The sequence below is a fragment of the Pectinophora gossypiella genome, chromosome 14 (genome assembly GCF_024362695.1).
Source record: "Pectinophora gossypiella chromosome 14, ilPecGoss1.1, whole genome shotgun sequence".
NCBI classification, from domain to species: Eukaryota; Metazoa; Arthropoda; class Insecta; order Lepidoptera; family Gelechiidae; genus Pectinophora; species Pectinophora gossypiella.
This window is the reverse complement of record NC_065417.1, coordinates 2552469-2696647: the sequence shown is the minus strand read 5'-3', so window position 1 is coordinate 2696647 and position 144179 is coordinate 2552469. Positions and strand designations below refer to the sequence as shown.

At 39.0% G+C, this 144179-nt stretch overlaps 5 protein-coding genes and 2 long non-coding RNA genes across 9 annotated transcripts; 4 read left to right on the top strand and 3 right to left on the bottom strand.

Moving 5' to 3' along the window:
• Window positions 1-30916: 30916 nt before the first annotated feature.
• On the top strand, window positions 30917-36057 carry LOC126372551 (NADH dehydrogenase [ubiquinone] flavoprotein 2, mitochondrial). Its single transcript, XM_050018372.1, has 7 exons — window positions 30917-31067; window positions 31200-31325; window positions 31842-32032; window positions 32999-33146; window positions 33778-33837; window positions 34399-34475; window positions 35891-36057. The coding sequence occupies exons 1-7, from the start codon at window positions 31032-31034 to the stop codon at window positions 35985-35987; spliced, it is 735 nt and encodes a 244-aa protein (XP_049874329.1). The 5' UTR covers window positions 30917-31031; the 3' UTR covers window positions 35988-36057.
• A 1217-nt stretch (window positions 36058-37274) lies between these two features.
• LOC126372444 (calcium-transporting ATPase type 2C member 1) lies at window positions 37275-100395 on the top strand. Of its 3 annotated transcripts, none has more exons than XM_050018208.1 (18): window positions 37275-37376; window positions 44255-44362; window positions 57574-57739; window positions 70252-70408; window positions 70725-70983; window positions 71310-71547; window positions 72386-72517; window positions 73178-73344; window positions 74026-74171; window positions 74727-74923; window positions 75788-75967; window positions 76524-76621; window positions 81747-81964; window positions 82647-82816; window positions 83689-83852; window positions 84746-84879; window positions 89295-89398; window positions 90665-100395. In XM_050018208.1, exons 1-18 carry the CDS (start codon window positions 37290-37292, stop codon window positions 90799-90801), a joined length of 2862 nt encoding a protein of 953 aa, XP_049874165.1. In that variant the 5' UTR covers window positions 37275-37289; the 3' UTR covers window positions 90802-100395. The 3 variants fall into 3 exon arrangements, with proteins under 3 accessions (XP_049874165.1, XP_049874163.1, XP_049874166.1); XM_050018206.1 differs by lacking the exon at window positions 37275-37376 and adding an exon at window positions 37932-38170; XM_050018209.1 differs by lacking the exon at window positions 37275-37376 and adding an exon at window positions 38006-38252.
• LOC126372591 (uncharacterized) lies at window positions 76667-79649 on the top strand. The gene is made up of 2 exons (XR_007567181.1): window positions 76667-77725; window positions 78672-79649. It is a non-coding gene; the product is annotated as an uncharacterized LOC126372591 (long non-coding RNA).
• On the bottom strand, window positions 79708-81013 carry LOC126372590 (uncharacterized). The gene is made up of 4 exons (XR_007567180.1): window positions 80522-81013; window positions 80287-80401; window positions 79969-80189; window positions 79708-79891 (listed from the first exon to the last, which is right to left on the bottom strand). It is a non-coding gene; the product is annotated as an uncharacterized LOC126372590 (long non-coding RNA).
• A 2274-nt stretch (window positions 100396-102669) lies between the features above and the next one.
• LOC126372494 (beta-1,3-glucan-binding protein-like) lies at window positions 102670-112342 on the top strand. The gene is made up of 9 exons (XM_050018291.1): window positions 102670-102830; window positions 104416-104643; window positions 106066-106238; window positions 106402-106541; window positions 106909-107066; window positions 107719-107840; window positions 109588-109711; window positions 110548-110696; window positions 112114-112342. Exons 1-9 carry the CDS (start codon window positions 102698-102700, stop codon window positions 112312-112314), a joined length of 1428 nt encoding a protein of 475 aa, XP_049874248.1. The 5' UTR covers window positions 102670-102697; the 3' UTR covers window positions 112315-112342.
• Window positions 112343-113890: 1548 nt separating this feature from the next.
• LOC126372487 (beta-1,3-glucan-binding protein 1-like) lies at window positions 113891-127987 on the bottom strand. Its single transcript, XM_050018284.1, has 10 exons — window positions 127704-127987; window positions 125912-126136; window positions 122236-122399; window positions 120267-120380; window positions 117897-118030; window positions 117448-117614; window positions 116845-116989; window positions 115613-115692; window positions 114656-114798; window positions 113891-114081 (listed from the first exon to the last, which is right to left on the bottom strand). The coding sequence occupies exons 1-10, from the start codon at window positions 127825-127827 to the stop codon at window positions 113893-113895; spliced, it is 1485 nt and encodes a 494-aa protein (XP_049874241.1). The 5' UTR covers window positions 127828-127987; the 3' UTR covers window positions 113891-113892.
• Window positions 127988-130010: 2023 nt separating this feature from the next.
• Window positions 130011-143841, bottom strand: LOC126372529 (beta-1,3-glucan-binding protein-like). The gene is made up of 9 exons (XM_050018338.1): window positions 143613-143841; window positions 137262-137353; window positions 136612-136744; window positions 136076-136335; window positions 135588-135721; window positions 134880-135043; window positions 132688-132912; window positions 132255-132397; window positions 130011-131263 (listed from the first exon to the last, which is right to left on the bottom strand). The coding sequence occupies exons 1-9, from the start codon at window positions 143740-143742 to the stop codon at window positions 131081-131083; spliced, it is 1464 nt and encodes a 487-aa protein (XP_049874295.1). The 5' UTR covers window positions 143743-143841; the 3' UTR covers window positions 130011-131080.
• Between the last annotated feature and the right edge of the window lie 338 nt (window positions 143842-144179).

Genomic DNA, 144179 nt, shown 5'->3' with positions numbered 1-144179 from the left:
TTGAAAAAATGACATGTCAATGACAATGGCAAAAATAATTGCAATATATTTTTTTTAGGTAAATTTTAGGCTGATGGATGCATCATCATTAAAAACATAAGCAACAATAGGGTGAACTGTTTCAAAGATAAGGTCAAAGATAAATTATAACATTAAAAACTATGTATACTTATTATTAAGTAAATAATTTTATAATTTATCTTTGACCTATAAGTACTAAGTACTTACTCAAATCTGTGGAATCAGTTGGCTACTATTCAGACCTCCATCAACTCGCAGTGGAGTAGCGTGGTGGATTATACAGTGATATTGTATACGTCTTTAATCCTATTATTGCTTACTACAAATTAAAACAGATTAAAAAAAAAATGTCTTCTATTTTTTATGATTTTTTATCAAGATTTAATTAATAAGTCCGACATTTTATCACGTTTTTCTATGACGTCACAGTGTGCGTTTGCAATCAAATTCCATGGTAATTTCGTGTTTTGACGTTTAGTTAAAAGTATCTGATTTTACTACTTGGAAACCAGTTTATTAACATACATGAAACTGATAAACAAACACATCGATCTTCACATACAAACTTCGAAATCCGAGATTTAGAATCGAATTTGGAATGACCCACCTGTACACCGCCGGCCAATTAAACTGTTGCGTTCTATTCTCCTGTCGCGGGAGCGGAATAAATCCGCGGCCAAAATAAATATACACTGAGACAAAGAATTTCTGACCTCTCTAACATTCACACTGGAAATATGTCAACGGGCATATACAGCGTGTTCCGTCTTTGTTATTGCGTGAAGTGTGTTTTTACATACATACATAAACTCACGCTTATTTCCCACCGGGTTAAACAGAGACTATATAATGCCATTTGCTTCGATCCTGACACACTTCTCTTGCTTCCTCCATATTCATCAATCGCTTCATACACGCACGCCGGTTATACAGTAGTACGTACTAAACCTTTTCCAGTGACATCTAAAAAAAAGTGTTCTTAAAACACATAATAACGGGTTCTTACCGCGTTTAAAATGGCGATATGAGACTCCCGATATTTTATTATGGTGTTTTAATTATGATAATAACCGCGTAAACTTAAAACAATGTAAAAAGTGTTCTTTTTGTTTTTGGAAAATTTTGGTGGAAATAATATTTACAAGTGTTACTGTACAAGACAGGGACATAGAAAATTACTACTCTAGACGTCCGTCCTACGCGAATAACTATGCTATAACGCAAAAGGAATATTGTTTTTTTTAGCCGTCAAACGAATGTACCGTGTGCGAAACTTTACACTGCGCTCCAAAACAGGTATCACTGATGTAGGGAAAAAGTCCGCCAAACTGAAATGGGACTGGGCCGGACATGTTTGTGGGATGCATCCGGAGCGATGAGCACGAGTCGTAACTCACTGGATACCTCAGGGCGGGTATAGACGTCGAGGAAGACCGCGTAAATGGTGTAACGACCTCAATGCTTATCGGAGGGATTGGCCGCAGGTCGAGAGGAGTGGAAAAATCAAGGGTAAGCCTTTACTCAGCAGTGGGATCGAATACGCTGTATAAGATAAGATTTTTTTTACTTTCCCTATTCAGCGCTCCCCATTTGTCCGGCCATGTAGGTAATTAATGCCAATGGAAAAAAGTATTGATCGGATCAAGATAGTTTACTGCCTATATATAATCGAGAATCTTTAAAAGTGACTAATATCTTTGACAAAACATTTTCCAACGAAAGTGAATCGCAAGTGAACTTTGTAAGCTTACATCACACACAAAGAAATGAATGCATTCACACACAATAAATGCATTCACACTCACACACACACACACACACACACACACAATACCCACACTCACAATTACGCTGTCTATATTAAGCTCTACATCATAATCTCTTCGCGACAAAGACCTATCGCAGACGTTTAGTATGTTAATGCCTATCCGGGTAGACAGAGAAACATAAGCTCACGACTATATCCCAATTGGGGTAGTCAGAGGTACATCCATCGCAAGATGAACTAAGTACCCACGCCTCACCGAGCTTTCTATTAGACCAACGTTATAGATGGTGAGCCGTATCGCCGTCTATAATGGTGAGCCAACTGTAAATTAATAACTCATTGGCGCAAGTCTTTTTACAAACCCGAAAGGAAAACCAGCCTAAATACAGGTTAGGTCACATACCTTTCATTTCTTCTTCTATGTATATGTTTTATGTGGGTTTGCTCACGATGTTTCCCTCCATTTAAGATCCAAACATGAGCTCGAAAATCATTGGTTTCGTCGGTGCTGGATTGAACCTGCGACCCCACAATGAGAGCTAAGCGTTCTTCCAACTTGGCAACCACAACTCTTGTAATTATAGTAACAAATCATGTAAATATTATATTAAAATTTAGTATTAGTTATTAAAAGTCCATGATAACCCTGTTCGCAGAATATGTAGGTACGGTCACGAGCATTAATATGTATACACTTTGGTACCATGTCATATTAACTTTTTTGACAAATTGAACTGTAAGTCTCACTAAATGTCAAATATGTTAGTGCGACAGAGTCCTAAAGTGGGTACATTATTATTGCTCATGACTGTATTTACTTTACGTGGTTCACGAGTTTGAATCCTGGCATGGGCTCTAAACCACTGAATCCGACTTTATGAGTTTGAATTCACGTTTGGATCATAGATAATTGATATCACGTGATTTCAAGGATTTGTGCCCGGTTAATGGCAATGGGCTCTCCCCCTATTACATGGTACTTAAACATAGCTGGCGAGGAGTACCTCAAACCTCTGCCTACCCCTTCTGGGATACTGGCGTGGTAATACGTTATGTTATTAAGAAACAACAACCTGTATCTTACAAGTAAACCCTTTCTTTGGAACTTGCTTTTTTTTCCTTTTTCGAATCAATCCTTTTTGTTTTTTTTTCTGGCCATTAGGTTTTTTTACTCGTTCGGCTATCTTCGTTTTTTGTGGGGATCCCAAATTAATATTGTGTTTTTTTCTTTGGTGGGATGATGGTATCGGAACCAGTTTGGGTTTGGTGGTGGGAAAGGTTTAATGAAAGTGTTTTTCGATTCCGATAGTTTGTTGATACTTTCGATTTCGATTTGGTTATCTATAAATACCTATGTACTTTGCACGATGTAAGTAAGTAGGTTACATAATTGTTTTGCTATTTGATATTTATTTATTAAATTGTTATAATATTTGTTTGATTATTATGTTATTATATAGATAGAAGACCATAGGAGATATTTATGACCAATTATTGACCAAGTCAACCATAAATATTTTAGATATAGTAATACTAAGAATAAAGAAAAGGTTAACGTCGTGTCTTCTAGGGAAATCAAGGAATTGGCCTTTTTATAGTCTGGAATGGAAAATGCTACACCGACAAGAGCGTGGCTCTTAAATTGAATACTAAGAATAAATTTTGATAGTCTATGGCTAGTTAGTTAAGAAAACTCATCATAAAAAATAGTGTAATTTGTTGTGCCATGAAATAAATATCGTGATTATCGTTATTATTCTATAAATCCGCCTTTCTTCTATGTTGCTTTTATCGAGCTACTCGAAGGGCTTAAAATTATATAGTAAGGCACAGGAGTATCATAGAAGGAAAGAGAGGACGGAGAAAACAAGAACTTACATGTAACAAATGAAAGAGAAGGTAAACGTCGTGTCTTATAAGGAAGTCAAAAAATTGGCCTTTGATAGACAAGAACGGAGAATGTTGCACCGACAAGAGCGTGGCTCTTAAATTGATGACGATGATGTAGATATGTATGATAGAGTACTGCTTATTATTTTTCGTAAAATAGCTCTTTCTTATTCCACTATCACATGTAATGACATTATCGTATTAGGTACTGATTTTTTTTTAATCTCACCATGGAGTTCTTGCATACAGAAATTAAGGAACTCAAATGAGTAGTAAGTATTTCTATCAGTACATTATCTTTTTTAATCTCACCATGGAGTTTTTGCGTCCAGAAATTAAGGAACGAAAATAGTATTTTTTCTGTGAATAAATTAAATGTTATATACTTAATTAAAATATGATAAATAAACAATTCATTTCTTGAAATTATTTATTTTTGTTAATAAATTAACATTATTTTATATTAAAAAATATATAATAATAGTATTCAGTTTCGTATATTATTGAACACTAGGCTGTTTGGCCCTTCGGCGCCATTGCTTCTCTCACTATCTGCGCGCGCACTGCTAAATCAGCCATTGATTCCTGTTAGAAAAATAAATTAGCCCGCCATTTTAAAAATTGTAATTGCCGCTTGTTTGCAGAAATATGTCAAATGTTTACAGTTGTGTTTTGGAAATTGTATTGAGATCTTCCTCACAAGTGTGTTCTTCTTCTTCTATCGTGTGGGTTATGAGGTGGATTACCAAGCCCATCAACCCTGGTGTCAGAGTTACTATTGAACCGCCAAAGGCTCCTCCCCTGACATGGCTCATGTTACGACTACTAACTTGCATCAGTAAGTAGTAACCGGGACCAACGTCTTAACGTGCCTTCTGAAGCACGGATCATCTTACTTTCGGACAATCAGGTGATCAGCCTGTAATGTCCTAACGAAACGGGATCACAAAGTGATTTTCGTGATAAGTCCCCACCGGGATTTGAACCCGGGACCTCCTGATCGTGAGCTGAACGTTTAAACCACTGGACCACGGAGGCTGTTGTGTTTAGAAATGTCGTATGACATTACACTCGACTCCATCACGCCCTTATCAACCACTCAGGATGAAATCCACCCTCGACTGTAATGACCACGGAATAGAAGAAAGAGGTTGGAAGGGTCAAGTGAGCGCGAAACGCGCGCCATACAAGTACATAACATAAATAGCCTATATACGTCCCACTGCTGGGCACAGGCCTCCCCTTAATCAACCGGAGAGGGTATGGAGCATACTCCACCACGCTGCTCCACTGCGGGTTGGTGGAGGTGTTTTAACGGCTAATCGCCGGAACCACCGGCTTAACGTGCCCTCCGAAGCACGGAACCAACTTATTTTTTCAGACAATCAGGTGATTCAAGCCTGCAAAGTCCATAAGTGCGTTGATGGCGCCGTACAAAAATGAGCAAATAATTCATACTTCAACTTTGCACTCCACTCGTCCGCAAACTTTAATGCACACTGAGCTCCGCGATCAAAAGGTCGCCATTATCTAACATGCAGGGCAAAAAATCAAATATCGATTATCATATCAGGAAAGCTAAAAACTTAGCGTGCTCGGCTATTTATCAAAAAATACTTTTATATGCAGTACCTTACGAAAAGTAATGATAAAGCCTTGCCGGTAAAGTGGCTATGGAATTTGACAAGTAAGTACTATTTATTATTTATTTATTTTCTTATGAAAACAATGTTACAAACATTGGAATACAGACATCGGTAAACCTGCAAAAGTATGTCTCGATGCCTGCTCCTCGCACTACGTCACAATGGTTGTCTTATATTTAATAGAAATTACAAGCTATACCTATAGTTGGGTACTCTGTCTAACACAATAACCAACACTAAAAACACTAGTATGTAGTATTATAATGTAATCTAACAGGTAGGTAATTCTGCTATCGTAGAATTATCTGTTTGCAGGAGTAAAAGAGAGTGGGGTTGAACTAGCGACAGCGGTTCTCATACAAAATGCGCGTTAGGGCCTTTCCAACCTCCTCCCTGGTAAGGCCAACAAAGGTAATGGCCAACATAGGTCACTTATGTCATAATGTACTAAAACGTAAACTCTAAAACTGCCGTCCAACTAATTCAAACTCTAAACAACCATAAATTAGAAACAGTTTTAATCACATACCAACGTTTAATCCCCACTTACTATTCAATAAGAAAAAAAACCCTGGACATCTGTCTAAAGATCCTGATTGTCCTTAATTAACAGGATGTAAGGACAGACAGACAGGTCGTGGTATGCAAGTAGGCTAGACAAGTTTTTTACATATATAGATCTGTGGTAATATAGGTGATAGACGCACGTACCACTGAGATCGATGGTGTGCGTGGGCGCATAGTCCGTAGTTGATGGACTTATGAATTCTGAACGTCTGGAACCTAATTTAAACCATAAAAAAATATATTTTTAAAGGTTTGAAACCATACACCCCCTGGTTAAAAAGGCCCTAAAAAGCAATAACTATAGGGTAGTTTCCAACTAGTCAAATCAGTTAGGTACTTTTTACTAAATGTCAAAAAGCAACCTGGGACGTCATAGAAAAAGTGACAAAATGTCGCACTTATTATTACTTTTTCTTTATTAAACTTCATAAATTAGTTAAATAGAAAAAAAAGAACACGTTTTTGGATGAATATCAAAATGTGCCAAGTTTGGTGGCGAACTTTCATATTAATTTTGTTCCTCGTAGCTAGAACCCTTTAGAAATCCTTTTTCATGTTGGAACCCAATTTTTCACGAAAAAATAATATGAAAGTTCGCCACCAAACTTGAAATTTTGATATTCACCCTTTTGTTACCTTTATATCTGTCTTTATTGAGTAATCAGAACTTCATAATTTATCTTTGACCTAGGGAACCCAATTGCATTTTGATGTTTGCCACATACCTAAATATAAGTCCGCAAAGTCAATAAAATGTCAAATAGCAATGTTGTTTTTTTTTTTTAAATAAATTGCTTCGCAGTGGCCTTTCCAACCCCATTGTATGGTATGTTTAACACTTCTTTAACTGATTAAAACTTTTTTCTTTTTTTTCTGACTTAATTTAATAATCCTCCAGGCGTCCATTTAAAAATGCAAAGGAAGATATATAATATAGTGTGGTAATCCTAACAGGATAGTCGTTGAGACGTGCAATATTCTGGTTCTAGGTAATTAGCAACGAGTGAAGGACAGAAGGCAAGTACCAGTCTGTCCACTCCAGTTTTTGTCCAAGACCTAGGTCTTGATATTTATAGAGAACAGTTATAAGTAAATGTATTAGTCGTACTAGTGCTGACGAGGAAAAAAATAAGTTCTTTTTTGAGATTGTGAACATGAGGTCTCGATGTTACCTACTTAATGTTTTATTTATAGATAGGTACAGCATGAATTATAATGATACATAAACATATTTACACATGGTAGTTTTTGCATTTTTACAGAACTCTTCAATAGTATGGCAAACTTTTTCATATTTCACATCGTATTTCCGAAAACAAACAAATGCTAATTTCCGTGTTCATCAATTATTAGATCTATCGTGTATCACAATTTGAATTAAGAACTATCATTTTGACTATCGCGTGAACGACATCAATAAAGTAGTATGTACTGAAGTTCTGAATTCAAATTCTGATACACGATAAATCTTATAATTGATGAACATAGAATATTTGCATTTTTTTACTATAGATTAGAAGACGTGAATGTACCCCACTTACTAAGCTACGCTCTATTACTACTTATTAAGCTGGTCTATTGCGGGTGAACTTTCAAACTTCAGATCCCAATAGTCAATTTAGGTAAAGTCCGCTTCCTAAATTAACCCGATTGGGACTCCAATCCGAGACCACAGGTTCGGCGGTGAAGACCGCATCAAAAAAAAAAGAAAACACCGTCTCTGTCACTAAACCATTCTGACCCTTCTCACTTCGATTCCTTGAAACCCAGACTCGTCTGCCGTAACTAAGGGCATCTTCAGACATCTCCCATTGTGGGCCAAAATCCAAAACCGCGCGTTTTTGAACCGCTTATCCGACTATCTCGCCAAAACTACAGTCCAGACAGAACACATAAATCCTTATTTAAATATACCTTTAAACCGAAATAATCCTTTGGTCTTAAAATAATCAACTGTCTCAACTAAAAACCGACGTAAACTCAACCCTGTCAAGACTGAAAATCCACTCACAGCTGTTCCTGCATCACACATAGAATAAGGTCGTAAGATTTCGATTAAGAAACTCAAAACTGACCTGTAAATGTACCTAAAACTGAGTTGAGTTTAGTTCGATGAAGCTGTGAAGGGTTTTTATAGCAATAAATAAAGGAATATCGAAGTTGGCTGTGTCAACAACGCGTTGCATTCTTGTGCAGCGCGAGCGCACACACAAGGGTTATGTGTGTGCGTGAACACAAATACTTATTGGTAAATGTTGACTCGCGACAGAAGTGGCGTGGAGTGGAGTTGTAATCCAAAAATACTTATTGTCCGAGGCCTTTAGCAGCTTAAGATATCTAATTACAGATTCTATCTGGTTGGTCTCTAATCTTGCAATTCACTATGATATAATTATAACAAAATATAGCACGCTCTTGTAAGTTTCCATTCTTGTATATCAAAGGCGAATTCTTTGACATTTTTTATAAGACATGGCGTTCGCCTTCTCTATAATTTGTTCAATGTAAGATCTTTCTGGTCTTCCCTTTCCTCTTTTTCCTTCTATCTTCTCTTTTTCGTTTTTAATTAAATTGTCCTTACATCCTGTTGTTGCAACAAAAAGATAAATCAGAATACTTTCAGCTGCTTAGCACTCAAGGGACTGAATTGTTATATTTTATATGAAGGACTACATTAAAATGGGTTGTAAGGTCAATGACCGGCATTATCAACACTGCCGGGTTATTATTGAGACAGCCATGTCAGGTGCCTCATACAATGACCTAGGTAAATACTTACTTAAGTAAATATTAGCAGGGACGGACTGCTTAACATGCTCTCCGAAGCTTGGAATCATCCTAATTCTTTCGAGCAATATCATACCTCAAATTTTTAAAGTGTAGGTATCTTCCGATTGACCAGTCAAGTAGTGAACATCATCCGAGTACACATATACATAAATTCACGCCTGTAATCTCTAAAAGGGTGGGCAGAGCCAAAAGTAATCAAAAATAACTTGCAGCCACTGTTGATTCGAATTCTTAAGATGTATATATTATGATGAACTTTATGGGGACAAAGGATTTACCTAACATTCGAGTCAAATCTAGAGGTATAAAAAAATATGGAACAAATCGTCTCCACACATCCCCTGTGCCCCTCGCAGTGACCTTGAGCCGAGTTGACCTGATCCTGCGAATCAGCCGCCGCCGGGGATGAAGCAAACTTCACAAGTTTGTAACTCCCATCGCAACGGAACAAGTTCGAGTCTTGGGATAGGAAACTTTGAAAAGGTGTGGGAAATGTACCTATGATGTTTGTGAGATATTTGAAGAAATTAGATTAGAGATAGCGTTTTAATACATTTTGAATTTTGATAAGGTCTATTTTCAGCAGTGGGACGTATAGTCTGTATATTTTATGTATGATGTGGAACTATAGATTTTATACCACGAATTATCTCGACATCATCGTAAAAGTTTATCATAGGTAAAGTAATAAGGTAGGTAAGGTACAGTAGAATTTTTCAACGATAAGTTTTAATACGATCTTTCTTCTTAACCCTTCAACGGTGCTATGTCCGGTCACGAGTAGTAATATGTATACACATTGAAACCATGTCACATTAACTTTTTTGACAAATTAAACTGTAAATCTCATTAAATGACAAACATGATAGTGAGACAGGGTTCTAAAGTGGGTACATGATTTTGCTCATGACTGTCCACCAGGGTCCATATTTTAGTTCTTATGCCTAAGTAACATCCCATTGTACTACATGGAATGCAATAAATAATTGAGTATTACTTACTTACCTACCAAGTATAGTATCTACGTAGTATGCTTATGTTCGGGTAACTTGTAACGGCCTCCGTGGTCCAGTGGTTGAGCGTTAGGCTCACGATCCGGAGGTCCCGAGTTCGAATCCCGAAAATTACTTTGTGATCCCTAGTTTGGTTAGGACATTACAGGCTGATCACCTGATTGTCCGAAAGTATTACGATCCGTGCTTCGTAAGGCACGTTAAGCCGGTTGGTCCCGGTTACTACTTACTGATGTAAGTAAGTAGTGGTTACATGAGTCATGTCAGGGGCCTTTGGCGGTTCAATAGAAACCCTGACACCAGGGTTGATGAGTTTTGTAATCCACCTCATAACCCAAACGAGAGAAGAAGGTAATATGTAGCTCACCTACCCCTATAGGGAATGCAGGCATAAGCTATATCTACCGTCTGCTTTTCTATCCATACCACTAATATTTTATATGGGAAAGTGTACAGTCATGAGCAATATAATGTACCCACTTTAGAACTCTGTCGCACTAACATATTTGACATTTAGTGAGACTTACAGTTTAGTTTGTCAAAAAAGTTAATGTGACATGGTACCAAAGTGTATACATATGTATTAATGCTCGTGATCGTACGTGTGTCTGTATTTGTCCGTCTTTACGGCAATGGGGGGTGGAAGTTTGTATGGGCATTCCGCAATTTTCAAGATAGAAAGCTAAAAATTGGTACGTGGACTATTTGTGAGTAAAAAAAAAAATCGTGCATCATTGTTTTTTTGGAAATCTGTCCCCAACCCCTTCAAAAAGGGGGTGAAATTTTATGACTTTTCACAGTCTTCAAGGTAGGTAGCTAAAAATTGGTACATTAGGAAAGTTTAGGAGAACCGTGCTACCCCGAATTTAACGCGAGCGAAGCCGCGGGCAGAAGCTGGTACCTATATTTAAAAAATTTGTTTCTAAGCAACCTATATTACCGTACTGATTAGTACAAGTGAAAAATTATTTTTTATGTAACTTATTGGCTCATAGCAGCAACTACTTGGCCAGACAATAAGAGAGGCAGAAAGTTTATGACAACAGGCCTGAAGGTGCCCAATTGGGCGCCAATTAATACCCTCTTCCTCCTTAGTCCTTTTTTTTCAATGAGTATTTGGACCAGCAAAACCAAAGTGAACATTCTACGCTACCGTACCTCGCAAAAACGGCGTCTCATAGCCACGTTTTACTTTCTTTACGCCATCATAAACTTAAAACAAAACTCATATTAATACGCAACCATAAATAAACTTTACACAGCATCGTGGACCGAGCCAGCCCTTCAAAATTAACCGGTTCCCACTCTCTATCCCTTTCGCACAAATACACATCCAATATCGCCTTCTCGCTCCACCCTTTGGACATTTTTTTATCTCACTCTCACCAGTGCTTTAACTACCACTTTCCCTTTTTAAAGGACGAAGACACCAAGATTTTCCGTCCTTATCATCCAAAGTGGGAGGTTGTATGTGCGTCTCTATCGTCAGGAGTAAGGATTTGGCCTTGAAACTAAGATGCAGAGTCTGGTCAGAGTTATTTTTACTTTTTACTTGGAAGCTGGCTGGAGTGGAGGAAGAATCTGGTGGTTACAGGACCTCGTATCGTTGGGCTGTGGTTGGTTTCTGGCATTTTGTTCTTGATGTATTTTTTTTGTTCTAAACTAACGCATTGTAAGTAAATAAGTAATAAGCGGTAGTGATGTATGAATTTGAATTTGGAACAAGGAACATTTTGAACATTTGGTACCTTTTGTGATCTGGGATCAAATTAAAAAGGAGAAAATATTATCTAAAAAACAAAAGACATCTTTTGACAGTTGTTACGAAGGGGAAAACTTTTCAGTCCTTCTTTTTTCCACACATTAAAGGTCATTTTTAAAACAAAATCACTTGAATATTTTTTTTTTTATTTACTTAGGGGCTTTTAACAAAGTTTGTTGTATCAGCCCCATAGACGAAGACTCTTTTAGATAGATCCAGATATTTAGTTCATGACCCCACCCACAAAAGCCCAAGATGTTAAACTGTGAATGAAAGCATAAATCAAATATGATTCTCTGCTCGTAGGCTCTGATAAAAAGGACATTATTTGTTATTTTACTCTGAGTAATCTCGAAAAACGACATGTCACTTAGGTACCTATGTCACTCCAAAACCGCACCAAATAGGTCCTTACTATTATCCTTCAATGCGCGCTCCTTCCAATAATTTTCCAGTCCCATCAGACGATGACTAAATGCTTTAAAAAGCCAGTGGCGAGTATTCAGCCCGGTTGTAGCGTATAGCGCGTAGGTGTAGTTATTCATACACATCTACATTCACATACATACATAAACTCGCGACCGTAATCCCTAATAGGGTGGACAGAGTTGTAAGAAGAAAATCTGCGGCCATTTTCGATGCACACTATACACTTCTGCCTACCCCTTGATGCTATGTTATCGTGTTATATAGTAAGAATAAGAATAAAATTAATAAAGTTTTTTTGACGTGACTTATTGTAGATTTGCCGCAGATGGCATTAACTACTTAGTAATATATTATTTTAAAAAATGGGGTTAAAATGGGTTCTCTATTTTTACGCATAAATTTTAATGTAATAATTTACCATGGCATAATGTTACTTGTCCTATTATTAGTTACGCATAGTATTAATTTGTCATAACTTTTTAAGCATAATTTTGAAATTCATAACTACTTTAAGCATAATAATTAATGACAATAATGATATATAAGCATAATTATTATAAGCATAAAAACTATACTCCGAAAAAGAAAAATTTTGGCATAACTTTGAACATTTCCGAAACTTACTTTTTCCTTGGCTGCATTTGGTTCATGATTGTGACTTTTTATATTTTTTGACTCTACTTCATGCTGTTGGTCATCATTCAGCATACTTTTCGTGTGTAAGATAAATATGCAGGCGGCGTAGGAGTGGCCCGAGGGCCACCCCGCCGCACCCTAACCTACTGTTATGCCTTGAAAAAATTATGACAAAACACTATTATTCTAAAAAAGAATTATGGATACCTATTTATATGCGAATCAAATTTATACCAACAAATATTAGTCCAAAAATAAGTTATACCTAACAAACCAGTATTCTTAGATGTTATTATGGGAAAGTACTATTATACTTAAAAACGTTATGCGAAAAGGATTATGATAATTAAAATTATGACAAAACCATTTATGCATTTTAAGAGAATCCCGTTAAAATGGCCACATCGAAACAATTACCTAAGAAAGCAATATTGCTATTTGACATTTGTTTGCATTGCGCACTTACTTTTACGTGCGCAAATGTCAAATTGCAATATTCTTAGAGAAATTGCTCCAATGTGGCCATTTTAACCCCCCAGGTATCCGTTAGAGGTCAAGACTCAAGTGCATTCGATCGCTGTTGCTAAGTGTTTTAATTTTTTGCACATATTATTATGTTAAAGCTCGATGTTTGGTTCGGGTTTGTTTTTTGTTGTATAGACTTGTAGGAGGATGAAAATAATGACCTGGTAAGTTGCAAACGGTTTCGACTATAAAAATCTACAGTGACAGTGCTAAAAAATATCCGTGTGTGGTGTTCCGTGCTTCGGAACGCACGCCGTTGATCCTGGTAACTACATAATTATAACATAACAAATAATTTATTGCACAAACAGGGAAAAAACAAAACAAAAGAGAAATAGAATGAGTACAATAGGCGGCGTTGTTGCTAAGTAGCAATCTCTTCCAGACAACCTTTAAGTATAGGAGATTATTTAATATTATGTGATATAGCGAGATAGTGCAGCTTAGGAATACTACTATACTTACTGATGTAACTAATTAGTCGTTAACTTGGCAAACACCCCCTCCCCCAATCACTTTTTTTTTGACGTGACTTATTGTAGATTTGCCGCAGATGGCATTAACTACTTGGCCGGACAAATGGGGAGCGCTGAAGGCTCTCACCCGGTACAACGTTTAAGACAACAGGCCTGAGGGTGCCCAGTTGGGCGCGAACCTCGGCTCAGGGCGTCGTCTGAGAGGAAAAATATTTGAAAGAATTAATCGACCCTAGTGGGTCGATAGCGATAAGCGCTGAATGTGGGAAATCGTCGACCACGCCGCCGGGGTCGGTATCGGGGCCCTGAAGTGTTTGGTGTCGCGAGCTGATTGGCTGCGTCTATGGCTAGATCTCCCAACCCCACCCACCCTTTGATGTAATTTCAAAATTACAACTTTAAAAAAGTACTATGACAAAGGACAAGTGATATTTAAAAACAATTACAAGTTTGGAAAATATATCGCTGTGGTTGTAATAATTAATCGTAATTAGTGCTTACGACGCCGACCGAACTGGTTTCACAATTCTCCATCTTTCATATCCTGTATTCATACATACATACATGCATAAACTCACGCCCATATTCCTTAACAGGGTGGACAGCGTCACAACGTACGAGTTTATGAATATTGTCAGCGAAAGATTGGAACCTCTTTTTTACATATCAAACCTTTTTAATATTTTTTTTTGTAAGTGTCTGTAGGTTAATTTCCTGATGACTTATCTCTGACTACCCTAGTCGGCAATACAGGCGGCGGATTTCCGTATGTATTTATAAATAAACGCCATATCCCAATAATACACTATGGTGGCGCCACCACAACAAAATTAAAGTTTTTTTTTTACGTGACTTATTGTAGATTTGCCGCAGATGGCATTAACTATTTGGCCGGAATCAATTAAAGTAGCATTTATGCAACTATATGCTTGCGCCACCATGGTGTCATCCGGCCAAGCAGTTAATACCATTTGCGGCAAATGGTCATCATCTTCCTAGCATGATCCCGTTTTTCACAAGGTCCGCTTACCTAACCTGAAGATTTGACAGGTCCGGTTTTTTACAGAAGCGACTGCCTGTCTGACCTTCCAACCCGCGAAGGGAAAACCAGCCCAATACAGGTTAGGTCACATACCTCCAAAAATTAATTTCTCGGGAATGTGGGTTTCCTCACGATGTTTTCCGTCACCGCAGAGCACGTGATAATCATTTATGATCCAAACATGAATTCGAAAACAAATTCGATAACCAGTAGTTTAGGCCTGTGCTGGATCCAAACCTGTGACCTCAAAGTGAGAGGCAAGCGTTCTACCAACTGGGCTACCACAGCTCACTCATAGCAAGCGCCTATAGAATTAATTTTCTTACTTACAACCTGTTAATCACAAATCTATAATAGATGTTAATTCTCTACTTAAATTAAAATAAAAAAAAAAGGTTTAAAGATACGGGCTCACCTCCAAAGTGCAGGTACGGTCACGAGCATTAATATGTATACACTTCGGTACCATGTCACATGAACTTTTTTGACAAATTGAACTGTAAGTCTCACTAAATATCAAATATGTTAGTGCGACAGAGTCCTAGTGGGTAAATTATATTGCTCATGACTGTACAAACCAAAACCAGTACGACAAACTGGATCACAGAAGGCACATTCTGTCGCAAAATCGCAAGTTTATTATTAAAAATACATACATAAATAACCTTACGACTATTTCTCGAGCTTATTCTCTGCTTACAGACTATGAAATTCCATTTGCTTCGATCCTGACACATTTATCTTGTTTCCACATTCATCAATCGTTTCAAACACGCACGCCAGTTCAGAGCAGACCGCATTAAACCTTTTCTAAGCACATCTCCAATTTGGTCATTGTACGAGAAGCTGCAAAAGTCCAATCATTTCTTGCAAAGAAATAAATCAACTGGTTGCACTTAAGACCTCCAGGTTACGTGTCGTTTCATAAATTTTCAAACATAAATTTTATAATTATGACAAATAATGTCTGTTTACAAATAATTCGCTCGGATCAGTGACTGAACTTTTGCTTTTTGATTGTACGTCCTTCTAGATCTTCATTTGCCTACCCTACCACAAACCTTCGCTTTATATACCGCTTTCGTAATCCTATTATCCTTCATCCGTTCTACGTGTCCAAACCAACTTAACATTCCCTTCTCAATCTTAGTTCCTACATCGAATTTTACACCACATCTCTCTCTTATCACACAGTTTCTCACTCTATCTCTCAACTCAACAACGCATATGCTACGCAATCACCTCATTTAATTTTCTTCTGCCATACCCAATATTCACTACCGTACTTCAGCGTACGATAAGTACTGCATTATGAACAGCCATCCTCGCATCTTGCGAGATACATTGGCTACTAACAACTGCATGCATTGCCACATTCACCGAAGTACCCAATTTTACTCTCCTTTCTATACTTACCTAAAAATATATATGTTATATATATAAGCAGGAATATTAAACATTTCAAAAATAACCGTACTTTGAGATTGAGAAAGGGACGCTTAGATAGTTCGGTCATGCTCTAGAGAACTAATGAAAGTAGACTTACAAAAAAGATTTATGATGCGGGCGTAAGAGGTAGAGTTTGAAGAGGAAGGTAATATCTACTTGGCCGGACAAATGAGGAGCGCTGAGGGCTGTCATCTAAAATAAACTAAGTGCAGTATATAAAGTATTAATAAAAAGGAATACTTGTTGCAAAACCACGTCCATAATTCGTGGCGGACTTTGCAAACTGACGTATCTGTAATTTTTTGCTAAAATAATTTGTGTCTTATTGAAAGTAGCAAAAGATGCAAATCAGATTCGACTAAAATTTCAGATACTTACGTCAGTTAGCGTTGTCGAATTTTGACAGGTGAAATAGACCTTGTCACTTTAGACATTACATTTCTTGTTCTCTTAAAATCTTGTTTGCTTAAAAAGTAAAAAGAAATAGCTCTAATTCGTATGCTAATTTTTGAATACCTATCTTCGGGCAATTATTCGCCTGTCAACTGTCATTCGGAACATGTGAACAGAGTGACAAGTTTGGAAACGGTGTGTCACGTTTTTTAATCTGTAACTATTCAAAATAAGTCGAGTGTGGGAAAAAACTCGATTTTACTTATATAACATACATAATTATATTATATAGCCTTATGTCCCACTGCTGGGCACAGCCCTCTCCTCAATCAACCGAAGGGGGTATGGAGCATACTCCACCACGCTACTTACTTTTTACTAGTACTACTTACTTATTTACTTTTAATTAAAACATATTATACCGGGTTCTTACCGCGTTAATCGGGGATATGAGACTCCCTATATTGACGCGATAAAAACCCGGTAACAATGTATTTATTTTTATAAGTAAAATCATACTTATTTTTAAATAAATTATTGATCGCGTTGAAAATCTTGATATCTTGCACCTTGTAGAGCCGTCTGTTATTTCTCGTTTATGTCACAATACAAAAAAGTACCTAAGGACATATAATTTTTAGCCCTGAGTTCTTTAATATTCATTTTCATAAAATACATTCACAGAGTTTAAGTGCTTAGGAAATATCTAATGGAAAATATCTTATAGGTACTGGATTCCAATGTAAGTACTGTTTTCAAAAAGCCTGTATTATCTTTCGATACCTAATTATCAAACACAAAAAACAAGAAGGTATCTAGAAGAGTATTTAACAAACTCTTTGAAAGAAAGAACAAATTAATAAATCTTCGTACCTATATAACGATTCAAAACACCTTTGAAACAAGTTACATTCGTTTGTAAAACGTAACACGATTAGAATGACAGCAGGACAGAGATACAGTAATTCGCCTAGTGCGAAATAGACAAGGGATATATCACTCTAATTAAGTTCCTAGTAGCTAGTAGGTACGCTATGTCACAGACACTCAGATAAATAAATAACACACAGTCATACTAAATACATACTAACAGTGGCGTCTTTTTTTTCCACCACCGTGATGTGACGTGACGTGTCACTGTTTGTAGTTCACAGAAATTCGTTAAACTCAAGGCATAGTTCAACGCACTGTAATTGCGAACCGGCTCGAGGCGACCTTGTGAAAAACCAAAAAAATCCTCGCTCCTGACCCACATACACGTACGAAACAAAAATAATAAGACTAAATAATAACAAAAAGACGCGGACAGTCAAAAATAAAAATAATAATCATGAGATTACGGTTACGCTTGTAGCGTTTTTCATTCACGCTTCGGTAGAATAGTTTTCTTTTTAAACTCGCGGTGCGGTGCGCCTTCTTTAAGTATTCCTTTTCTTTTATTTCCCGTCTTTCTTTTTTAATCATTTCTCGAATATGGGGCGTCGTTTTTATCGTTTTCCCGCTTGTTTCGCTCGTCCCATTCATGTGTGGGTTAGGGTTGGATTCTTAAAGAATTGTCCTGTGAATACTTATTGAATTTGCAACATAATTTAAAGGTTTGAAAATTGCGCTTATTTGTTAAACGACAGTATCTACCTACTTTTTAGTGATCAATTTTACAGTCAAATAATTTAAAAATGGTTTTACACAACTATTTAAGAGTTCACCAAGAAGTTTTTCAAATTATAAATGTCTAAAGTGCGACGATGGAAAACATTGTTAAAGGAAGCTTATAGAACGAAAAACCATCTAATATTTGACTTACAGGCCCAAGTAGGTAACCCTGTGGCAGTCTCAAGTTTTTGTTGTTTTAAACAATTACGTTGGCCCGCGATTTGCTCGTGGTCTCCGGTATGGTATGCTGTTTATGTTTTTTGCGTTGCGCAATGCTACCCCGTCTGGATACAGTGATCTGATTACTTCATTTAACAGTGTGCTCTGATTGAGGGTCTCGAATGCCTTCGTTAAATCTTTTTTCGTTTTTTGGTTGATGTTGTTAGCGATGAAACGGGTTCTCTTCTCGGCGATGCTTTCAGTAGCTGGTATAATTGACAATGGAAGTAATAATGTGACTTGCAATAAGTTCATTATTAACCGGTAATGGAGTTTTTATTGAAATATTTGCGCTTATTTAATACTGAGTTTGTTATCGTCGATGTAATTAGAATGGGCGATTCTAGTCTGATAAACAAAATTGAATCTGCTTCTACAGTCTACTCTATTTATTTGGCTCAGTAGCTACAGCGGGCAAGTAGCATACTTCAACTTAAAAAAAAAAAACTTCACCGGTAGCATACATCTGTATTGTGCGGAATCCAATTTGGCACTTGTCATTCGGCACTTTCTTAATTTGTAAGTAGGTATTAAAACAATGTTCGTCATCACCTTTATTATACACATTCATAATAGACTGATGATGCCTATTACCTGTTGCGGTAGGCAGAGGCAGAATTCAACTTATTACGATCCTGACACACTTCTTATACCAATATACAACAATAGTGATACGTACTCACATTTTCTTTTCATTTTGTTTGTTTTTGACGTGACTTATTGTAGATTTGCCGCAAACTACTTGGCCGGAGGTATACTTACACCAATACACCTTACTTTTATAGGTACCAATTACACACATAAATTCATAAATTCGCGCCTCTAATCCCTAATGAGGTGGGCACAGCCATAAGTAATTAGGAGACTACTTTTAATATAAAATCTTAAGTAGTACGATTCGATGATGGTCATTGACATTGAATACTGATAGCCAAAAGCCGTTCTGTGATAAAAAAAAAAACGCTGGACCTTAGGCAAAAGAAGTAGCGTAACTTATTAAATTTTCTTATAGCAAAACCTCATTTTACTATTGGCCGTTGACCGTAGAACCTACCTCTACAATATCGTTGTTGCACTAGAAAGTGTCAAGTTGGCAGGCTCCAATAGCAGCAATCTTTTTTATCTTTTTACCTTTTTTTTATCTTTCGTTCGTTTTTCTTTCTTTTGCGGCCAGCACCAATTTAACACTTGTCGAGCGCGCGTGGCCGCTTCCCTGTTTCTTCTTTGTTTTTTTTTTTTCCGTTGCTTCTAGTTGCGTTATTTCAGTTTATTATTGTGATTGGAATGAAAGCTGAGATAAGGGTGCTTGGATATGGTAATCACTTCTGTACTGGGCTGAGTTGAAAATTAAAAAAAAAATAAGGAAAGCGTTCAGCTGCAAATCGGGATATTATCCTGAGCATGTTTGAGTTGGCTAAGGGCCATAGGACACTTGAAATTGTCTGCAACTGTAAACGCTACCTCAAATGGGGATACCTACCAATCCCGTCGGCGTGATCGACGTTTTTCTTCATTCAGCGCTTTTCGCTATCGGTTTCTTTCAAATGTTAGCCTTTCAGACGACGCTCTGAGCCGAGGTTCGCACCCTCAGGCCTGTAGCTGTCTTATTTTTTTTTTACTAAGTAGGTGAGAGTTTTCCTCATTTATCCAGCCAAATTGTGAATGCCATGCTCACCTGCGACCTGAACCACAGTAAAAATGTATGGGTTTGACATAATGTGACCTGTCAATCCCATACATTTTTATCACTGTCACTGTCAATTTGGACCTATGTGGTTCAGTGGTTGAGCGTTGGGCTTACGATCCGGAGGTCCTGGGTTCAATTCCCGGTGGGGACATATCACAAAACATACTTTATCACCAGGGTTGGTGATGTCGGTCATCGACCTCGCCTACGCGGGAGTATACCAGCCAACTAGAAATCAATATGTCACGAGCCCGGGGCCGAGTGTTGAACCTGAACACCCGTTAGTTAACAATTTGTGACCAAATTAACCGCGAAATTGATTAAAAATGAACGCTTCAGATTCGATGTCTCGTTATTTTCGGTAATACGCACCGTTGAACGCCAGAAACACCAATTATCAGAAATGTTTTATTCGCTTAGGACAGGTAGTGTTAGATAGAAAAGAATCGATCGACCAAATCTCGACTGCTACATCACTATGCTAAACGTCACAACACTAGCTTACGTATTTTGACAGATCTAACACTTACAGCGCATTGGTGCTATTGTAAAACGTTATCTTTATTGGAATATAATCACTTCTTCTATCGTGTGGGTTGTGAGGTGGAGTACCAACCTCATCAACCCTGGTGTCAGGGTTACTATTGAGCCGCCAAAGGCCCCTGACGTGGCTCATGTAACGACTACTTACATCAGTAAGTAGTAACCGGGACCACTTAACGTGCATTCCGAAGCACGGCATATAATCACTGATTGTACTGAACTTATCGTTCTGTTTAATAATAAAGAATAATACGACGTATAGAACCGCAACTCTCCGCTCCCCACCAGCAGCTGAGTAAGGTTTACCTCATCCCCCTCAGTCTTACTTTAGTCTTCAATAACACGAGGTAAAACTAGGTTTTTTGTATGAAGTGTCCAGGGTGTGACAGAAGCACAACATGATACAAGTCAGTGTTGTAGATTCTCTACCCTGCTATTTATTACACTTGCATGCTTAAGTCGACCGGGTGAGAGCCTTCAGCGCTCCACATTTGTCCGGCCAAGTAGTTAATGCCATCTGCGGCAAATCTACAATAAGTCAGGTTAAAAAACAGCTTAAGTGTAAAAAAAAAAATATTCAAGGATAGTCACTGTGACCCTGTGGTACACCGGCTTGCTTCTCTATTAGGGAGCGCCGGTTCTAACCCCGGTACCAGACTGCACCAATGAGTTATTAATTTATCTTAAGTGCAGTTTTCACTAACACAGTTGGCTCGACCATTATAGGTGGCGCTACGGTTCTTTTTTAATATTATTTTGACGTGATTTATTGTAGATATGCCGCAGATGGCATTAACTACTTGCCCGGACAAATGGGGAGCGCTGAAGGCTCTCACCCGGTACAACGTTTAAGACAACAGCCTGAGGGTGCCCAGTTGGGCGCGAACCTCGGCTCAGGGCGTCGTCTGAGAGGAAAAATATTTGAAAGAATTAATCGACCCTAGTGGGTCGATATAGCAATAAGCGCTGAATGAGGGAAATCGTCGACCACGCCGGCGGGGTCGGTATCGGGGTCCTGAAGTGTTTGGTGTCGCGAGCTGATTGGCTGCCTCTATGGCTAGAGTAATCGGGTCGTCGGGATCGTATATTACGTCTTTCGGACGCCGATACTTTTCAGTACCGTCCCTAAGCGGAATGTACTCGGAAGCCGCAACTACCAGGGGATTTGGGTGCTACGGCTCACCACCTATCACGTTGGTATAACAGAAATCTTGGTGACGTGTGGGTAATGACTTTATCTTGCGATGGACGTACGGTCACGAGCATTAATATGTATACACTTTGGTACCATGTCACATTAATTTTTTTGACCTATTGAACTGTAAGTCTTACTAAATGTTTAATATATTAGTGCGACAGAGTCCTAAAGTGGGTACATTATATTGCTCATGACTGTACCTCCGACTATCCCAATAGGCTCGTTTCCAAATAATCTAATCAGTTACTTTTTAGTTTTTACTAAACGTCAAAACACGAAATTACTATGGAATATGTATGAAAAAGCACACTGTGACGTCATAAACGTGCTAAAATGTCGGACTTATTATTACGTGTTTCCTTATTAAAATTCATAAATAAGTTAAATAGAAAAAAGAAAATGTTTTAAATTCTTTATGATCTGTCTTTATTTAGTAATCAGAATTTTATAATTTATCTTAAACCTTGTACACGACCCAATTGGGATTATAATCTTCTTCTATCGTGTGGATTGTGAGGTGAATTACCAACCTCATCAACCCTGGTGTCAGGGTTATTACTGAGCCGCCATAGGCCCCTGACATGACTCATGTAACGACTACGTACTTACATCAGTAAGTAATAACCGGGACCAACGGCTTAACGTGCCTTCCGAAGCACGGATCCTTTTACTTTTAGGATAATCAGGTGATCAGCCTGTAATGTCCTAACCAAACTAGGGATCACAAAGTGATTTTTGTGATTTGTCAACACCGGGATTCGAACCCGGGACCTCCGGATCGTGAGCACAACGTTCAACCACTGGACCACGGAGGCCGTTATACCGATTATAATCATGAACTTATGTTTATTTATTTTGTTTATTTATTTTTATTTCAAAATTAAAAATGGGTCGAGGTCCTTATTTAATTCTGAATAATAATAATTATAAGTAGGTATCTACTTTACTCGAAAACCCAATACAAGCCAATACACTTTTCATCACAAATTAGACAACTTTTTACGAAGACTCCATGTTTGCAAAAAAAATGAGCGTGTAATGTCCAAATTCGTGGGACTGTAGTACGGCTATTGTTCGCGGTTCGATTCCCGCCTGTAAAAAGATTAGGTACTTGTTTTTAAATACGTGAGTTAGTAGAAGTAGGTTTAAGGAAAAGTTGAGTAGTATCTTCGATTCAAATCAAAACAAATATACTTTATTGCACACAAACAAAATATACTTACAAACATTTATAAAACACTAGATTTTGCCGGCGGCTTCGCTCGTGTTAAATTCGGGGTAATGCGGTTCCCCTTTCCTAATGAACCAAAATTTAGCTTCCTACCTACAAAACTGAGCCCACTGAGTTTCTCTCAGGCTGTCCAAGGTTAGCTGCAAGAAATCCCAATTAGGGATAAGCTCGCCTATGCTTTATCTAACGATAAATTATATATAAATTTCCTTTGTATTTTAAAGCAATAAAGAGTATACAAACAAACAAACTGAGAAAGGGGGTTGGGGACAGATTTTGCCAAGAAAACTATGCACGATTTTTTAGTTGGTCACAAATAGCCCGCATATCTATCAATTTTTAGCTTTCCACCTTGAAAATTGTGGAACGCTCTATACAAACTTCCACCTCTCATTTTAGGGGAGTAGGACGTTAGAAAGAGACAAAATATGTAGCCTATCATTCTCCATCTCTTCAACTATTTCCACTTAAAAATCACGTCGGCTAGTCACTTCGTTTTGCCGTGAAAGATGGACACAAACAGACACACACACTTTCCCATTTATAATATTAGTATAGATTTAGCAACAGTACAAATCGGCTGCCTTATTGCCGATCGATACCCGGTGGGGTTGCGCCTCACAAAAAAAAAACACTCTATGAGACTGTCTCCAGTTTGGCCAGGACTTTAAAAGCTGCAGTTGCTTGATTGTCTGAATAATACTTAAGATACCTAATTCCGTGCTATGGAAGGCACGTTAAGCTGTTGATCCTGGGTATTACTTACTGATACAAGTACGAAGTCTTTACATGAGTCATGGTAGACTTTGGCGGCTCAATAATAATGATGAATGATGATGCTAGAATTGATGAGGTTGGTCATCCACCTCACAACTTGATAGAATAAGAAGAATAGGTATTTAAATTTTAATGTATGATTCGTACCAAAAGTGGCTGCAAGCTCTCCTCTGATTACTAATTGTGGCTCAGCCTACCCAATTAGGGGTAATAGGCGTGAGTTTTTAAACATAATTGTTGAATTAAATTTTACAAAAGGCTACGAACTGTACAACTAGCGCCATCTATGTGAGCGCAGTGACAACCACTAACATTCTGTTCATACAGTTTTGATTCTTTGCGGCTCTGTCCACCCCCTTAGGGATTATAAGCGTGAGTTTAGGTACATATTATATTTGGGTATATATCCCGAAAATTTGCGATCTTGAATCGGGTTTGCATTCCCTAGTCCCATATATTGGGGCGCGACCGAACATATATGTATATACAAATAAGTTACAAGTACAAAAGGCGTACTTATTAAATCGAAAAATTACTAATTTCTTTCATGTAACCTTTAGGTATAGTTCATAGTTTTAGTAATAACATATCGGCACTGACATTTTATTACCAATATTTTTTTTTTTTTTTTGACGTGACTTATTGTAGATTTGCCGCAGATGGCATTAACTACTTGGCCGGACAAATGGGGAGCGCTGAAGGCTCTCACCCGGTACAACGTTTAAGACAACAGGCCTGAGGGTGCCCAGTTGGGCGCGAACCTCGGCTCAGGGCGTCGTCTGAGAGGAAAAATATTTGAAAGAATTTTATTACCAATAGAAGTTACTGTTCGTGTATATCATACTCTCAATCACTCGAGAGAGTTATAAAAATCAATTACTTGCCAAAGGCTGTAATTTGAGGCTACTTATAGTAACTACATATCTCCTCTGTCCATCTGTTCAGCTTATAAATGCGTCTATCGCGTGTGAAACGTATTAAGTGCCTATAAGTACTTACATTATTATTACATTCACTACACAATGTACATACGTAAGCTGACGCCAGTAACTCAGAGACTCAAGTCAGACGACAACCTACAACCTTTTTTCATACGAAACTGAAAAACAACTGAAAATTAGTTATCAACCCTTTATGTGCAATGTTATTTTTTCGATAAACACATTGGAATTTATTTACAAAGACACACTATGGCAAGAAAAAAACAATCTGAAAAGCCTCCTGTCGGATTATACCATTTTGCCTCATCATTGGCCTTATACGTCCGTTTTAGACGTTTTATGACGTCATTGCCTCGTAGAAATGTACTTATTTTCTTTTTTACTTTCATCCTAGAGCGGCAAACTCTACCACATACACTGCAGAAGAAGTCTCCGACTAGATTTTCCCTAGTGCCCCATATGGGTCATGCACGTATAAGTTTCAAATGCCTCATATGTGGTTCATACACAGTGAACGTGTTAAGATGTACTATGTGTTTTCTTTGTATGTTCCTTGTCTGTTTTATTATGTACAAGTAAATAAATGTACTGGGGTGAAAAGCGAATGGTCCATTAATGGTCTATGTACTCGTATAAACACATAATTTTATTTATATTCTATCAAAGTTTATTATTTGATAACTAAACAGTTATTCTATACTCTGTTTTTGGGGTTCTCTGGGTTCTCTGTCTGGGGTTCTTTTTAGGACGTAGATGCTCACTAGGACGGGATTTTACGAAATTCAACTTCCAAGGGGGTAAAAAGGGGTGGCAAAGTTTGTATGAAACTTCTATATTCTTTTATTAGTAGAGTTTCACGTGATCGAAGTCGTAGGTAACAGCTAGTATTCGCATATACAGGGTGTTAGTGACATCGGACTAGAGTGAGCTGAATCATCCCTCTCAGTATTAGTTGCGATGTCACTTACACCCTACGGGGTGCCAGCCGGGGTACGGGGAGGGCCAGTATGTACAGGTAGCCATACAAGTACGTAAGTATGGGTGTTAGTGATACCGTCAGGAATACTAAGGGGGGTGATTCAGACCATGATTTTGAGTTGATATTAAGTGGACTTTCCTGTCGGAAATTTCATATCTTTTTTGTTTTTTTAAATTATTTTCCGTTCCATATTTTTGCGACGGAAAATTTCACTTGATATCAGCTCAGAATCATGGTCTGAATTATCTCTCAAAGTTTTCGTTCCGATGTCACTAACACCCTGTATACCTATGTAGTTAGTTATACACAGCTCTACACTTGATTCTCAGAACGTCTGTAGGTCGAATGCTTAACATAATTCGGAGATCGTAAAAAGCAAAGGTCATAGTGACCCTAAATTTTAATGTATTTTAGGATTTAGAATGACGCAATGCCTATGCTGTCGATGATATTTTACACACATACATAAACTAATTAAATAATAACATTCTTCATCACTTGTGTAGGTTGTAAGGTGGATTACCAACCAAAAGTGTCAGGGTACTATTAAGCTGCCAACGGCTCCTGACATGACTCATGTAACGACTACTTACTTACATCAGTAAGTAGGTAGTAACCGGGACCAACGGCTTAACGTGCCTTCCGAAGCACGGATCAACTTACTTTTGGACAATCAGGTGATCAGCCTGTAATGTCCTAACCAAACTAGGGAACACAAAGAAATTTTTGTGATATTTCCCCACCGGGATTCGAACCCGGGACCTCCGGATCGTGAGCCCAACGCTCAACCAGTGGACCACGGAGACCGTTGCCTCTTGATGGTATGAAAGATGCCCTAATACTTTGTTTCTTCGTGCTAGTAGACCAATATAATGAAAGTAAGATCCATTTTGATATGTAATTACAACATATAACACATTCTAATTTCATTTGTGTACCATGGAATCGTTATCGAGCTAGTGCTACTGTGCTTTCTAAAAACTCAATTTGGTTGCATTGTCGTTGGAAACCAGTTAGGGAGGCTTTAAGAAGTATATCCACTTGACGAATTTTATATTTCATTATTAGTTTACATAGTCATAAATCAATCAACCGGAGGCGGCCTGGAGCATACTCCACCACGCTGTTCCAATGCGGGTTGGTGGAGGCGTTTTTACGGCTAATAGCCGGGACCAACGGCTTAACGTGCCGAAGCACGGAATCATCTTACTTTTTCGGACAATCAAGTGATTCAAGCCTGAAAAGTCCTTACCAAACAAAGGACAGTCTCACAAAGTGATTTGGACAATGTCCCCATCGGGAACCGAACCCGGACCTCCAGATCATGAGCCTAACGCTCTAACCACTAGACCACGGAGGCTGTTACCCCCTGCGGTTCATTGAGGGGAGGCCTGTGCCCAGCAGTGGGACGTATATAGGCTGTTTATGTATGTATGTGAGTTGTCATAAATCCCTGATGGCTCTGTTCGGAGACAGCGTGACTTAAATCTTAGTGTCACGGGTTCGAAACTCGGGTCGGGTTCATGTTTGGATCGTAGATAATTGGTGGTTTTCAGGTTTGTGCCTGGTTAATGGTAATAGGCTCACTCCCTATTACATGAGACTTAAACTTATCTGGCGAGGCGTGGGTGTATATATTAGCTTATTATGGCCGCGGCTTCGCTCGCGTTAAATTCGGGGTCACACGATTCCCCTTTTCTAATGTAGCTTCCTACCTTGAAGACTGCGTAAAGTCCCTAATCACAATAGAAGTTGCGACTACTTTTGATACGAAGTCAGATGGATATATCGCAAATTCTGTTATTAAGTGATCGGCCCATCGCATCGTCAAGAGTACTTTAAACAGGCGAAATGATGAGCTGATGAGAGTGGAAGAAGCGAAAGTGGTGTCAGGGTAAGTGGAATTCCTTTGTCTCTGACTCCCCCTACGGGAAATGGGTATTATCCTAGGGTAAAGATATTTTTAAGACAATAATTCGGTAGTAATATCGTATTTGAACGCATAATCAAAAGTAACTGATTTGACTAGTTGGAAACTAGCTTGATAGGTTTTTTTATGACGTGACTTATTCTAAATTTGCTGCATATAGCATTAACTACTTGGCCGGACAAATGGCGAGCGCTGATGTCTGTCACCCGAGTAAAGGCGCGAACTTATGAAGCTCGTATTAGGTACACAAACACTACACATTGACGTTATCGTACACGCGCATCTGTGTCACACGCACGCACGTCTGACGCCATACGGTTGAAGACTAAAGTAAGACCGAGAGGGGGTGAGGTAAACCTAGCTCAGCCGCTGGTGGGGAGCGGAGAGTTGCCGTTCGATACGTAGTATTATTCATTATTCTATGGTAAGTATGCACTTTTCTCGAAACAGTATTTAACAATTGTACCGTCTCCCTAACTCGTTATCAATGGCACCTAGTCCCGTTAACTAATTTCTGCGGCAATGAACAGCGTGACGCTCGTTTTTACAAAATGGCTGACAAAAAATATATCAGTTTAGTAGGAAAACGGTATACACAGTTGTATATTGTATAACGTAGGTTATGTAGGTTGGGGTTCAGAATCAAGTACCGTTCCAGCGAATATTACAAAAGTGGGAACGTTCCTGTTGAAAAACTCTTCTCTTATCTGCCTAAAGGTTAGGTTAGGTTAGGTTAGGTAACGCTCTTTTAGTAACTATTGCGCCTTTTTACTGCCAGGTACATTCCCATAGTGGGAATATTCCCGATAACGGCACATCACTGGTCATAATGGACGATCTGCTAAAAGTCTTGATCAAATCAAATATACTTTATTGCACAGAACTAAAATTTCAACAATCAGACATAACACATGAATACAGGACAATTTGGGCGGCCTTATTGCTCTAGAGAAATTTCTTCCAGGCAACCACCAAAAGGAAACAAACATTTACAAAGAACTCGGATGCGGGATGGTGCAACAAAAAATAAATACCTAAAAGTAAAACTAAACTAACTTAACTAACTAAACTAACGTAACTTGATGCGTCGTGTAAAGTTATAATAAATTTTCTTTCACGTGACTTAGGTATCTATTGTAGATTTCAATACAATAAGTTCGCTATTTAGCCAGATAAATAGGGACGACTACCGACTCTCATAAGATATTTATTTGTAGACAACAAATCATACAATGGCCCCGATTCCTGCAGACACACCTCATAATTTTATTTTAAATTATACTCGTCATTTTCTTATCTGACAAAAAGGAAAGGGACGGGAGATTGACAACTGTTAATTTTAAAATGAATGAAAACCCGAGCGAATCAAGAATGCATCTCGCTGATGCAACACGGTTCGCGTGTGCTGTCAACTTAATTCTGTCGGGTTATTGGCCAATATAAAGATTTGGGAGCTTTTCAATTTTTGCCTAAAATTGACGTGTGTTCCATAAATTTTATGCCTATCGATTACCCGTATCTTTCTTTTTCGGTAGATAAGAAAATGACAGGTATAACTTTAAATAAAATTAGATGGTGTGTCTGTGTAACTCTAGGGGTGCCAAACTTCAAATACGTACTTTTATTTCATGGAACTCCTCATCAAATGATCAAGTACTAATAAGAGACCCCGTAATTAATTATACCTATCATCATCATCAATAGGCTAAACGTCTGTTTCAGACGATTCATGATGACTATCATTGTCGAGTCATGAGCTTTTTCATGGCTGTGCAAGCCAATTCTGGAGCGGCAAATTCACTCTGCATGAGAAGCCTTCGGTACCTAGTTGGAATGTTGTCAGCTTGGTGTTATTCATTCTCCTACTCGTCAGAGTCTGGAACCAGGTGTTGTACCAGGAACGTATTATGGTAAAATCCAGAATTACCTATATAACCAAAAATAAGCAACTTCGCGGAACCCTGGTGACTTTTCTATTCCTAGCTAGGAAGGCTTAGGTTATGCGGAACCCATATTAGGAATCGTTGCACTTAGACTCTAGATCTAGGACGCTATAAGCTATGGATGTAGCCAATATTTATAACTACATTGAGTTAATTGAAATCACATTTCCTCTAAGTAGGTACCTAAGCTACAGAATAGGTCCCTTACCGCGGGACGTCACAAAAATTATAATTGTGCTCCATACCCCGCCATATGACCACACAGAAGCCATTCATCAAGAATTGAATTGAATTACCCCGCCAAACAGACACGGATTTGACTTTTTCATTAATTTTTTGTGTCTATTAAGATTATATTTACATTACATAATATATCTATGAAAATAATGATAATCATCTTATATACAACCGTAAACCAACCAAACACAAAATCCTTTAAGCGCTTCTCGTGCAGTACAAAACTGAACCATACAGAAGAATTTTAATTTGTGTCCTAAAAAGCTGTCGGTTTAGAATACCATAGCGCGCTCAGCCGAAAGTAATTAAAAACCAAACAAACTGTTTGAAATGCAGCAGTTGCCATAACAACGGGCCGCTGTTTTGCCGATCGCGCCATTTTTGCTCTATTTGCTTTACTTCTTTTACACGAAATGCACAGGACTATCTACGTTCAGCTTATAAACGAAATTACATCTAGCTAAGTTCAGTTTCAATGCTTTCACTTCAGTGCTGTGAATTTATAATTATTACAAGCAATTTTTATTCATAACTTTTGGTTTCATTTCTAAATGAAAAATAAGCAAATTATTCATAAATATATTATATGGAGTGAATGACTATTTTGCAAATGATTGGCCATAATGTATGAAAAAGTATTGAAATAGCCTTTAAATTAAGAAAAAAATAAAAATCATTCTTTTTAATTACTATAATGGCTATTACTAATATTTTTTGATGACTTTAGGCCAGTTACATGGCTAAAAGGTATTAGTTTAATTTATATTTAATTAATACCTTTAATTATGTGAACACACAATTAACTGAAATAAAGATAATAATATATTTATTATAAAATGATAAAACAATTTTGAATTTTCCCACCACTATTATGAATAACTTGAAGTTAGCAATGACTAATAACATAGATAAAAAAATGTTACTAGGAAAACAGCTGTGATATGTTTATTGACAAAATCTACCCATTTTATGCTCATTAACATACTTTTCATGTACCTTATTAACATACAAATAATAAAATCCTTCGAGAGATTCTTTATTTTCATGAATTCTGAACAAAAATACATTTTTATACACAAAACATGTTCATTGTTATACGAGCAAGCAAGATAGCGCATTAGAACTTTCATTGCCTTATTCATTCTTATACAATGTAACGTGGCTAGAACTGTCAAAAAAAAACGTAATATTTTAATCGTGTGAAGTTAGTCGCAATCCCTAGCCTATTCGCGGACAGTGTTTCGCAATAAATTTTATAAAATAATCTAAAATTTAATTAAATAGCCATGTTATCCAGCCTGAGGACTGGAGTTCAGGGTCTGGTAGGTACATCCAGTCGAGTTTTGATGTGTGAAATTCATTATTTGTGTAAACAATCGCGTTATATAATATCGACATGACAGTTGTTAGTTTCGGCCACCGTGATGATAAAAGTGTAAAATGTTTGTTTTCAGTGGCGTGTGTCGTCGAGGGCTCTGCAGACCAGCTCAAGGTTGCAGTCTGATGCCCTCTTCGTTCACAGAGACACCCCTGAGGACAATTCTAGCATTCCTTTTGAATTTACGCCGGAGAATAAAAAGGTTGGTTAACCTTCAATTGTTATGACTTTTTACTTCTATTGACGTATTTATTTTTTACTTTATTTAATCACCCTAACTTGAAATAGTTTTGAATTTAAGAACATTGCATGGAAAACATGGTGTATTCTGCCCTGAGTTTAATTTAAAGTACCTATGGCAATTGGTCTTTTAAAACATTCTGTATTGTCATAGAATAAAGAATAGTATTTTGTCTAATATAGATGTGACGTGACTTGAGGTACAATAATATTATGTAAATTTTATAATAATTTATTGTATAAAACTATATTTAATGATAGTAAAAACAATGTCTGCCTACTTAGTTTGAGAAAGGTACTTTTCATTGAATTACAATCCAGCGTTTTATTGCTTGAAGAAAACTTATTTAGAATTATATTGTAATTAATTTAATTTTTAAACAGTGCAGCTATAAACAATAAAAAGTAAATAGATAGTGTGTGTGCTCGTTCAACAAAAAAATTTTGATTGTAAAATTTTCCTACCATACTATTTCAGCGAGTTGATGCTCTGCTAGAGTTATATCCAGAAGGCCACAAGCGCTCGGCTATGATCCCGCTGTTGGATCTAGCTCAGCGTCAGAATGGAGGCTGGCTTCCCATCTCTGCCATGCATAAGGTGGCAGAGATCATCAATGTACCACGTATGAGAGTTTACGAAGTCGCTACATTCTACACTATGTTTATTAGGTTAGTATTAGCTATATTGTAATAGCAATGATTTTGTCTATCAATATTTTTTATTATACTGACATGGATGTATATTTTTATAACAAATATCTCTTATATTTTATTAATGGATATTTTCCTAGTTCACTAGAACTTAATGTGAAACACATATTACCCACCAAGTGAGCTAATAATGGTTACATTCCGACCGAGATTTCTAGATGCAATACTTAAACAATGGATTTAGATTGTAAAATGGCATTCGGTCTCATGTCTTTAAGGCTCTTTAAATTGTTGATATTAACTGTGTATAAATCATAATACTGTTTGTGTCAACCTACTTCTACTATTCTTCCTTTCACTTTCACACTACAGAAATTTTGGGGTTTATTTTTTAATCCATTTATTATTGACAGTTGTTATAGTTATTTTATTCATCACATTTTTGTCTATCTAAGGTCAATTTTGTCACTTTCTTATAATACACTATGTTCACCTTATCTTTAATCTGTTCTATTTAAGCTTTTCATGGTCTTCCCCTTCCTCTCTTTCCTTGTAGCTTCCCTTCTACGATGTTTTTAATAAATTCGTTGTGTCATCTTGCTACTTCTGTCCTCAATAACTCTCAATATTTGCCTTTATTCCCTTACTGGCATTTCCAACTACAAAATTTTGATGTTAATTTATTTTGTGGAATAAATTAAATGAAATATTTAAGAGGTGTGTCATCGGTGTGTGTGTCCTCATGATATTTTAGTAAAGAAGTTTAGTTTTCAAAATACGCTCTCAAGAATAGAGTAAAAGGTTACTATACATAGAATGGTCGCGTTATGTGCGTCCATTTATTCTAAAATATTTTGTTGGTCGCATTTCGTAGATCACACTTCTTTCTTTCTGAACTTGGCTAATGTACGTGTATAATCAAAATTGATTGCCCTAACCATTATTAGAAGAAAATAAAGTCTATTTTTATTGTTGCTCTTCCAGGAAACCAGTAGGCAAGCACCACATAATGGTGTGCACGACCACTCCGTGCTGGCTGCGCAACTCTGATGCCGTCCTGAACACCATCAAGAAGGAAACCAACTGCGAGGTCGGGGGCACCAGCCCCTGCGGGAAATTCTCCATCTCTGAGGTTTGTGTTTTAATGGCCATTCACAGGATAACCTTTAAACCTACTAAAAAAAAATCGTGAATTTTGCGACGGAAAATTCCACTTGATATTAACTCACAAACTCCACTTGAAATCATGGTTTGATTCATACCCCTCAGCATTCGTTACGATGTCACTAACACCCTGTATAGTTGTGAGCATATGTACATAGTACATATCAAGGCATATACAGTAGGTAATTATAATTGTGAACTGTACAAATAATTGACAGATGCGACGTCGCGCCACCGCTCACACGCAAGACTCACCATAGTTAATTGACGCTGGGTGACTCATTGAGGAGCTCGGTGTGCGACTGTTGAAGTTAAGCAACTTTCGCAAAGGCCGGTCATAGCATGGGTGACCACAAAAAATAGTTTTCATCTCGAGCTCCTCCGTGTTTCGGAAGGCAAGTTAAGCCGTTGGTCCCGGCTGCATTAGCAGTCGTTAATAACCATCAATCCGCACTGGGCCCGCGTGATGGTTTAAGGCCCGATCTCCCTATCCATCCATAGGGAAGGCCCGTGCCCCAGCAGTAGGGACTTTAATGGGCTGATGATGATGATGACTCATTGTCAACAACAAAATTCGTAATATGATTTACTTTTTTCAGGTGGAGTGTCTTGGAGCCTGCGTCAACGCGCCCATGATTCAAGTAAACGATGACTATTACGTGAGTATTTATTTTATCTTTCGAACAACTATTTACTTTGCTAAGCAGTTTTAAGCAACTATGTTAATTTTCAACTATGCGCCTCACGCCTAAAGAATTATTAAGGAAGTCTTAAAACCGTCGAAAGTGTTAAAAATTCTTGGCCATTTTACATCCAACCTCATTATTTTAGCCTGTATTGTCCCACTCAGGGTTTCCCAAACTATGGGTCGTTATTGTCGGGCGAAATTGTCGGGATCTCGTCTAGTTCATAAAAAATGTAAAGTTAGGATGGCTGAAAAAGATGAAAACTGCTTGTTTGTGATAGTGAGGTTAATTAAAACAAAATATTTTTTGAAAGAAAATAAACTGCCTATATACGTCCCACTGCTGGGCACAGGCCTCCCCTCAATCAACCGGAGGGGGTATTGATGAGATCTCGGGATTGCATTCCCTAAATGCAACTCAATTAGCCTTCGTTCTCATAATATTATATTCTCAAAATATTACATTCGCAAAACATTACGTTCGCAAAATAAAAATCTCGACAAATATTATAAAAGGTTTTTTATCGATTTTCAGGAAGATCTCACAGTTGAAGACACAAAGGAGATCATTGACAAGCTAAAGAGGGACGAGAAACCCAAACCAGGACCAAGGTACAGTTCATCATCATCAGCCCATTAACGTCCCCACTGCTGGGGCACGGGCCTTCCCTATGGATGGATAGGGAGATCGGGCCTTAAACCATCACGCGGGCCCAGTGCGGATTGATGGTTATTAACGACTGCTAATGCAGCCGGGACCAACGGCTTAACGTGCCTTCCGAAGCACGGAGGAGCTCAAGATGAAAACTTTTTTTTTGTGGTCACCCATCCTATGACCGGCCTTTGCGAAAGTTGCTTAACTTCAACAATCGCAGACCGAGCGCGTACAGTTATTATAGTTATACCGTCTGAGTTGAGTTCATCATAGGCCTCATGTGTCTGCTTCAGACGATTCATGACTATCATTGTCATCTTTTGTTATCATTGTCATTGTTTATGTAATTTTTTCATACATAATCAATATCACATGGTTTCTAGGATTTGTGCCCAGTTATTTTTTTATCTTATAATAAAATAAGTACGGTTCCACATTCCCGAGAAATTCATTTTCGGAGGTATGTGACCTAAACTGAATTGGGCTCATTTTCCCTTCGCGAGTGACCTAACCTGTATTGGGCTGATTTTCCGGCAGTCGCTTCTGTAAAAAACCGGTCCTGTCAAATCTTCAGGTTAGGTAAGCGGACCCTGTGAAAAACGGGATAATGCTAGGGAGATGATGATGATGAACAAAATAAGTACGGTTTGCAATTTTAAACACATTCGCCAAACTCAAAGAGAAGGCCCGTGTTGCTCTATGGCCAAACTAGAAGACAGGCAATAGGCTCGCCCCCTATACTATAGCTGGCGAAGACTGTGTGTACATTCAAATTCAAAATTCAAAAATATCTTTATTCGGTAGGTAACATAGTTACACTCCGAATCGTCAATTTTACATAACGAACGTCTCATCCGCCTAAAACTACTGCAGCTTCTCACAACCTGTATAGCCGGGGAAAAGAAGCTGCAAGAAAAACCTCGGCACAGTGCCCTAGACGTTCTTTAAAAAATAAACATAAAATATTGGTATACAATTGAGTAATTTAGCTGCCTGATATCAGTTCTCAGACAGTTAATCCCATGCATTCATATCTTCTAAATAATCACTAACTTTGTAATAAACTTTTTTGTAAAGTTTTTGATCCTCCGGTTGATTGAGGGGAGGCCTGTGCCCAGCAGTGGGACGTATATAGGCAGTTTATGTTATGTTATGTAAAGTTTTTGTTTAACTACTGTCTTAAAACAGTTGAAATATAAATATATATTCTATTGACTTCTGCCTACTCCTTCTGGAATACAAGGCGCGATGCTAAATAAAATTATAATGTAAATATAAGGCCTACATCGACGTACTGCGACACAAGCCGCGATGTATAGGCTGATAACGTTGATAACAATTTACTAAATATTACAATTTATACTTTTTTCAGAAATGGAAGGTTCGCGGCGGAGCCCCTCGGAGGCCTAACGTCTCTCACGGAGGAACCCACCGGCCCGGGCTTCGGACTGCAAGACACCTTCAAATGAAACAATGTTGAATATTTTGTAAATTTTATTTCATAGGTCTTATTTAAATAAATCAATCATGTTAGATCAATTTTGTATTTTTCTTTTATTGTTAAAGCCTGAGGCGGTTATTATTTTTATTAAAATTTGTTAAAATCGGGTTTTAACACGGTAAGAACCCGGTATTATGTGTTTTAATTATGATAATAACAGCGTAACTTCAAATAGTAATTATTTATTTAAGTACTTTATTTTAAATAAACTGGATCCAAGATATATTTGAAAAATTTCATTTTGTATTCCAATTTTAAATAAATGACTAATTAACAAATAATGCTATATACATAATGAGTTGTTGTGTATGTGTTATATTTTACTAAAACTTATTGACTTTTTACTTAAAAAACAATATTTCACATTTTCTATTTCAATTCAATGTCCAATTAGTATGAATCAGGTGTGGTGTGTGAGTGTAGGTGTACGACTATCAAGGCTATCAATAGTATGAAATTTACGTAAGCAATATAAGATAAGCCTATCTCGTTTCGTGTATGGTTACTTCACACTATTTCGATAAGCATGTATCGCTATTTCAGTAATACTTCATGTATTTTCTAGTGTGGTTATGTATTTACAACTATTAGGTGAAATTATAGTGGACAAATTGATTCTATAATGTCATTTGAGAATAGAACGCTAAAGTGCTTAACTTAGAACAGGTTTGTTGACTTTAAAATACAATTGTTTTGTTTTTGTTTGAGTGTGGAAATTAAATTAGGTATATTGATAGTAGCCAGTGGCGGATTTACTTTAGAAAATATTAATTTACTAAGATTTTTTGATGTTATATTAATTATGGGGGAAATGAAAAGATTATTATTTATAAAATGGCGTATAATAAACTGATTAACTGACAGGCTCAAAAAGGTATTTTTGTACCTTTTTTTTAAATATCGAGAATAATTTACATAATTATTTTAGTATGAAATAATAAATGATATTTAATAATTACATAGCTCATTATTTTTTTATTTATTTTTAGTTTGAATATTACCTTATGTACTTAAGTAGATTAAAATACTTACCTAAAAATGGTTAAGTATGCTAAACATTAATAATTTACAACATTAATAATAAGTACATCAGTAGATGCATAAATAATAGGTATTTCCATAGCATCTTTCTTACAATACTACTGACTGTCACTGGCTGGTTAGCTCTGAATAAATGAATAAAACATAAAAAACTGACTCATTGGAAGTGCGGGACATAATTTTATTGTCCTTGTGTGATGTGTGTACCTATTCAACTAAGTATTTACAGATGATTCGTAGAAACGCACGCAATGATGGGGACTATAAAGAATACAGTTATGTCCAGATTTGGGAAGAAGAAACGAATCACAGAAATGTAAGTAAATAAAAAAAAGTTTATTCATACATTATACTACGCTTACATGGTTGTAAATCAGACGGTCGGGATTTTTATTATTTCCTCGTATCAGAAGTATGAGTCATTCACCATGTCAAATTATCAAATACTCAATTTCAATTTGAATATTCCCGCCTCAATTACAAAAATCATTCATTCGTTGTTTGTTTGGATACACGCTTTTATAAATTTACGTGCCTTAATGTGGTCCATCTTTTTCACAGAACGTGGTCTTCTTAGTGCGCATGTTTTTGATTACTTGAAACTCTGCCTACCCTATTAGAAATTACGGGCTTGAGCTGTACTTATGTATGTATCATTTTGATGAAGTTACTTTGAAAACATATTTTATAGTTGAACATCAATCTAAAACTTTTATTGATTTGTCAATTTCTAATGTAAATTGTTTTTTTCGTGACCTGAGGATTTAAAAACTATGCAGACCTTACTCAAATATTTGTCAAATACCATGTATCCGATTTAGCTGAATGTCATGGTAATCGTTCCCTTTAACGCTTATCGTTCATTCATCACCTGTCCGTGACCGCTCGTTTTTAGCTCCATTCGTTCAATTTTATGTCAGTGGATTCTCTTTCGTTGGTGATTCTTGTTGTCTTTTCGGCGAGTAAAAATGTCTTTCGAGGCTTAAGCCCTGTCGCGTTGTGTCAACAATGAAAAGTAGTCCTACGCACAAATATGATAATTTCTCCGGCGACCATCAAGGGAAGGATACCGACAAATATTCGCTAGACAGCCAGGACACCGCAAGTGTGGTTAGTCGCTTGTCCGAATTATTGATTTTTGTTTGTGTACCTTAGAAGATGTTATTGATTTCACGTCTTTTTAATGTTTAAGGTTAGTATTTATGCTTCTGTAGCGCCTCACGTTGTTATGGTATGTCATGGTGGTGGGAACAGGTTGCAAAATTAGGCTTAATTAGTGGGTGCGTGTCGACGTAGTGGCAGTCTAGTTTGCCCTACGTAGCCGTTTACACGACCTAGATGTTTCAAATAAGCGCAGTGCACGATACATGAGTAATAGTGGCTTAGGGGAATTGTTTTATTTTCCACAATTATCGAACTCGGGTCGGTTGTCAGGCTGCCAAGTGGCGGTAACTCTTCACACATTCCGTGCTAAGCGCACTTTCTCCGCGCGAAATACTTTTACCGCGAAATAATAGAAGGATATTTTCGCTTTTGTCGAGAATGTGAATAATGCGTCTGGCGGTCTTGCTGATAATACTATCAGTCAATATTTGTTATATTTTTATAGTTGAACTAAACTATTCATTTAGTTAAGCTTAAACAAGTCAGCTATAGACCATATTAAATATTTTAAATATATGTAATATATTTTTTTTAAACAAAGAGATGCAGGTTTAATGTTTTCACTATGTGCTCCTATACCTACATACCTAATTATACACAACACATATTATTCTACTGTTTCTTTTGAATTCTTACTGAAAAGTTATTATCTTTTTGGCTGTGCAAGAAAATTATGAAGGCAAGGCAAACTTTATGTAATTCCATTAGATAGACTAACTCCCAAGACAAAGAAAGCCATGATATTGAACTTAATTCCTTAAAAAAATCTTGCCACTGTTTATATTAAATTTAATCAAATCAATAACTTTTTTCTTTTCTAACTTTTTTCTTTTTCTTTTCTTTTTGTTGTGATGTGTTAAAAAAAAAAATATTAAAAATAACAGTTTTAGTTTTATGTTCAAAATATTCCTTCAAATAATAATAACTTTTGTTCATAAGCCATTTCGTTAGGTTAATTTTGAACTTGTTTCCAGTCAGTATTTTCAATTCATTTGGTAGATTTTTATATAATTCAATGCACATATTTGATGCATTTATTTTATGCATGTTGGTTGGAGTTTGTGGTTGATGTAGAATATTAGCAAAACATGACCTATTTTGTCTCTGGTCAACTTCACTGTATTTTTTAAAGTAATAAGGATACTCCCTAACAAAACAGCATGCTGCTCTTAAATGTTTCAACATTGAAATTACTGCCATAGATAGGAATTTTAAAGCTTGCAATTAAATGGGTAAATAGTCCAGTTTAATCTTTAGTTTGTATATTTATTAATGCTATTTTAGTTAGGAACTAAGCAAGTTTACTGTTCCATTTTTAAATAAATAAATACTGTTATATAACATATATGACCTACTGCTGAGCACAGGCGTCCCCTCAATGAACCAGAGGGGCTATGGAGTATGTCCCACTGCAGGTTGGTGGAGGTGTAAAACATTGAAATACTAATACAGATGCTCCATTTTATTTATTTATTAATTATTACACTTACATTTGCAACATTACAGATATTAATCCATTGCATTACAAACAATATTCATATTCCAATTTCCCAATTTATTTAATAACAAGCAAAAACATCATCTTCCTAGCATTATCCCGTTTTTCACAGGGCCCGCTTACCTAACCTGAAGAATTGACAGGTCCAGTTTTTATCAAAAACAACTGACTGTCTGACCTTCCAACCCACAAAGGGAAAACCAGTCTAATACAGGTTAGGTCACATACCTCCGAAAATGCATTCCTCGGGAATGTGGGTATCCTCACGATGTTTTCCTTCACAGCTGAGCATGTGATAATCATTTATGATCCAAACATGAATTCGAAAACAAATTCGACAATCACTGGTTTAGGCTGGATTCGAACCTGCGACCTCAAGGTGAGAGGCAAGCGTTCTATCAACTGGGCTACCATGGGACTAACGGCCACGGCCTCCGTGGTCCAGTGGTTTGAGCGTTGGGCTCACGTTCCGGAGGTCCCGGGTTCGAATCCCGGTGGGGACACATCACGAAAATCACTTTGTGATCCCTAGTTTGGTTATAGGATGTTACAGGCTGATCACCTGTTTGTCCGAAAGAAAGATGATCCGTGCTTCGGAAGGCATGTTAAGCCGTTGGTCCCGGTTACTGTTAAGTTACGGTTAAGTTAGTAGTCGTTACATGAGCCATGTCAGAGGCCTTTGGCAGCTCAATAGTAACCCTGACTTCAGGGTTGATGTAATCCACCTCACAACTCACACGATAGAAGAAATGGGACTAACAAGCAAAACACTGATAATTCAATAAGGACATATACCTAAATTGACAATAATTCACCACCCTGCTTTGATAAACATGAAAAATGAAAATGTTCTCATTTCATAGCATGCGTAGAAAAACTTTATAAATTATGTATGAATGTGTTCCAGTAGAATGGTACTGAAAACAAGTGTTCTAATCATGGAACATCTGTTTTGCTTCCCATAGACATTTATAGTATTTAATGTTTCGTGTTTTTAAATAGAGTTTATCGTCGACTTATCTATAGTAAAAAAAACACGTAAGCGCCTTTTCGTAAATTCACATTCGGATGTGAATTTTGTTAACCAAACTTCACAATAGACATTTTTTTTGACCTGACTTATTGTAGATTTGCCGCAGATGGCATTAACTACTTGGCCGGACAAATGGGGAGCGCTGAAGGCTCTCACCCGGTAGATTCCCAATAGATAAGCTAGCATCAATACAGGGAAATATTCTGGTCTCAATTTTCACCTAGAATCTTCTTCTGAGTTATTAGTGAGGCGCCAAACACCCCTGACATGCCTCGTGTAATTACTATTACTTACATAGGTAGTAACCGAGACGCACGGCTTAACGTGCCTTCCGAAGCACGAATCATCTTACAATCTGACAATCAGGTGATCAGCCTGCAATGTCCTATTCAAACCAGGCCACACAAAGTGACCCGGGACCTCCGGATCGTGAGCCTAACGCTCAACCACTAGACCACGGAGGCCGTCAACCTGGAACGAAATTAATGTAAAGAAATTGAGGTATTTTCGTAGATAATCCAATGAGAATGTGATTTTTCAAAAAGGCTCTTGCGTGGTGTTCAGTCATGAGCAATATCATGTACCCACTTTAGGACTCTGTCGCACTAACATTTTTGACATTTAGTGACATACAGTTCAACTTGTCAAAAAAGTTAATGTGACATGGTACCAAAGTGTATACATATTACGATATAGGCAATGCTTTCAGTTTATTGTTCAAATGCCTGTTACATACAGAGTAGAGTTGTTTAGAGTGGAAACTCAATTTTAGTTTATATTTCAGTTGGTTACACTGCTTGCTGATATATAAATATTTCATAGTATACTTATTTGCCTTACTACGCCACTTTCCACTTACACACCACATTCGCTTCTTCCACTCTCATCAAACTCTTCATGCAGGTTTAGAGTACTTTAGACCTGGCCTTTCTTTAAAACATCCTGGTTTTGATCGCGGAATGTACGCCTAGGCCTTTTTCTTCCAACTCTACCACTTAATTAAAACACATAATAACGGGTTCCCGCTCGGTCTGCGATTGTGCAATCCGCACTGGGCCCGCGTGGTGGTTTAAGGCCCGATCTCCCTATCCATCCATAGGGAAGGCCCGTGCCCCAGCAGTGGGGACGTTAACGGGCTGGTGATGATGATGAACGGGTTCTTACCGCGTTTAAAGTAGGATATGAGACTCCCGTTATCACTCTACCACTTAGTTCCAAGAACATCACCAAACTACTTGTTGAGTCATGGTTTACGTGTCTATCAAAACATCGGACAATAATGTGGGACTTTCCAATCGACGTTCCCCAAACACGATACATGGCGCTGTTCACTTTTAACGTGATAATTTCCTATTTTCTCATTACTGGGGTACATAATTATTCAAAAATGTAATGGCAGAAGCATACATAAAACTAATTGTTGCTTGATATTTGGATCACATCATGTATAGAATGATGTTGCTACCTATATTACTTCGACACGTCTTTATTTTGAACAGAGTAATAATGGGTGGAAGTTGTAATTGTACTTTGGTGTAAAAAAGGGTCATCATTTATACCCAAAAACAAAGATAAAAGATGCATATGTCTGTTATCCAGAAGTTTAAACGAAGAAAACACTTAACAACGCCATCTATCGTGTTTTTGGGAACGCCGATTGGATAGTCCCCCATTCGGCTCTTTGTAGATACCTACTAACTACTAATACTGTCATTTGTTTTGTTGGCAAATCACCAAACCCATTAAGAGCAAATCCCAAAAAAAATATCTCGACAATAATTCCAACATTGAGCTGGATTATTGCGGGGTTACGACATAAATCCGCGATTATAATCCGGTTACGATTCCTCTTTATTTCGTTCAAATCGCGTATAACGCGTTTTTTCCGCTGTTCTTACCAAAACGATCGGTACCTATTTAAAATAAGTTTTCATCCAATGTACAATTAAAAAGCAAAAGTTCAGTCACTGAGCCCAGCGAATTATTTGTAAACGGTGGTGAAATTATGAACCATTAGTTGTCATAATTATAAAATTTATATTTTTGTAGGTGTTTTTCTATTACAGAAACGACAGGTAACCAGGTGGTCTTAAGTGCAACCAGTTAATTTATTACTTTGCAAGAAACTGATTGGACTTTTGCAGTTTATCGTACTTATTATACCCCAATTCCTGCAGACACCTAATTTTATTTTAAGTTATACTCGCCATTTTCTTATCTATCAAAAAGGAAAGGAACGGATGATTGACAACTGTTAATTTTAAAATGAGTGAATAACCCGGGCGAATAAAATAGGCATCTCGCTGATACGCAACCCGTTTGACGTGTGCTGTCATCTTAATTCTGTCGGGTTATTAGCCAATATAACTGTGGGAGGGATTTTTAAATGTCTGCCTAAATTTTATGACTGTCGATTACCCGTCCCTTTCCTTTTCGGCGGATAAGAAAATGACAGGTATGACTTAAAATAAAATTAGATGGTGTGTACGGTCACGAGCATTAATATGTACCTATACACTTTGGTACCATGCCACATTAACTTTTTGACAAATTGAACTGTAAGTCTCACTAAATGTCAAATTATGTTAGTGCGATAGAGTCCTAAAGTGGGTACATTATATTGCTCATGTACTGGAATCAGTCCCATTAAAAAAAAAAACATTATAAAATGACGCGATTGAAAAGCCTTATCTATCAGTTATCAGTCATTAAATATTTTCAATGTATTAAATAGAGATTTTAAAAATAGAATCTGAATATTATAATCGTTAAAATCAATAAAGTGATTCATTGACCATTTTCGTTTCGTTTCTCGTTACTTAGGGTGCCTTTTCGTTTCGTTTCTCATTACTTAGGGTGCGTGCATGCAAGTATATGTGCCGAAGCTTTGAGTCTTTGCCGTGCCTTCCGAAGCACGGATCATTTTACTTTCGGACAATCAGGTGATCAGCCTGTAATGTCCTCACCAAACTAGGGATCACAAAGTGATGTTCGTGATATGTCCCCACCGGGATTTGAACCCGGGACCTCCGGATCGTGAGCCGAACGCTTAAACCACTGGGCCACGGAGGCACAGGCCCAAACCAATGATTTTCGAACTAGTTTCAGAATTCATGTTAGGATGATAAATGATTATCACGTCCTCAGGGGTGAAGGAAAACATCGCGAGGAAACTCAAAACCCGAGAAATGCGTTTCGGAGATAATGTGACCTAAACTGTATCGGGCTGGTTTTCCTTTCTGATTGGAAAGTCAAGACAGGCAGTCGTTTCTGTAAAAAAAATGGCTTCAAATCTTCAGGTTAGGTAACCCGAGCTGTGAAAACGGGTTAAAAAGAATACGTTTACTTACTTAGCGGTCAAACACACAACCCTCCTTTTTGCTTTCTCCGCAGTCGGGTAAAAACAGTCGCAGACACTGCCAATCCATCAGCTTCGTTTCTGATATACTTCTCTAGACAGTGAATTTATTGTAGTATTATAACTTGTCCCCTGTTTCAGCATTCGAGTCCAACGGAGGGCGGCGGGCGTGATCGCGTGGACGCGTGCGCCGGCGCAGGTGACATGTGGATCAGCGCCGTCGAGAGCTCTATCCTAACATGGGAGGAGGTGAGTGATCGTAATCATCATAATTTTGTTTTGTTTCTGTGAAATCCTGCTATTGGTTTGATAAGTTGGGTAAACCTAGTTCAGACGCTTGTGGGGAGCGGAGAGTTGCCGTTCTACACGTAGTATTATTCCATATTCTATGGTAACGCTAGGGAGATATTTCATTTATTTTATTTATTTAGATAGGTATACCAACAGTACACATATTGAAAAGTTATAAAATGCAAGTCTTAAATTAGTTTTTGTATATGTGCTCCAATTACAGGTACACACAACATTCGTAATTACAACAACAAACTTATATATCTAGGTGTATATATAATTAAATATGTATAAAACTTAAACAGAAATTAACTTCTAAATTAAAACAGCCATAAATCATAATCATAATCGGGAGATATTGCTTCAACTTCAACTTTATGGTTGTATGGCAACCGGTCGTCATAGAGTAGAGACAACCATTACTGCCAATGTCAAGTACAGGAACCACATTTGTCCATAGAGAATGTCCATATAAGTACGTCCAAAGGTATCACTATTTCCTGAGAAAGGACAACACAACACCACATGGGAGATATTGCATTAGGTTGATAAACGTAACTGTCATTCCAAAAATCACTGAATTCTTTTTATTGACTTTTTATCCTTATGTTGTGGATATACCACCGATCCGCACTAAACGTTTTACCTCTTCCTTTTTGTCTGCCATCGCCTGTTTTTCCAACTCGTTATAATCTGAGTCTTCAAGGCTAGAGTGAATAGGCATTTGCTAGGTAAGCGTGATCCAGCCTAGACCACATCGTCACTTACCATCAGGGGCCCTACCGGGTAAGACGAAGTCGATTCAGAGTGGAGCAAATCGAACATCGATTTGATTCTGTCGTGCCGCGTAAGCAGCCAAGATGGCGATCTCCGATTCGTGACGTCACGTGAAGTTCGGGAAGCCGGTTGAACGAATGATTTCAGTATTTTTGACAGTTCATTGGTACCGCCTAAGAAGTCGATGTTCGGCGTTTGAAGCCGATTCTCGATTGAACTGTCAGTTGATGCCGGGCGCTGTCAGGTGAGATTGTGGTCAAACGCGAGCCTGTATTAAAAAAAAAACAACTACTATGGATTTCCTTTTCCAACAAGTTATTTAGGTCAAAACACAAAACGACAAACAGATCCATAACCGGTGCGTGTCTTAATGTTGTCACGCCAAATAAAAGCCAAACTAACATTTCCCAACTAGGTATATTCGCAACAGTTATAGAATCACAAAGCAGTGTTTTGATTGTTCATATTGAATGTTATGTTTCAGTAACCTTGGCGTCGGAAAATAACATAACTCGTGCTAAAATATACCTCAATGATGCACTGTTTGAATGAAAATAACACATAACATGAATAGCGTATAGACATCCCAATGCTGGGCACAGACCTACCCTTAATTAACCGGAGGCGGGATGGAGCATACTCCACCACCCTGGATTTTTTTTTGTGGTTTTATCTTGCGTTGATGAGTTGGGTTTATATGCCATGGAGGACGCTACTCCCAGCGAAGTCGGTCCTTTCTTTGAAGTAGTCATTCGGCCTGACTGTCCTTATCGAAATTTAATTTAAAGTAATGAAGTAAATACTTCGTGATATCTCCTGTTTGGATAGCCCGTGACTTACACCGTAGCATAGAATAAGGAATAATAGTATCGTAGTGACATGGGTTCGAATTTCGAATCATGTAACTTTCTATGTAACGGGCTCCGTGGTCCAGTGGTTGAGCGTTCTGCTCACGATCTGGAGGTCCCGGCTTTGAATCTCGGCGGGGATTTTGTGTTGTTGTGATCCCTAGTTTGGTTAGGACATTGTAGGCTGATCACCTGATTGTCCAGAAGTAAGATGATCCGTGCTTCGGAAGGCACGTTAAGCCGTTGGTCCCGCTTACTACTTACTGATGAAAGTACGTAGTCGTTACTTGAGTCACGTCAGGGGCCTTTGGCGGCTCAATAATAACCCTGACACCAGGCTTGATGAGGTTGGTTATCCACCTCACAACCCACACGATAGAAGAAGACTTTCTATGCTTCAAATCAAGCGTGTCACGTAACGTAATTTTGAATATATATTAATATCTATTACATCACGTGTATAAATAAAATGCCTGGTTGGAAAGCACCATTATAAACGGATTTGACGCGATTCATTCTCAATTTGAAATTGCCATATATTTTGCGCGCGTGTGTGTTGTACGGTTCAAATTACATACACAATAGGCAATGATCGTATACCTAACCATTAGCTAATTATCCTCGCCTCATTATATACACACACCGGTACTATCTAGTTTTACAGTTACTTACACACACTTGAACTATAAAAAATAAAAACAAGACTAAAATATTTTGTAAAGTCATGAGGACATTGGCATACGCGAGTCTTGGCAGCCTAGGTGGAAGGACGTGTGAGTCAATGTGAGGTCGCAGGTTCAAATCCAGCCTAAGCCAATGATTTATCGAATGCATGTTTGGATTTAAATGATTATCATGTGCTCGCCACCAATTACGTTGGTCTAACAGAAAGCTCGGTGAGGTGTAGGTACTTACTGTACTTAGTTCATCTTGCAATGGATGTACCTCTGGCTACCCCAATAGGGGTATAGTCGTGAAGCGGTCGGAAAAATCGCTAAAGGAAAACATACCACATAACTGAAGTGAATTCTGGTGTCTGGCCTCTGAGTATTTATTAAGTATCGATTTCGAATCGAACATTTATTTTTTCCTAGACGTAAACAGACCTGTTGAACTTTCTAGAGTTTTAGATGGACGTGTTGTTTGTTAATTATTAGATTTAGAAGCCAGATGCAGTCTTTGGCTCTCGGAGTTTCGGAGAACTTTCCATCGGGTCATGAGCTGACAAAGCCGACCTGGAAATCTTTAGACTCCGAACACAGGTTGGCCGAAGTAAAGATAACCTGTCCAGGTGGGGTTTTCTCAACGGATCGGACCTGGGCTGCGTGTGTGGTGTTACGCCACAGACTGGCTCACCTGACATCTTGCCCCGCGTGCCCTGATGCCTGTACGCGAGAGGAGCTGATGAATGCCACCGAAAATGCTGTCCGGGTGGCAAAATAGTGGGCTGAAAAAAATCTGAATGCCATCCAAACGACAAGAAGAAGAAGATTATTAGAGTTATTACCTAATTTATAACAACACGGGTGAATAGGCATCTTCTGAGTAAGCTCGTTCCACGGTCGACCTGTTCTTCTCCTCGTGGAAGAACGAAGGCAAGAGCAAACCCATCTTAATTTAAAAAAAAATATTTATATATTTGTTTTGTATTTGTTACTGTGGTGTCCCTTTATAATAAACGTTTCTTTCTTTCTTTCTTTCTTTCTTTCATATTTTGGTACCACGGGGAATACCGCGTGTACCGCCAAACTCTCCTTCCTTTTACCTTCCCTTCTATGGTGTTTTAATATATTTGTCGTGTTATTTAAAACTATTCATATTAATACTTATTTAAGTGTACCTAAGTAGGTTATGTACATTAAAACTGTATACACAGGTGCTCATTATGACTCTTGTGTTTGTGAAGGTAATATTTTGCCTTTGTGCTGGCTCTGAACGGGCAGCGAATAAAAATAAACACGATCAGCTGCTCCTCTTTCCGGGCAAGTCCTCAAAACCGACAGAGTCGTTAACACGTTCACTGTGAAACTGAAAATTTGATCTCAACCCCTCACGTGCAATGTAATTTTTCTATAAACACATTGGAATTTATGTACATAGACAGACACACTATGGAAAGAAAAAATGTGGCCCACATATGGGCCATGCCCGTATGAATCTCAAATTTAATGCCTCAGATGTGGTTCATACACAGTGAACGTGTTAAAATCATCTTATAGTGAAAACCAAGTAAGCGCCATACTGAAAAATCACATTGAGATTTGATAAAACATTGTAGAACACAATTAAATATTTTTGTTTTCCACAAAGTATAAAAAGTATAATAAAGTAACGTAAACGTATGTAAACAGCCTATATACGTCCCACTGCTTGGCACAGGCCTCCCCTCAATCAACCGGAGGGGGTATGGAGCATACTCCACCACGCTGCTCCAATGCGGGTTGGTGGAGGTGTTTTTTACGGCTAATAGCCGGGACCAACGGCTTAACGTGCCCTCCGAAGCACGGATAATAAAGTAGAGAAAAAATAATCGTAAAATTCCGAATATGCAGCGCAGGTCCCGTTCGAGTTAGATTTATTCAATTTTATTTTCACTTTGTCAGGGTCCCTAAGCACGGGTGAGTGCTATAAAAAAGAAATTGTTAATTCAGACTTTCGTCTACATGTGTTTTTCTTCAACCCTGGTGTCAGGGTTATTATTGAGCCGCCAAAGGCCTCCGACATGGCTCATGTAACGACTACTTACTTACATCAGTAAGTAGTAACCGGGACCAACGGCTTAACGTCACGGATGTATACAAGTGTTATTAAATGTACAACTATACATGTGTTAGTAAAAGACTTAAAGTAAGTTAGTATTAAATTAAACAGTTATATTCTTAAAAGTATACATAAATATCAATACTTATTTAAGTAAAAACAAAAATGCTTAGTAAGTACTTATGTTTTACTTCAATCTCATGCAGAGAAGTGACTTGTACTGATAAAGTTAATTATTAGTTATTAGTATTATACTATTGATTTTGCTTATCACACGTGGTACACGATTCAACAGAAATTAAAGACACGATTCTTGATCTAAGTACTTAACGTAACATAACATCACGCATGTATTCCGAAGGGGTAGGCAGAAGTATATAGTACAAATGTTGAAGTCCCATATTTATTCCGCAAAAAATACATATTTACACATTGTTTGGTGGTAGCAATTAACAATAGGGCTAGTTTCCAATTAGTCAAATCAGTTACTTTTTATTAAACGTCAAATCACGAAATTACTATGGAACTTGTATGAAACAGTATAGTCATGAGCAATATAATGTACCCACTTTAGGACTCTGTCGCACTAACATATTTGACATTTAGTGAGACTTACAGTTCAATTTGTCAAAAAAGTTAATGTGACATGGTGCCAAAGTGTATTACGAGTATATTAATGCTCGTGACCGTACACTGTGATGTCGTAGACAAACGTGACAAAATGTCGGACTTATTCTTTATTTTAGTATACTTAGTCTTTATTTAGTAATCAGAATTTCATAATTTATCTTTGACCTAGGAAAATACTCTATTATTATTATATTATAAATGCCAAGTATAATAATAAGAAACAAGAGAAGAGGCAAGAGGGAAACCACTGCCCTATTTTTCCCTAAGAAGTACCATGGAGAATGCTACACCGCGATCAGCGTGGTTCTTAAATTAGTGATGATGATGATGAGAAAAAAGAAAGTGTTTTTCGCTAGTTTTAGATCTGTCTTTATTTAGTAATCAGAATTTCATAATTTGTCTTGAACCTATTACACGACACAATTTGATTATAAATAATGCGGAAACGGTTGCAGCACAGCAAACGCCATAGCCTGGCTGTAGCTAGATTCATCATCAATTTAAGAGCCACGCTCTTGTCGGTGCAGCATTTTCCATTCTACTTGTTTAGGGTAAAATAGGGCAGTGGTTTCCCCCTTGCCTTCCGCCCCGCAGTACTCTGTCTGACGCGAGTGGGATGGCGCCCAGAGTAGTCTATTACAAAGCCATACTAGGACTCCTGTCCTCCGCCTCTGAATAGTACTGACAGTTACTGCTGCCCTCTGTCAGGTTTCAGGTTACAGTCCCTGTGACTTCCCATTCCGTCCTGCATTGCCGTACCGATGGCTAGATTATGGCGCTGATTTTCAGCTGCAGCCGATTTTTCAACAAAAATAAGAACCGAGTCTATTGCCGTTAACCGGGCACATATCCTGGAAACCACGTGATATCAATTATCTGTGAACTTGAATTCAAAATCGTTCTTGATTTACTTAATACAACATAAAGCTTGTATAGCTTTGTTTTATCTTAGAAAGTGTTCATGCTAGGTTCACTTCTTATCACAAGGTCAAAGTATTGCATGCAACGAATGACTTATAAGTACTTAGAATAGGGATATTTTATTACCATTCATTCATTCATTCACTACCACTGCTAAAGTCGATAAAATCTTGTACTCTTCTTTGGGATCAGTGGTAAATCCTAAGTTTAACCAGTTGCCTGCCGGAATTGGCTACTTGAGAGTTTTGGGATAATTATCATAAAAAAAGAGAAGGTGCAGGTCTTGTCGTATCGGGAGGTGAAGGTTTTGGCGGGAAGAAGAGAGGAATGGCGATTACTCCACTGACAAGAGCGCAGCTCTTAAATAGAGAGAGAGAGATCTTAAAAATTACAAACGCTTATTTTGTACCTCATATCTTGTGAGTAGTATTACTTTATTTTGTCGAAACAACTTTATAAAAATATAAAAAAGTGGCTGTGACATACGGACGGACAGACGGACGGACGGACAGACGGACGGACGGACAGACGGACGGACGGACAGACGGACGGACGGACAGACAGACATGACGAATCCATAAGGGTTCCGTTTTTGCCATTTGGCTACGGAACCCTAAAAAGAACAAAATATTTTTCTTCATTAATTTCAAATTTCGCGCGAAAACAGTTGGTGACGTGACATTTGCCCAGACACGTCACATTTCAATAAACAAAGAAACTGTCAAACAGTATAACATGAAATTACTTTTATAGCTTTCATAGCTTTTATTTATTTTGTGATATACTCCCATACCCATACCCATACCCATACCCATATACCTTTATGTTTTCCAACTAAATATTAATTTAATGTGTGTATATTTTAATGTTGTAAATGTATTGTGTCGTAGATTTTAACTTAATTTTTTATTATTATTATTTGTGTGTCTTTTTCATACACTTACTTACTTAGGACTTTTGGAAGGCGTGCGTGGGGCCGAAGCCAACACGTAGAGGCCCCTTAAGACAATTTAATCTAAATGTGGTGTGACACCAACCGGCGATTATCCCTGTATGCACTATGGGAGTGCACCCAAAGACAATCCCCGGTTCGTGTAGGACTATTGCAGATTATGGGAATAAAGGGAACTGGGCTATTGGGTTGGGGGTTAGTGGACCGGGATACTGGAGCTATGGGGGACTATGGCGCCTGCTCGACCAATGTTGGTAATATGGATACAATGAGCAGGCGGTGACTCGCCACTCACTGGATGGGCCACCTATCTAGTCGACGCGACTGGACGGCAAGGCAGCAACATGGTTGTGAGCAGCTCAGGGTGTTGAGAGGTGTACACCGCTTTCACCAGAATTCACCAGGGGGCGATGGGGTCGTCACATCCCTACGCCTTTATTATTATTATTTTTTTATTTTGATATGTGACGTCACACGAAGCTCAATAATAGTAAGTAGTAAAAAGTAGTGCTACTTTGGCACATTCGGTATACTTGTTCTGTTTGTTTAATTATAACTTGTTCTTCTAGATTATTCTTCTTTGACTTTCCTTGTAGGTACAGACGAGTAAAACCCGTTCCTTTTAAATGTTAATTTGTCTATAAACGTCTTTGGTGTCAGTTTTCTTTTTCCTTTTGTAATTAAAGGTCGTTGACTAAAGCTGACACCTAACATAATGTTTGTATTCCCGAAGGGGTAGGCAGAAGTGTATACAGTATGCATTCGCCAGCTGTGTTAAGTCCAATCTAATAGGGGGCTAGTCTATTGCCTTTGACCGGGCACATGTCCTGGAAACCACGTGACATCAATTATCTAAGATCCAATCGCGATTTCAAACTCATAACGCCGAATTCAGTGGCTTAGCTCAGTTGGGTTTTTTTTTGAGTTTCCCCCGAGGGTTAAGTCCACCCTCGAGAGGAGTATATTCTAGACTTAATAGCATCAAACACAGAGTTGTAAATTGCATGCCTTAGTTTAAACTAATTTAGAGGTTATTGTCCAACAAAATGTTGTGAACTTTCGGGGACTCCGCTATTGGATACGGAGACCCTTCCAGTTTACAACAACTTAATAAGATACTTAAACATATGCAATACACTAAAGTATTATTAATTAAAAAATTTATAAACATAATTCTAGAATATCTAAAACAATATAGTAATTTATATAAGTTCAATCAAATATACAGGGTGTTAGTGACATCGTAACGAATACTCAGAGGGATGATTCAGACCATGATTCTGAGTTAATATCAAGTGGAATTTTCCGTCGCAAAATTCATGTAATTTTTTTAGTTTTTTTAAATTATTTTCAATTCTATACTTTTGCGATGGAAAATTCCACTTGATATTAACTCAGAATAATCAGCTGAATCATCCCTCTCAGTATTCGTTACGATGTCACTTACACCCCATACAAGTACATACAGTAGCCATACAAGTAGGTATGCGTGTATGTGACACTGTAACGAATACTGAAGGGAATGATTCAGACCATGATTCTGAGACGATTTCAAGTGGAATTTCCTGTCGGAGAAGTCATGAAAATTTTAGACCTTTTTTATATTATTTTCCGTTCCATTCTTTTGCGACGGAAAATTCCACTTAATATCAACTCAGAATCATGGCCTGAATCATCCCTCAAAGTTTTCGTTACGATGTCACTAACACCCTGTATTATTAGTTACAAACATAAAGACAAGAATAAAATTTTTGAAATAACACAATAATAAGTAAGAGAAAACGAATAAAAATAAATAATGTATAATCTAATACAGTCTGCCCAGCTGGTATTAGAACCCGCGGCACTACGATCAGTCACGCATTCTCAGAACAGTGCTATCACGGATTTTTCCCTAACCGCGGGATACCTGGGGGGTTAAAATGGCCACATCGAAGCAATTCATCTAAGAAAGCAATATTGCTCTGTGACATTTGTTTGCATTGCGCACTTACTTTTTTATATGCGCAAATGTCAAATTGCAATATTGCTTTTTTAGATGAATTGCGTCGATGGGGCCTTTTTAACCCTTCAGGTCGTTCTGTTTAATACAACCTATTTACATGTGGCAATGGTTATGACTTATCAAGTACAGAATGGTATTTATGGAGGCTTCACCGTAGTTATAGTATTCTTAGTACCACAATCGATAGACTCGTCACACCTCGCCCCACAAGGCTGAATAGTAAGTAGTATTGTTATTGACAGACAGAGTAATGAAGATTATTATTGACAGCCAGTTGACGGTATTGGTGGTAATTGGTAATGCTTTATAGTGCCCTTTTCTTAGCAAATTGCATTTTTAAAGAAATTAGTATTTTAACTTTAGCATCACTATGGTGCTAATTCTTGCAGACGCCAACTAATTTTATTTTAAGTTACACCTGTCATTTTCTTATCCGCTGTAAAAGAAAGGGACGGGTAATCGACAGGCATAATATTTATGGAACACCCGTCAATTTTAAGCAGAAATCTAAAACAACCGTTTAAAAATTTTACATCGGCCAATAACCCGACAGATTTAAGTAGACAGCACATCAAACGGACTGCATAACAGCGAGATGGCTATTTTATTCGCCCGGGTTATTCATTCGTTTTAAAATTAACTTGTTGACAATCATCCGTCCCTTTCCTTTTTGGCGGAGAAGAAAATGACGGGTATAATTTAAAATAAAATAAGGAGGTGTCTGCAGGAATCGGAGTCAATATTTATATGAAAATGTAATATAAATGTAATAAAACATACAATAGTACCTATGTTTATTATATATTTAAATATGTTTGGAAAAAATATTGATCAGCACATTGTTAATACCCGGAATAAGAATAAACTTGCCTTACATGTCAGTCTATAATGTAATCACTTAAAATGATGGGCAATGTATAAATATTATATTGAGATTCCCATTGACATTCAGAATTTACCTTTGAACAGTTTTAAGACAGTAATTAAACAGAAACTGTGTAAAAAAGATTATTATAAGATGAGTGATTACGATATTATTCTTTAAAGTGTGTAAGTATAATTATTATATTTTATTACACAATGGCATGAGATGAATCCATAACAAGTCAATACAATGTTGTTATGTATTAATTGTTATTAAAATTATGTATTGTGTGTAAGAACATACATTGTAACGAAAACTTTGAAGAATCATTTCTCAATAGAAATTATTCTTTGAACTTTTGCGACGGAAAATAATTAATAAAAAACACTAACCAATAACTCGACAAAATTAAGTTTGACGGATGCTCAAACGAGTTGCGCATCAGCGTGAGGCCTATTTGATTCGCCCTGGTTATTCATTCATTAACTCATTCATTTTAAAATTAACAGCTGCCAATCATCCGTCCCTTTCCTTTTCGGCCGATATGAAAATGACAGGTATAAGTTAACATAAAATTTGAAGAAGTCTGCTGGAATCAGCGACATGCGGACGCGAAACGCATCTTGTTTTTCATCATCACTAATTTAAGAGCCACGCTCTTGTCGGTTTAGGATTCTCCATGCTACTTTTTAGGGAAAAATAGGACAGTGGTTTCCCTCTTGCCTTCCGCCCCTAAAAAATCTTGTTTTTATAGTAGCTATTTTTATACATTGCTTTATATTACTCAAAATACTTACCTACTAGCTTGATGTTCATAACAGAGTCAAGAACCTTTTAGCATGCAAGGTCATGATAGATTGTCAAGTGGCTATGACCTGGGGGCTAGCCAAGATGAAAACGATTGTGACAATCGACAATCGACAGTGACAGCGATAACAATATATGGGGTTGACATAAGGAGGCATACTGGCGGCTTAACGTGCACTCCGAAGTACGGAACCATGTTACTTTTTCGGACAATCAAGTGATTCCAGCTTCTCAGACGACGCCCTGAGCCGAGGTTCGCGCCCAACTGGGCACCCTCAGGCCTGTTGTCTTATACGTTTTACGTGTTATGTTTTCATCTGTATCATTATTTTTAAAGGTTATGATGCCATCAGCCTAATAAAATAGATGACCACAAGTATTACTATTGTGTATTACTCGAAAATTCCAAGAAGGTACACCAAACCGCAAATAAATTAATTTAATTACCCTTTTAATTTTTATACAAAATGTCCGACCTATAATGTATAGAAGAAGAATGAGTTGTCCGGTACCGGGGTTCATTAGAATGTGATTTTTTTAAAATGGCGCTTACGTGTTCCTTATAAGACAACGATAAAGACTACTGAGCAAATAGATATCCGCCATTTTGGATCTGGCTTCAACGACCTTAAGTACAAATATGTTTTCATTTTCATCACACGCTCCATCGACATGCCACTTCTAAAGGCAATGTAAACATCGTGTATTTTGCCGGGTCTAACGGTGAGGGCTGAACACACAAACTCGAATGTTTACTTTGAGAGGAAATGTTTTCTTGTACTGTTTGTTGGCTGTCGACATCCATCTTATCAAGGTATAGATGCCTAAAAATGTATAGGTATCTCCAGGTCCGATAGAGTACCAGGAATGGTCAAAGTATAACTTTCAATCTGTCTTGCTGCTTATTATAATCGACTTTGTAAGGTTGAATTCATGTTTGAAACATTGGAAATTGAATTGGTGGTTTTCAGGATTTGTGCCTGGTTAATGGCAATAGGCTCACCCCATAGGAATCTATTATCGTGTGATTTATGAGGTGGATTACCAATCGCATCAACCCTGGGCACAGCTGAGACATATCTGGCGACGTGTAGACGTATAAAGCACACTACAGGGTGTAAGTGACATCGTAACGAAAACTTTGAGGGATGATATAGATCCATGATTCTGAATTGGTATCAAATAGAATTTTCCGTCGCAAAAGGATGGAACTGAAAATAATTTAAAAAAAAAAAACAGTAAAATTTCCATGAATTTTGCGACAGAAATATCCACTTGATATCAACTCAGAATCATGATCTGAATCATCCCCCTCAGTATTTGTTACGGTGTCACTAACACCCATATGTATTTGTATGGCTACTTGTATGTACTTGTACGGTCTGTAAGTGACATCGTGACGAATACTGTGAGGGATGATTCAGCTCATTATTCTGAGTTAATATCAAGTGGAATTTTCCATCGCAAAAGTATAGAATTGAAAATAATAAAAAAATCATGAATTTACTCAGAATCGTGGTCTGAATCATCCCCCTCAGTGTTCGTTACAATGTCACTAAAACCCTGCATACAGCTTTGCTTATCTCTTCGGGGATAAATGCTGAGAAAGTGCTATGTTGAGAATAGATTAGATTCGTTTATTTCACATTTGGTTGTACAACACATTTAGATACAATATAAAACAGTAACAACATAAATATGATCGTAGAAGATTATAACAAAAGAGAGTCAACATAAATTAATACAATGTATGTCATGGCTAATATGAGTAATAAAACTTAATCGCCTGTCACAATATCGCTGGCACTGGTGTGAACACTTATGCGCAGTGTCACTTGACCTAAATCCCACTAATTACTAACAATGTCATCGTTCCGAGACCGAGTATTTTAGAAATTGTGTGGACGAAGTGACTAATGGGCGCTGAGTTTTTTTTTTTTTTCACTGGAAAAAGAGACAAATTATAACTCGATATTTTCTTTCGCACCACCGCCGCCACCCCGCCGCGCCGCGCCGCGTTGGTCTAATAGAAAGCTAACGGCCTCCGTTGTCCAGTGGTTGAGCGTTGTGCTCACGATTCGGAGGTCCCGGGTTCGAATCCCGGTGGGGAAATATCACAAAAATCACTTTGTGATCCCTAGTTTGGTTAGGACATTACAAGCTGATCACCTGATTGTCCAAAAAGTAAAAAAAAAAACCGTGCCTCGGAAGGCACGTTAAGCCTTTGGTCCCGGTTACTACTGACTGATGTAAGAAAGTAGTCGTTATATGAGCCATGTTAGTAATGTTAACTCCGACCTGAGATTCGAACCCACGGCATAGAATAAGGAATAGAACGGCACCTCTCCGCTCCCCACCGACGGCTGATTTAGGTTTACCTCACCCCTCGTCGGTCTTACTTTAGTCTACAATCATGTGGGCGTCAGAAGCCATACACACGAATGCGGACACGCGTGTACGATAACGCCAATGTGTAATGTTAATGTAAAACGAGGGTTTTGTATGAAGTGTCCGGGATGCGCCCATGATCATACGATTTAAATCACAGCTGGGCTGTTATGCGAGTTTTTCCACTTTTCACACTAAAGCCACACCTTCCCCCAGGTGGCAGAGCGTCTCCGCGTGGACGTCCGCCGCGGGCTGACATGGCGGGAGGCCAACGACCGCATGAACTTCGTGGGCCCCAACGAGTTCCAGGTGAAGGAAGAGGACCCACTCTGGAAGAAGTACATCGAGCAGTTCCAGAACCCGCTCATACTGCTGCTGCTCGGTGAGTTGCTTACATAACATAAGGTTAGAAGTATAGCCCAATTGGGGTAGTCAGCAGGAGCGGATTCAGCTTTTATGTCAGGGGGGGGGGGGATCACCAGGTCGCAGACAACCTACCTCCGTAGAGATTGAGATAAAATTGCAGTGGTCACCCATGACCCAACCTCTCGCCCAGGGGGAGGTCATTCACCCACCCTCCTAAATCCGCCCGTGATCAGAAAGAAGAAAGAAAGAAAGTATTTATTATTAGAGGACACCACAGTAACAATACAAGGTACATCCATTGCAAGATAAACTAAGTACCTACGAATATATTATTTATTCGTAGCTAAGTACAGTCATGACCAATATAATGTACCCACTAGGACTCTGTCGCACTAACATATTTGACATTTAGTGACACTTGCAGTTCAATTTGTCAAAAAAGTTAATGTGACATGGTACCAAAGTGTATGTATATTAATGCTCGTGACCGTACCCACACCTCGCCGAGCTTTCTGCTAGACCAACGTAATAAGTGGTGTGCCGTATCGCCGTCTATAATAGAGAACCAATTCTGTTAGTGAAAACTGCACTTAAAATAAATTAATAACTTATTCCTCCAACCCGCATTGGAGCAGCGTGGTGGAGTATGCTCCATACGACCTCCGGTTGATTGCGGGGAGGCCTGTGCCCAGCAGTGGGACGTATATAGGCCGTTTATGTTATGTTTTATGTAACTTATTCTAAAATAAGTAATTATCACTTTAAATCTAAACAGCGCCTCTATGGTTTTTTAGAGAACGGGCAAAGTTTATGATAAACTGTGTCTATTCTATTCTAGTTACTCGCAAATCGATACTAACATCCCCACTTCAGGTCTTTATATGAGGTAGTAGGTCCCGCCGCCATTGTTAATTCATGTACCTAGTAACTTGTGCCGAGTTCTGCCGTATTTGAGACCTAAATTTGATAGATAATGTTATGTAGCTTTTAGTTTAATGAATGACGCGAATAGGAGACATGATATGAATAGTTAACGAACACATTTGTGGTTATGGGTATGACTAAATGGGTGGGTTGACTAAAGTTCCAAGGGTAAGGGTCGATGGTGGAATTAAGTTGTCCGGTATTTAAGCTTTATCTACCGCTTGAGGAGCTCGATGGCGCAGCGGTAAACGCTCTCGGTCTGCGATTGTTGAAGTTAAGCAACTTTCGCAAAGGCCGGTCATAGCATGGGTGACCACAAAAAAAAGTTTTCATTTCGAGCTCCTCCGTGGAAGTCACGTTAAGCCATTGGTCCCGGCTGCATTAGCAGTCGTTAATAACCATCAATCCGCATTGGGCCCGCGTGATGGTTTAAGGCGATCTCCCTATCTATCCATAGGGAAGGCCCGTGCTCCAGCAGTGGGGACGTTAATGGGCTGATGATGATCTACCGCTTATTACGTATGTACTCGTATAACTTTACAAAGTCATAACATAAGCCGTGGTCTCTGCCTACCCCAACGGGAAATAAGCGTGATTTGTCCTTTTTTTTTACTTGTCTTATGTCATAAGCTCACGACCAGTCATGTGCCGTTACCGGGAATGTTCCCAAAGTGGAAACGTTAGTAGACAAAGGATTCATTCGCAAATGGACCAGCATTCGTTTTTGGGCTATTTGCTAAAATGCCCTACATTGTTTTAAGTTTACGCGGTTATTATCATAATTAAAACACATAATAACGGGTTCTAACGGGTTCATCGGTCATCCCGTGATCATGGCACTTGCAACAGTGTCGAAATATCGGGAGTCTCGTATCCCCATTTAAACGCGGTAAGAACCCGTTATTATGTGTTTTAAAATGCCCTATTCGTAGAATACCCTGTTCGTAAAATACCCTATGTGTGAGATACCCTATTCCCGAAATTCCAAACATTATTTGAGGATGTTAGTATAACGCATAGTTCAAATGTACCTATAAGGAGTTTTAAGAATGGGTCCTTTTAAGAATAAGTCATTTTGCGAAAAGGTCTTTACAAGAATAAGCCATTTTGAGAATAGGTCGTTTTAAGAATAAGTCATTGTACGAATAGGTCTTTTTTTAGGGGTAAGGCGTTTTGCGAATAAGTCCTTTGTCTAATAAACCGAAATGTTCCCGTTGAAAAATCTCTTCATTAGTTAGGGCATTGGCTGTTTTTTGTTCTCAAATTGTTATTTCTTGTACTCTGATCTTATTTACCTAAAGGGTAGGTAATAAAACTCCTCACATAACTTTTGTTATGTAAAAAGTAACGACTACTTACTTACATCAGTAAGTAGCATCCGGGACCAACAGCTTAATGTGCCTTCCGACGCACGGATCATCTTGCTGTCGGACAATCAGATGATCGGCCTGTAATGTCATAACCAAACTGGGGATCACAGAGTGATTTTTGTGATATGTCCCCACCGGGATTTGAACCCGGGACCTGCGGATCGTGAGACCAATGGGCAACCACTGGACCACAGAGGCCGTTTCTTTGGGGATTGTAAGTCTATTTGTTAATAGGATGTCAGTGCCGAAAGTGGATAAAAGGTGCCTTTATGTTGTGCGGTTGAAAGGTCGTCAAGTATGAATTATCGTTAATCTCACAAAGCCGTTGCGCCACTGTATGGGACGTTAACAAATAATAATGTACCTTTTATCGCCGTGCGTAAAGCACTCACGCCCTTAATCCTTAATGGAGTGGGCAGAGCAACAAGGCCCATGACCAATTAGTAGACAACTTTTAGTACTAAATCCTAAAATGAACATGAATGATAAGACTGTGTACACAGGTAGGTAGGGAATGTAATACCGACTCGAGATCGCAAATTCGAGATCCCGCGAGATTGGAAATATCAATCTCGCGAGATCCCGAAATTTTCGGGGTCTAGTTCATAAAAAAAATAGGCCTAAATCGCCGCTTGTTTGAGATAGTGAGGTTAATTAAAACAAAAATTTTTTTGAAAGAAATCTAAATCCTTTATTGTTCAATATTACATACATACATAAACTCACGCCTATTTCCCACCGGGGTAAGCAGAGACTATAGAATTCCATTTGCTTCGATCCTGACACACTTCTCTTGCTTCCTCCACAATCTCATTTCTTCATTGTTCAATATTACTAACTAAATAATTAAGTTTTCTTTGACAATCAGCACAATCAAAACAAAAAGTATAACTCAAGCAGATTCGCTCAATCCCGTCAATCTCAAATGGGATCTCGTGGGGGGTTTATGTGTAATGGACGCACTTTACGATTTTTGGACTTTTTTATTTGCGTGTCTTACCAAATTTAACAATTCTAAGGCCTATGGGAAGTATCCTATAAGTTTTGATTCACCTGGATTGCCTTGATTTAGAACCTTGTCTTTCTTCTGCTCAAAGGCCCGTAAACATAAAGTATTAGATGCTAATTTCTACTTGATACCTCCACGCGTTTAAAAAGCATTTTGACAGATAGACGGACGGACAACAAAGTTATCCTATATGGGTTCCGTCTTTCGGTTGCATGGAACCCTAAAAATTATTTTCTAGAGAACAATCTAATACCTAATATCCAACAGTCACGTTTATTACAATTCACTGTTAATGAGCAATTACACCATAACATGTCGAAGTAATTAGGTACGCTTCATACGCCGATAAGGATATTTGTTGCACCTATTGTAGTTTGTACCTATAAAGTCAGTTGACTAAGTAAGTGGTAAAATTAACACTATTATAACAGGCAAATTTATGAGTCAGGCAGGCAATATAATCCAAATAACACAAAACACTCTACCTCTATATACGTCTTACTGCTGGGCACAGGCCTCCCCTCAATCATCCGGAGGGGGTATGGAGCTGGAGCAACTGCGGGTTGGTGGAGGTGTTTTTGTGGCTAATACCCGGGACAAGCTCGGGAGGAGCTCGGTGGCGCAGCGGTAAACGCGCTCGGTCTGCGATTGTTGAAGTTAAGCAACTTTCGCAAAGGCCGGTCATAGGATGGGTGACCACAAAAAAAAAGTTTTCATCTCGAGCTCCTCCGTGCTTCGGAAGGCACGTTAAGCCGTTGGTCCCGGCTGCATTAGCAGTCGTTAATAACCATCAATCCGCACTGGGCCCGCGTGGTGGTTTAAGGCCCGATCTCCCTATCCATCCATAGGGAAGGCCCGTGCCCCAGCAGTGGGGACGTTAATGGGCTGATGATGATGATGACCCGGGACAAACAGCTTAACGTGCTCTCCGAAGCACGGAATCATCTTACTTATTCGGACAATCCGGTGGTTCAAGCCTACAAAGCAATATCACCCAGATCCCAAAATTTGAGAACGTCAAATCAAAATCAAATCAAATCAAATATACTTTATTGCACAGAACTAAAATTTCAACAATCAGACATAACACATGAAAACAGAAACGTCTAGAGCCTTTTGCCGAAATTTTTCTTGCAGCTTCTTTTCCTCGGCTATACAAGTTGTGAGAAGCTGTTGTTTTAGGTGGATGAGACGTTCGTTATGTAAAAAAATTGAACTATTTTACCTACTGAATAAAGATATTTTTGTCAATTTTATAACAATACTATACACTTCTGCCTACCCCGTCGAGGATATAGGCGTGGTGCTATGTTATTGGTCACGTCTGATTATTTACTTAAGTCACTGCAGGGCATTGCCATTACTCACCATGTTTTTCCTAATGGTTCTCATAACCAGTTTAGTTTTTGTTCGTTTGCTTGACTGAACTGATTTCGGAATGGCGCTTATATATTTTTTTATTGTACGTGTTAAATTATGCCAACGCAAGTGTGTTTAAATTAATGCGTATGCAAATTATAAATATTTATTAGCTACAGTAAAACTTGGATTTGTGCAAACTGAACAAGTGAGAGGCCTCTGTAACTGGGACTCATGCATGCGGCAACTCTCCGCTCTCCACCAGCGGCTGAGATAGATAGGTAGATAGATAAAATACTTTATTGAGCACAATGGACACAAAATACAGAGATAAGGACAGCATATACAGAAAAGCACAACAGGCGGCCTTATTGCTCATGCAGCAATTTCTTCCAGGCAACCTTTGGGTATAGGAAAATTTCTAATTATTTTTTTTTGTCTGAGCTAGGTTCACTTAATTTTTTTTTTGATGAATTGCTTCGATGTGGCCTTCTTACCCCCTGTCATCATCATCAGCCCATTAACGTCCCCACTGCTGGGGCACGGGCCTTCCCTATGGATGGATAGGGAGATCGGGCCTTGAACCACCACGCGGGCCCAGTGCGGATCGATGGTTATTAACGACTGCTAATGCAGCCGGGACCAACGGCTTAACGTGCCTTCCGAAGCACGCAGGAGTTCGAGATGAAAACTTTTTTTTTGTGGTCACCCATCCTAAGACCGGCCTTCGCGAAAGTTGCTTAACTTCAACAATGGCAGACCGAGCGCGTTTACCGCTGCGCCACCGAGCTCCTCAACCCCCTGTACAGTTTCATATTTCAGTACTGTGGAAAATTTAACATTTTGAGCTACTTATTAGTACATAGTACTTTGAAAGACAAAGGTATATCTATTTTTTATTTATTTATTTATTTTCATTATATCCTTAATATAAATACATAGTTTGAATGATGCCGTTAAACCACAGAGGAATCCTTGGAGGCATCTTTGGAAGCAAATGGAATTCCATAGACTCTGCTTACCCCGATGGAAAATAGGAGTTTATGTATGTATGTATGTAGGTACGTGTATGTTGGAAGACATACGAGGTACCTACATACGTCAATACACGCCAAATAAAGCCACTTATCTACGGGTCGTCGTCTCGTAATTCAATAGACAGTAATAGGTCTGCGTTCGTATAAAGAAGCCAATGTATTTCTAATTGGAACGATGACTGACGACATAAACAACATGATTTTGGCTTTTATACCACTTACACGTGCTTAGGGAAACTCGCAAAGAAAAAAATAAATCGAAAAGAAATCTGACTCGGACGAGATTTGAACCCGCAGCTCTTCTTAAGCCGGGACGAGCATGTTAACCAATACACCACCTGGGTTAAAATGGCCACATCGAAGTAATTCATCTAAAAAGTCAATAATGCAATTTGATATTTGCGCATATAAAAGTAAGCGCACAATGCAAACAAATGTCAAATAGCAATATTGCTTTTTTAGATGAATTGCTGGGATGTGGCCTTTTTAACCCCCCTGTTCGGTTAGCTCTGTAGTGAGGATTGTCAGTGAATGTTGATTATTAAAAGACAGTTCTGGAGATAATTAGTGTTTACTAAAGTAGAATAAAATGTTAAAATGTTTCGAAGTAAGTGTTTGATGGTAAGTCTATGTGTGAAACTTAAATTTAATCATGTATAACAACCAATGTACTTACCACATTTACTGCAAATAAATGATTTGAATTTGAATTCGAATGCACCCGGTCGCGCCGATACCGAAAAATGCACTAATTATAAAATATAAATTACCGCGATGCGTCGGCAATGTGCTGACGACGCATAACGTGTTTGCGTTAGACGCGTGTTTGGTGTTTTACACCGAACACCCCCTGGTCCTCCTCCTGTCTTAGCGAAATTCCTTCGGTCTATGTATCGTCATTAAGCCCACGCCGGGGCTATATATCTAGAATATTTTTTAGATTTAATTTTCTCTTTGTAAACATAACATCACGTCTATATCCCCACAGGGGTAGGTGGTGGTATAGTATTGCACTCCTTGCCAGCTGTTGAAGTCCAATAGGGCGCGAGCCTATAACCACTAACCAGGCATAAATTAAGTAAGTCTACGTGAGTTAACAGGAGGTGTATGTTGTAATTATGTAGGGCGGTGAAGCCGCAGGGAGGGAGCGTTTGAGAAACGTTACTTCACATGATTACATGGATTTATTTCGATTGTAATATCAACAGAAAATTTATGTGCCACGTCGAGTGCAATTGACGAAAGAGAGAGAGAGGAATGTCACTTGACATTGACATTACCTGTCAGTGTTGCATAACGTAAAAATATGACAGTGTAATGCGGATAAAAACTGCCTATTTCTCCCATTGTTAAGTGTTCTTAAATTTTGACAGTTCCCCATAATATTTTAGTAAACAAACATATTGTTTTGATTATATTTTTACACTATAACTCTTTGCGCAGCGTTTAACTGCAACATTATAGTGTTATATTTATTATCTTAAAGATCGGAAAGAAGAAAACTTAGAAAAATATTTTCAATCAAAACTGCCTCTTTCCAACTGATGGGTTTTCTTTTTCGTAACTCTTCCTTCAGAAAGTATCTACTCCACGTTGCTCCACATTTTATAGCAATTTATCACGGAATTTTAACCGGACAGTATGGCAGAGTTTACGAACACTCCACAGTGCTGCTGGTCTACGTTTGGCTTCTAGTTTTTATCCTCATTTAGTGCTGAGGGCATATCCCCCTTGTTTCTATGATCTGTGGGAAGTTACTATGCTATCAACGTATATCTACACCCTCCGCTTCGCTAAACAAAAGCGGCTCGGAGTCTCTAGCGCTATTCTTGTGTGGTTTAGTGGAGTGAGGAACTCTCGTATGCCCTTGAATCTGTTATCATATGGATAGCTCTGTATTGCTAGCCTTTATACTGTTCTAGCCAGCCTCCGTGGTCCGGCGTTAGGTTCACGATCTGGAGGTCCGGGTTCGATTCCCGATGGGGACATTGTTGAAATCACTTTGCGAGACTGTCTTTTGTTTGGTAAGGACTTTGCAGGTTTGAATCACCTGATTGTCTGAAAAAGTAAGTTGATTCCATGCAGTGGTACTGGAGTATGCTCCATACCCCCTCCGGTTGATGAGGGGAGGCCTGTGCCTAGCAGAGGGATGTGTATAGGCTGTTATGTTATACAGTTCTGGAAGCGACTTAAAACATAGAGAAAGTTCAGCAGATAATCTTTCCGGGCATGTTAGAGCGTCTGTGTCCCTGCTAACATGAAGCTTCTTTTCCCCGGCTATACAGGTTGTGAGAAGCTGCAGTAGTTTTAGGCGGATGAGACGTTCGTTATTTAAAAATTGACGATTCAAAGTGTAATAATAAAGATATTTTTAAAAGAATAAAGATATTTTTGAATTTGAAGGACAATTGTTTTAGGCTGATCAGAACCCTTGACTAGAAGGTTCATCATATCCATCTTAGGACTTCGTATCAAAAATGGCTGCATAATTAAAGCACATAATAACGGGTTCTTACCGCGTTTAAATGGGGATATGAGACTTGAGACGCGTTTGAATGGCTGCATGTTTTCTGATTTTTTTGCTTTTTTTTTTCTGATACATACGTATACAGGGTGGCCCAGAAGTTCAGGTTCAAAATGAAAAATTAGAAAGAGGGGCTCATTAGCTACCAGAAACACCCCCATGTATGTTCAGCAATTATTTACGGTTTAGGAGATATGACCCATTTTGTACCTTTTTCTAGATTTTCTACCTTACTTCAGAAATAATCATTTTGTCGCTATCCCTTTCTTAATAATTATTTTATTTTACTTCACAACTATGCCTAAGTATGTGTACCGCTCAATAAAAGATAAATCAAAGTGAAATCAAAGATAAAAAAAAAGTTATCGGAAGTCAAAGTGAGAATTCGACCGAAATTGTTACAGTTGTTAAAACTTCGCCGAAGAATAATAAACACATGAGATTGTCATGGACCCTGAAAGTATTTCTAAAAACTGCTCCATTTAATACGCTTTTAGAAACATTAATAAAAAGTACCCTTAATACGGGCAAAAAACTAAGTAATTAGCCCTCAAAGTTTGCAAGACAGACACATTTGAAGGAAAATTTGACATTCTCATACAATGTAGCTGCTTCTTTCTAACGCTGTTAAAGGTGCTCAAAGACAGATTTTATTTTAGTATCCAATAGTATGAATCACCAACAGTGTTTGGGGATAACATTTTCCTTCAAATGTACCTTCATTAAAATACGAATACCAAAAGTGACTGCAAGTTTTGTCTTCGGATTGTTGCTATGTCTACCCTGTTAGCGATTATAAGCGTGATTTTTATTTACTTTTAACTGAAAATGTGTCTTTGACCACCTTTAACAACGTTAGAAAGAAGCAGCTACATTGTATGAGAATGTCAAATTTTCCTTCAAATCTGTCTGTCTTGCAATATTTGAGGTCAAATTACTTAGTTTTTTGCCCGTATTAAGGGTACTTTTTTTGGATGTTTCTAAAAGCCTATTAAATGGAGCAGTTTTTAGAAATACTTTCAGGGTCCATGACAATCTCATGTGTTTATTATTCTTCGGCGAAGTTTTAACAACTGTAACAATTTTGGTCGAATTCTCACTTTGATTTCCGATAACTTTTTTTTTATTTTTGATTTGACTTCGATTTATCTTTGATTGAGCGGTACACAGCTTTAGGCATAGTTGTGAAGTAAAATAAAATAATTATTAAGAAAGGGATAGCGACAAAATGATTATTTCTGAAGTAAGGTAGAAAATCTAGAAAAAGGTACAAAATGGGTCATATCTCCTAAACCGTAAATAATTGCTGAACATACATGGGGGTGTTTCTGGTAGCTAATGAGCCCCTCTATCTAATTTTTCATTTTGAACCTGAACTTCTGGGCCACCCTGTATAAACGTACGCCTATTTCCCACCGGGGTATAGACTATGAAATTCCATTTGCTTCGATCCTGACACACTTCTCTTGCCTGATAATCTATAATCTCTAATCTTGCGAGATGCTTCGATTTTTTTGTTGAAAAGTGAGAGTAACATATCTCTCGTTTCTTTCGCACTAAGCTTTATACCTGTTAGTGCGAAAGAGACATGTCTCCCATCTCTTTCTCCCGTATACTCATGTCGTTACGTTCTACTATACATTCCGGTAGTCATTGTAATAGAGTATACAATTTCGTACGACATGAGGCGTACATTTAACATCAAATATTATGAATACGTTCGTTATGACAATTCTGGTAGTTTATAAACTTTGGTTAGACAATGAACAACATATTCGTGTTATGTCTTCGTTAAGATTGTTACCTTCTTAAATGACTAGACGTAAGAATATATACAAACACATCTTCATGATTATCTTACGTTTAGTATCAGGTTTTAGCGGGAACAATTTACAAACGCAAACCCAAGATCCATAAAAAAATATCTATGTGTTTATAGGCACATAACTTATATTATAGTAGATAATAGTAGCCAGCAGCCTCCGTGGTCTAGTGGTTAGAGCGCTATGATGACGATCTGGAGGTCCGGGTTCGATTCCCGATGGGGACATTGTCGAAATCACATTGTGAGACTGTCCTTTATTTGGTAAGGGCTTCACAGGCTTGAATCACCTGATTGTCTGAAAAAATAAAATGATTGCGTGCTTCGGAAGGCACGTTAAGCCGTTGGTCCCGGCTGTTAGCAGTAAAAACATCTCCACCGCAGTGGAGCAGCGTGGTGGAGTGTGCTCCATACCCCCTCCGGTTGTTTGAGGGGAGGCCTGTGCCCAGCATTGGGACGTATATAGGCTGTTTATGTTTAGTAGTAGCCACTGTGGCCCTGTAGTATGGTCACGAGCATTAATATGTATAGGTACACTTTGGTACCATGTCACATTAACTTTTTTGACAAATTGAACTGTAAGTCTCACTAAATGTCAAATATGTTAGTGCGACAGAGTCCTAAAGTGGGTACATTATATTGCTCATGACTGTACACCCGCTTGCTTCTCAAATGAGTTATTGAGTTAATTTATCTGAAGTGCAGTTTTCACTAACACAGTTGGCTCGACCATTATAGACGGCGATACGGCTCGCCACCCGTCACGTTGGTCTAACAGAAAGCTCGGTGAGGTGTGGGTTTATTAACAGTTTTTTTTATTATTTCATTTCCCATTTACCTAATGACGATTTCTCAATGTCGTGTATTTACGTATATAAAATAATGACAGTATTAAAAAAGTTGACAGACCCGGCCAGTCACGTATGAATTATCTTTATGACGGTATAACAAATATGGTGGGAAATGGGGCAATTGTATTAATAGATGTTACTATGTAATGATGGCACGTGTTTTATCTATTGTAGGTAGAAATGTTATTATAATTTGAAGCAATATTTTAAACATAAAAATAATTAAAATAATAAAAGTTATTAAAAATTATACTTATGAAGGAATATTTTAAACAGAAAAATAATAAAATTTTGTAAATTTAAATTTAATTATTTTTCTGTGTTTTTGTGTGTTAATTTAAATTAACAAAATTTTATTTAATTAACAAAATTTAATTTAATTTACAAAATTTAATTTAATTTACAAAATTTAATTTTAATTATTTTTATGTTCAAAATATTACTTTATAAGTATAATTTTCAATAACAATAAGTAGTTACGGCCTCTGTGGTCCAATGGTTGAGGATTGGACTGACGGTCCGGAAGGCCCGGGTTCGAATCCCGGTGGGGACATATTATAACAAAAATCACTTTGTGATCCCTAGTTCGGTTAGGACATTACAGGCTGATCACCTGATTGTCCAAAAGTAAGATGATCCGTGCATCGGAAGGCACGTTAAGCCGTTGGTCCCCCGGTTACTACTTACTGATGTAACTAAGTAGTTGTTACATAGGTTGGCTGCTTAATAGTAACCCTGACAGCAAGATTGATGAGGTTAGTATCCACCTCACAACCCACACGATAACAAGAAGAAGAGCTGACTAGCTACACAAGCACGCCTAATAACTAGGATCATGTTACGAATGCTTGTCATCATTACGAAGACAATTTTCGTGAAGAAAAACGTAATCACAGGGCGGACGAGGTTAATGTTGTCCTGTTTACTATACTAGCAATGTCAGGGCTTGTTAGTAAGACTGATTGCGAACATGAATAACAAACATGTAAAGGCAAAATACAGCTCTTTTCCTCCTTGCCAGATTTCCGATTTGCCAGAGCTGAAAATACGCGTATTTTACCTTGAAATTTCACCTCTAATAGGAATATGAATCACGTACCTAATTTTAAAAGGCCAAGATTTACTTACTGTTTTTTTTATCTTTCAAAACAATTTCGAAAATATGGAAACTCACAACACTCACTCTTGATAGATGGCGCAGGCGTCGGCTTAATTCAAATTCAAAAATATATTTATTCAGTAGGTAACATAGTTACACTTTGAATCGTCAATTTTTACATAACGAACGTCTCATCCGCTTAAAACTACTGCAGCTTCTCACAACCTGTATAGCCGGGGAAAAGAAGCTGCAAGAAAAATCTCGGCACAGGGCCCTAGACGTTCTTTTAAAAAAAATACATAAAATATTTTTATATAATTGAGTAATTTAGCTGCGTAATATAATGATAGGAACATAGATCGGAAGAATTTCGCATGGACAGGAGGAGGATCCGGTGGTGTAATGGTTAACGCGCTCGTTCCGTCTTGACAAGAGCTGTGGGATTAAGTCCCGTCCGAATCTGTTTTTTTGTTATTTAATTTTCTATTTGGAAGACCCTGAAAAGTAATAAAGCTATTTCTCGTCTTCCCCAGGCTCAGCGGTGGTGAGCGTCTGCATGCGCCAGTTCGACGACGCGATCTCGATAACGGTCGCCATCATCATAGTAGTGACTGTTGCCTTCGTCCAGGAGTATCGATCTGAGAAGTCGCTTGAAGAGCTGAACAAACTTGTGCCACCTACTTGTAACTGGTGAGTAACTAGAAGATGAAAAGCTCGGTTAAAACATGGAAAGCAACATGAATCATAAGTATATCCTAAGCTTTGAATTTCAGTTCCTAAAGTTAAACACATCACTGTTACGATCATTAATTGGTGTCCGTTTAGTAGATTGAATTTTCGACCTCCGTAGTCCAGCGGTTGAGCGTTGGGCTCACGATGCGGAGGTCCCGAGTTCGAATCAAAGATGATTCCATGCTTAAAAGAGAGAACTTATCCGGACAATCAGGTGATTCAAGCTTGATGTATGCAATGACTCAACCAAACAAACACTTCCGATTCTTTCCAGCCTACGCGAAGGCAGTCTTGAGCACTTTCTAGCGCGGAACCTAGTGCCAGGCGACATAATCCATCTCAATGTCGGGGACCGGGTGCCAGCTGACCTCCGTCTCTTCGACTCGACCGACCTGGCTATTGACGAGTCCTCGTTCACCGGGGAAACTGAGCCGGCAGGCAAGAGTGTCCTGCCGAACAAGGCTGCAGCCGGCCGGGTGAACAAGGATAACATCGCGTTCATGGGAACTCTAGTCAGATGTGGAAATGCGAAGGTGACTTTTTAGATATTTTTTATAATTTCAATGTCTGTATCACATCTGTATGTGATTTTTGTTAACAAAATCTGGCAGGAGACACGCTAATTTCAATCCAGATAAAAAATTGTGGTCTCAATTTTAATCCGGAATGAAATTTATTGGAAAAAATTGAGGTTTTCATGCTTCAGAATGTGATTCTTCAGAAAGGCGCTTTCGTGATTTTCACTAGTGTGTGTGTGTGTGTGTAATTTGTATACCGGCCATCAGAATTGTCTTAAGGATGATTTATTTATTTTCATCCAATATGACACTACGCAAATCTAACTTATAATTGTTCACAGGGTATAGTAGTAAGCACGGGCGAGCGCTCAGAATTCGGCGACATCTTCCGCATGATGCAGGCTGAAGAAGCCCCGAAGACTCCTCTCCAGAAATCCATGGACACACTCGGAGCCCAGCTGTCTCTGTACTCCTTCTGCATCATCGGCTTCATCATGGTAGCTGGGTGGCTGCAAGGGAAAGCATTGCAGGATATGTTCACTATTGGAGTCAGTTTGGCTGTTGCTGCCATTCCTGAAGGTAAGGTTTGACATAGCTCACGAGTATATAGTTACAAGACCCCAAAGCGCTTCGCATCGTCCTTCATTATGCGCACTGCTAGGGAGTGGAATTATTTGCCGTCTTCTGTATTTCCGAATGCGTATAACCCGGGTGCTTTCAAGGCCAGAGTAAACAGGCACCTTCTGGGCGAGCTCGCTCCACCTTAGGCCTCGACGCTCCACCTCGCCTTCGGGCAAGTCTGGGGCCAAGAGCAAACTCATCAAAGGTAAAAACAGACCAAATGTTCTTTTAAACCCCATTGTTGACTATTATGTCTGGAAATCTCGGCTTTTCGAGGTTAAACCAATTGGAGTAGTCAGATTTACATCCTTTTTTGTTAAGACTACGAGATAGGTGAGCCACAGCGCCGTCTATAATGGAAAATATACCTAAAGATAAATTAATATCTCATTGGTGCAAGTCCGGTACCAGGGATAGAACTGGCACAGCCCGTTTGAGAAGCAAGCCGGTAAACCACAGGACCACAGCAAGTTTTTATTGGAGTATACATAAAATCTTTTAGCGACATCTTCCGAATGATACAAGGCAAAGAGCCGCCGAAGACTCCTACAGATTTATATGAACACCGTCACAAGCCCAGCTGTTTCTTGGCGGAGAGTGTCAGTTCTATACGTAGTATTCTTTATTCTATGCCTATAGCAAAAAACAGCAGCAAACAAAGGGCAGTCCACGCAGCATATAGCCGTACCGAGTGGAAAACCATAACCTGTGCGCGATCCTCAGCAGTGAGGGAACGACGAAGGAGAAATAGCAAAAAAGTATTTATTCTAAAAAAGTCTTCAACCTTATATTCCAGGTTTACCAATAGTGGTGACAGTGACTCTAGCTCTGGGCGTGATGCGGATGGCGAAACGCAACGCCATAGTCAAGAAGCTGCCAACTGTTGAGACGCTTGGCTGCGTTAACGTCATCTGCAGTGATAAGACCGGTACGTTTACACAAGAGTCTTCTTCTGTCGTATTAGTTGTAACATCAATGACTGACCTCATCAACCCTGGTGTCAAGGTTCCAATGACCGAGTTCATCTACTCAGGGTCCCTATTAAGCCGCCAAAGGCCCCCGATGTGGCTCGTGTAACGACTACATACTTACTTAAGTAAATAATAGCCGGAACCGACTGCTTATAATAGTAGTTTTCTTCTCTCGTGTGGGTTGTGAGATCAATGACCGAGCTCATCAATCCGTGGTGAAAAGGTTACTATTGAGCTGCCGAAGGCAAGACTGCTTAAAGTGTCCTCCGAAGGATCATCTTACTTTCAGACAATTGAGTGATCAGCTTGCAATGTCCTAACCAAACTAGGATCACAAAGCCATTTTTGTGATAGTTTTCCAACGGGTCGTAATCAAACTAGGATCATAAAGTGATTTTTGGGATTCGAACCCGGGACCTGTGAATCGAGAGCTCAACTCATACCCAGTATAGGCGCTCTCATAGCACCACCGTTGGTCAAATTGCATGGCAGCACAAAAAAGAAACAAAAGTGTGCTATTAAGAAGATGATATATTCTTATTTTTCTTTTTGTATGTTGGGTAAGAGAATATATTTCTATCGAACATTCGTCAAAAGACTTCCACTATCTCTTTCAGGTACTCTAACAATGAACGAGATGACAGTAACGACAATATCGACCTCCGGGGGTCACATAGCAGAGGTCACCGGGACTGGGTACAATGCGTGCGGGGATATCCAACTGCGTACGCACAAGGGGCGGGACTTGGATGTCGCTAGGATGGGCGTAGCTAGTATGTTGGAGGTAAGTTCAAATTGTACGAGGTTACTATTTTAGAGACATGGTAGTCCTATCTGGTAGAACGCTTGCCTCTCACTTTGAGGTCGCAGGTTCGAATCCCATCAATCCCAGCACAGGCCTAAACCAATGTATGTCGAATTTGTTTTTGAATTCATGTTTGGATCATAAATGATTATCACGTGCTCAGCGATGAAGGAAAACATCTCGAGGAAACCCACATTCTCAAGAAATGGTTCACATACCACTTTCGGAGGTATGTGACCTAACCCGTATTGGGCTGGTTTTCCCTTCACGGGTTGGAAGGTCAGACAGGCAATCGCTTCATTTTTGCCATCGCAATACTCATGGAAAAGTTAATGTTTTTTTTTTTAAATTATTTACAGTTCTATTCTTTTGCGATGAAAAATTCCACTTGGTATCAACTCAGGTTCATGGTCTGATATATCCGCCAAAGTTTTCATTAGGCTGTGTTTCCATTGACGCGGAACTGTGCGGAGATGAGCTGAGATGTGCGGATTTGACTAATTACAGCGTTCGAGAGAGCGAAAAACGAAGACGCTCTGTCACTCTCTCCCTCACTGTGATTAGTCGATTCCTGCACATCTCCGCACAGCTCCGCGTCAATGGAAGCCTTACGTTGTCACTAACAGCCTGTATGTTGAAATTGTGACTCCTTCCCCTCAGGTGGGTGTAGTGTGCAATAACGCGACCATCCGCTCGGACGTGTTATACGGGCAGCCCACAGAGGGCGCTCTGCTGGCGTGTGCCATGAAGAACGGAATGGGCGAACTGAGGGAACAATATACACGGCTGCATGAGATACCTTTCAGGTGAGAACTGATATTAAGGCAGCTAAACTACTCAATTATATAACAATATTTTATGTTTATTTTTTTTAAAGAACGTCTAGGACTCTGTGCCGAGGTTTTTCTTGCAGCTTCTTTTCCCCGGCTATTGTATTGTTGTGAGAAGCTGCAGTAGTTTTAGGCGGATGAGACGTTCGTTATGTAAAAAATACGATTCAAAGTGTAACTATGTTACCTACTGAATAAAGATATTTTTGAATTTGAACTCGCTTGACGATTTTTCCACTATACTCCTTACTCCCGCTGTTAAGATAAAAAAATCACGTTTTAGTCTCCTTCTATCGTGTGAGTTAGATTACCAACCTCATCAACCACGGTGCCATGGTATTATTGAGCCGTCAAAGGCCCCCGATATGGCTCAAGCGTCGATTACTCACTCACATCAAATGGCTTCTGCCTTCCGAAGCACGGATCATCTTACTTTCGGGTAATCAGTCTGTAATTCGGCTGATGGGGTTCGTAATCCATCTCACAACCCACACAAGAATTTAGAAATAAAATATCATTTTTTCTCGCCAGTTCTGAGACGAAAATGATGGTAGTGAAATGCGCGCCAAAGGACAACAAACGCAAAGAGGAATTGTTCGTGAAGGGTGCGATTGAGAAGATCCTTCCTCTTTGTACTCAGTACATTGACAGTGCTGGCAACTACGCACCGATGACCAAGGAGAAGCAGAATGATTTCATAAGCGAAGCTTATAATATAGGACGGATGGGTAAGTTAAACCGACGAGTATGAACACTTTGATGAGAGTGGAAGAAGCGAAAAGTGATGTGCCAGGACGGGAGTAAATGGAATTCCGTGACCTCCTGGTTAATGATGATAGGTTCGCCCCCTGTGACATGGGACTTATATAGAGCTGGCGAAGAGTTGGTGCATATACTATGCCGGTATATAAGATATCGGCAAATATAAGATTCCAAGAAATATTAGTACTCAATGTTTTGAGATAGATGGCAGCATAATGATGAAATTTGGCAATTGGAGGCACTAAGCGGTACCTTTAAGAGGTAACGGCCTCCGTGGCGTTGGGCTCGCGATCCGGAGGTCCCGGGTTCGAATCCGGTGGGGATATATAAAAATCACTTTGTTAACCTTGGCTTGGTTAGGACATTACAGACTGACCACCCGATTGTCCGAAAGTAAGACGATACGTGCTTCGGAAGGCATATTAAGCCTGGTCTCGGTTACTAGTAACTGATACAAGTACGTATTTGTTGGCGGCTCAATAATAACTCTGACTAGAATAAACCACGCGATGGAAGAACTTCAAGAGGTTACGCCGACAGGATACGAGTGGAAAAAGGTATACAATACTAGTGTGAAGAATGATGAGGTGAGCTTGAAGGAGAAAGAATAATCGCGTAAATATGTAGCGAGGATAATAGCGCGGGAGCGTAAGCAAAGCGACGCGGGTGTGCTCGGAGTCGTTTCAAGCGGCACTGGCGATGCCCGCGGCGAAATGGTAGCTCGCTGCGTGTGCGCGTCTCCGCGCCCCCGCATGCTCGCCCGGTGTAGTGATGGGACGTCGTCGATGTAGTGATGCGCGGGTACTTTGACGCTCACGTTGCGCCCGCAGGTCTCCGCATCATAGCGCTGGCCCGCGGCGCCAGCCTGGAGGCGCTGACGTACACGGGCGTGTGCGGCGTGTGCGACCCGCCCCGCGCCAGCGCGCGCGACGCCGTGGACACGCTGCGCCGCGCCGCCGTCGACGTCAAGATGCTCACCGGGGACTGCAGGCCCACCGCGCTCGCCGTCGGTACGATGGATTCTACTTATTATGATAATTAACCATTTATTTCAGGCTACAGGAGCCAATATAGTCGATGGCCTTAGGATCATAGAGGTATATGGTACCATTGAAAACATAGATCTGTCTGACGAAGTATATTAGGGTAGCATGTTTTTGAAGATTATATATTTTCACAAAAAAATATTCGGCAATTTCTCACTTAGCACACAATTGTTACCATAATTTTATTTCCCAAATAATAAGTTTGCCAAAATAATTTTGTTTTAGTTAAAACGGCCACATCGAAGCAATTCAAAGCAAAGCAATATTGCAATTTGACATTTGCGCATATAAAAGTAAGTGCACAATGCCAACAAATGTCATATAGCAATATTGCTTTCTTAGATGATTTGCTTCGATGTGGCCATTTTAACGCCCCAGATGGGCCTATTATATAAACAGATTGCTTTCTTATAAACAGATCTTTTTTAATTTGTGTTGGGGTGTTACCAATTGGTTCTTTTTAGAATTTCGACAGAGACTATGCAATAAAACTGTTACAATATCACTTGTGTATTTACAGCTCAAATGGTGGGTCTGGATGTGCTTCACTCTCAATCCCTATCTGGCGAACAGCTCGACACGATGGCGGACGATGAATTAGACCGAATCATTGATACTGTAAGTTTCTATTATTTGCTTTTGTCTGTCAAAGGGCAAGACGATTACCTAGCATATGAACATAAAACATAAACCGTCTATATACAGGGATTTAGTGAAATCGTAACGAAATGTTTGAGCGATGGTTCAGATCATGATTCTGAGTTGATAACAAGTAGAATGTTCCGTCGCAAAAGTATGGAACTGAAAAAAAATCACCAAATTTTTCATGAACCTTCCGACAGGAAAATCCACTTGATATCAACTCGGAATCATGGTCGGAATTATCCCCCTCGGTATTCGTTACGATGCCACTAACCTGGGGGCCTACCGGCTAATTCGCCGAACTTCGGCGACTTGAAAACGATTCAGATAAATCGAAGTTCGGCGTTTGGTACCGGGTAATTTCCGATGTTCATTGCAATCTGGATGAAAATCAATCCATAGATAATAATAGACATATTAGAGGGGTGCATGATTGAACGAATGACTTTTGGTCTTGCGTTTCGTTGAGACATTTGGTAAACATTTAATATTTTATATCATTATGAAATTAAAAAATACAGACTAATTTTGTATGTTATTTTTATTAATTGATAATATTTTTAGTTAATCACTTTGTAAAGTCTTACAAATGTTTAAAACAAAAGGAAAATGCAACGACGGATTTTTCTTTTGCAACTGAAGTAATGAAACGCAAAAAAAAAAGAAAAATGACGTTATGTTATATCAGCTGACATACTTGAATTCGCGCCGAATGCAACAGTTTTATCTTCTCAGAATTTATACAATAACAACAATAACGAAAGAAATGTAAGTAAATTATTAATCTAGTAGTAGTAAGAAACAAGTCAAGAAAGAATAGTCACATAATGAACCTATTCATTGTTCAACAACTTAAATAGTTTGTTGGAAACTTGTAAATGTATCTTTTTGTTTTTCTAGATCACCGATTTACTACCTATTAGATCTAGAGAGTCGGAGGCTAGACATGGAGGAGCGACTTGTTTCAGCAGTCGACAAGCTGGCTGGCTACAGCTGCTGAAGCTAATAGCAAGGCCGCGGATATGCAAACAGAGTTGCTTCGGCTGCTGCTGGAGGAAGTTAGGTGAAGACCAATATAAGGTAATTTACTCAAACTAATTAAAAATTGTATGGAATTGGAGCAAGTAGGAGAAGTTTATAAGGATCACGACACTTGGTGGTCTGTCCTAACTGCCTACCCCGCCAGGGATGTAGCGTAAAGATTGTATGTATGTTATATGGGTCGTTCTTCTTTTTTATCGACAATAAAAAGACATTTTCTCGATTTATCGGATTTAACATCTTTAAAATTATAACGGCAATAAATATTTTAAAACATCATATAAAGATGTGTCTGTAGAGGACTATTTAGTGGTTCTCTTTATCTTGGTAACATACTTTTCTTTGCAGGCGCATTCCAAAAAATATTGTGACAGAGTGGCCCTTTTCATCGGAGACAGCATTTCAATTTACCACTCTGTCACATAATTTTGTAAAAAACGATCAAGCTACGTTAATAACTAATTGAGGAACCGATTAGTATTTTGCTTGTATTTTGAGTATAATAAGATAACTATATTTGTGGACAATCAAAACATGAAATAAAATTCTAAAACATAACTTATCAGAAGCAGAACGAAGGACAGATCATTGTCGATAAAAAAGAAGAACAACCCATATACCCAAATTTACCTCCTTGATCAGCATATTTTACTCCATACTATAGCAAGAATAAAGGCCAAAAATAAATATCCTTATACCTTTGTATGTGCTACTTTATTACATTCCAAAATATTTTCTTTACATTGTATTTCATTCCATTAGAGTCGGCTAGTGTTCCTAAACTTTTAATTCATGAAGGACCACTTTACAAAATTTCTGCTTTGCCGGGATCACCCAAATAAATAAAGTAATAACTAAAGGATTATAACTAGTCTATAAAGACTATTACTAATGTACACGATAGACGTCATAAAAACTTTGTCATATTGTGACTGTTTATATTTCGCATGTATTTTATATGAATTAATGGATTTATTTATTACAGGTTAAAGAATAGCAGCATGACAATTCTCAAGAACGAAGACACTAGAGAAACTAAGTTAAAATACTTAAGTAAAAACATATGTATTCAATAAACTTGTATGTAAATATTTAAGCTAAAGTATAAGTACTCCATTTATGTTATTTAAGTGAAGTTGTATTTAATTGAAATACTTAAGTTTGGTCATGTTATTTAAGTGAGTTTGTCTAGGGGTAACATTAAAGTACATTAAAGACAAAGCAACTAGATATCATTTTTCCAAGAACTATTTTGAAACAAAAATAATATAGCATCACGCTTCTATTCCCGAAGGGGTAGGCAGAGGTGTATAGTATATGTATACACCCACTCCTATATTTAATTTAAATACTTAAGTTTGGTCATGTTATTTAAGTGAGTTTGTCTAGGGGTAACATTAAAGACAAAGCAACTAGATGTCATTTTACCAAGAACTATTTTGAAACAAAAATAATATAGCATCACGCTTCTATTCCCGAAGGGGTAGGCAGAGGTGTATAGTATATTTATACACCCACTCCTTGCCAACTACTATCTAATAAAAAGATTTGTATAGGTGTATTGATGAAGATGTTGGATGCAATTAACTTATATTTCCATATTATAGTAAGAATTGGGAACAATATTATATTTGTAGTATGTTCTAATTGATTACATTTCTTTGATCCACCCGCAGGGCTTTTTTGATTATACTATTACACATTACAAATAGTCTAGTCCCCATAAGGCCCCGCAAGCTTGTATTTATACAAAATAAATGGATTTATTTATTACAAGTTAAAGATAGATGGATAAACTACTTTATTAAGCACAATGGACACAAGATTAGAAAAATGTATCTACTTGAGAGATAGGTTGGTTAATGAGAGGGGTGCAATGAAACAAATTATGTAATAACACAAAATAAATAAATCTGCGTAATGAAAATAGTTTATTTGATGCCAATAAAGAAAGGTTTGTTTAGATGTTGTATTATTGAATAACAAATCTGCCACTTTTGATTACACCACACTGACTTTGTAATTTACTTTTCAAGGACCACACAAGTCCACTTAATGAACTTAAACATATTTAAATTAAGGAGATGTTCCTTTTCCCTTCTCAAAGTGCTGTTGTTCCAAATATGGTTATCTTGGCTAGCAGTCTAGCACTAACACTCCCATTGGATGCATCACAAATGTAATGCACATATCTCCATCACAAACCTGAAAATTAAAATATTTTTAGCGACTCAATCATAAGAATCAAAACAAATGTAGCTAGTTAAAGGCATGATTCTTACCAACATAACATGCAATGAATGGTAATACTTGCTATTGAAGAAGGCCTCTTCCCACTTGTGAGGTTGGATAATGACAATGTGTGTGCCGTGGATGCATCCAAGTACTCCAAGAAATCCAAATTTGTCATTAAAACCTCTGGAGACTTCTACATGCTCAGTTTTTGTCCGAGGAAACTTGATATATTATCTCACGATTGCAGGCTGATTGAGGGCATTTGTCACTGTAATATATAACATACAGATATTATATTGGATTCATGTATAACTTTAATTATCAAAATATAAGGTAAAATATAACATAATATAGTAACCACCTACCTTAAAGTCGATTGCACAGTTGTAGAGCATTGGACCTCCAAATATGGTCCTAAGTCATGATACAAAGTCCGAAATGCATCTTTTGATAATCTAAAATTATTAATGTAGCTACTCTCTGAAACAAAACAAAATAGATAAGTATGAAATGATCTAAAATCGCTTCTAGTAAGTTCAGCAACTTTTCCTCTGTAAACATTGAGCCACTTGTTAGAAATAATGTTATAAATAGATGTACCTGTGAGAAGTATATACTGGCTTTTCTCTCGAAGTATCCTGCAATCGATTTGCTCAAGATTCTGAAGACATTTTCTTCCGCAGCAGCCCATAAAACGACTATCTCCATGACACTGTATTTAGGTATTTAAACACGAAAATCCACGCCGATATCAATTTTATATTGATTAAGATGTTCCTAAAATTTGTCGCCCACCGTAAATAGCTCCTAATATTGTTGAAAAACAGTGAAAATAAGAAATTAAAATTGATCACGGTTACTGAAAAGTGCCCGGCTTCAACTGACACTTCCAATGGGAATCGGCTTCAGGCGCCGAACTTCGATTTTTTACGCGGTAGCGATTTAGTGTCAAAAGTACTGAAATCATTCGTTCAATCGGCTTGCCGAACTTCATGTGACGTCACGAATCGGGGATCGCCATCTTGGCTGCTTACGCGGTACGACAGAATCAAATCGATGTTCGATTTGCTCCAATCTGAATCGGCTTCGTCTTAGCCGGTAGCCCCCCTGTACGTCCCACTGCTGGCACAGGCCTCTATATTGGTGTATTCATATTTATGTACATGAGAAATAGGTGCAATTTTATTCATAATTTCTGACAATCAATGATTGTCGGATACAAATCCGACTATCATTTGTAGTTTTCACTAACACAGTTGGCTCACTATTAAGTTGGTCTAACAGAAAGCTCGGTGAGGTGTGGGTGCTTAGTTGCCTTTGACTACCGTATTGAGTCTGTGACTTCATATTCTGAAGCTCTTGAGTTTCTTATTATTAGGTATTTTGTGTGTACTATTTATATAAGTAGGTATATATTATGTTAGGTTATGTATATAGGTTTGGTATATATATTTGTAAGTATGTTATATATTTATTTGCATGTATTTATTGGTAAGTTGTACTTACAGTTTGTACCCGCAATCTTTCAAATATTTTTTTTTTACATTTTTCCCTCACCTTATGGTTGTCTGGAAGAAATCGCTTTAAGCGATAAGGCCGCCGTTTGCCATGTACTTGGTTAAGAGACTTTTAGTTGTTATTTATTTTTATTTTGGTGCAATAAAGTGTATTTATATTGTATTTTTCAATCCGCACTGGGCCCGCGTGATGGTTTAAGGCCCGTTCTCCCTATCCATCCATAGGGAAGGCCCGTGCCCCAGCAGTGGGGACGTTAATGGGCTGATGATGATGATATTGTATTGAGTTATGTTATTTTCTTTGCCAGGTAAGCGTGTTCTACCGTGTGACTCCAAAGCATAAGCTGGCGATAGTGAAGTCCCTGCAGCGGCTGGGGAACATAGTGGGCATGACGGGAGATGGCGTGAACGACGGCGTGGCCCTGAAGCGCGCAGACATCGGCATCGCCATGGGCCGCAACGGCACCGACGTGTGCAAGGAGGCCGCGGACATGATCCTGGTTCAGGACGACTTGTATACCATCATGTGAGTACCCTTGTTTGGTTCCCTGGTTTGGTCAGGGCATTACAGGCTGATCACCTGATTGTCCGAAAGTAAGATGATCCGGAGGAGCTCGGTGGCGCAGCGGTAAACGCGCTCGGTCTGCGATTGTTGAAGTTAAGCAACTTTCGCAAAGGCCGGTCATAGGATGGGTGACCACAAAAAAAAGTTTTCGTCTCGAGCTCCTCCGTGCTTCGGAGAGCACGTTAAGCCGTTGGTCCCGGCTGCATTAGGCCCGTGCCCCAGTAGACGTTAATGGGGTGGTGATGATGATGAAGATGATCCTTGAACCCTTCGTGCGGGAGTCGGACTCAGGTTCCGTACCTTTGGCCGGGTTTTTTTTTACAATATATATGGTTTTCGCTACTACAAAAACATTTGGCTGTTTTTGTGGTATATCTACGATGTTTTTCTTTCATGTCAGATTTCAATCGAATTTGTTTCTCAATAAAAATGCGGCCATTGGTCCCGGTTTCCACTTACTGATATGAGTAGTCGTTACACGAGCCAGGTCTGAGGCCTTTGGCGGCTCAGTAATAACCTTGACACCAGGGTTAATGGGGTTGGTAATCTCCCTCACAACCCATACTATAGAAGAATAAAAATGCTAGATTTCACCGCCGTTTAATTTAATATATTAAAGTTTTATTTGTCCTTCTGTCGACAGAGCGGCGATTGAGGAAGGCAAGTGCATATTCTACAACATCCGCAACTTCGTCCGCTTCCAACTGTCGACGTCCATCGCTGCTCTCTCCCTCATCGCCCTGGCTACCCTCATGGGGATACCCAACCCGCTGAACGCTATGCAAATTCTTTGGATCAACATTATTATGGATGGTGAGTTTTGTATTTCACTTAATAGGGTATACAATCACCCGATTGTCCGAAAAAGTAAGATGCATCCGTGCTTCGGAGGGCACGTTAAGCCGTTGATCCCGGCTATTAGCCGTAAAAGCTCCTCTACTAACCAGCATTGGAGCAGCGTGGTGGAGTATGCTCCTTACCCCCTCCGGTTGATTGAGGGGAAGCCTGTGCCCAGCAGTGGGACGTATATAGGCTGTTTATGTATGTTATGTTATTTAGGGTATACAATAAAATACAAAAACGCTTTATTGCACTTAAAATGAATGTTAAAAATTAACAATTGTGTCGGTGTATCGGTTGTAGGGGTGGTAAAATGGCCACATCGAAGCAATTCATCTAAGAGAGCAATGTTGCAATTTGACATATGCGCATATAAAAGTAAGTGCGCAATGAAAACAAATGTCAAATAGCAATATTGGTTTCTTAGATGAATTGAAGTAGCTCGGTGGCGCAGCGGTAAACGCGCTCGGTCTGCGATTGTTGAAGTTAAGCAACTTTCGCAAAGGCCGGTCATAGGATGGGTGACCACAAAAAAAAAGTTTTCATCTCGAGCTCCTCCGTGCTTCGGAAGGCACGTTAAGCTGTTGGTCCCGGCTGCATTAGCAGTCGTTAATAACCATCAATCCGCACTGGGTCCGCGTGATGGTTTAAGGCCCGATCTCCCTATCCATCCATAGGGAAGGCCCGTGCCCCAGCAGTGGGGACGTTTATGGGTTGATGATGATGAGATGAATTGAAAAAGTAACTGATTTGACTAGTTGGTAACTAGGCTATTTTCAGCGGGAGTAGTAGTGTGAGGCTATGTGTGCGTGTGAGTGCGCTTGTGTGACGTGTGGTGTGCGCAGGTCCCCCCGCGCAGTCGCTGGGCGTGGAGCCCGTGGACCACGAGGTGGTGCGGCGCCGGCCGCGCGACACCACGCGCCGCATCATCTCGCGCGGGCTGCTCGTCAACGTGCTGCTGTCCGCCGCCATCATCATCGCCGGCACGCTGTGGGTCTTCAACAGGGAGGTATGTCGTACGACTCGCCAATGAAGGACTTCTTAGACGACGTTCTCCGAAATAGACCGCCTGTTGTGCTTTTCTGTATAATATGATGTCCTTATCTCTGTATTTTGTGTCCATTGTGCTCAATAAAGTATTTTATCTATCTATCTATCTATCTATAGACACAGCGTAGTCATACGCTTATTAGTAAGGAATGCAATCCCGACTCGAGATCGCGAATTCGAGATCCCGTGGGATACGAACCTTTGGGGATATCGTCTAGTTCATAAAAAAAATACTTAAAGTTAGGATGGCTGAAAACGATGAAAACTGTTGGTTTGTGATAGTGATAGTAAGAAAATAAAACCTTTATTCATCAATACTACTAACTAAATAAAATAAACATAATGAAAACATAACTTATAACTCAAGGAGATTCACCCAATCCCGTCAGTCTCGAATGATATCTCGTCATATTATGCTTCGGGATTGATCCCTAAAACGTACGTCGAGATCTCGCGAGATCGGCTAATGGCAGTAGGCTCGCCCCTATCATAGGACCTCAACATAGCTGGCGAGGAGTTGTTGAGTTGAATGTACTTGTAGCGGACCCAACTAGTTGGCCACCTAGTTCAATAATGCAGTCTTCAAGTCGTGAAACGCGATATCGAAGTTTACACAGCAAGACGCATATATACAACTTTCAACATAACACCGTTGGATCGTCAATCTCTAGTCACACTACCAACTTGTGGCTAGCGGGGTACTATACTCAGTTCGGTACCCCCAAAAAACATCCTCGTCAGAACACCTTTTGGGAGTCGGAGTCAACTACGTCGCACCTGCACACCCCTACACCTCTGCATGCCCCTTTAAGGATACAGGCGTGATGATATGTTCTATAACCTGTGTTGCAGATGTCAGACAACAAAATAACCCCGCGGGACACGACGATGACGTTCACGTGTTTCGTGTTGTTTGACATGTTCAACGCACTCTCCTGCCGCAGCCAGACCAAGTCAGTGTTCCAGGTCGGCCTGTTCTCTAACAAGTGAGTATACGACAGGAGCAGAGAATAAGATAGACCGGTATGCGGTATATAATATATCCGACAACGGCGACCTCAGTCTCTTCTCTCGTGCGCTCGAATTTGACTGGTAAAGCCAAACTTTGTTCTGAAAACCCGGTCACATTGGAGGCAGAATAGCCGAGCTGACATTCGAACGCACTGTTAGGAGCGGCTGGTATCAGTCTTTTTTTAAAAAAAAAAAACACTTTTTAATTAACTACGATAAAAACACTTTATTATAGAAAACACAAAGAATTATATGAAGCAATTCTCTGATTTCTGACGACTCTATTCGCGCGCGGTTAAAGGCTGACTGACTATCGTATCGATGCAAAAGAGTTTTATTAAAATGAATTTGTTTCCGTTGAAGTTCCTTGTGGAAATTAATATTGTCGATGTTGCAATTCTTTAGTATTAAATTAGGATATAACAGCACGACTTATAGAATAAGGAATAATACTAGGTATAGAACGGCAACTCTCCGCTCCCCACCAGCGTCTGAGCTGGGTTAACCTCACACCCCTCGGTCTGACTTTAGTCTTCAATCGTATGCACGTCAGAAATCACACACACAGATGTGTAGTGTCTGTGTGAAATGAGGATTTTGTATGGAGAGTCCTAGGACTGTAATGAGTGTCACACGGGGAACGCGTGTTTAATCCCTGGACTTGCACCAACGAGTTACTACTTTATCATAAGTGTAGTTTTCACGAGGAGCTCGGTAGCGCAGCGGTAAACGCGCTCGGTCTGCGATTGTCGAAGTTAAGCAACGTTCGCAAAGGCCGGTCATAGGATGGGTGGCCACAAAAAAAAAGTTTTCATCTCGAGCTCCTCCGTGATTCGGAAGGCACGTTAAGCCGTTGGTCCCGGCTGCATTAGCAGTCGTAAATAACCATCAATCCGCACTGGGCCCGCGTGGTGGTTTAAGGCCCGATCTCCCTATCCATCCATAGGGAAGGCCCGTGCCCCAGCAGTGGGGACGTTAATGGGCTGATGATGATGATGATGAGTTTTCACTAACACATTTGGCTCGACCATTATAGACGGCGATACGGCTCACCACTTATCACGTTGGTCTTGTTAGACTAACGTAACATTAAGTGGTGGCTTTCTGTTGAAAGCTCGGTGAGGTGTTGGTACTTAGTTCATCTTGCGATGGACGTACCTCTGACCATCCGAATTGGGATATAAAAAAATAAATAAAAATAAAATAAAAATAAAATGCATTTATTTCAGGTGGGTACCCATATTGTAAGATATAATTATGTCACTTTAAAATTAAAAGTTCATCATCATCAGCCCATTAACGTCCCCACTGCTGGGGTACGGGCCTTTTCCTATGGATAGATATGGAGATCGGGCCTTAAACCACCACGCGGGCCCAGTGCGGATTGATGGTTATTTACGACTGCTAATGCAGCCGGGACCAACGGCTTAACGTGCCTTCCGAATCACGGAGGAGCTCGAGATGAAAACTTTTTTTTTGTGGTCACCCATCCTATGGCCGGCCTTTGCGAAAGTTGCTTAACTTCAACAATCGCAGACCGAGCGCGTTGACCGCTGCGTCACCGAGCTCCTCAATTAAAAGTTATTACAATGAAAAATAATAATGAAATAAAGTTATACAGGGTGTTAGTGACATCGTAACGAAAAAAAAATGGAACGCCTATTTTATTGTACTAAAAACGATGGTGGGTGTTTTTCTTGTCGCAAATGTTTAATTAAGATTTTCAATTTTTACTGTGCCGCAATGTAAGTCGAACAACGCGCCACACAGACGCTAAACTTACGCGCGGCCACGTTACGCGTGCGTGATACGATGTTGATATCTAGGTAGGAGTTTTCATTCTCTTGTATTTAGATGCTTAGTGGTTCAACGTTTAAAAATGTTGTTTGTTGAAGTAGAACACCTACTGCCACGATTTTTCACGCACGGTACCTACCTACCAGTTATTAAAACGTTCCTAACTTATTAACAATAAAAACCCTACTCTTGCCTTACCTTAATTGTTATTCCTTCGGATGAAGTACCTAGGTAGGTACCCTAGAACATGTCACGTCACGTAGGTATGCAACATCGCGTTTCTTCCGCGGTAGGTAGGTATCACACGCACTCACAAACACAACACCTTGCTCTTTAATAAACATCAACAATCTTCCATACTTTTGCGCAGTAAATGGTCTATGATCTATCATCATAGTCGACACTACTCATTTACAGAATGAAACAAACACTCACAAACACGAAAAAAATATCCTCGAAAAACATCACGCGATTCGGGTCAAGCTTAGTATTCGACTGAGCGGAAGCGCGCGGCGGCGTTAGCGCAAAGCATCAAAGGCGCCGACTAAGGGCGCCGACGACGCACCGGCCGCGGCCGAGTCGAGCCGACGACTAGAGAGAGAGAGAGAAGTATGTTTATGGTGCAAGTGACAGAGAAAGAAATAGTATCTGTTCGTATGCCTACTTTATTGGCGAGCGTTGCCCTTGACCCGTGCGCCGGCTATTCACCTGCGCATAGCTGAAGTTGTAGATACGTTATTATTATTATTGATGACATTGATAAAATTTAATAATTAGTAATTTTTATTTGTTTATTTTAAATGTGCGTTCTATGCAGCTTAAAACACAATATGGGACTGAAAAAAATCTAATTTTTTTATGAATTTGGCGACAGGAAACTTCACTTGATACCTATCAACTCAAAGAAATACCTAGTATCTGTTCGTAATGCCTACTTTAGTCTCCGTGATCCGTGAGGCTATTCACGTCCGAGTATCCATCAAGACAGATCAAACAAGCCCTAACTCGGAGGTCTTGCGTCCCAGGATCCTTTAATTATGTCTTAGAACCTTCTTGGCCTATGTGGTCCAGTGGTTGAGCGATGGGATGCGGAGGGTCCGGGTTCGTATTCCGGTGGGGACATATCACAAAAATCTGTTTATAAGGCCTTTGGTTGGGACGTTACAGGCTGATCACCTGATTGTCCGAAAGTAAAATGATCCGTGCTTCGGAAGGTACGTTAAGTCGTTGCTCCCGTCTACTAGGTACTTATGTAAGCACGTAGCCGTTACATGAATATTGTACACAGAACAGGATAGGTTTAATTAGTTCTTTACTGATGATTTAACAATGAGATTTAAAACCACGAATAACTTAGTACTTAGTACCTCGGTACCAACATGTAACAAGAAAAATAAGATCACTCCTCTCGGACAATTTTTTTCTTTGAACATGCCGACATTGCCTACGCGGCGGAGTTGCCGAACTATCGATAGGTAGATTATCAATTGTTGAACTTGAAAATTGTCTAAACTATCGAAAGTAGTGATAGTACATTTAGATCGATACTAGCGATAGTACCGATAGGTCTTGCTTTGTAACAATAATGGGTATTGATCTAAAAGATCTATCGATAGGTACCTACTATTGGTTTTTTTTTTAACTAGGTATCGATAGAATATCGATAGGCAACACTCTGGCGGAGTGTCCGCCCAATTCTAGACGCGATCTCGCTCGATTTTTGTGTAGCGAGGTTTTGCGTAGGTACTTACATACTAAGTTGGTGGATGGTTGACATAGTAGGTAACTAATTACCTAATCTGTGGTGGTTGTGTTAGTTGGTTGTTAGTTATTCTAATGACAACAAAGAATACAATTATTTACTGTTTCAACTGTTTTAGGTAGATAATGGCCCCGATTCCTATGAGTAAATGAATGAATAACCCGGTCGAATCAAAAAGGTATCTCGCTGGTATGCAAACCGTTTCACGTGTGCTGTCAACTTAATTCTGTCGGTTGTTTTAGATTTCTGCTTAAAATTGACGTGTATTCCATAAATTTTATGCCTGTTGATTATCCGTCCATTTAAGAATAAGAATAAAATAAATTTATAATTTACGATAGACAGAGAAAGAAATAGGATCGGTTCGTAGTGCCTACTTTGTAGGCCGCGCCGCCGCCGCGCCGCCGGCGTGCGGCGCGGGGCGCGCGGAGCGGGGCGTGCGGAGCGGGGCGCGCGGCTCGGTGCGTGTGGCCGTTGACCCGTTCGAGCAGCTGTTGTCTCCATTACATCGAAAATTTTCGATAATTTGTCATTATTGTTTTTTTTATTGAAATTTGGGTTCTATGCAGCTAAAAGCACAATATGGAATTGAAAATAATTAAAAACAAAACTCAAAATTTCATGAATTTTGCGACGGAAAATTCCACTAGATATTAACTCAGAATCATGGTCTGAATCATCCCTCTCAGTATTCGTTACGATGTCACTAACACCCAGTATAGTCGTCAGCTTATGTTATATAAAATACATTCCTATTGCATAAGCTAGATACAGGTCTATTTTTACCATGACTATTCCCTTCGTCTAATCAGCAATTGTTCATGTCCCCAGGATGTTCCTAGTGGCAGTGACGCTAAGCCTGGTGGGCCAGATGCTGGTCATCTACTTCCCGCCGCTGCAGCGCGTCTTCCAGACCGAGGCGCTTACTGGACATGGTACATAATTATTACTTACTAAGATAGATAAATTATTATTTTACCCACCCACTTGGAACGGAAAACACTCAAAATTTAACACACGCTGTATGCATTATTTCGCACACATAGAAAGCTCATAACAAACAACACTATGTAGGTACACAAAAACGACTGCACACTGCACATCTGCAAGAACGATCGGTGCGATTATGATATATACGTGTTCGACCATATCTATGTGTACCTCATCTTGTTATTGTTATAATTTGTTGATCTGTTACCTATTATAATCGACGAATCTACAGTGCACGGTAAAACTTTTTAAGTTTGTGATGTACTGTACTAAACATGATAATGTACTTTGCAATTGTTTATAATAATAATAAAAAAAACCTATGACAAAAAACATATATTATGAAAGAACACTATAGTTCAAAGAAGCTAAAGCACAACGTATATCGATTAGTTAGGGTGGGTTTAAAACTGCGACAATTCATCAGAGTTCTGCAGGGCTAACATGCGAAACATGATAAAATTATCGATCGATTCAATAAATGTTGTCGAAATCGATGAGTTTGTTTTTTTCCCAAACATGCGTGCCGCGTGATTTTGTTCGTATTTTGACAGTACGACATGACTTATTTGGGTAACACATGGTAACACATGGTATGCTATGCTATTGACTTATTGGACATGATAATGTTAACTACATGTCGTTTACATTACAATGCAACCGTCTTGGGGTTAGAGCGTAATTACTCTTAATTTACTCGGGATATAATTCCGTCTTCTTTTGAAGTTGATATTGGCGCCCAGCATGGGACTCGGGATTGTAATTGGCGCCCGATATGGGTCTAGAATTTTGTTATTTTTTCCTGACAAACATTCCGATTAAGATCTTACGTTGTTAACAAACAAGTTAGGTGTTCTATTTGGAAAACAAACAAATCTCGTTCTTTTTTTAGTAAAGGATTCATTGAGCAGAATTCAACAGCCTAATCAAGTTTATTACAGACTTATCCGGAGAAGTGTCTTAGGATTTCCATAGCCTGTGCTTACCCCGGTGATAAATAGGCGTTATAGGTTTACGCGGTTATTATCATAATTAAAACACATAATAACGGAATTAAAACACATAATAACGGGTTCTTACCGCGTTTAAATCAGGGATATGAGACTCCCGAACGCGGTAAGAACCCATTATTATGTGTTTTAAATAGGCGTTAGTTTAATTTTAGACAAATAAATTAATTTGTCTTAACCATAGACAAAATTTTCTTTCAGATCTGATATTCCTCGTTTGTCTAACATCGAGCGTGTTCATAGTAAGCGAAGTGAAGAAGGTAACTGAACGGGCGTTGAAGAAGCGAGCTTTCAACAAGTTCTCCTCGAAATCCCGAGACGCCATGGACTTTGTATGACACGAGTCCCACCCGAAGGCGCAGTAAATACCCGGGCACGCCCACTCCGACCCCCGTGCCTGGGTAGTGGGTTGTGTGCATACGACTCGTGTGGGAAACTGTGTGAGACTCAGGGCTCGCGTGCAAAAGTGTGTTAGATAATCGTGTACGGTTGTGTAAGAAGTTAGAGTCAGAATCTTCGTGTAAATGTTATGTGAATCTGTAGCATAGAATAAGGAATAATACTACGTAAAGATCGGCAACTCACCCCCCACTAGCGTCTAAGTTTACCTCATCCCCCCTCGAACATAGTTTAGACTTGAATCGTATGGCGTCAGACGTCACACACAGATGCGCGTGTACGATAACGTCAATGTGTAGTGTCTGTGTAAAACGAGGTGTTTTGTATGAAGTGTCCGGGGGTCTTGTAGGGTCCTTAAATCTAAGTTCGACTCTACAGAGTATTTCTGTTGCATTGCATAAAGGTTCGTTTAGATCAGTGACAGTGAATAAAACCGTCTTACACGACCGTGCACGGTTTCTGTGTAAATCAGCGTTGCATGACCCTAGTAAAACATCGTGTAATACTGTGTTGTGTGTGGATAGTGAGATGTATCGTGGAGACGCTTCTGTGTTTGGCGACCACGAGCGCAATGGACGCGCCGGCCAATGTTCGATGTACGAACTCAACCGCGAAATCGATATTCCTATTCGTTTCTAATTTATTTTTTATCGCAGTATTTTGTAGCTATTTTTGGAATGTGTTTGTTTCGTACTTTTTTTTAATTAATCTAAGTGGAATGTAGTAGTGAATTGTTAACTTATGGACTTGATTTTAATTAGAAGATGCTTTTATTTTTTTAAGTTTTTGAAACATAGGTGCGTGGTGTTTCTGTGAGATTTTTTTTTAAATGTCATTTGTGGATTTGTAGTAAATTGAATACTCTTTTAAATTATGTATCACTAGTAATTAATTGGTAATCTTGATATTTATAAAATTGTTTCGAAGATAAAGGATTCGTATTCGAAACATCAATAAAAGTTAATTTATTATTAAAATCTTAATAAATTGTGGATACTATTTGGAATGAGGTAATTCCAATTAATAATATGAATGAAGTGTTTAAAAAATACCAATCCTTGGAGCATATATAATTATCTTTTAGTAAAATATATAAAAAATAATATTGTTGGTTTCTTATCAGTTTTGATAATAACAATAATAATAATTATTTATTAATCTCTCCAAGATCGTTTTGTAGTCTTCGCTGGAGAACCAAGAGAACATAATGATAATAATAAATATTAATATTTAATAATTTTGAACCGATTTCCGCCACGTAGTATAGTTAGCTACGGATATATTGATCAGCATATTTCGCGCAGATGCAAGAATTGAACATGATTACCTTAGTTACTACAAACCGGTATTTCGGTCATAGACACACGTTTAAAAAAAAAAGAAAAAACAATCGCTCGAATGGGAATAATCGTTCGACTTCGACCGACCGTCGATGGATTCATTAGTCGAATGGTATCCGTCAATCAATTGAAGCGACCAGAAATTCAGTCAATTGCGATGGACGTTTGTCGATGCCGTCGTTAGATCGATTAGTCTGATAACACCCTAAGTATCTCGATAAATGTAGCTTCGAGTCTTTCTCAGTTCGATTTTATTTTGAAAAAAATATATACCTATTGAAGCTACTATCTGAGTAGTTATAGAAATGTTGATAGTAGCAACACTTAGAAGACGGAATATAGTCATGTTATGAAACAATATTTTGCTCACGGGCTGCGTTGAACTACAAAATTGCAATTGATGAGCAGTTTGTAAGTGCTAATTGCACAAAAACAACGTTCAATGTCGCCTAATAAGGTGATTACTGTACTTAATTCTAGATTGAATCTTAAATATCTAAAATAAGCCTTCATTTTGATTAACTGCAGTCTTGTTGCTTACAAACTGCTTGTTAACTTCTTAAGCAATCCAATTGCAGTTTCGTTGGCCTAACCTCTGTGGCTCTTGCGTGAAGAAATTATTATTGATTATTAAAATAAGGATTTACTTAGGAATTCTTAAAAACGTGTAGAGGACCATTGAGAGCCAGTTTCTAATAGTATAATGAAGTTACCAAATTGCCTTTAGTCTATAGAATAAACTAAATATGTACGGTCACGAGTACTAATATGTACACACTTTGAAACCATGTCGCATTAACTTTTTTGACAAATTACACTGTAAGTCTCATTAAATGTCAAATATGATCGTGCGACAGGGTTCTAAAGTGGGTATATGATATTGCTCATGACTACACTCTATAGGTAGCATGATTAGAATGAACAGGGCCAATGATGTGCAGTGCCCGGGAATGTTCCCAAAGTACGAATGTTCCCGTTATAAAAACTTATAGTACCTAAGGACACTAGCTGGTTTTCTTTTTCAAATTGTTCTTTTTTGCGAACAATTGTTTCGCGTCCTTTTACTGCCGGGTACGTTCCCCAAGGTGGGAAAATTCCCGGGAACGCCACATCACTGAGCAGGACAGATATAGAACATCGCCTAGTGCGAAAGAGACGAGAGATATGTTACTCGAATCATGCTCCGTTAAATAGGGTATAAACTTTCGAATCATTCCATACAAATCGAAAACAAAAAAAAACCATACAATCATTCAGTAATAGTTAAAATGCTAGAGTAAATATTGTCTGTCTATGTATAACTATTTATTTCTATACTTTTCTAACGGATTAGGATGTTAATAGTTGTTCGCGTGTGCATGAGTTGCGTGGAGTGAAATAACTTACCTGAGTAAAGGAGACTAATACAATTATCGTCACTGAAAAGGCGTAATACGTAAGCGCATTTCAAGAAAAAGCCGTTTAAGCAGCTATTTCGTTTTTTAATCATAACTTTTTACCAATTTATTCAATTAAGATGACGTCAACGTAAGATTACAATTGGTTTTTCGTTTTCTATATCTAGAAATACGTTATAAAATACACTGCTATTTTAAGACATTTTGGCGCTTATGTAATTTTGTCTTTCCAGTTACGATATATATATAAATTCCACTTGATGTCACCCCTCAAAGTTTTCGTTACGATGTCACTGACACCCTGTATAAACCTCTCAGACGACGCACTGAGCCGAGGTTTTACGCCCAAATGGTTACCCTCAGGCCTGTGGTATTAAATTTTGTACCGGGTGAGAGCCCTGAGCGCTCCCTATTTGTCCGAGTAGTTAATGCCATCTGACGCAAACCTAATACGTAAATTCCTTATTATTCCGTGGTGTACACGGACACGTATTGAATTGTATACCCCTGGAGATTGAGCAGGGACGGTAAATAAATGGGTATAAGGGTGAATATCAAAATGTGTCAAGTTTGGTGGCGAACTGTCATATAATTTTTTCGTGAAAAATTGGGGAATATGGGAAAATTGGGAATTGAAAAATTACTTTTTCATGACGGAACCGAGGATCCTTTTGGATCTTTTTCATGTCGGAATCCAATTTTTCACGAAAAAATATTATGAAATTTCGCCACCAAACTTGAAATTTTGAGATTCACCCATAAATGAGAATTTAGTAAATTCAATTTCTCCATCGCACAGATGTATAATACAGAGAGATCGGTGGGATGTGGCTGAGGTGTTAAACATAGTTCATCTTGCGATGGCTGTGCCTCTGGCTACCCCGTTGGGATGTAGTCATGAGCTTATGTTATGTTATTACCCATCTATAACAGTCACCAGATAATGAAATTGTCATGTTAGAAATACTTGCATGTCTTTGTTATGGTACTTGTTGTAAACAAGCATTTGTTTGGTTTGTAGTGTTTTTGTATGTTAGTTACTAATTACGTGAATGTACAAGGCATTCAAGCCAGGACCTTTCTTTTCATTTTATATCAAAATTAAAAAGTAATATTGGTTCGAATAGTAAATCTACTTCGATCGTCTTTAATTCCGTAATCGATTAATATGTCTTGTGTAAATAGTAAATTTTTTAATCTATTAAATACGCTCTCTTCTGTAATCGATAAGCGTAGGAAAGTACAAAATTTACTAAAAGTTCTTTTCTTTTAAAAGCAATGGATTATACAAAAGATTAACACCCGTGTTTTAAGATGTTAACTCCAACCTTCCTTGACTGCGTCCTCACTTGAGGGGACATTAAGGAAGACATCGAACTCAGCTCAAAGTCGGTATTCTTACGGTGGTATTAATAATCTCAGCTGAGACTGCCCTCGAGTCCAATGTGACAGTTCTTATATAAAAACAGGGACTTGAGCATGGTCTTGAGCAGGAATGTTAGGGAGCTTCGTAACTGAAACTATCGGATATCCGATATAAAAAATCATCCGTAACCGTAACCGAATCCGAAATAAACATTTCGGATAATATCGGATAGGGGCGGAGCCTAATTGAGACACGTTATGACAAGTTGTTTTGATCGGCTGTCATAACATAATGTATTTTTAATTGTCGTTATAAATAAAACCACTTTCTTAGGTATCTATTTGTATTTTACTTTTGAAATTCTTTAAAAAAATAGTATCCGTAACCGAAACCAACGGATAATCCCAAATAATTTATTATCCGTATCCGTAACCGTATCCGGTATAATAATCATTCTTATATCCGTATCCAATCCGTATCCGAAATTTCATATTCATAACATCCCTGGTCTTGAGGGCAGTCTCAAAGCTAAGATTAGTTTATTACCACCACTCGACGTCGTCTCAACCTTATCTCAAGTTTACTCCAGTGAGGTTGAGTTGAGTGCATACATGACATGACGTCATTATTTTCGTATTATTATGTTGGCAGTATGACATGCTTGAATCCAGTGAGTAAAGTCCTCAAGTCGAGGATGTAAATGCCAAAATACCAAAATCCTCAGCTGAGGCCGAAACAAGTGGAGGAAGTTTCAAGTTAACATCTTAGAATACGGATGTAAGCAAGTCGCACTTTAAAGATTGGTCTAAGAATGGTGCTTGTATAGTGTGAGATTCAACAAAACGTATTGTATTTAAATCACTATTATAAGCTAATTTCCCCTTGTTATCGCACTACATGTATATTTGTAATTAAAAAAAAAGATGGCATTTGTGTTGCCATATGAAATTACTCGGGCTTTATTTGCATGTCTGTGAAATAGGGTAGTTTCCAACTAGTCAAATCAGTTACTTTTTTACTAAACGTCAAAACAACCTGTGACGTCATAGGAAAATGTGACAAAATGTCGCACTTATTATTACATCATTCTTTATTAAAATTAATAAATAAAATAGAAAAAAGAAAATGTTTTATGTCACCTTTAGATCTGTCTTAAGTAATCAGAATTTCATAATTTATCTTTGACCTAGGAAACTACCCAATTGTAGGTTGTTTTTTGAGTCTTATGTCGGTGTGGAAGATTAATTGTGCGATGAACTGTGATGGAATTGAAGTCTCCTTGTCGAACTAAACAACTAAAGGGCTCTGCAATCTTTGTAAGGGTTAAGTGGCATCTGTCAGCACCTCATCACATTTTCCTATTTTGAACGCGACAGAATCGACGACGCAATAACGTGCGGCGGGAGAGAGAGTGCTCTCTCGCTCTAGCAAATAACGGTTCTGCGTAACAGAAAAGGATAAAAGCATAGAAATGTACCATGACAAGCTGACAGATGTGGTTCAACCCATGATTTAGGTAACTAACGTATTGGTCAGATTTTTGGTTGACATAATATTGTTCCCTTCTTCTTATCGTGTCGATGGCAAACTAAATAGTATCGGCCCAAAACTTGGGAACAAGTGTGGCGCTATCTGCAGTGCTCATCAGATCCTCCTGCGTGCTGGTGTTCGGGCACGCAGGACACGATGTAAGATGTTCCATCGTTTGGGGAACAGTGCCGCACTTGCACTTTAAGTCCGAGCCATCCGAGAAACCCCACCTGAACAAATTATCCTTACTTCGGCCCACCTCAGTGCGAAGTCTATTTAGAGACATCCAGGGAAGCCAAGGCAAATCAAGACCTGGCGGAGGTCTCTCGGACGGCGAAACAAAAGGTGAATATTGAATAAAAAAGGATAATATTGTTCATACATGTTTATCGTACAATTAAAACCAAAACATGTTTAGAATCTATAAATTCAAATTGTATAGGTACTTATATATGGTATAAAATTAAATTCCTGTGTCTATATAATAATTGCTTTCGCTTTGTAAATCTGTTACATAAGAAATATGAATGCGAACAAAATCAATTTTGTAAGTCATTTCATGTTAAATTTCTTTAACATTTACGGGAAAATCTATAGCAGTAGTGGATTGCATTGTGATTTCAAGTCATATCTTAGTATGAATTTGTTCTAAGATTTTACTGATCTTTAACTGTTACACTTTTGGAGGTATGGGTAATATGCGAGGTTAGAAGAGTAAGAAGTTTTTTAATAGTTGGCAGAAAAACAACTTTGTTGTTGTTTTCTCTTAGATTTATGAACATAATTGGGGTAATTTTATGATAAATGTGGCTATTTTAATAGATTTGGAGTCAAAACAATAAAGCAACGGTGAAAAATCTATGAAAATGGTTTCATTTCCTCAAAATGTGGTATGTGAGGTCACTTATAAAATTACCCATATTAAATCTTATAGAGATAAAAATTTGCCAAGCTAAAACAATATCTAGTTGCCTCGCTAAAAAACTCGTTATAAACGAACAGTTATTTCAGGAAATGTTTTACAGGGTGCGATTTTTCATTAATCCAAAAAAATATAGAATGACACATAAAATTTACACCTTAATTAATTTTTAATAAAAAAATATATCACTTGTAATTTCGCTCCTAAAATCGCGCCCTGTAGTACTTCCCATTCGTTGGACCCGCAATCTCTTATAGACATAAGGTTTTGATGTTAAAATTTCAATGTTACCCTTTGCAAATTAGTATAATATACGGGAAGTCAGAAAGATGGAAGCTATTGCATGGCAAATGGCTAATGAATTATGATTATACAAGTCAAACGCTTTAGTGCGTGCCACTGAAAACATAATTACGTGTAGCTCTTTAAATTTCATAGTTCAGTCAATGGTGTGATGTTGATTCCGACGGAACTTGCACTATCCCTTGCATTAAGTTTAGGGGAAGAACGGCACTATTATTAGAGCTGTGAAAATATTTACATTTTGTCCACCGACAATGTTACGCTAAATATTATACGACTAATTTACTATAGCGAGATAAAGAGCGGGATTGCTACCGCCTCGTCGATTCCGCCGCGAGACAATGCGACCGGCAATATAGAAAGGAATCGATCAATCTAATATCGACTGATTCTGATTCTTACCGCTCATTGAGACTATTGTAAAATGCTATTTTTACTGAAATATAATCATAAATTGTTACATCAGCGGGCTTAGCACCGTAAGCACGCGACTCTTTCTCGCCGCGACAGAGATCATCTGTCTCTTTCTGTGCAGTACTGTGAGAGAGTGACGGGTGACGTATGTCGCGGCGAGAAAGAGTCGCGTGCTTACGGTGCTAAGCTCGCAGTTAGTACTAACTGATCATTCTGTTTATTAACTATGGAGCTTATTTCACTCTATTCCACTATAGGTCTGTGGAGACACATGATAATTGTTGTAATATTGCTAATTTGCAAAGATCTATTTATAAAGAAACTTAGGGATTGACTCTCTGTAGTTAGTAAACCTCTATGTAAGGTCTAAACATTTGAAATATAGAAATAGCAAGATTTAATGTATTGTAAAATTATAATGAAGAAATATTTATTAATTGATCAAAGTATTACTTGTAGTGTTTTATAGAGTTGGTTTGGTTGGAAATAGATTTCTGTTTACTGACAAAATGTTTAATATCTTAGAATATTGTACTATCACATCTAAAACTTGCTGTACATACTGTAGCACCCTGTCGCATTAACGTATTTGACATTCACGTATAATTAGGCATTGTTTCTGTTTGTCAAATAAGTTAAACAGAGTTAAACCGACATGGTTGTACAGTCGTTGAACAACACGACCCTATACAGGTTCATCAAGTAGCATAATGTACCACCCTCGCAACTTACATATTTGATGTTGGAATGTATCATTATATGCTGCTAAGATGTTAAGTTGGTTTGGACACGTAGAGCGGATGAATGATAATAGGATTACGAAGTATGTAAAGCAAAAGTTGGTGGTAGGGCTGGCAGAGGCAGACTTAGAAGGACGTACATTGACCAAATAGGAGATGTCCCTAGAAAAGGTTTAGTACATCTACTCTAAACCGGCGTGCGTGTATGAAACGATTGATGAATGTGGAGGAAGCAAAAGAAGTGTGTCAGAATCCAAGCAAATGGAATTCCATAGTCTCTGCTTACCCCGGTAGGAAATAGGCGTGAGTTTATGTGCGCATGCTAAGATGTTATCTGTGGGTGCTGTTTGTTTAAAAAAATACATATTTCACTGGCATTTATCGTAAAAAGTTAAAATGCAAGTAGACATTGAATCTATTTCCTACAAAATCACAATTTTGTATCTTAACTACGAATTTCAAAATGTTTTCCTCTCTATGCCTAGGTATTTATAAAATTATTAAAAAAAAAACACATTCACACAAATTGTGTCGTACTAACCGAGCGAAAGTAGCATTTTTGTCATTTATATGTTAGCATTTAATTTTATCATTTAAAAAAGTTTATTTTCGCTTGGAAAGTGATAATGCCTTAAAACAATAAAGCCTCTACAAAAAAACTTCTAATGCTTTAACGAATTATTTGTTTTAAATAACAATGTGAACGTTGTTAAACAAAGTTTTGATCGCGTTCTGTGTTAACTTGTCAACTGGAGATTTTAAATTGTTTTAATGTATGTTCGTTAAAGGAATAGAATTCTATTTTTGGCCATTTCTATAAAAAGTTTGTCGTGTCTGTCAACGACCAGTACTAATAAAAAATGCATTATAGGTCGCTTCACTTTTGTGGGTTTTTTTCCTATGGTCTCTGCCTACCCTAACGGGAAATAAACGCGAACTTATGTATGTACGTTATATAATAAAGCATTTCACCATACAACTTATCCGGGGATTACTAAAGATAAGGTGATCAACATGCTTATTTGTAATCGAAATTTGAAAGCGGTTACGGTTACCGTTTTATCATACCGGTATGAAGTTAGGATACCGATTTCCTATTGGTTCGTAAAACGGTAGCCTAACCATAACCGCTTTCACCCCGTGTTTAATACCTACGAACTAAAATAATACCTACGTACTATAAAGATATTAAAAAATAATAATATATATTGTTTTTGTTTTAACTTTTTTATCCCTCTGGGAAAGGCAAAGGTAAAGCCGTGCAGCCATAGAAATGATTTTTTTATTATTTTATGACAAAACAAAGTTTCTATAGAATTGGCTAGGCTTATTAGTAAGAGTTATACATACCTATATTGAAATATAGTCTGTTCGCATATCTATAACATTGTAATCCTTCACAACAACGTAAATTGTGATATAATAAATTAATTCTATCTATTTAGATAAATGTATACCGTAGCGATGCGGACAGACAACATGCTAGACACGGTGCAAATAAAAATAGTCCAAAATAATAATCCCATTCTGTTTTATTTCCAACAACAAACCAATAACTTCGATTTCATATTTTCTTAATGACGGACTTTCCACGCTACGTTCCCAAAAAAAAAAATATGGCGCTGCTGGTCAGATTTAATGTGATAATTACCAATTTTCTCATTGTTCAGGGTACTTACATAATTATTCAAAAATACAATGTAATTGCAGAAGCATATATAAAAATAATTGTTGCTTGATATTTGGATCACACTATGTTTAGAATTATGTTACTACCTATATTGTTATCTTTATTTTGATCAGAATAATAATGGGTGGAAGTTGTACTTGTACGTTGGTGTAATAAAAAGGATCACCATTTATACCCAAAAACAAAGATAACAGATGCATTATGTCTATCCATGAAATTAGAAGGTACGAAGAAAAATCTTTACAGCGCTATCTATACTGGAAAGTCTCTAAGTGAAGCTACACTACCCGAATCATTATCATAGAATAAGGTACATACAACTGAGCCGCCCGCGGCGCGAATTATATCGAGGCCTTCGACCAATAGCCGTTTGACGGCCATCTACGTAGATAGCATTCGTATCGTTTATTGGCGCTCAATATAATTGCAGACCCGACTGGTCTTTATACCATGGTTTTCCCTATGAGATGATCGTGTTATATCGCAAGAATTACTTTAGAAATAAACGGGTTTCTTAGTAAGCATTATAACTTGTACAATGCGCAGGAATCCCCGAAACATTCTGCCCTCTAACCTATAAAGAGGTTATCATTGCGTATCTGCTTGCTATGACTTGAGTACTTTAAATCGAGCACGGGCAGATTAATAATAAGATACTCATTACATACATACATAAACAGCCTATATACGTCCCACTACTGGGCACAGGCCTCCCCTCAATCAACCGGAGGGGGTATGAAGCATACTCCACCACGCTGCTCCAATGCGGGTTGGTGGAGGTGCTTTTACGGCTAATAGCCGGGCCCAACGGCTTATCGTGCCCTCCGAAGCACGGAATCATCTTACTTTTCCGGACAATCAGGTGACTTCGACAATGTCCCCATCTAACGTCATAGTGAGCCTAACGCTCTAACCACTAGACCACGGAAGCTGTTACTCATATAAGTATGGTAAACTTATTCATCTGCCTTGTTGTGTACTTATTATTATTTAAGTATCTGCATAAGTCTCCTACCTCGTGGTAGAGCATCATCCCACCTTTTGTTTGGTCTCCCTTTTCGCCTTTTACCATCTCTGGGGTAACATTCTGTAATGTCTTTAGTCCACTTTTTTATTCTAGACCTCATCATGTGTCCTGTCCAACGACATTTGAGTCTCCTTACTGTTTTCGTCACATCTGCGACTTTTGTTACGTCGCATAGTATCGACAGGGTCCACTTATCTCGCAGTTTTAGGCCAGGCGCGCACTTCGAGTTTCTCGCCGCGCGGCAGAAAAAAGCAGCGGCATAGTGTCGCTCTGTAATACTGTACCAAACAGTTTTAAATTGTATTGCGTGCACTTGATGGCAGAGCCACCGCAGCGGCGCAGTATTACAGTGCGACATTATGCCGCTGCCTTTTTCTGCCGCGCGGCGAAATACTTGTAGTGCGCGCCTGGATTTACACTCAGCATACTCCTTTCCATCCCGTTCTGACAGATAAGTTTACTGCTTTCTTTTTTGGTTACCACAAGATTGGAGAAGGTCAACAAGCGACAGACAGGTGTGGCGTAATAAGGAAGAGGCCTAATGTCCTAGGATAGCCGGACATATAAATAAACATTAGAGAATTAATAAAGTAAAACTATTTAATAATGTCGGTGAATAAAGGCTGTTTTTATTTATTCTATCTGCACAAGTCACCTAATAGTAGACCTCCAAACACCTATTTAGATACTTAACTCGAAAATTTTTTTTGCTAATATTTACTGTCGGGCGTTCATTGATTTGGAAAAGAATCGTACTTAGGTATCTGAACTGGGGGCATAGAATAAGGAGTAATGCTACGTATAGAACGGAAACTCCGCTCCCCACCAACAGCTGAGCTAGGTTTACCTCACCCCCTCGGTCTTTAGTCTTCAATCGTATGGGCGTCTACTTGACACACAGATGCGCGTGTACGATAACGTCAAGTTCTGGGGCGAATTACAAAAAATATAGTATCGGTACCTATTTATTAAAGAATCAAGAACGTACAGTATGTTTTACTAATACGAACAAGTAACGAGTCGCGTTATACCAAGATGGTCTCAGAGATGCTTTTGCGGTTATTGGCCAAAACGTGTTTATTTTCATAATTAATGCCAGTCGCAACATGGCTCTCCGACGGATAGGACGTCTGTCTGTGTTTTCCTTATTATTGTTATTTGGTTTTATAAATGCGTATGAAATACCTACAGTGAATATACAGGCTTTTACACCGAAAGGATTTCGAGCTTCGATACCTGGTAAGTATCTTTTATTTATTGGTTTTATGAATACGAAGTGCTTTTTGTCAAGTTCGCATCTATTTTTTATGTTATATTATCTATCCAACCTCTTGGATTGGAGTCATAGGCTTTAGTAAACACAACTTCTTACTTAGGATCCAAAACCCCTTTGTTTGGATAGGTAGGTAGGTATTTCAGTTAATTATCTACCTAAGTCTAGAACAAACACCAATAGTCTACATGTTGTGAACTCTTCGCAGATTTTATAGTCTGTTTACATGTTTCATTTTTATATTTCTTCTTTTTGACAACGTTTTGTATCTTTTTTTTTGGTCTTACGTCTTGTTCTTGTTGGTGAAAATACAATAAAACTCTCGTTTCTCATTCATATAGTAATACAGTTCACATATTATATACGTATTATATCAGCTATAACCGTAGCTGATAGTGGATGCATCGGGTGTACATTTGGCGAAATTATGTTCCCGTCCACTTCTTTTTCTTAAATTTTATAGGTACTTAGAGGACTTTTTCTTACAAGAAAATGTCATCCACATACTGATACAACATGATACATCAATCATAAATAACAATTAATTTGGTAGCCTCATATCCAATCCCTTTTTAACAAATTTAACTGAATCTCGTGTTTTCTCGCTTAGCGAGCGGAGGTTCCCGTCCACTTGTGTGTCGATCATCGGGTCCGGTGGATTAGGTAATGTAAAATGGCCTTAAGTAAAAAAAGAACATTATCTGTCCAAAACGTAGATATAGGTAGTAACTGCTTATATACAAACAGAAGTTTTTGACCCTAAGTGTATTTACTAAAAGCATATTTTGTGATTCCAATGCCAGAGGTCAGGTAATAGCATTATTTATTATGATTAGAAAAAGGTACCTCAGCTGCCTACATGTATACTACTTAATAAAAATGTAGGGTGTATAATTTTTATTCGGTAAACACATATTTTTTTGTCTCAAAAGTAAGTACCTTTTAGTACTTTTGAAAATAATAATTTAAGGTCGCGAGTTTATCGTAAAACGTGTTTGAGAATAACAGGAAAACTTTGAATTGAATCTGCTGCACGAAGGAATCCATGTTACTAAGTCAAAATACCGTTATCATACATAAATTCATGCATGTAGTGCCTTATAGGGTGGACAGAGCAGGAGCGGATCCAGCTTTTATCAGACAGATTATCAGTCGCAGACAACCTATCGTCATAGAGAATTACATAAAATTTCAGCGACCACCTATGACCCATGCATAGCCGGGGGGGGGGGGGGGGGCGGTCACGACCCCCATGGCCCTCTGGATCCGCCCATGGGGCAGAGTCCAAAGTAAGTAGGTACAATCAGAAAACGCAGCCACTTCTAGTGTGGTCTTCAGATGGCTTATAATGAACTATCGAAAAAACAGACCACACATGCTTGGAAGAAATTGCCAGTTACCAGGGCGAACTAGGGTAGGTAGTTGATAAGAATAAAATACCCCCATATGTGGGGTGTTTTCTCGATGAAATTACTAGTAGAATCCAGCTTTAAAGTTTGTTGGGTCCGAAAAACTGCACACTGTATAAAATACTTATATGTTTCGTTTCAGATGCCCCGAACGTAGGCCTCTTCGTGTTCCAAGGCAATGTGAACCGCCAGATAGGAAAGAAGGACGTCGGCGCACTATCCGGGGAAGTCCTGGAGGCGACCGACGGCCGCTGGGTGTTCAGCGACCCTAATATTCAGCTTAAAGTCGGTGACGTCATTAATTATTACGTGTTCGTTTCTGTGAACAGCGCTGGCTATTTGAAGGACAAACTTACGTTTACTATATCTGGTAAGTAGGTACCTACACACATACACAAACTCACGCCTATTTCCCACCGGGGTAAGCAGAGACTGTGGAATTCCATTTGCTTCGATCCTGACACATTTCTCTTGCTTCCTCGTTTGTCCGGCCAAGTAATTAATGCCATTTTGGGGCAAATAAAAAGCCTGACCTATTCCCTTCACGTGGTCACAATTCTGTGACGGCCTTTGACCACTCACCATCCTCGCGTCTAGTCAACTATCCGGCACATGCACAGACTATGGAGTTCCATTTGCTTCAATCCTAACACATTTCTCTTGCATCCTCCACATTCAACAATCGTTTCACACACGCTCGCCGGTTCAGAGTAGATCGTACTAAACCTTTTCTAAGGACATCCCCAATTTGGTCAATGTAAGTCCTGCTAGGACTTCCTCTGACCCTACCGTGAACTCTTTTACACCATATCTCTGTTTATCATACTGTTTCTCACTCAAGTGAGTACCTAGATACATAAATAGCTTAAATGTAAGAACGGCGCAAGCGCCTGCTGCGATTAGGTCATTTAAACATATTATTTAGTAGTATGGATGATTCTGAGTCGATATCAAGTGGAATTTCCTGTCGGAAAAGTCATGAAAATTTTAGTATTTTTTTTTAAATTGTTTTCCGTTCGATACTTTTCATGGTCTGAAACATCCCCCTTAATATTCGTTACGATGTCACTAACAGCCTGTAGAAGATAAATAGGTACATAAACACTCGCCCATTTCTCACCAGGCTAAGCAGAGACTACATATTATATAATTTCATTTGCATTTGGACGTATAATAAAGCATAATAACTATGTAGATCGGTAACTCCGCCGCGAACCAATCCGGATCTGGTGCCGACCTCACCCCCTATGAGTCTTTCTTATTTATTTATTTGTACACAATAAAACAGACACAAGAAACATACAAAGAAAACAGAAAGTACAGGCAAGCTTATCTCTAAACAAAGAGATTTCTTCCAGCTGACCTACGTGATAAGAGAGACTTTCAACGTATAATATTATATAGATAGACATACATACGCGTACAAATTATTTAGAAATTACTTATACTAATATAAAACAAAATATTAACCTAAACCTACAAACGACATTTAAATAAATTTCTTAAATGGAACAATAAATAAAAATAAATAAATAAAAATAAAAGAAAAGAAAAAAGAAAGAAACATTTATTACTTCCGGACACCACAGACACAGACAGACAGGTACATTACATTCAACGCAAGACAGAAACCACACGGAAATCCATACACAGAAAAAAATAAAAAAAAAGAAAAGGAAAAAAAAACAAAATGAAAAAATGCCCGCGGCACTCCCCAGCTTGCTTCTCAAATTGGGAGGTCCTGTGGTAGGTACAACCAGGAAACACAGTGACATATTTTTTTGCTCCTCAGAATTAGAAGACCGAGGCGCACCAATCCAGCCAGCGGTTCAGGAATGCCGACCATCCAAGACTATCATCCAGGGACGCACCGCCTGCTCTGGACAGACCATATTTGAAGACGACTTCCTCACTTTAAGAGAAGATTTGTGGCAAGTCGAACACTATGTGCCTTTAGAGCATCCGGTCAGTATTTTAGAATTCTTCTTGTCTTGTCTTCCACTGCTGGGCAAAGGTCTCCCTCCATTTCCTCCAGGATTCTCTCTTCAGTGTATTCTTCAGTCTGACAGTAGTAGTAGTACCTAGGCAGTATTTTAGGATTATTCACAAAATTGACGTCATATTTCAGGAGTTTCCATACGTGTCTTACCAGAAACAAACGGTGTCTGTAGAAAACGGCCACCTTCGCATCGCCCCGGTCCTACAACAGAACCTGCCTGGGTTCAATAATGAATCCATTTACTCCGGAGAATTAAACCTGTTTGAGGGGTAAGCTGTAATTTCTTAAGGGCAACGCTACTGTCAATGTAACAGTCTCCATCCAAAGCTGGTTATCTGACTTCTTTACGACATAAATAAGGTAATTTGTTTGGTGAAACTTCTTACTGTAACGGCTTCCGTATGGTCCTGTGGTTGAGCGTTTGGCTCATCCGAAGCTCCCGAATTAGAATCTCAGTGGGCTCCATATCACCCGAATATCCGAAAGTAAGAGGATCCCGGTTGGTCCCGGTTACTATTTATTAATGTAACTACGCAGGCATAATAGTAATAACCCAGCGCCAGGGTTGATGAGATTGGTCATCCACCTCATAACTCACACAATAGAGAGTCTGATAGCAAAATATTTCCATCTCAGCTGCACAGCAACAGCAAATGAATGCGCCGTGCGTGCGTCAGGAGCGAGCATCCTGCCGCCCATAGCCAGCGGCAGGATCACCAGCAAAGGCCTGGTCTTCACATACGGCACGGTGCATGTCCGCGCCAAACTGCCTCAGGGAGACTGGCTGTATCCTGGTAAGTTGACAATAGACCACATTTGTCTAATCACTAAGTACATAGTATAAAACAAAGTCGCTTTTTCTGTTCCTATATCCCTATGTACGCTTAAATCTTTGAAACTACGCAACGGATTTAGATGCGGTTTTTTTTAATAGATAGAGTGATACAAGAGGAAGGTTTATATGTATAATAACATCCATTAAATAGTGGACAAATACTGTTATTTTTGAGGTGTTTAATGTGATGCCGTAAATAATTTCATTTTCCCCAGCATTGCACCCGAGCGAAGCCGGGGCGGGTCGCTAGTATAAATAATAAATCGCAGGACTATACAGGGTGTTATTGACTTCGTAACGAAAACTTCGAGGGATGATTCAGACCATGATTCTGAGTTGATATCAAGTGGAATTTACTATTGCAAAAGTATGAAACTGAAAATAAATTAAAAAAAAACTCATTTTTTTAAGAATTTTCCGAAAGGAAATGTCTCATGGTCTAAATTATACCCCTCAGTATTTGTTACGATGTCACTAACACCCTATTTAGGCTGATCCCTAGTCAGTATCAACAGTGGTTGCAAGTTGTCTTTGCTTACTGGGCTCTGTCCACCCCATTAGGGATTACGGTCGTGAGTAATGTAATATTTATCCTCTATCGCATGTTTCAGAGATATTATTAGAGCCAATCCGCAAGAAGTACGGCAATTTGTTCGCGTCAGGAGTGCTGAAGATCGCGTCAGCTCGAGGCAACAGGGAATTGACTGTGGGCGTCAATGACTTTGGAAATAAGGTTGGTTGGTTGTTACACTCCTCGTAAATGAGGGACTTTTCAACCGGGTTTCCCCAATTCACGATAGATGGCGTTGTTAAGTTTTTTCTTCGTTTAAACTTCCAATACTCACTCACTTCTCATACTTCAGTAGGCCGGAGTGAGATGGTGGCTGAGTTCGAATGGGGACCCAGACCTACGGGGTATAACGTAGAACCCTTGCCCAGGGATACGGGTGAAGACCTCAACGGTTGCAGAGGCGATGATGGGAGCCATCGCTACGACAAAGTAGGACGGAAGGGGCAAGTCACAGGGACTGGACCTGGAACCTGACAGAGGGCAGCAGCAACTGTCAGTACTATTCACAGGCGGAGGACAGGAGTCCTAGTATGGCTTTGTAATAGACTACTCTGGGCGCCATCCCACTTGCGTCAGACAGAGTACTGCGGGGCGGAAGGCAAGAGAGATACTACCACTGCCCTATTTTTCCCTAAAATAGTAGCACGGAGAGTATTTTAAATGCTACACCAACAAGAGCGTGGCTCTTAAATTGATGATGATGAAACTTCCAATTTATATTTGTTTCTTTACATAACATAACATAAACAGCCTATACACGTCCCACTGCTGGGCACAGGCCTCCCCTCAATCAACTGGAGGGGGTATGGAGCATACTCCACCACGCTGCTCCACTGCGGGTTGGTGGAGGTGTTTTTACGGCTAATAGATTGTTTCTTTATATCTTTTATATTTGTTTCTGGGTATAAATGGTGACCCTTTTTACTACACGAAGGTACAATGACAACTTCTACCCATTATTATTCTGATCAAAATAAAGAGAAGCAATTTAGGTACAACATCATTCAATACATAATGTTATCCAAATATTGATATTTGGACAATTAGTTTTATATATGCTTCTGCTTCTGCAACCCGCATGGAGCAGCGTGGTGGAGTATGCTCCGTACCCCCTCCGGTTGATTGAGGGGAGGCCTGTGCCCAGCTATGTGACGTATATAGGCAGTTTATGTATGCTTCTGCCATTACATTACATTTTTGAATAATGATGTACCCCAGCAATGAGACAATAGATAATTATCACGTTAAAAGTGAACAACGCCATCTATCGTGTGTTTGGGGAACGTCGATTGGAACATCCCTCATTGTTTTTATAAAATTGTGCTTTTTTTTTAAACAGAAAATATTCTCTTCCCTAAAGTGCGACGTTGTCTGATCTAACACCTTTATTTTGGCTCACAACCTATCACGTTGGTCTAACAGAAAGCTCGGTGAGGTGTGGGTACTTAGTCCATCTTAAATCGTGTTAGTCGTGAGCTTATGTTATTGTGAGCTACGGTGAAAAAAAAAAGATGATGCAACCGAAAAAGGACCAAAATGTTTGTGAGCTACGGTGATAGCTGATATATTATTATACCTCTATAATGTGGACTGTGTTACTAAATGAATGTAGAACAAATACTTAGCTTGAGGGAGAGATTTTTATTGTATTTTAACCAACAAGAACAAGACGTAAGCAAAAAAAGAACCAAGATACAAAACGTTCTAAACGTCAAAAAAGTAGAAATATATAATACTTATAATAAAAAGACTATAAAATCTGCGAAGAGATAACAGTGCCTTTATTTATCGGTAGCAGAAAATGACTGGGAAATCGTAATTTAATTTTATACAGTTAACCGTTTTAACCAATATGGTTTCGGTTATTCAATGCCCTGGTTATTGAAATGGTTGTTTGTTTCATAACCAGGTTCTGTATGGCGGTCCGATCATGAGTTACTCCTGTCGACAGTACTTGATACAATCGAACAGACTCTCCAACGGCAAGATGTGGGGAGATGACTTCCACGTCTACACTCTGAACTGGACTCCAGGTATGTACAGAAACATCAAACAATTTCCAACTAGTCAAATCAGTTACTTTTTACTAAACGTCAAGACACGAAATGACTATGGAATTAGCACACTGTGACGTCATAGAAAAACGTGACAAAATGTAGCACTTATTATTACATTTTTCTTTATTATTTGTAAATAATTTAAATAGAAAAAAGAAATCGTTTTTATCACCTTTAGCCCACCACTTCACCTCACTCACCCCACCTCACCACCTTCACCTTAACCACCTTCATCTCACCATCTCACCTCTCATGTAACGACTACTTACTTACTTACAAAGTAGAGAAGCAAGATCAATACACACAAAGTTACCGCTGAAGCTAGAGCGCTCATTCTGAAGTTGTTTAGTTATAAACTCTGTAGTGAAGCTAAGCAGTTGAGTTAAACCTGACGCGGGCAGGAAAATGGCGGAGAACGGGGGACGAGAATAAAACAATCGAGCTAGTCAGACGTACCTTCATCAAAATATCTTCTTCTATCGTGTTGTAAGGTTAATTACCAACCTCATCAACCCTGATGGTTATTATTGAGCCGCCAAAGGCCCCTGACATGTAACGATTACTTACTTACATCAGTAAGTAGTAACCGGGACCAACGGCTTAACGTGCCTTCCGAAATACGGATCATCTTACTTTCGGACAATCAGGTGATCAGCCTGTAAGGTCCTAACCAATCTAGGGATCACAAAGTGATTTTTGCGATATGTCCCCACCGGGATTCGAACCCGGGATCGTGAGCCCAACGCCACTGGACAACAACCACTGGACCACGGAGTCCGTTAAATTTAACAGCTAATTTACTTGTACTCCAGATCGCATAGTCCTACTGGTAGACAACGAAGAATGGGCCCGTATCGAGCCTTTAGGCAACGGACTCCAGGGCCGGTTCCCGCCTAACTGCAGAGACGTGCCGAGGTCCTTCCTCGCTATGGGATCTAAGATGGCGCCTTTTGACGATAATGTGAGTAGTTGGAGAAGCAGACATTCCTTTACAATTCACAGTGCCCTCCTTACTGCCGGCGACAGAAACAGATGGAGATAGATCGTACAAGAGAAAGTGATGCAGAACCTCACGAGCATTGAGGAATACGAGGCAAGAAGGAGAAGAAGGATACATTTATAAGATCACAGACAGAGATCACGGAATTCTACTTACCCCGATCCTGACAACGACTTCCGCTACTTCCACTCTGGTCAAAGACCAAAGGAGAAGCATATTCTGGATTATACAATAACTGTTTGCTTCTTACTTTACTAGACTGTCCCTGAAGAAAATTTTTAGACGTGGTTTGTTCTTTTGGGTCATTGCACACCCCGGATACTTCATGCTTACGTAAATCTCATTCTAACCGTGTGCCGCATAAGAGCGAACAAGATACAGTCGGCTCGCTCTCCCTCTGACTCCTTCCAAAGCAAGATCCAGTAGGGGTGAGGTCGGTGCTTGAAACGAATTGGTGCGGGACGGAGAGTTACCGTTCTATACGTGGTATTATTTTTTATTCTATGACACCTGTGAACCATCATTCTTGTTGAGCAGGATACAGCACCTTTTTATGATGTACGGTCACGAGCATTAATATGTATACACTTTGGTACCAAGTCACATTAACTTTTTTGACAAATTGAACTGTAAGTCTCACTACATGTCAAATATGTTAGTGCGACAGAGTCCTAAAGTGGTACATTATATTGCTCATGACTGTACCAGAGATGATAAGTAGCTCTAATTTCAGAAGTCTTAAATTGACGCGCTTGTTAGTACGCTGAAGGAAAATATCGTGAGGAACCCACATTCCCGCAAAATGCATTTTCGGAGGCACGTGACCTAACCTGTATTGGGCTGGTTTTCCCATCGCGGATTGGAAGGTCTGACGGGCAGTCGCTTCTGTAAAAAATCGGACCTGACAAATCTTCAGGTTAGGTAAGCGGACCCTGTGAAAAACGGGATGATGCTAGGGAGATGATGTCGTTGTTAGTCCAGGATCTGGAGATAATCGAACTTGGATTAGTGGTCTAGATTCACGCTAGAACTAAAATACATACATAACATACATAACATAAACAGCCTATATACGTCCCACTGCTGGGCACAGGCCTCCCCTCAATCAACCGGAGGGGGTATGGAGCCTACTCCACCACGCTGCTCCACTGCGGGTTGGTGGAGGTGTTTTTACGGCTAATAGCCGGGACCAACGGCTTAACGTGCCCTCCGAAGCACGGAATCATCTTACTTTTTCGGACAATCAGGTGATTCAAGCCTGAAAAGTCCTTACCAAACAAAGGACAGTCTCACAAAGTGATTTCGACAATGTCCCCATCGGGAATCGAACCCGGACCTCCAATACTAAAATATATTACTTAATTTTTATTAATTCCAGTTCTACATAACCCTCGGGGTCGCAGCAGGTGGGATCACGGAGTTCCGGGATGACTATTACACCCAGGGTTACCGCCCCAAGCCGTGGAAGAACCAGGGTCGGAAGGCCAGCCTCTACTTCTGGAAGGATATGGAGAACTGGTTATCTACATGGGAGACTCCAGAGTTGCTGGTTGACTACATAAAAGTAGTTGCCATATGAATAAATAATATTAAGCTAGTCCTTATTTGTTTGGTGTTTTTTTTTCGACTACTTACGTGGTGTTACCACTACTGTGATGGGTAGATCATATATACATATATACGTATATGCTAAGATCGGATATGTCAGTCACTTGAGAGCACACGAACGACGCTCTCATTAGTTGTCGAGTCGCTGTGGCCGAATACGGTCAGAAAGAATTGATTGATTGATTGACATATATACATACATAAGATCACGCCTATGTCCCGTTGGGGTAGGCAGAGACCACAGGATTCCACTTACTACGATCCTGTCGAACATACCACTTCCGAAATGCGAAATGTGAATAAAAAAAATCTTGTTTTGAATATCTTAACCAGAAGTGAAAAAGTAAAAGTACTTAACAAGGTTTAAAAAATAAAACAAGTTTTAAAACAACAAATATGGCATTTATTCAGATTGGCAATCACTTTACATTTTTAATTTTCCCGCATGTTTTCTGGATTTTTTGTACGTTCTGAAACAAAAAATATTGATACATTTAATGCAGCAAAAAAAAATTATTTAAAAATATTCCATTATACATATACTTCTGTCCCCTGCGTGCCCATTTACCCTGTACATACTCGTAATATGTTTTTTTTTTGATGTTTCGTAAAAGTTTCATCATCAGCATCGATCAGCTCGCATCGATCCAGTGGTTGAACGGCCTCCGTGGTCCAGTGGTTAAGCGTGGGGCTCACGTGGAGGTCCCGGATTCGAATCCCGATGGGGACATATCACAAAAATCACTTTGTGATCCCTAGTTTTGTTAGGACATTACATGGTGATCACCTGATTGTCCAAAAAAGTAAGATGATCTGTGCTTCGGAAGGCACGTTAAGCCGTTGGTCCCGGTTACTACTTACTCATGTAGGTATGAAGTCGTTACATGAGCCATGACAGGGGCCTTTGGCGGCTCAATAATAACCCTGACACCAGGGTTGATGAGGTTGATAATTCACCTCACAACTCGCACGGAAGAAGAAGAAGCTTGTATCATCCCACTGTTGGGTACAGGCCACCTCCATTTGGCATCATTCTTTCCGATCCTGCACTAACCTCATCCACAACTTTCTCGCGATGTCATCCGACCACCGGTCTTTCACCTTTTTCCTTCACGTGGTCACAATTCTGTGACGGCCGTTGAACACTGACCATCCTCGCGTCTAGTCAACTATTCGACACATGCACACATACATAAACTAGGCGGGGTAAGCAGAGACTCTGGAGTTCCATTTGCTTCGATCCTGACACACTTCTCTTGCTTCCTCCACATTCATCAATCGTTTCACACACGCACCAATTGTTCGGATCGTTCAGAGAAGATTGTACTGAACCTTTTCTAGGGACATCTCCAATTTGGTCAACGTACGTCTTGGTCTTTCTCTGCTAGATCTACCACCAACCTTCGCTTTATGTACTGCATTCGTAATCCTATTATACTTCATCGACTCTTCGTGTCCAAACCAACTCAAGTATCCGACCCAAAAAAGAAACTCCAAAAAACCGGTTCATTCAAGCTTACTTCATTCAAGTTTAAAACCACACTTACCCTCACAACGCGTAGACCCGGACATACTCCACCTGCAGCGCGCTGGTGTCATCAAACCAGGTGGATCTCCACTCGTTTTGCGCGTTCCAGAAATGGAGCATGGCTTTGGTGGCCTTGTTACTCCACGGCTTGCCATCCTCATCAGGGAACTCATGAACTCCACCGACGTTCAGCCCTATGGCGATGTAGAACTGAGGAAGGAAAGAAAATAAAGTACTTATAGAATAGTAGACAAAATGTTTATTATAGAGATTTCTCTTGCAACTTCTTTTCCCCGGCTATAAAGGTGTTAGGCGGATGAGACGTCCGTTACTTATGTAAAATATGGCGATTCAAAATGTAACTACTGAATAAAGATATTTTTGAATTTGAGTGTGCGATAGTTGACGCTTCACAGCTATGATAAAAATGCATCACTTCGCGACTATGATAGTCATAAACCGTCTGAAACGTATGTGATTTATGATGATGATGATTATACTAGAAGGACGCCACACACAAAAACGAGATAATTAATATAACATAAGCTTACGACTATATTTCAATTGGCGTAGTCACAGGTACATCCATCGCAAGATGAACTAGGTACCCACACCTCACCGAGCTTTTAGACCGACGTGATAGATAAAATATCAAAATGTCAATAGAAATAAAATAAAAAACATGTTCATCGAAATGGTCTTAAGGTGGTGGTGGACGTCCTGAGTAAAGCTGGGCTTAACTGGGCTGGTGCCTAAGCACGGACTAATCCAATTGAACACCCACCATTTCATCAAAAGGCGCCATGATGCTTCCCCGGAGCCACTGCGGGGCGGCAGGGACTGAATGTTTGGTGGCGTCAGCTGAGAACCCTTCACCAGGATTCACTTCTCCGTACTTCTCTCCATCCACAAAGAGGGATATGCCATCTGGAAGGACGAGATTTAATTTTATTAACTGCTTAAAAATGTTGCTAAAAGCTGTGGAATGTTAGTGAATATTGCTAAATGTTGCTGAGTGTTGTTGAATGTTACTGAATGTTGCTGAATGTCGCCAATTGTTGCTGAAAGTTCTTGATTATTGCTGAATGTTGGTGGAAGTTCCGGAATGTTGGTTGTTGTTGTTGGTGTGTCGTTGTTGTAGTAGGTAAAAGTAGCGTAGTGTTTTTTTAAAAAAACATAAGTTCACGACCATATTTCCAAATTCAGAGGTGAAAAGCAAGCCGATGCCATATTATGCTGGTGGCGCGATCATGTTAGGTCCCTTAAATAGGGCCCTTAGAGCTTAGCGCGATTGATTGCAGAAAAAAAGGAAGTATTTGCTCAGGTAAGTATTTTAACACGTTCACTGTGTAACTGAAAATTAGATATCAACCCCTCACGTGCAATGTTATATCAATCGATAAACACGTTGTACATGGCAAGAAAAAAATGAGCCCCACAAGTCGGGACATGCCCGTATGAGTTTCAAATTTATTGCCTCATATGTGGTTCATACACAGTGAACGTGTTAAGAACATAATAGCAAGATCTAATAATATTATTAGAAATAATTTAATTAGTTAATTACTCTATAACAGAAGGCAATTACGCGCTCCATATTTCCAATTAGGCAAACACGTTAATTTTGAAACAGGTTTTATTCCTACCAAATGTTATTTCGGTTATTTTGGAAACAATCTCATTTCATAGGTAGGTAACTCTACTTATTATTGTCTCAACAATTTTAAGACTTTTAACTTACCAGGTCTCCAAATCAAACTGTAGTTGTGGAAGTCCTTATTCCAATGATCGAAGCCTATTTTTTCTTTTAAGTGAGCATTTCTGTAAAAAAGGCAAACCATCATCTCCTTAGCATTATCCCGTTTTTCACAGAGTCCGTTTACCTAAATCTAACCTAACCTTTTTTTTTTTTTGGTTACGAAGGGGAAATCCTCATGGATACCTCGCCACCCGGGGGAGCGACGAGGTTACGTCGGACTCTTACCGACTAAAACCCCTCCGATGGCCCTCTGCTGCGCATGTCGGGAAGCTCCGGGATCTCTAACGAACGCACCGGTGCTTCCCTCGCGCCTGCTATAAAAAGCGCGTCCCGGGGTAGGTCCCCACCCCTACGCCATCCCAGTTTTACGGCAATGCGAGGCCATGTCACATTGCCGTCCCTCCTGGAGACCGTATGAAGAGCGGCTCGGGCGCCCGCCCTTACCACTCACGGTCTCCAGTGTCCCCTTTCAGTCGCCTTTTACGACAGGCAGGGGGTATCGTAGCCCTATTCTTGCGCCCGAAACTACAGGGCGGAACCTAACCTAACCTAACCTAAAGATTTGACAGGTCCGGATTTTTACAGAAGTGACTGCTTGTCTGACCTTCCAACCCGCCTAGGGAAAACCAGCCCAATACAGGTTAGGTCACATACCTCCGAAAAGGCATTTCTCGGGAATGTGGGTTTCCTCACAATGTTTTCCTTCACCGCTGAGCAAGTGATAATAATTTATGATCCAAACATGAATTCGAAAACAAATTCGACAATCATTGGTTTAGGCCTGTGCTGGATTTGAGTTTGCGACCTCAAAGTGAGAGGCAAGCGTCCTACGAGAGCTCAAAAAAAAAGTCAAACCATATTAATGCTTAAATATTACACACGTCGACACTTGAAGTAAGCACTTCATGTACCGGTGTAGGACCAACCATGGAAAGTCAAACCATCACCTACATAAATGGGGCTTAAAGGAGTCGCCATACTGTGAATGTGGTGACCCGGATCAAACCATATCTCACATAGTTGACGAGTGCCCTCTGCACCGGTTCCCAGGTGGCATAGCCGGGCTGCATTGTGTGTCGGATGCGGCAGAGACTTGGTTAGGGGAGCTTAAGCTGGATATATGATCCACGCAGGATATTTTATTTTTGTCTGCCATTCGCAATAATAATAATGTACTAAATAAAAAGCTACGATAATCATAATTATGATCATACCTGTAAGGCTCAGATTCGCACATGATGGGTCCTCCATAGAGTTTCTTCGAGTAGGCCAGGTTCCCCTTGACAGAGGCGATGCGGAGCACCCCTGACGCGTAGTTGCGGAGACCATACACATGGTCCTTGGGTTCCAGTTGGATTTCTAAAAGGTGTTACATTCTTGGTTAGCTGAACTATTATAGATAGTGATACGACTCACCAGCTATCGTGTTGGTCTAACAGAAAGCCCGGTGATGTGTTGGCTACTTTATTCATCTTGCGATGGATACTCCAATTGGTATATAGTCGTGACCTCATGTTGTGTTATGCTTCTGATGACCGCTGATGACTTGGCCGGACAAATTGAGTACTCTGAGGGCTTTCACCTGATACAAAACTTAACACAACAGGCCTGAGGGTGCACAAATGGGCGCGAACCTCGGTCCAGGGCGTTGTTTGAGAGGATTACATTGGAAAGAATTAATCGACCCTAGTGGCGATAGCGATAAGCGCTGAATGAAAAATTGTCGCCGGAGTGGTCGACGTTCATAACCTAACCATTGCTATAAGCATTGCAGTCCAAAACAGAAGCTACAATATAACTATCAGGAAATTTCTTACCGGGCACCAGCCAGTCCCCGAGTGGCATCTTGGCACTGACTTCTACCCTGCCGTACTTGAAGTTGAACTTATTCTTGGTGGTGACCTTGGCTGTGATGATGGGAGGCAGGATGAGAGGACCTGAGGCTTCGCGGGCGCACTCTGATGTGCCAACCATGCCTGTGCATCTGAAGGTTGAAGGTCATTTTAATACCAAAGGCTGTACAAAGTTGTACTTCTTACTTGGTGGATAACTGTTTAACCTCGTTAGGCCGAGATTTCCAGGCACAATAGTTATACAATGAGATTTCGACCTTAAAAGGATAAAGTATTAGTCTATCAATAAACTTGCATTAGATCTAATGGCTGACGACGCATTTGGCCCTTTAGTATACAGAGCAGATGAAAGAAAGTCTCCAAAAATACAAGAGGGTGTCAAAGATCTAGAACTAATTACATGAAGGTCATACCTTGATGTAAGATCCAAGGACTGCATCACGAAGTCTTCGCCGTACTTAGACTCGAGGGTCACAGGTTTGATGGTCAGCTTGCCATCGCGTACTCGAAGGTGACGGTCGTTCAAATATACGTTGAACGGATAATCCTGGATATGAAGAATTTTATTAGATAATATTAGATTTACCCAAAATATAAAGAAAGAAGACTGTGCACGCAAACTATACTCATGGCTGAGATTTTAATCTGCCGCCTCGACTTATGCGGGCCGCGGCAATCCACGCTATTGGTCGAAACCAATATGGCGTCACTCTGTTCGCGCCGACCACGGGGTCCGCCACGGATAATTTATTTTCTGTGAATTTATTGTGAAGAAACAGTTTAATCTATCGGAAATTGTGTTATTAATGTTGGACAATACCTAATTCAACTCTGCTGAGTGTTAAGTTGGTGAATTCAACAAGGAACTGTCGGCGGTATAGGTATCTTGGAGCTCGGAGCGGTATGTCGGAGCCCGGCGCAGCAGCAGTCAGGTTGGTGGCCTTCTCATTTCATGCTGTGATTATGTATAGATTTGTGTTGCACTGACCACCTTACCAGCCAATGATTTAGTCTCTAGCTCTGGTTATCGAAGGAATTAACGAACAAAGACCCTAAAAAAAGAAGCGAAATCTAGGATAGTCAATGTGGTCCTGAGGTTCACCGGCTTGCTTCTCCATATTAAACGAAGGAAAGTCTTTACAGCGCCATCTGTATTGTTTTTGAGGAACGTCGCCTCGAATGTCCCTCATTCGAAGAAAAAGAAGAAGACTTGGTCACTATGATATTTTTCTTTGTTCTTGAATTTAATTAGTAGTTTGACTAAGAGACTCGTATCAACAGTGGCTGCAAGTTGTCTTTGATTACTTGTGGTTCTGCCCACCCCATTAGGAAAGACAGACGTGAGTTTATGTATGTGTGTGAAACTTGCCATTTCGCTTTGAAACTAATTACCTAATTCTATCAAAATTACAAGATACATGTCGACCGCAACAGGTAGGTCTAGTCAAATAGACCGCTCAAAATCGCACCCGGTGGGAAAGTACTCATGGTTCTTCTTGTCATTTCGATGGCATTCAGATAAGCTGGCGGCGTCTCCACGCTAGATTGCTGGCGAAATGTGGTGCACTAGTTACGGTTTTAAAAAAATATTTCTCCAAAAGAATACAATTCACTTAACTAGAGAAGTACAAAATAAATTAAAATTAAGTATCTTAGTGACGGATGAGTAACGGATGGACGCGTAATTATATAACTCAGAAAATCACTATGAGACAAACAAAATGTGATATAACAACCCCAACATTTTATTATTTTATAATAAAGTTAACGATTTCCAAATTATAAATTTATTTTGTAATAACTATTCTGTCACATTACTTAATGAAATATTCCATATTTGACGGACTAAAATTTAATGGAACACGATAAGTTCAAGTCAATCTGGTTGCATGTTCGTATAACCGATCTTGGACCCTTCAAGGGTCGAAAACAAAAAAGGAGTAAGTACCGTATTAGTTTTCCCTAATTAAAATACTTTATAACTTGCCCTGTAAGTACATCAGGAAAATATTGCAAAGGAATTCATCAATGCAAGATTAGGGGAAGAAAGGATAAGTAGGGTAAGGTATCCACTAAACTATTTGGCAGCAACGGGTTGCGTAAGAGTAAGAAGGAGGAATTAAGGAAAGAAGCAGAAAGAGTGAAATGTTGAACGTGAGGAAAACTTCAACTCTGGTGTCAGGGTATTTATTATTGACTCGTCAAATGCCACTGTAATGGTACATGTAACGACTACGTGCTTACATCAGTCAAGTAGTAACCGGGAGCAAATCCGAAGCATAGATCACCTTAGTTTCGGACAAACTAGGGACCACAGAGGAGAGTTTCTAAATTACTAGATATAAAACGTGTTAAAAACACGACAACGAAGCAATTCATTTAAAAAAACAATATTGCAATTTGAGCAATATTGATTTGCGCATATAAAAGTAAATACGCAATACACACAAAATATCAAATAGCAATATTGCTTTTTTAGATGAATTGCTTTTATGTGGCCTTGTTAACCTCCCTGTTTTTTGGATAGGTGCCTGGTTTTATACAGGGTGTTGGTGTGCAAATGATTCTAAGTTAATATCAAGTGGAAATTTTCGTCGAGTATTCATGTTTTTTTGAGTTTTATAAGTTATTTTCAGTTCTAAACTTATGCGACGGAAAATTCCACTTGACATCAACTCAGAATCATGATCTGAATCATCCCTCAAAGTTTTCGTTACGATGTCACTAACACCCTGTATACATAGGTAGGAGGAGGAGGATGAATAACAAGGTTTTCCACTCACAGGTTCACCAGGAAACTTGATTTCGGGGGTCCAAAGCTTGCCTTTGTCAATGCCAGAATTGAAGTTATCTTCAAACAACAGCTGGCCCTTGCAGACAAACCCGGGTACTGACACCTAAAAAGACAAAATCATTATAATACAAGTATATTTTTTATTTATTTTATCTATAAGTAACAGTATCTTAAATACTTAACTACTATTAATTCACAAAATACAGTGTATCAGAACATACTTTAAACGTGAATGATATTATGATTGGTTGAAATCAACCAATCATATTATGTGTTGGTTGAGATATAGTATATGCCTAGTTTTTTGGACTGTTACAGAATTCTGTTTAAAAGTATAGAAGAATTGAAGTTATCTTCAAACAACAGCTGGCCCTTGCAGACAAACCCGGGTACTGACACCTAAAAAGACAAAATCATTATAATACAAGTATATTTTTTATTTATTTTATCTATAAGTAACAGTATCTTAAATACTTAACTACTATTAATTCACAAAATACAGTGTATCAGAACATACTTTAAACGTGAATGATATTATGATTGGTTGAAATCAACCAATCATATTATGTGTTGGTTGAGATATAGTATATGCCTAGTTTTTTGGACTGTTACAGAATTCTGTTTAAAAGTATAGATAAAGTATGAATATAGTAAGTACTATTATATAACAAAAGGGTGGTTGACTGTGTCAAAGACAAATTAAAAAAATTAGAAATGCCTCTAGATGCCAGTCTACCATTATTATGTCAATCTCATTTTTGAGTGTTTCCCGTTCGCCCCAAATGTGATTTTTATTTTTTTAATAGTTCACGTATGTGTGTGTGCGAGGTGTGAAACTTTATTACTAAAAATGATCCTCAGATAATAAAGTTTAGTTTAGTTTAGTTTTCTTTATACATTGTTTTAAGTTTACGCGGTTATTATCATAATTAAAACACATAATAACGGGTTCTTACCGCGTAGAAAATTATGGATCTACCTACTCCACTCCAATCTCATCAGTCATCCCGTGATCATGGCACTTGCAATAGTGTCGAAATATCGGGAGTCTCATATTCCTACTTTAAACGCGGTAAGAACCCGTTATTATGTGTTTTAGTTAGTTTACTTTAGTTTCAGTGTTTTATTTAAACACGCTACTAAGTTGACGGGTGTCAAATTGTCATCTTTGATGTTAGCTGTTCAGTTTGAATTGATGTTTGGATCATAATATAACAGATGTAACGTAGTTTCCTTGGGCTCGCCCCTATTTTTTTCTGACGTGACTTATTCTAGATTTGCCGCAGATGACATTAACTACTTGGCCGGACAAATGGGGAGCGCTGAAGGCTCTCACCCGGTACAACGTTTAAGACAACAGGCCTGAGGGTGTCCAGTTGGGCGCGAAAATCGGTTCAGGGCGTCGTTTGAGAGGAAAAATATTTGAAAGAGTTGATCGACCCAAGTGGGTCGATTGCGATAAGTTCAGATTGAGGGAAATCGTCAACCATGCCGGAGAGGTCGGCACCGGGGTCCTGATCGCCCCTTTTAAACTTAGACATAGATGGCGAGGAGTGGGCGTGTAAACTATACACCTCTGCCTACCTCTTCAGGGATACAGGCGTGATACTCTTTCATATTAATAACAATAATGGGCAGTGTGTGTGTGAGCCGCAGCTGTCAAATCTTCAGGTTAGGTAAGCAGACCCTGTGAAAAACTTCCCTCATTCAGCGCTTATCGCTATCGACCCACTAGGGTCGATTAATTCTTTCAAATATTCTTCCTCTCAGACGACGCCCTGAGCCAAGGTTCGCGCCCAACTGGACACCCTCAGGCCTTTTGTCCTAAAATTTGGACCGGGATTTGTCCGGCCAAGTAGTTAATGCCATCTGCGGCAAATCTACAATAAGTCACGTCAAAAAAAGTCTGTAAAAAGTCTGTAAAGTCTGTAATGGGCAGTTCAGCCCTTACGTCCCACCTTAGTCTCGGAGATCTCGCAAGGGTAGCCATCAACGGGGCTGACTCCCGGTGAAGGTGATACTGGAGGAGGATTGTAAGTGGTTCCCCCCAAAGGCGTGCCGGGAGTTACAGGTCCAGATGGGTTGCCAGGGTCAACCGGGTTGCCGGCTTCGTCGACGTAACCTGGAGTAAAAATTTTTTTGTTTAATCTCTCTTAGTCACTGTAGTTCTGTGGTTTGGCTTGCTTCTCCAACGTGAAGCGCCGGTTCAAACTCCGGTACCGGACTTGCACCAATGAATCTAAAGTGCAGTTTTCACTAACACAGTTAGGTCGACCATTATAAACGGTGATACGGCTCACAACCTATTACGTCGTTCTAACAAAAAGCTCGGTGAATTGTGGGTAAGTACTTAGTTCATCTTGAGAAGGATGTGCCTCTGACAACCCCAATTGGGATATAGTCGTGAGCTTATGTTGATCAATGAGGTACTTTCCAATCGACGTTCCCCAAACACACGATAGATGGCGTTGTTCACTTCTAACGTGATAATTACTTATTTTCTCATTGCTGGGGTACATAATTATTGAAAAATGGAATGTAATAGTAGAAGCATATATAAAACTAATTGTTGCTTGATATTTGGATAACATTAGGTATACTTAGAATGATGTTGCTACCTATATTGCTTATAATGCTTCTCTTTATATTGATCAGAATAATAATGGGTAGAAGTGTAATTGTACCTTGGTGTAATAAAAAGGGTCATCATTTATACCCAAAAACAAAGATAAAAGATGTATGTCTGTTATCCAATTAGAAGTTTAAACGAAGAAAAGATTTAACAACGCCGTTTGTAAAGTCCTTCATTGTACCACCCCCATCAACCCTGGTGTCAGGTTTCAGGGTCAGGGTCCTAACATGGCTCATAACAAGGACCACATACTTGTCATTTTTTAGACGTGTCCCCACCGGGAATCGAACCCGGAACTTCCGGATCGTGAGCCTAATGCTGAACCACTAGACCTCGAAGGCCGTTCGTGCTTTGATATAGAGGTTTATTTCATGAGTCGATTTATTTAATAATATTATGTTGTGTTTTATATGTTGATATATTAGCTTTTTATACTTCATTTCGCAAAATAAGCATTCGTGTAAGCATTCAATAGGAATTCATTCTAGTCACGAATTCAATGGGGATTTCCAAAGGCAAATATTGAGTTGTACTGAATTACCGTATGTAATAATTACGTTGGAATGGCGGGAATACCCGGGGTGGAGTACTTATAACTACTAATATAACTGAGTAAGGTCAATGTGGGGAAGACCGGCTACTGATCCAAAATATGAGTTTGACTGGATTTATTGAAGAAGACAACAGCCTCCGTGGTCTAGTGGCTAGAGCGTTAGGCTCTCGATCTGGAGGTCCGGGTTGGATTCCCGATGGGGACATGGTCGAAATCATTTTGTGAGACTGTCCTTTGTTTGGTAAGGATTTTTCAGGCTTGAATCACCTGATTGTCTGAAAAAGTAAGGTGATTCCGTGCTTCGGAGGGCACGTTAAGCTGTTGGTCCCGGCTATTAGCCGTAAAAACATCTTCACCAACACGCAGTGGAGCAGCGTGGTGGAGTATGCTCCGTATCCCGTCCGCTTGATTGGGGGGAGGCCTGTGCCCAGCAGTGGGACGTTTATAGGCTGTTTATGTATGTATGTATTGAAGAAGATATTATTTGTAGACCAAGTCATATGATCAGGTATGATAGATAATTTACTTGGCTTTAGTCTAAATATCGCGCCGTAATCTTTTGATATAAATCGTTTTCGTAAAACTTGATAAGTAGACGGTCTCTCAGTGCAGTGTGAGGCAAGTCCGTCCACAAAAGAAAAAAACGTATGAAAATAGTTTCAAGCGGTGAACCAACAATACTATTCTGATACCTGCGAACTAATTTAGGTACTTGGGCTCAGACAGCGCTCTGTTCTTCGAGTACCATTTGCTAGGGTAAATTATCGCAGAAATTCATTTTTTATTCGTGCCTGTCGTGATTTCAGTGAATTGCAATGTGATTTAGATTTGTTCTGTACCAGCATTACAACTGTCAAACGAATGCTTGCCAAACCCTTTTTTTTCACTCATTCTTCTTCTCATTTAATGTTAGATTAATGTGACATACCTATACCTGCCTCTTTATCAGCGCGTAACTCTTTATCTATTTGTGGAGATTTCTCATTAGCATTGTCTACATCTATCGTCTAGATCTATAGTTATTATTTGACTGTTAATCTTCCTAAGAAAATAAAATAAAATAAATACCTACTTTACCGATTTGTGAATAAGGCATTCAATACACGGATAAATTATTATGAATGAAGGATACAGGATTACGAAAGCGGTAGCGAAGGTTTATGGTAGGGCTTGCAGAGGTAGACCTAGGACGTACATTGACCAAGTTGGAGATGTCCTTAGAAAAGGTTCAGTACGATCTACTCTTGACCGTCGTGCGTGTATGAAACGATTGATGAAAGTGGAAAATAGATTTTTAAAAATTTTAGTTTAAATTGTTTTTTTAAGAATGAGAATAAATTAAATTATATTGCCAGTAACAGTTAACAGTACACATATTTCTTTAAGAACTAATTACGTATATTTGAATACGGACAAAAGGTTTTTTGTTGCTTCTCGACTCAACCAAGTTTATACACGTTTTAAGAATAGCCCCTTTTTTTAAATAAGTTTTTATGTTCACGCTTGACCGCCGTCATCTGATGACGATGTGGCTTCAGATTGGACACGCCCCCTGATAGCTGGTACGGTTACGAGCATTAATATGTATACACTTTGGTACCATGTCACATTAACTTTTTTGACAAATTGAACTGTAAGTCTCACTAAATGACAAATATGTTAGTGCGACAGAGTCCTAAAGTGGGTACATTGTGGGCTCATGACTGTACTTAAAGCACAGGTTGTACCTATTGTAAGTGCCAGCTGTGCTTTAAAATTGTTAATCTTCAAGCATTATCATAAATATAATTGTACCAATTAGTTATTAAATTGTTTGGAACAATGTGGCGCCATCTGTTGCATGTGAGCGGAACTAGGTGGCCAACTAGTTGGGTCCGCTACAAATATATTTTATTATTATTTTGTTTGTCATTTCCATATCTCGGGCCTATGGAGGCCCGGACTTTTGGAAGGCGTGTGTGGGGCCGAAGCCAACACGTAGAGGCCCCTTAAGACAATTTAATCTAAAAGTTTAATAAGTCTGTAGTATAAAAACAGAAACAGCCTATCTAGCCCTACTGCTGGGCACAGGCCTCCCCTCAGTCAACCGGAGGTGGTATGGAGCATAATCCACCACGCTGCTCCACTGCGGGTTGGTGGAGGTGTTTTTACGGCTTATAGCCCGGACGCATGGGAAGCACGGAATCATCTTACTTTTTCAGAAAATCAGGTGACAAACCTGAAAAGTCGTTACCAAACAAAGCATAATCTCATAAAATGATTTCGACCATGTCCCCATCGGGAATCGACCCCGGACTTCCAGGTCGTGAGCCTAAAGCTCTAACCACCAGACCACGGAGGCTGGTATATGGCCCTATCTGGTCTGCCTGGGTCCACCGACTGCTGGGTATGTGCCTCCTGTCTTTCATGCCATCCTTTCCGGTCCTGTGCAAGCAAAAATCTAGCTCACCAGTAACAGTCCATTCCCCATTGTCCTGCCTGTACCCAAGTCCGTTCCTGATGACATAAGTCCAGAAGTAGACCTTGTCTCCGATGTTCAACTTGGCATCTCTGTCCCGGAATGTCCACCGCCCATCCTTAGCCTTAGTGATGTCCCGGGACCAATACCCCGCTTCTAGACCTTCCATCTCTTCGTTCAGCTTCCCATGGAACGCGAAGAGTGAGAAGCCATCATCTGCCAAAAAACATTCAATAAGTGATACCGATCTCGCCGGCGTGGTCAATCAAATCATAATAAATAACACTTTGTTGCACACAAATTCACAAGATATTTATAGGATATACTTATTGTAAGGTGGGCAAAGGCGGTCTTATCGCTAAGAGCGATCTCTTCCAGACAACCTTCGGTAGAGGATACGGATATTTTGTTCATCTGTGCATTGTGGAGACCAAATCTAATCTAGCCCATAAGATCCCACTGCTGGGCAAAGGCCTCCCGTTCCTCAAACAAACAAACAAACAAATAAAGATCTTTATTATGCAATTAATTGTGTGGTAGGTATGTTCCTTTTGAGCAATAAAGTATTCTATTATTGATTATTATTAACAATATCTTTTTTGTGTAGTGTATAACCTCATCTGGTCGCCGTGAGAGACAATTATCAAAATGAATACAGGTTCTCGGTCGTTATGACGTCATTATATCTGTTTAATGACCGCGAAGTCCGCGATAGGAAATAAAATATAACAACTGGTTTTAAGACAGTCTATCACTAGGCACGTTTAATTAATATGTTCCTACCTATTACACCTATATTGGAACGAACATCAAACGCTTAAAATTTTCGGTCCTAAGTGAACTTACAATAAGTCACATAAAAACTGTGTAAAAAGAAAAATGTTGTTAAAACTTAAACAAATATATTCCCAATGAACTACTTTCCAAGCTGCGTTTCCCGAAAGCAATATAATATGTAGTTGGAGTTGAATTCTAAGAAGTTGTCGTGATTATTACCTATTTTCTCATTGCTGGGTTACACAACTATTCAAAAATATAATGTATTAAAAACATATACTTTATTTTTTTATATATAAATTATAATTTATTAACTTATATATATTATATAAAAAATATATAGCATCTTACCCAAAAACAAAGATGAAAGATGCATGTGTCAGTTTTTCATGAAATTAGAAGGTTAAACGAAGACAATGCCATCTGAAAAGTGAGCATTGTCACAGGGACTGTAACCTGGAACCTGACAGAGGGCAGCAGTAACTGTCAGTACTATTCAGAGTCGTAGGAGTCCTAGTACGGATTTGAAATAGACTACTCTGGGCGCCATCCCACTTGCATCAGACAGAGTACTGCGGGGCGGAAGGCAAGAGGGAAACCATTGCCCTATTTTTCCCTAAAAAAGTAGCATGGAGGATGCTACACCGACAAGAGCGTGGCTCTTAAATTAGTGATGAGCTTGGAAACTCCCTCGTTGGGGTCAGAGATACAAAAAGGTAGGTAAGTAAATACTTAATAGAAAAAAAGGAAAGTGAAAGGTAATAGTTACCCAATATTTAAATTTTTTCCTGACATTTGTGGTAGGTACCTTCTTAACTTGTCAATTGGGACTTAACCTGTAAAAGATTTATTACTTTGCAAATATACTAAGCCTAATAAAAAAACGGGTAAAGTCGTATCAAAAATCGCTACAAGTTGTCTTTGATTTTACTTGTCTCTGCCACCCCGTTAAGGATTACAGTCGTGAGTTTATGTATGTATGTAAAGGTGAATGAATAACACTTACCCGGAATAGAAACTCTTAGTCCTTTAGGCCAGATCGCTTCCAATTTAGCCGGCGGCACTTCATAACATTGCACTAATACTAAGTGTAAACAAAACACTAAACAAAAACCAAAAGTCCCAAACATTTTGCTTCTTGTTTAACACTAAAAACACTTAAATATTTGTTCACTTGTTTTTGACACTAAAGTATTTTTTACCTATAATTTATACCCGTATCGTTTTGGCTTTCTTTCTTTCAATATTATACCAGTTTGAACCAACGTTACGCTTCGAAGACATATCGTTGTATACTGAGTTTAAATGAGTGATGCGTACGCGCATACCGGATCTATTATAATCATGATGGTAGATTTTTTATTTACTTTTTTTGTGTGTAAGTAATTGTTAGAATTCAAGTTTTTCTGTGTGTTTGCAAATATTGATTTGCTGTATAAGGTTTTTTTGGTAATTATTTTATTTTATTATGATAGGTACAGGTAAGGTACTAACCGAAAATTATACCTTTTGAACCTATTTTTGTTTGGCATTATTTACTTATATAATTAATGTGTACAATAAAGAGTACAATATAGAGAGATAATAATAACATATATTTTTTTAAATTTGTTATTGAAATAGGCAACATCCTCTGTGGTCTAGTGGTTAGAGCGTTAGGATCACGATTTGGAGGTCTGGGTTCAATTCCCGATGGGGACATAGGTGAAATCACTTTGTGAGACTTTCCCTTGTTTGGTAAGGACTTTGCAGGCTTGAATCACCTGATTATCCAAAAAAATAGTTCTATTTTTCTTTTAATATAAAATGTAATATCATTCTCTATCTCCATTTATAAACTCTATAAAAATATCAAACACGTTGAGAAAAAGAGCAAAATAAAAAACCTAAGTTTTTATTCCTTATTAGTGAGATACCACATCCATTATTTTCGATGCTCGCTTAGGGACGGTACTGAAAAATATCGCCCGAAGGATGGAATATATAATGTACGGTCACGAGCATTAATATGTATACACTCAGGTACCATGTCACATTAACTATTTTAACAAATTGAACTGAAGAGTCACTAAATGTCAAATATGTTAGTGAGACAGAGTCCTAAAGCGTACATTATATTGCTCATGACTGTACGATCCTGACGATCCGATTAATCAAGCCATAGTGGCGGCCAAACAGCACGCGACACATCACTTCAGCACTTATCGCAATCGACCCTCTAGGGTCCATTAATTCTTTGAAATATGGGCACCAAACTGGGCACCCTTAGCGTCTGTTCCTTATTCTATGCTCTTAGCTACAATACAATAAGTCATCAATGAGTTTCGTCAAAAAAGATGAGGAAGAAAAAGTTCCGTAAGCTTTATTATTCTTCGAAGACAAATAAAATTATTGGGGACAGGGGATTCACATATTCAACCTATTTACTTAACATTACTGTCATTGTTTTCCTTATGATCATATCATAATATGTTCAGCAATATATCAGTAAATTAAGTATATAATAATTATACCTCTTTCAACGTACTATAGTGTTGAGTGATTAAAACTTGACCTCTGAGATAACTTAGCGTATATAACAGGAAAATAAACAATCATCTTGTTATTCTTATTTATATTGTCTATATACAGGATGTTAGTGACATCGTAACGAATACTAAGGGCGATGATTCGGCTCAAAAAGGTCGAGAATGAAAATAATATGTGGATAATTTAATTACATTAACTAAACACGAAATTACATAAATCATTAACAAAAATAATGCTATTTACTGCACTCGTCAAAAAGCCCGCCCCTGACTAATCCGGGCGCGAAGGTGCCCATTACACTAGCCGCATTTCATTATGTGGGTAGTTGTAATTTTTAATTTTGTTTTCCTTTCAGTCGTCTACTGATGGGTGCGCCTCTATGGTGTCCTATTAAGATAGGTCAGTTTAAATCCTAACTTTTTACGATTTTTACAGACGCTTGAAGTTGATATCAGTGTTGCCCTCTGGGTAAATTTTCACTGAACCCTGGCCTTTTTTGGTGAGCTGCGGCACCCGTATACCTTTATGTTTCCCAACTAAATATATTAATGTGTGTATATTTTAATGTTGTAAATGTATATGTGTGTCGTAGGTTTTACCTAAATAAACTTTTTTGTTATTTATTATTATTTTTAATGATTGCGGTCGTTGATGTTAGAACCGCTCAAGCGCTAGCGCAGTTGGATCCAATGAAGTGATTGTGGAGTTGCGCATGAGCAATGAGTTGTTGATGAAAATTGGTATAATAGGGCAACAATAGAAGGTAAACAAATAAAAAAATATGTTAATTATTTACGAATTAATTTTATTTTTCATCACATTGTAATCACATTCGCACAACTTATCCTATTAAATAGTCTATCGATTTTCTGCATACTTGTCTTAGATGAGATTAATAAGTAGTGAGTATTTTAGGAAGTATTTTTAATTTAATTTCATCTGGAAGTTTAGAATGGTTTTTACATGCATTTTTTTTTCAAACGCCCGCGCTTAAATGTTTAGGTTGCCTTCGAAGTAGTCGTAATGTTAAAATGGCCACATCGAAGCAATTCATCTGAGAAAGCAATATTGCTATTTGACATTTGTTTGCATTGCGCACTTACTTTTATATGCGCAAATGTCAAATGTTGTTGCTTTTTTTAGATGAATTGCTTCGATGTGGCCTTTCTACTCGCCAGTACTGTATCTACGCGACAGTCGCGCCCTAATCGCGTTTACCGTCGCGTCCCGCGATTTATTCAAACACATGGCAATGTATAAGAGCGTTCACGCAGAAGCGTTCAGTAATGCTGGTCATACACGTTACAGTCTACAGGGGAGGTATGGGAATAGACCTGTGCAGTTTTTGACCCTGCCCACGTGACCGCAGAATAAAAAAAATAATTATTTCGAGCATGTACTTCGACTCCCTGCGCAGCTCGCGTCAGTTGTTTTCTAGTGTCTGTGTGCGCGTCATCGTGTTCAACCGACGCCATCGCAAAAATAATTGAAGACCGGTAGCATTGGATCACCGGCAATCTTGTCTCCGGTAGACTGTAGCCGACATGGCCGGGTTAAGATCTTAGATCCTAGGGTCCTATCAGACTGAGTTTTCTGTCGTGACGCGCTCGAGTTCTAGATCGTTGTATTACTGTACAATTTAAATACGTTGACCTGTAAATACGAGTGACCGGCCATTATGACTCTCACCTTTACACCAGCTGTTTATCGAGTATGTCTATATAACGTGATACAACACAGCAATCATTGCGTGACGGCTTTCCATCTTACAACCCTTAAACGAGTCTTTACACACCAATAAATTTACCAAACATAATTCTATAATTAAAATTGCACAATTCCCTAAACTAATGGTTATAGCGAGTAGATCCTGATGTAGTCAATCTTGAGGTCTGGGTCGTACCACGTCGGGAGCCAGGTGCTCTGATCGTTGTAGAAGTTGAGCATGGCCTTGAAGCTGCGGTTCTTCCAGGGTTTGTCTGGCTCGTCCGGGAAGTCGTGTACTCCTCCCACTCGAAGACCCAGGGCGAGGTAGAACTGTCGATGAAGAGGATATTTTTTGAGTATTCATCGCCCGTGTGGGTTGCGAAATCAATGCCCGATCTCATCAATCCTGATGTCAGGGTTAATCATTGAGCCGTTAAAGGTCCAATAAAACGAGGTAAAGTGCAATCTTCTTCTTCTATCGTGTGGGTTGTGAGGTGGATTACCAACCTCATCAAACCTAGTGTCTGGGTTACTATTGAGCCGCTAAAGGTCCCTGACATGACTCATTTAAGGACTCAATAATAACCCTGACACCAGGGTTAATGGGGTTGGTAATCCACCTCACAACCCACACGAAAGAAGAAGACTGGGATTAGAACCCGGGACCTCCGGATCGTGAGCCCAACGCTCAACCACTAGACCACGGAGGCTGAGGTGCAATAAAAGACATGATGTAAGTTATGAAAACTATTCACGGTAATATACTAAACTTCTTCATCTTATCGTGTGGGTTGTGACGTAGAATACCAGCCTCATCAACCCTGGTGTCAGGGTTATGATTGAACCGCCAAAGGCCCCTAACATGGCTCATGTAACGATTACTCACTTACATCAGTAAATAGTAACCGGGACCAACAGCTTAACGTGCCTTCCGAAGCACGGATCATCTTACTTTCGGACAATCAGGTGATCAGCCTGTAATGTCTTAACCAAACTAGGGATCACAAAGTGATTTTTGTGATATGTCCCCACCGGGATTCGAACGGCCTCTGTGGTCCAGTGGTTGAGCGTTGGACTCACGATCCGGAGGCCCCAGGTTCGAATATTCTAAAAATACAAATTATTATTTTTATTTGGTGACTCCTTGCAATCCACTAAAAATACACATTTACATAAAAACCAGCCTATTTCCCGTTGGGATAGACAGAGACAACCTACTTTCGCTTCTTCCACACGTGTTTAGAGTACTCTTGACCTGGATTTTTAAAACATCCCGGATCTTATAGAAATTATGGTACTTTTAAAGTAAAAACATACTTACCATCTGATCGAGAGGCGCCATTACAGTTCCCTTGAGCCAGTGCGCGGCGTGAGGCACCGCGTGTTGCCTGGCGCTGGAGTAGAACCCTTCACCAGGGTCCACCGTGCCGTACTGAACACCGTCCACTTGCATAACCAGACCGTCTGCAATACAAGATTTTGATTACCATCAGTGTATCAAAACTTACAAGTCTACACGTTCTCAAGCTACAAGTTACTCACATGTCATCATCATCATCATCTCCCTAGCATTATCCCGTTTTCACAGGGTCCGCTTACCTAACCTGAAGATTTGACAGGTCCGGTTTTTACAGAAGCGACTGCCTGTCTGACCTTCCAACCCGCGAAGGCAAATCCAGCCCAATACAGTTTAGGCCACATACCTTCGAAAATGCATTTCTCGGGAATGTGGGTTTGTTCAAATTCAAACCTACCTGGCTTCCAAATCAGCGTGTAGTTGTGAAAGTCCATACTCCAGTTTTCGATGCCAATCTTCTCCTTCATCAGTTTCGACCTGTACGGCTCCGCATCAGACAGGACTGGTCCAGCGTATAACTTCTTGGCGAAGGTCGGATTTCCCTTGACAAATGCCACCCTCATCAAACCAGATTCATAGCGAGACGCGCCGTAGATGTTTGATAGAGGCTCCAAGTTTATTTCTAAATAAAAAAAGAAAATGTGATTTCTGATTCCGTGTGGCCTTACCCAGATCGGGAATGAGTGTACAATCAAAGAGCAAAAGTACAGTCACTGTGCCCTGGGAATTATTTGTAAACAGTGGTGAAATTATGAACCATTAGTTGTCATAATTATAAAATTTATGTTTTTGTAGGTGTTTTTGGTCTATTACAGAAACGACATGTAACCAGGAGGTATTAAGTGCAACCTGTTAATTTATTACTTTGCAAGAAACTGGTTGGACTTTAACACCTTAATGTACGTTTAAAATGTATTGTATGTAGATTACGATCATTAATATTATTATATACTTATTCACTTTAGTACCATATCACATCACCTTTTTATCAAATTGAACTGTAAGACTTACTAAATGTCAAATATGTAAATGCGTCAGGGTTCCAAAATCCTGCCGAACTTAAACGCGAACTTGTTCCTGGTGGTCATGATTATTTTCGTATAATACATGACTATGCTGAGTGTTAGTGACACCGTACCGAATACTGAGGGGGCTGATTCAGGTCATGATTCTAAGTTAATATCAGGTGGAATCCGTCGCAAAAGTATGGAACTTTTCATGACTTTTGCGACGGAAAATTCCACTTTACTCAGAATCATGAGTTGAATCACTCCCCTCAGTATACGGTACGGTGTAGCGGTGTCACTAAAACCCTATATACTACAAATGTCCACGTTGATACATCCAACCAGTTCGTCAACCGGTCGTTTGACCGGTCTTTATCTATCGAATTAACCTTTTAAGCCTCCGACTCTTGATGTTCAGCAATATAATAGCATTATAGTCGCCTTAAGCGATGCTATCTTGAGTTACAATTAATTAAGATTGTCTTGTCTGGGACCGAAGCTAAGTCCTGGATCAATGTCTTCGGTGGAAAATTAAAAGGTATTAGTTATATCAATTATGTTTTAAATTGTACTGTGTTATTCAATTTATCAAAGACAATTTAGAAATGTTAGTGGGGATCCCTATTTTTTTCTAGTACTTACTTGATAAATACTTATAGCCTGTCTTACTTCAGGGATAACTAGCATTTTTCTGTACCCAAAGGATGCCTGGAAGAAAATGCTGCTTGAGCAATAAAGCCATCTATTGTGCCTTTTTGTATCTGTTGTCTTTTTTCTGTATCTTGTGCCAATTGTGCTCAATAAAGTATTTTATAAATCTATTTATCGTTCTAATGGTGAAATAATTTTCGAAATCAGCCCATTAGCTTTTGAATTTATTCAATGAAATTGAATTTGAATTCGAATTTAAATTTTGAATTTTGTAACTATAGATTATAGGTTTTTGAAATTCGGACATTTTAGCTGAGTTATCACCGAAGTAAACTAGAGCCATAAAGAAAAGGAGAAAGATGTAGGAAGAGAGAGATGGAGAGATAGAAACAGACAGATAGGACATCATATTTAAGGAAGAATTATGATTTCAAAAATAAATTAATATAACATGCATCACACCTGTAACCCAGAAGGGGTAAGCAGAGTTGTATAATACATGCACCCACTCGTCGCCAGCTATGTCTAAGTTCCATGTTATAGGTAGATACATATTTCCATTTACCAAGTAAATCGCGGGATATCAATTTTTAAAAGTATAAGTTTGATCCAAACATGAATTGAACTTAAAAGAGTTGAATTTAGTAGTTTAGATACGGGCCGGGATTCCCTGAACATCATGGAAAAAAAGAAGCAATATTGCAATTTGACATTTGCGCATATAAAAGTAAGTAAGTGTGCAATGCAAATAAATGTCGTATAGCAATATGGCTTCTTTAGATGAAATGCTTCGATGTGGGGTCTATTTAGGGGGCTCCCGTACGTCCCGCTTTTTTGCCCTTTTTAGCCCAATAAACCTGCTGTTGTTTACCTAGTACGGAACACTTCGTGCGCGAGTCCGACTCGCACTTGGCCGGTTTCGTCCACTTACCTGGTAACAACCAGCTTCCAGCAGGCATCTTGGCTCTGACCTCAATCCTGCCGAACTTAAACGCGAACTTGTTCCTCGTGGTCAGTTTTCCAGTTATGACTGGCGGCAGAATCTGAGCTCCAGACGCCTGCCGCTTGCATTCCGTGCCTATTTGACCTGTGCACCTGGAAAACAATGATACATACTTATGTACACATTCATCATACATAAACTCACGTCTATTTCCCACCGGAATTCCATAGTAGCAGCTTCGATCCTGAGACACTTCTCTTGCTTCCTCCACATTCATCTATGATTTCATACACGTACGCCACACAGATGAACACACTCAGGTATTTCGGTATAATACGCTTCTATGTTGTTAAAGCAATCACTTTCAGACAACCTTGAGGTGTAATGTTGAAAAAAATTCACGAGCAATACGATCAGAAGTTAATTTTCGTCTTTATGTGAATGGTATTAAATATTTTTATTGATGTTATCTTAGGGCATCCCGGTGAAAGGATTCTGTATTCTGCATATTTTTGTGAAGGAACGGTTCAAGTCAAAAGCAGAAATCGTGGTGATGTGACTTACTTCAGATTTCAGAGAAGACATCCGCATTTCGCTTGTCATGGGAGCAAGCTGTTATTCGAGCCCAACACCCCACCAGGAAATAAAGGATTAGAAGAAGAAGTAGCGAGAAGACATCAATCAAAGGCAACTTACGTATTGGTGAGATCTAACTGATCATGAATGAAGCCCTCTCCATACTGCGTCTCCAGCAAGACTGGTGATATCACCAGGTTTCCATCTTCCAAGTCCAGTGTGTTTTCCTTCATATACACATTGAATGGGTAGTCCTGAAATTGAAAGGTGATTTGATTTTGGATAATATGGCTTTGTTCTTTTAACGTGTGGGTTGAGAGATAAATGACCAACCTCATCAACTCTGAAGTCAGAGTTATTATTGAGCTCATGTAACTACGTACTTACATTAGTAAGTAGTAATCGGGATCAACGGATTAACGTGTTTTACGAAGCACGGGTCATCTTATTTTCAGAAGGTGACAAGGAAGGAGTATAGGGCCTCTAACAGACCAGGGTTGATGAGGTCACAACCCTCTCATAAGAAGAAGAGAAGAAGTTCATTTGCGAACGGACGAAGGATTTGCTGCTGCAGCTCTTATCAAAACCACTCTTTTAAAACAACTTACCGGCTCATCCGGGAACTTGACTTCTGGTTCCCAGTTGAAAAGGTCCTTCAGACCTTCCTTTTCAAACTCTTCACTGAAGAGCAGTATCCCCTTGCAGACGCTGGCTTGTCCTTGGACGAGAGTCTGTGAGGCCTGGCATGGAGGATCTGGCTTCCTGGTAGGCTGGGTTGGTTGACCACGGCTGGTTGTGGTGTCTGGAGTTGGTGGTTGGGTTGGAACCATGCCTGTGTCTACTGGCTTGCCATCTTCGCTTACGAATTCTGAAAGCAGATGGATTTTGTGAATACTTGCTCATTGCATCTCTTGTGGGTTGTGGAATCGACGACAAACCTCATCAGTACTGGTGAAAGCAGGCAGAAATTGTTGTTTAGCAATATCGCCGTCTATTGTGCAAATAACCGTTTGTGCACGTCCTAAGTATAATTATGTTTCTGTGCAATACATAATTATTGATTGATTGAAAATCCTTTTTCAAGTGGGCAAATGCAACGTTATTGCTAAAAGCAGCTGTACTTTTTCGAATACATCTAACTCACCAGTGACAGTCCATTCACCGTTATCCTGTCTGTAGCCCAGTCCATCTTTGATAACGTACGTCCAGAAGTAGATCTTGTCTCCAATCTTCAGCTTAGCCTCTCTGTCTCTGAAGGTCCACCTCCCTTCTTTGGCCTTCAATACAACACAAAGAGATTAAATAAAATAAAAACGCAGACAGTGGCCTTAAGCTTAATGCACATAAAGGTGGCATCAGCGGGCTTAGCACCGTAAGCACGCGACTCTTTCTCGCCGCTATAGAGATCATCTGTCTCTTTCTGTGCAGTACTGTGAGAGAGAGAGACGGGTGACCTATGTCGAGGCGAGAAAGAGTCGCGCGCTTACAGTGCTAAGCCCACAGAGTGGTCCTGACCTACTGCACACCCCAGACACTTCATACAAAACACCTCGTTTTACAGACACTACACATTGACGTTATCGTACACGCGGATGAAGTGTGTGACGTCAGGGATCTTCTGGGTGAGCTCGCTCCATGTTAGGCCTCGTCAATGCCTTCGGGCAAGTCTGGGGCCAAGAGCAAACCCATCAAAGGTAAAAAAACTAACACCTGTATTCTAAGATGTTCGATAGACTTCCGAGTCGAGCATGTCATACTGCCAACATAACAATATGAAAATAATGTTTTCTTTACCTTCGTGATGTCTCGTGCCCACTGGCCAGCTTCCAGACCTTCCATTTCCTCATTCAACTTCCCATGGAACGCGAAGAGTGAGAATCCATCATCTGTAATGATATTTTGTCAAGCGTTAGTAACCGGTCAGACCTTCCAACCCGCGATAACCAGCCCAACACAGGTTAGGTCACATACTTCTGAAAATTGTATGGGGAATGTGGGTTTCCTGAAGATGTTTTCCTTCACCGTTGAACACGTGATAATCATTTATGATACAAACGTGAATTCGAAAACAAATTCGACAATCATTGGTTTTAGTAGTACTGTGTTTGTAATATACTTAAGTATTAACATTACAAAAAGGGATGACCATAGCCAATCCAAACAGAAAATCCATTGGCTACAGGTGGCTTGAGAAAAATCCGTTCGCTGTTAATTTTGAACGGTTTGGAACAGTAAACGTACCGTGAACGTAACGTTAATTATAGTTCACTGCCTTTTGGCAATCACTGTACCTACACTAAGGCTTGTGTTTCGGGAGCTTTTGAAAAAGTAAGGTCTTCGACCCCTGTGCCGTGTTTATCATAACTTACAAGTCTACACCTTAACAGCCTCCGTGGTCTAGTGGTTAGAGCATTAGGCTCACGATCTGGAGGGTCAGGGTTCGATTCCCGATGGGGACATTGTCGAAATCACTTTGTGAGACTGTCCTTTGCTTGGTAAGGACTTTTCAGGCTTGAATCACCTGTTTGTCCGAAAAAGTAAGATGATTCCGTGCTTCGGAGGGCACGTTAAGCCGTTGGTCCCGGCTATTAGCCGCAAAAACACCTCCACCAACCCGCAGTGGAGCAGCGTGGTGGAGTATGCTCCATACCCCCTCCGGTTGATTGAGGGGAGGCCTGTGCCCAGCAGTGGGACGTATATAGGCAGTTTATGTATGTTATGTACAAGTCTACACGTCCACAAGCTACAAGTTACTCACAAGTACGTGCAAATTACGCTTATCAAAAACGGTAGAGGGATTGTAAAATATACTTGTAAAAATAAATATTGACACTTGTAACATGTAATTTACAGGGCTTGTATGTTTTGATAAACAGGGCACAAGTTTTTTTTTCCGTCGGGCGTCATGCAACATGCATAATATGGTTTCAAAAATCTTGATTAACCGGTTGACAAGTTCTAGTGTTTACAAACCTACCGACAAGCTTGTTATTATAATGGTTGAGATCTGCTATTAATTAATAGTCTAGTTTCCAACTAGTCAAATCAGTTACTTTTTACTAAACGTTAAAATATTTAATTTGTATGAAAAGGCAACCTCTGTGACGTCACAGAATAACGTGTTTAAATAAAATAAAATAAATAAATAAATAAATCTTTGTTCGTTTTAAACAATATATTTTATAGATGCTAGTTGACCCAAGCCCCCTTTAAACTGGGAAAGTCTGTGTCAGGAGGCTTGGCCTTTCCTTATCTTAACTTACTTAATTAGTGACTTATTATACCAAATATGTATGTATTATATCTATTTCTTTCCTTAATATAATATTTTTATCTTTTTATTATTGTACTTAGGAGTGCAGATGGATGTGTGAGTGTGTGTATGTAGGTAATGTGTGTGGTGTATGTATACGTGTGTGCGCTTATGTATATAAAATAAAACAGAAATCAATACCAAATAATACTAATATATTTATTTATTTATTTTATATATAAATAAGTACAAGTAAGTACAAAACTGTGTTTGTGTTTGTGTGTGTGTGTTTACTTTTTATTTTGAAATTGAAATATATAAATATATTTATTTTATCTATGAGGCAAACTTGGATACGCCGTAGGAGGAAAATCGGATTAGAAAAAGGAATATTGGTTCATTAACAGCTAAATACTGTTAAGTAAGATGTATCTGCATAGGAACGTTATTTTTCCTCCTAATGCTGTAATCGGTTGCTTTTCTGACAAGTTTCCTTGTTAATGAGTGGATTATCATGTCAGGATGGCGTGCATATTTCACTATCTATTTAATATTGAATTGCTTGAGGTACAGTTTTCATGAGCATCATCATCATCATCAGCCCATTAACGTCCCCACTGCTGGGGCACGGGCCTTCCCTATGGATGGGTAGGGAGCATAGGTACAGTTTATTGAAGTATGTTTCAGAACATAGTTCCCACACGTTTGGGCGATATCCCACTATGCGTGACAAGCTGACGTCAGGATGGCGGGCATATTTCACTATCTATTTAATATTGAATTGCTTGAGGTACAGTTTTCATGAGCATAGGTACAGTTTAGGTACAGTAATTTTTTTTTAAAGAACGTCTAGGGCCCTGTGCCGAGGTTTTTCTTGCAGCTTCTTTTCCCCGGCTATACAGGTTGTGAGAAGCTGCAGTAGTTTTAGGCGGATGAGACGTTCGTTATGTAAAATTGACGATTCAAAGTGTAACTATGTTACCTATTGAATAAAGATATTTTTTCATTTGAATTTGAATTATTACGTACACATTTCGTGACTATTCAGACATCTCTCACGCCATCCTGACACACATAGATTATCTTGGTGTTAATTGAACGTGGCTCATTGATCAGCTGCGCTTATGATAAGCTTATTATGAGATTAATGATTCCGTAAATGATAAAAATGCCTGATACTAAATGTATTCCTATTTATGTGTCTGTGTTTATATATTACGTTAGGACATTACAGAATGATCATCTGAAGCTTAGGGCACGTTAAGCCGTTGGTGCCGGTTGCTACTTAGTGATGTAATACTTAATGAAGTAAGTAGTCGTTACATGTACTTAATGAAGTAAGTAGTCGTTACATGTACTTAATGAAGTAAGTAGTCGTTACATGTACTTAATGAAGTAAGTAGTCGTTACATGTACTTAATGAAGTAAGTAGTCGTTACATGTACTTAATGAAGTAAGTAGTCGTTACATGTACTTAATGAAGTAAGTAGTCGTTACATGTACTTAATGAAGTAAGTAGTCGTTACATGTACTTAATGAAGTAAGTAGTCGTTACATGTACTTAATGAAGTAAGTAGTCGTTACATGTACTTAATGAAGTAAGTAGTCATGTCAGGCGCCAGTGCCGGTTCAATAATAATAGTAGTGACACCAGGGTTGATGAGGTTGGTAATCCACCTTACAACGGACGATATTTTTTTTTTACGTGATTTATTGTACATTTGCCGCAGATGGCATTAACTACTTGGCCGGACAAATGGGGAGCGCTGAAGGCTCTCACCCGGTACAACTATTAAGACAACAGGCCTGAGGGTGCCCAGTTGGGCGTGAACCTCGGCTCAGGGCGTCGTCTGAGAGGAAAAATATTTGAAAGAATTAATCGACCCTAGTGGGTCGATAGCGATAAGCGCTGAATGAGGGAAATCGTCGACCACGCCGGCGGGGTCGGTATCGGGGTCCTGAAGTGTTTGGTGTCGCGAGCTGATTGGCTGCCTCTATGGCACAGCAGACGATAGAAGACTAGATATATATATCCGAATGTCGTACTTTCTAAAACCCACTTATCCATGTCAGGATCATATGACAAAGTTCGTTTGAGGGTTGACAGCGGAGCAAATGAGGATATGGGTCTACTTAGCTTTAGCCTTTGTAATTGACAGACTGTTTATTTTCATTTTGGTCAATGTTTTTCAAAGGAAATGTTTTTGGTAACTGCTTTTTTATGTTAGTAGAGACCTTAATTTTGTCGTGTTTTATGTCGTTTAACATGTGAAACATGGAATTATGGATCTACCTACTCCACTCCCATCTCATCAGTCATCCCGTGATCATGGCACTTGCAACAGTGTCGAAATATCGGGAGTCTCACATCCCTGCTTTAAACGCGGTAAGTACCCGTAATTATGTGAAACATAAACCCAACAAAGCATCACGCCTGTATCCCTGAAGGGGTAGGCAGAGGTGTATAGTATTATGTACACGCCCACTCCTGGCCAGCTATGCTAACAACTGAATGAGACCGTTTATATATGAAATTAATCTTATAATCGTGTGGGTTGTGAGGTGAATTAGAAAGAAAGAAAGAAAGAAAGAAACATTTATTATTTAGGACACCACAGACACGGATTACATATACAATATATACATTATAATGACATCACATCAGAAATCAACGCACACACGAAATATTTTCTATATAGAAACATGGAAAACGAACACAGAAACTTATACCAATTACCTGGGGACCTGCGCTGATAATAACCCTGACGCCGGGGTTGATGGTGTTGGTAATTCACCTCACAACGCACATGATAGAAAAAGAAGATACCCAGTTATCTTCATCAGTTAGATCAGCCTGTAAAGCTTTAACCAACCTAAGGATCACAAAGTGATTTTTGTGATGTTGACACCGGGATTTGAACTCGGGCCCTCCGGATCGTGAGCCCAACGTTCAAACCACTGGACCACGGCGGCCGTTGGTCGTTTTTTTCCATGATAGTAGGTTAAAATAAATAATACTCTCGGACGCAAAACTATTTCTTTTATGCTTCGTTTGTTTTTGGATAAGCTTTTTTTGTTAATCTGTTACTTCGAGTGCTTTGACCTTAGGCCGTTGACCCACGAACAGCGTCGAATAGCCTTAATAATTATGTTTAATTTATGCATAATATCCGATGTCTGAGTGCGTTGATAGTATATTGCGTTTTTATGGCGTCTTTTAAGTGCAAATTAAAATTCAATAATATCTTTATTCAATAGGTAACATAGTTACACTTTGAATCGTCAATTTTTACATAACGAACGTCTCATCCGCCTAAAACTATTGCAGCTTCTCACAACCTGTATAGCTGGGGAAAAGAAGCTGCAAGAAAAACCTCGGCACAGGGCCCTCGACGTTCTTTAAAAAAAATAAACATAAAATATTACAGGCTGATCACGTGATTGTCCGAAAGTAAGATAATCCGTGCTTCGGAAGGCACGTTAAGCCGTTGGTCCCGGCTATTAGCCGTAAAAACACCTCCACCAACCCGCAGTGGAGCAGCGTGGTGGAGTATGCTCCATACCCCCCTCCGGTTGATTGAGGGGAGGCCTGTGCCCAGCAGTGGGACGTATATAGGCAGTTTATGAATAAACTAACCTCACTTGAGATTGTCCTCAAGATCACGCTCAAGTCCCTTTAGAACTGTCACATTGACATCTTGAGGGCAGCCTCGAGGCTGAGATTATTTATTTATCTATTTATTTGTACACAATAAAACGCTAGATGGCAAGAGGGAAACCACTGCCTTATTTTTCCCTAAAAAAGTAGCATGGAAAATGCTGCACCGACAAGAGCGTGGCTCTTAAATTGATGATGATGACATAATAAAACAGACACAAAGAACATGAGATTTCTACCCAATAACATGCAGAGGTTGTTTGAGTTATTTGTTTTAATTAACATTGATAATTATTGCTAATTGATTTTATCCAATAGTCCAAAACAACATGACGTGTTTCCCTCAGTAGCGTATCTTAATAGCGGAAAATCTCACAACGAAAACATAACTATGTTTATAATAACCTACCTATTTTGAAACAACTCAAATTGCATCATTTAATTTATCCTTGTAGAAAACTATACACGAAGAAGTATACAAACATCATCTATTCATCCGGTAACAGTAGAGTCGTGAGCAATATCATGTACCCACTTTAGAACCCTGTCGCATTATCATATTTGACATTTAATGAGCGTTACGGTTTAATTTGTCAAAAAAGTTAATGTGACATGGTTTCAAAGTGTATACATATTAGTACTCGTGACCGTACATAGGACAGATACACGATACGTGGCAGAAGAAAAGAGAAGAGAAGAGTGGGCAGAAGTACAAGTAATTATAAGGCACTGAGACATTTCATCCACTTCTCTCATGTGTTTTAAGTTTACGCGGTTATTATCATAATTAAAACACATAATAACGGGTTCTTACCGCGTTTAAATGGGGATATGAGACTCCCGATATTTCGACACTGTTGCAAGTGCCATGATGACGGGATGACTGATGAGATTGGAGTGGATTTAAACGCCCATTTAAACGCGGTAAGAACCCGTTATTATGTGTTTTAATTCTCTCATGTGGGTTGTGTGATCAATGACCGATCATCAAACCCAAAAGGACAGCCTCAAAAGGATTTTTGTGATTAAGTCTCCACCGGAAATCGAACCCGGGTCCTCCGGATCGTGAGCCCAACAAGTACTCAAGCATTGGCCCTCCGTGGTCCAGTGCTTAACCATTAGTGATTGTAATAGAAACTTTAATGACATAATGTTTTGTCCTTGTGATTTCTTACAATATTCCTAACAGTAACATAATTAATTATAACCTCCTAAAATAAAAATAATCTCTTACCTGGTACAGAAACCCTTAATCCTTTAGGGTATATGGCTTCTAATTTGGCAGGAGGAACGGTATACTGTTGCGCTCTTGGTTGAGCTGTGACGAACGCAGCAAGAGCGAGGAAACAATAATAAATAAACATTTTAGCTGCCGTTACGTCCACTCGCGTCCGCGGTTGCGTGCAGACTGATCCGGTGGCACTGAGATGGTAGGCTGCGTCTGAGCATCGGATGAGTGAAGATTGTGTAGAAGTGGCAGACTTGCATTGTTTTGCTGGTAACAAAGGTAATAGTTATTTAAAATTACATGAATAAACAAATATGTGACACGTAAGTTTACAATGAAGTTGTAATAAACTACTTACTTGAAGCACGTAAATGTACGTAATGTATGCACGTAATTTTGATTGTCTATTAGAAAATTTCAAAGATAGGTATTCAAATATTATGAGACCGATTTGAAAAAAAAGTACTAAAAGTACAAAACATAGCTCAATTTAATTTTGTTCTTTATAGGTCGATTGAATGATGACAGCATGGACACGAAGAGGTACGTATCTGTGCAATTATACGTCATAAA

Bases quoted from the DNA above. Each gene is read 5' to 3' on its own strand.
- LOC126372551 (XM_050018372.1), top strand. From the start codon at position 31,032: ATGTTATCCAGCCTGAGGACTGGAGTTCAGGGTCTG. The intron at 32,033-32,998 runs GTTAGTATTAGC...TTGCTCTTCCAG, and splicing joins TTCTACACTATGTTTATTAG to GAAACCAGTAGGCAAGCACC. The intron at 33,838-34,398 runs GTGAGTATTTAT...ATCGATTTTCAG, and splicing joins AAGTAAACGATGACTATTAC to GAAGATCTCACAGTTGAAGA.
- LOC126372444 (XM_050018206.1), top strand. From the start codon at position 38,069: ATGAAAAGTAGTCCTACGCACAAATATGATAATTTCTCCGGCGACCAT. The intron at 76,622-81,746 runs GTAAGTTTCTAT...TTTCTTTGCCAG, and splicing joins TAGACCGAATCATTGATACT to GTAAGCGTGTTCTACCGTGT. The intron at 81,965-82,646 runs GTGAGTACCCTT...TTCTGTCGACAG, and splicing joins GACGACTTGTATACCATCAT to AGCGGCGATTGAGGAAGGCA.
- LOC126372494 (XM_050018291.1), top strand. From the start codon at position 102,698: ATGGCTCTCCGACGGATAGGACGTCTGTCTGTGTTTTCCTTATTATTG. The intron at 102,831-104,415 runs GTAAGTATCTTT...GTTTCGTTTCAG, and splicing joins ATTTCGAGCTTCGATACCTG to ATGCCCCGAACGTAGGCCTC. The intron at 107,841-109,587 runs GTTGGTTGGTTG...TTTCATAACCAG, and splicing joins TCAATGACTTTGGAAATAAG to GTTCTGTATGGCGGTCCGAT.
- LOC126372487 (XM_050018284.1), bottom strand. From the start codon at position 127,827: ATGTTTGGGACTTTTGGTTTTTGTTTAGTGTTTTGTTTACACTTAGTA. The intron at 126,137-127,703 runs GTAAGTGTTATT...GTTTTTTGGCAG, and splicing joins ACTAAGAGTTTCTATTCCGG to ATGATGGCTTCTCACTCTTC. The intron at 120,381-122,235 runs GTGGGACGTAAG...TTGTCTTTTTAG, and splicing joins GCGAGATCTCCGAGACTAAG to GTGTCAGTACCCGGGTTTGT.
- LOC126372529 (XM_050018338.1), bottom strand. From the start codon at position 143,742: ATGTTTATTTATTATTGTTTCCTCGCTCTTGCTGCGTTCGTCACAGCT. The intron at 137,354-143,612 runs GTAAGAGATTAT...ATATCATTACAG, and splicing joins ATTAAGGGTTTCTGTACCAG to ATGATGGATTCTCACTCTTC. The intron at 131,264-132,254 runs GTAAGTATGTTT...CTTCATCGACAG, and splicing joins TGGCGCCTCTCGATCAGATG to TTCTACCTCGCCCTGGGTCT.